Genomic DNA, 144,179 nt, shown 5'->3' with positions numbered 1-144,179 from the left:
GTGCACTTGCACCCAATTGTATCTTGAGAATCCATCCAAAAAATTGTAGGCCTCTTTGCCTGCTATTCTCTCGAGCATGTGTTCAGTGTATGGCAGTGGATAATTGTTCCTCTTGCTAACGGCGTTTACCTTCTTGTAGTTGACGTGCACTTTGATCTTTCCATTCTTCTTCAATACAATCAATATGGGTGAGACCCAATCCATGTTTTCAATCTCATAAATGAATCTTGCCCTTAGTAGCTTGTCAATTTCTTCCTTGACAGTGTGAGCACGCTTGGGATTCATAGGGTATGGTCCTGCTTAACCGGCATTGCGTCAAGGATCATGGGGATATTATAAGTCACGACACTCGGATCTACCCCTTTCAGCTCATCGAGGACCAAGCAAAGACGTCCATGTACTCTCACAAGAGAGCGATGAGAGTTGCTTCCTTTTCCTTGGTCAAGTCATTGGCGATAAAAGACAGGTCAGGGTGTCTCCCCTTCCTTGGCCAGATCAACCTCCTTGGCTAGTCCTTCTATTGGTTTGCTTATTTGTCCTTGTCATTTGGCTCCTTGCAATATCACTACCCTCTCACCTTTCTTAAACTTAGTAAATTTCTTTGGAGGGTCTTGCGGTTTCCTTTGCTCCTCGGCCTAAGTAGCTCTAGGCTACTTGTGTCGCTCTTCCCTTCAACCTTCAATCCCTTAGGTGGACTGGCAAGTTAGTCCAATCAAATGCTTGTAGAGCATATCAACCTTGAGTTAGAAGTGTCTTCAATCCCTTTGAATGCTTACTGAGATAAGAAATTTGAGCTCTATGTGTGAAATTCCTAAAGTGTTGCTTCATAATATTAGCCTTTGAATGCTTGAATCCTCTTCAATGTGTGCAATCTTGAAGATATCCCTCCTCAATGCCTTCTTGAGTAGTGTCCTTTGCCTTTAGACTTCTTGATAAATCTTCAAGCAATTATGAGAAATTCAACAATTTTTTATATCCATGAACATTGGGAGAAGGACAAAGCTTATGGAAGAGGGAAAATGGCTTAATCTTTGCATATATGGAAGCCAATTGCTAGTAGATAGACCTCACGAGCAAGAAGATATGAAATCCCTTTGTAATCTTCAAGATTCTTCACAAGAAGAGCTGCTAAACTATTTGTGCCATACCTAGGGTTTGTGAAGGTGAAGAAGAATGCTCAAAGGAGGATGAAGAAGAGGCCTCAATACCTTCCAAGATTGTTGGCCATTGCTATGGACAAGCATCAAAGCAAGCTAAAGTAAATAAATCAAGCTAGAGTTGGAGTTATTGATTGCATCAATGCAAAATTCATTGAGAGATGTGTTGGTTTACTACTCCAAAAGTCTAGGTCAACACTAGCACAGGTATGCTCTATTGATCAAGCATTTCATAAAGATCATTTGCCCTAGAGTTTGATGAAAGAATGGAGTCACGACTAATCAAGAAGAAGGATTAAATGATGGCCACCATGGAAGCTTGGAAAGGGTCTTGCAAGAAGACCAACGCTTCGATACCATTTGTCAAGAAGAGGACTAGGGAGGAGAGTAAAGAGTGAAAAAGGGAGAGAGAAAAGAGGAGAGAGAAAGATTAGAAAGACAGGAGAGAGGTGATAAAAGCAATGAAAGTTGCGAGAAGAAAGTGACCTTTGGTGCGTCTGGTCTTAGGTGGTTGTGGCACCTCAGGATCACTATCTGAACTTACCTCCGACTCTAAATCAAATTCTCCATCTTTGCTAAAAGAGAAAGTCTCGCCTGGTGGTCATAGTTCAGATAATGACTCTATCCTAAGCATTGGCGAAGCGCTTGGCTGGGCAAAGCGTGCTTGTTTATAGTCGATTGCCTTTACGTGCTCTAGCCAAGCTCAACCTCAAATCCATGGGCATCACTCCTCTCTTAATTCTAAAGGCATTCGTCATCCCACACGGGTTGGAGTTAGCTTGAATTTGCTCTATCACCCTTTCCTCAATGGCATACTCCACCATGTCCTTCTCTCCTTCGCTTCCATTGTTGAAGAAACAACAATCCTCATATTTGTCGCTAGAACCATCCTCCTCTAATAACTACTCATCATTTCCTCAGACTTGAGAGGGCCTTTCCCTCTCTTCAGTGGCTAAGACCCAATTGTACGTTAAGTTTAAGTTGTTCACTTTGCTCCATCACCACTTAGGCTCATCCACGAGATCTTGAAGAGGTTTAAGGTTAACAGCTAGATTGGTCGCTAGATTGCTTGTCAAATATTCTAGGATCTCTAGGAGTTTTTGCTTATTACTTGGGACATGGAGTTCAACGCGGTTGGATCGTCCATTCAATCTTTTGGCCATCATGCAAATTGGCACTGAGGGTGTACTTTTGGCCTTATCAGTTGTCCTAACAGCTTGCCCATACTCCTCACTGTCTAAGAATGGAAGATCTATCGTGGCAAGCACGTGCATCCAATCTCTCTCCTCCTCAAGACAGGGGATATATTTGGTCAGTGGCATGTAAGATTTCCTAGTCTATGTGTCACCCTTCAACATGGTGGAGATGGTATCTAGGTCGACTGGTGTGGTCTTCCATGTATCCATCTCTACTCTTACTTCCTTTGTTTCATTTTCTAAGAAGATCAAACTCTTGCCCCAGTCTTCTATGACCCGTGCATTGCGCATCTAGGGCTGAGGCCTAACAAGATGTCATAGTCCACCCCCTTCATGACTACAAAGTCAACAAAGAATTGGATTCCTGCGATCTTCAATGGCTAGTTCTTTAATACTCCAAATAATTGCACTTTCATTCCATTGGCTAGGGTGACAATGAACCTAACATTCTCAATAGGTGGGTTACTCGAGTCCTGGAGTACTGCATGGCTTAGCACACTAACTCCTGCTCCTGTATCTACAATTCCCTTTCTTGTGGAGTCTCCCAAGGCTAGGACTGATAAGACTGCATGCCTTTTGGTGCCTTCCCAAAAAGAATTGACGTGTAAGGACTTGGGCACTAAGTGCAGCATCAAAGTGGGTATATGAGTTACTATGTCATGATCCTGTAGATCCATTGCCCCTTGTTCCATTGGTCCTTCAACTCACTACTTCAGTTCTTGCCACAGCGTCGGATGCTGCCTAAGCAGATCTCTTAGGCTTAGAGTCACTGGGGTGGTCACTAGCATGGTGAGGAAGTCATGGGAGACTACTTGCATCTCTCCTAACTCTGCATTTCTTGGCCAATGGCCATGACTAGTTTGCTGGTCCGTAGTGTGTAGACTCTGTTTAAGCGGCACTACTTGTGGTACAGCTGCGTCTCTCAACTTTGGTCATGGAGGTGAGATTGGTGTACTTACGCTTGAGAGATCATCGATCTCATCTTCTAATATGGGCTCATCATCCTTTAGGTGCTCCTCAACTTCTTTCACCCACTCTTTGACCTTTTTGATGGCTTCAATTTGGTGCTTCGGGTTGGGATACTCCCCAACCTTTACACTCTCCTTCTCGACTATCTTTGGAGTTGGCGCTTCTGCTTCTACATCCATCACCTTTTCTCTAGTAGGTAGCATCGTGGCACTCTCGATTTTTAGCGTGACCTTAGCATCAGCTTTCTTTCTCCTTCACCTATGTCGGCCTGCTTTGTCGGCACACAGGTCATGACATGCAATGGGTGTGTCCTCTCTGTTAAATATCTCAACTCCAAACAATCCCAATGGTACAAATGACTCATTTGATGCACTAGAGGGTGGTCTTCATCTAGGGCATTTAGCAAACATGTGAGTGATTCCACACTCTGGACATCTAAGATCGGTCTTTTCCCGATTAGCTAGCTCCCGTTTGGGACAACATGAGGAGATATGTCATGGGTGTCTACAAGTCCAACACGAGATTGGTTCTTGGATGGTCTGCCCTCTAAAGCCTTTGCCTCTACTTAATGCCATCACCGATACAGGTTAGTAATCCATAATAATTGTATTGCCCTCTTCATCATATGATATGTAGGGGTGCACATAAGGCTCTTCATCATTCAACTCCTCCACATAATGGACTGGAGCAGCCAGTGGATGGGTTACATAGGGTCTAGGTAGTCTAGGTATGCCTGTGGGTGTTGTCTCCATCCTAGGAATGGTTGATTTGGCGTCATTAGGTGTCACGAGAGCCAATAGGGCTCCCCTCATGAAAAAGTTTTGCGGCATGTTTGCTAGGTAAGGCTATTCACATAGTTGCGAGTACGAAATTCTCCTCCGTAGTCTGTAGTGCATAACATCGTGATTGAACCTACCACAGTTGGCGCAAGGTCGGGACCTCGAGTCTCGACTGGCAGGTGGTTTCCACCACAATATATGCATTGGACGTGAGGGCGTATTGGTCGTCTCATCATTTCCTATAATTTGGCTAGCTCTGTCTTCATCTCCACTAGCTCCTGACTTGCATCCATGCCCTTCCCTTTATCCTGAGTACTTGGGTGTGATCTTTCACTTAACATTGAAACTCTCTCAGAGTTTCTAGCATTTGTCTCCTCTCAGGTTGAGCTCTTTGAGCTTCTCTCTTTGAGTTGGTCTTCTACTCTAATTTCCTCGTCAAAGACCCTAGCTAGCACATCTTGCTACAATCTTGAATTGCCTACCAAGGCCTTGTAGAGTTCCTCACTTCGTATCCCATTGATGAAGACTGTGGAGACTGCTCTTTCGATGGGTCACTCACCAGTTGGGATCCTCTTGAAAAGAGTGCACGTGGGTGACGTAGTCTCTTATGTCCTCCTTGTCTTTTTTCTTGATGTTCATTAGCCTCACTAGAAGGTTATCAGAGTACCCAGGCTCAAATAATCTCTTAATGAAGAGACTCTTGAGGTTGTTGAAGTCAATCCGCTCAGCAACTTCTAAACTCGTGTACCAGGTCCTACCCTTGTCTCCTAGGCATAAACCAAAAGCTTGAGAGTGCAGAGCAAGATCGATGAGACCGTTGGCCTTGTAGACTTGCTCAGTTGCTCTATGAAGCTATATGGATCATCGTTTGGCTAGTAGTAACTGCTTAGCCACTATAGGAATTCTTGATTAGCTCTTAGAGTCCTGGTTGACTCCTAAACCTGCAAGCAACGAGGTTGCCATTGCAGTGGTGCTCTGCTCTGCTAACGAGTTGTCTAGCAATTGCTTCATAAGAAGCTCACTCAATGTGAGATTGCCTTCTAGTGCTCTTTCCCTCTCTACATCATGGCCTCTTCTATTTCTACTTGCTAGGGCTAGCACTCGTCGGCTAATTGCTTCATGCCACCGATTTTAGGCCACATCCACTAGCAACATTCACCAAGATCAAAGGTTAGATGCACAGAAAGGTTTCTACACACCTGATCCAAGCAATAAACTCCTATAGCCTTCAATCGATTCACTGGAAGCACCAAGTCCTGCACAAGCTCTCTCTCTCTCTCTCTCTCTCTCTCTCTCTCTCTCTCTCTCTCTCTCTCTCTCTCTCTCTCTCTCTCTCTCTCTCTCTCTCTCTCTCTCTCTCTCTCTCTCTCTCTCTCTCTCTCTCTCTACTACAAAACTCGAAAATGAGGTCTCTCTTTGCCTCCTAGGGTCTTAAACCATTGTTGGACTCAACCTTAATCTACCCAATCACTCCCCGTGCAATTCCAACACCTCCAAGCACTCCTTTTTCCCATTTTTCTCCATGTTTGGGGCTGTTCGACAGTAGTAACCCTAAAGCTTTTTCCTTCAATTTCTTGGTCCTATCCTACTCTAAATGCAATAAAAATAAAAAACAGAAAACTAAAATGCTTCCTCCTACTTGCCTATTCATCCAAGAACCAAAATACTTACTTGCTGCAAAAATTAAAAACCCAAAAACTGCTACCTATCTCAAGCTCTGGTTTGGGGATAAAACCCTTACTTCATTGCTCGATTTGAGATGCACAAGTGCTCAAGCTTGAATCCGTTGGTCCGGGCACAACGGAAGCAAACTATAGAGGTGAGCTCATGCTCAACCACCAAGACCCACGGACTACTTATTGTTCAAGTGTTTCAAGTGAACACCTATGGCTATCTCTCACCTAGCCGATGCACCTTCGATCCTACTGAGGTGTAGTGAGCTTACCTTGATGCCCAAACGATTTGGCTCCTCCCTCAAGCACACCGATAGCTCCACGATTCGTGATGCGAGCTTAAGCAACCTCAAGCCTCCACCTTCAAGCTCCATCCTCCATAGTCGCGTGTAAGACAAGAGAAGAGAAGAGAAGAGAAGAAGAGAGGAGATTATGGAGAGCTTCTTCTCCTTGATCCCTCACCCTCACACACTCACTCCCTCACACTCTCATACTCCCTCTCTCAAGCACACACAAGTAAGCAATAAGAAGAGAAGAAGAGAAGAAGATGAGTCCACTTTGCCACACACGAAAGAATGAGCTCCTCATTCACTTTTCAGCTTTATATACAAAACCCTAAATCCATTTTGGACGGTCATCCTCTTATCCCCTTTTTTACATGCCCGGCCATGGCCTAGGCCGCCCTCTTTCCCATTGAATGTGCTTTTGCCTTTGACTTAGCTTTTGAGGCCACCCTTGCACTTTCCGTCATTTCTCTTCCTACTTCTTTCATTGTGTCCGATTTCCGTTTGGGCCATCTCTTTTAGCTCCTAACTTGCCCTTTTCAAAAATTTTCACTTTTTCTTGTGTTGAGGTTGAGAGAGAGAGAGAGAGAGAGAGAGAGAGAGAGAGAGAGAGAGAGAGAGAGAGAGAGAGAGAGAGAGAGATTGTGTGTGTGTGTGTGTGTGTGTGTGTGTAATTGAGAGAGATCACAAGAGGGAGAGAGTGTGGGGAGAGAGAGGTTGAGATAGAAGAGAGAGGGAGGGAGGGAGGGAGGGAGGAGAAAGAGAGAGCACGATAAAGAGAAAGAGATAGAGATAGAAAAGAAACATAGTGAGAGGGGAGAGACAAACAGACAAACAGAGATAGAGGAGAGAGAGAGAGAGAGAGGTTACATATTAGGGCTCAGAGACACAAATCACAATGTGGTGTCAGGGGGCGAGGGGGGTTCCTTTCTAGGCAAAGGAGAGAGAAAGGGGGAGAGCAAGAGAGAGGGAGGGAGGAAAGGGGAGAGAGAGAGAGAGAAAGAGATTATATGATTTTTTTGGAATTTTTTTCTGACAAATAAGGAGCTTCCAGTAACCCCTTCTTGGTGAAAAAAATTCAAAGTACGTTCTCTTAGAGAAAAGAGAAAGCAAACTTGTGAAATTTTTCTTTGTCTAACAAGGGGCTACCTGCAACCCCTTCTCAGCCAAAAAAAATTCACAAGTCTTCTTAGAGAGATGAAGGAGACTTGTAAAATTATTCTTCACTAAGAAGAAGTTATCGGCAATCCCCTTCTAGATGAAAAATAATTTCACAAGTCCTCTCTCAGAGAGATGGAGGGGACTTGTGAAAATATTTTTCATTGAACAAGGGACCGTTGTGGCAGTAGCCCCTTGTTGGTGAGAAAAAAAGCATAATGTCATATTCTCTCTCTCTCTCTCTCTCTCTCTCTCTCTCTCTCTCTCTCTCTCTCTCTCTCTCTCTCTCTCTCTCTCTCTCTCTCTCTCTCTCTCTCTCTCTCTCTCTCTCTCTCTCTCAATATTTTTTACTTTTTTTATTTTTTGATCTTTTCTTTTTGCTTTATTAAATAATATTAATATTATTATTGCTAATGAATATTAATTATATTAATATTTACTCATACTAATTATATTAATTATTTACTCATATTAATTATTTACTCATATTAATATTTACTCATACTAATTATATTAATTATTAATACCATTAATGTTATTAATTATAGTATTAATAATTAATATTATATACTTGTTAATTAGTATTTAATTACTTATTAAGTAGTATCAATGTTATTAGTATTAATATTAAATAATAGTATTAATATTGTTAGTAGTAATAGTATTAATATTATTATTTGCTTATTTATTAATATTAATTACTTATTAATTAGTATCGATTTTGTTAGTATTAATTACTTTTTATTAGTATTAATTAATATTGTATTTACTTATTAATTAGTATTAATATTATCATTCTTGACTAATACTAATTATAATAATTACTTATTTATTACCCTTATATAGCTTGGTAATAAATCTTGCTTTTGAGTTGTACACCAAGCTTGATTAATTAAGATATCTATGTGTCTTTCTTCCATCAACTTTTAACAACCCATTATAAAAAGTAAATGGATCAATTTAAATATGGTTTGTTTTTAAGGCTCTTGCTAAGCTTGTGTGGAATTCGAATAACTAATGTTGTCAAATGTATAGGGTCAAATATATCTCATATTCAACATCGAACAATTATCTTTGAGCGTCCAAGACTCTTATAGTTTTGATTTTTTTAATCAACTCTCATTATTTGTCTATCAATATCATAATCAGTGCAACCATATAGATAGATTGAGTGTGAGGGCTAGTACTTCACTTGCTTTGTCAGCCAATCTAGGAGGAAATCCAAATGCTTGATTCAAAACTCCATATATGATAGGTTTTCATGGTGCAAAGTATGCAAATATGGTAGTCTCTAAGCAATATCAATGAAATGAAGAAGCACAATGTTAAAAAGGCTTTGAAGTCGGTAATCTTAGCCAATATCTTTGTGTTTTCAAAAGCTTAGGTTTATCTCTCACATACTTGCTAGATAGGACATGTTTGCTTGTTCTAGTTTGGCTTAAAACTCCATGTAATGCCATTAAATTCCATAGGTTGTTATGGAATACATATGCAACCATGGCATCCTCAAAAGCAATCAACAATTTCAAGAAGTAAAACCCCCAAAAGGCCATGTGGAGTCCATAGATTTTCTCAACCAACATCTTTGTGTCTTCCAAATTAGTCTCTCACATATATTAATAGTTAGATCCCACTTGTTGCTTGTTCCTATGCACTTTAGTTTCAATGGTCATGGCCTAGTGGTTAGAACTTGGGTTCATAATCATGAGGTTGTGGGTTTAATTCCCAAGCCTAAGATATAATGAAGCTTTTTACATTGTGACCCTCCTCCAATCTAAGGGTAGTTCATGTGATGTGATTGACATGAATAAGATGATAATGCACCCTAATGTGCTTGGGGCTAGGGCAACGAAACTTTGCTTCGAATAGATGATAGTGAGCTAGTGAGTGTGTAGTGTATTATGTGATATCAGCAAGCACAATGTCAAGATTGTTCATCCATTAAGACACACATAAACATGAGGTGCAAAGAGACACTTATAGAGGAAATGTAAAAGACGTTCAAAGAACCTTAGAGAAAATGGTAAAAGACTTTAGTGCACTTGGGCCTCAACACTTACAAATGATTGTGGCTAGAAGATTAGAGACAAGTGCCCTAGTTTGAGAGCAAGGTGCTCCCATGTTTGACGCTAAACTCAACAATGCGTGAGAAACTCCAACCACTCATTCAAAGAAATATATACCATATTATTCCAATCAAGAAATGGACCTATACTATAATAAAGCAAAAAAAGCCTAATAAATGATGTTGAGTATTCAATGCATGTAGGTTCAAACATATGGTTTGTGTAGCATATGTAGAGAGCAACGAGGTGATGGAATCTTATATTTTGAAGTTAAAGTAATGTTCTCCATATAGATTTTTCTATGGTAGCCTATTTTTTGGACAAGTGGTTGACAATGGTAGCAAGCGCTTCATATTCAAAATGTTAACAATAAGGCCACTATCAAGGCTTAACTTGGTGGATCATATGTAAAGGAATGGCATTGGGGACCTACCCAATAGTTGGATATGCTTCAACCATGTGTGTCATATTAATGATTGGGCCACCATGGCAACACATGTATGACCCAAGATAACTTTCTCTTATCCTATTTTTCTGTCACAAATGGCACAAGGATACAACAAGTGAGAGGGGGCTAAAAAATGGGGACCCCTCTTGAGGGCCCGAAGTTATATTGCACAAAGGCACAAAGGCATGAAAGCATTTACAAGGGTGCCAAAGGCACGAGGGACAAGGTTTCACAGGTGAGGGTGGCGGTATCAACACATGATGCACTCGCCTCAACACCGTGGGGTGAGGGACTAGCTCAAGAGGCTCATATCTCTCAACAGAAATATAATAAGCATAATGCTCCTCGATCTTCAATTTAGGATTATATTTTTGTAGCCTACAAGAGTTGATGACTATGGCAATATGTTATATAAAGGAAGAAGATACAGATGTATAAGTTTTATTTTGGTCAAAGTTAAATGAAGTGATGGAGAAATGTGGCCACTCAAACACTGCTTTTTGAAGTTCATGGCAAATGAGATAGGTGTCAATTTGAAGGGCAATCTATACAGTGTTCAATGGTGGTCTAGACAACATAATGCAAGGAAGGGAGAGATCTTGCTTATTTCATTGGGAATAGTCTCCAAATATACACATCATAGTATGTGCACAAGAGTTTTCAAGGCAAGCACGAGCATTTGTGCCACATATGGAGGTTTGCATCCATAGAACATGATACACTATGTAGTATTGATTCATTCGAGCTTGGTGGACTTCAGGAAAAGTTGAGGATTGCAATATTCTAGTAATGGATTGCTAGCTCAGTTGGTGGCATATCAAATATCCACGTTGGAGATGACACTTTGCTGGGGTAAGACTAATCTGTAAGGGTGGACAATGTGATATGTAGTGTATTTGTTTTCTCACACTCCATACACTCTCATGCTAGTATTTATTATGTAGGTAGTAGAGGACATTGCTCATATGCCAACTACAAATCTAACAAAGCCAGTTCATGTAAGTTGGTTGACTAGTAAGAGGCTCAAAGGGACTATTAACTTGTATGATACATATGTTAGTGATTTGGCCAGTGCTCTACTACTACAAAGCATAAAACGGCATGCATTCATTGGAGGAAAGTTCCATATGGTGCATGACCCAACGTAGAGAAGCTTTTGAGTTGACTATAATAAGGGATTATCCCTACATCAATAGTAGCAACAAAGATGATAGAAGAGGTGGCAATTGGAACTACAATGCATCAACAACCTAATTTTAGAGGTGACAATGTAATTGTAGAAAGGAAATAAAAGATTGATGAGAAAGTGGGGTTTGAGGAAGTAAATGCCTCTCACATGCCTAACTATATGACTGAAAACCCAACCCAAAAGAAAGGGCATAAGAAAATTAAATTTCAAGGGCCCTTTGCTTTCTAACCAATCAAGGGAAATGTCTTTGAATTCTTCAAAGGAAATGGTAGTGTGGAGACGACTTTCACAACACTGTCTAAGCTATAAGAAGGATTCTAGCTCACATACATGTCCAATGTCAAGGCTAGTTGGAAGCTCGACAAGGAAAATGCAAGAAACCAATGAGAAATATGATGCATTGGGTACCCACGCCTTCATTTTGGCACATCATGGAGTGGTCCAACTCAAGAGGAGAAGCTAGCAATCAACATGGAATGCAGCACGAGTTCATGTGGGTTCTTCAATGATAGTTTAGACCATACATGGAACATTTGTTCTTCCATTCAAGATGCACCACCTAGAGTTGTGCAAGTATGGATGGTAGCACAATGCACAAATTTGATCACAAGAGAATAGCGCACGCTAGAGAGTGATAGGTATTTGTTGCAAAAGGCAACACAAGTGGATGCTAATGAGGGCTCACACAAATATCAAACTAGTGTTTCACAAGCTGCAGGGAAAAGGATAGATTCATCACTAGCTGAAATATGAGGTTTATAAACTAGAGACACCTAACTCATCTTGCAGAAGTGTTACGATGTTCTTTTTGCAAAGAACCCACCATGTACTTGTTGGGATTTCATGGATCATGTTTTTGCATGCAAGGTTCTTGTGCTATGTGCATCTTTGAGTGTTTGAAATGGATGCGAATGTAAACATGTTTATACACCAACCCATGCTTACCGAAGAGAACTTGCACCTCATATTTGGAAGCAAAATAACATTTCTAGTGTCATCCCCATTGTGTGACCAACAAAGTAAAAACTATGCTAGTTTTTAGCACAAATGCATTTTATTTTGTTGAGAAAATATAGTCATAGTTTGCTTAGTTAGTTATGGTCAAAATTTTGACAATCTTTTAGTAACCTTGTTTCTCTCAATTATGGAACAATAGCACACTTGCCAAAATTCAATGCAATACAAATCTAGATCAAGATTGCTTGCATGAATTCTTTTATTTTGAAAATTTTAGGAGAGAGAGAGAGAGAGAGAGAGAGAGAGAGAGAGAGAGATGCTTACAAGTAAAGAGATAAATATTTTTTACAATACATGTCATAATCCAATATAAGACAATTTCTATCAATCCATTGTATTAAAAGTTTTATTAATCAAGAGTGCTTGCATGAATGTTCTCATACTACGAGAGAGAGAGAGAGAGAGAGAGAGAGAGAGAGAGAGAGAGAGAGAGAGAGAGAGAGAGAGAGAGAGAGAGACTTACAAGTAATGAGAGAAGTATTTGTTGCAACATGACATAATCTAATGTAAGATAAGTTCTATAAATCCATTGTAATAACAATTCTATCAATCTAGAGTGCTTGCATGAATGTTCTTGTATTGTAAACGAGATACACACACACACACACACAAAGAGAGAGAGAGAGAGAGAGAGAGAGAGAGAATTACTTAGTAAAGAGAAGTATTTGTTGTTGCAACACATTTCATAATTCAATGTAAGATATGTTCTATCGATCTAGAGTGATTGCACGAATGCTTTCGTATTGCAAACAAGTGACAAAGAGAGAGAGAGAGAGATATATATATATATATATATATATATAACTATTTACAAGTAAAGTATTTGTTGCAACACATCTCATAATCCAATGTGAGACAAGTTCTATCAATCCGGAGAGTGTTTGTCTGAATGTTTCCATATTATACACTAGAGACACTGAGTGAGTGAGTGAGTGAGTGAGTGAGTGAGTGAGAATCATTTACACAACATAGATAACTATTCACATGTACAAAGAGAGAGATAGAGACAAAGACAAAAAAACACACACACACACACACAATATAACTATTTACACAACATAGGGAACTATTCATGTGGAGAGAGAGAGGGGGAGAAATTTTACATAACATAGAGAATTGTTCACGTCTAGAGAGAGAGAGATCCTAAACCAATGGAGTAATTTAAGAGAGAGAGTATTCATAGGTAGAGAGAGAGAGAGAGGACAACAACGAGAGAGGGAGGGAGGGAGGGAGAGAATGAGAACGAGAGAGGGATAAAGAGGGGTATTCATGGATAGAAAGAGAAAGAGCAAGAATGAGAGAGAGAGAGAGAGAGAGAGAGAGAGAGGGGGGGGGGAGAGAGAGGGAGAGAGGAAGAGAGAAGAAGAACAAGAGAGGGAATGGAAAGAGAGTGAGTGAGTGAGATTGAGAATGTGTGTGTGTGCATGAGGGGGGAGATAGAGAGAGAGATGGGGCGGATGGGCTATTTATGGGTACAAAGAGACAGAGAAAAAAATGAGTTGTTTACAGATGGGGTAGAGACAGAGATAGAGAGAGACAAGAACATGTTGTTTATAGACATATATACAGAGAGAGGGGGGACAAATGGAAAGAGAGAGTGTGTAAGCGAGAGAGAGAGAGAGAGAGAGAGAGAGAGAGAGAGAGAGAGAGAGAGGGGGAGGGAGAGAGAGACTAAGAATGTGTGTAAAGAGAGAGAGAGAGAGAGAGAGAGATGGAGAGAATAGATTGTTTACGAGTGTGTGTGTGTGTGTGTGTGTGTGTGTGTGTGTGTGTGTGTGTGTGTGTGTGTGTGTGTGTGTGTGTGTGTGTGTGTGTGTGTGTGTGTGTGTGTGTGTGTGTGTGTGTGTGTGTGTGTGTGTGTGTGTGTGTGTGTGTGTGTAAAGAGAGAGACTAAAAATGTGTGTGTGTAAAGAGAGAGAGAGAGAGAGGGAGAGAGACTAAGAATGAGTGTGTGTAGAGAGAGAGATGGAGAGAATGGATTGTTTACGAGTGTGTGTGTGTGTGTGTGTGTGTAAAGAGAGAGCCTAAGAATGTGTGTGTGTAGAGAGAGAGAGAGAGAGAGAGAGAGATGGAGAGAATGGATTGTTTACGAGTGTGTGTGTGTGTGTGTGTGTGTGTGTGTGTGTGTAGAGAGAGAGAGAGAGATGGGGAGAATGGAATATTTATAGGTAGAGAGAGAGACTTTGTGTGTGTGAGTGAAGGTGGTGGTGGTGGAGCCAACAATGCTACTACCATTAGTGGTGGTAAATGTAAAAGTGAAGGTGGATATATCTAAGGGTGGAATAAATGACCCACATGGAACAAGAATAGAGGGGTTGCCCTTCCCCCCTTGGGTGATATTATAATTTGCATGAGAGTGAGCCCATCTCTCGATTAATTTTTATAAAAGTAAAATCATTTTTTCTTGTAAATAAAAAATGAGAAAATTATAAGTCACCTCATAGATGAGTGCTACATAATTACTACATTGAATCCTAAATTGTACATAGCTTGTAAGAATTAATTCCAACAGTGTTGTTTGGAATTCTTGTTCCTCGTATCCAACTTCTAACTTGCCTTCTACAGCTTACCTTCTCTAAGGGTAACATGATAATGCTAATAGTGCTCCTTGTATATGATAAAGGTCTCTATTCATTAGATATGCATGATTGGCATAGGGATTGGAATAGATAACATTCTAGGTGCTTGACAAATGACTATATTGTGCCTATATTGTCTACAATTGCAACATATTTCCTCCCAGGTTTTAGACATTTTGATGATAGGTGATTGCCACCACAATGGACACATTGAACATTTGGTCTATTTGTCTTCTTAGCTTTAAGAGTTTCTATTATTCTCATAATCTCATGTTTAAGACTAGCCAAATTGTGTGAAAAGATTGATTCTTTTTCTTTTTCATTAGCACTATGAAGACTAATTAACACGAAAGTTTGGGCTTTTCTCTTGCTTCTCCATTTATGCAAATCATCTACTCAAATAGCATCCTCTCAGAATATTGATTTCAAGTTTGAATTAGTCCTAGACCACTTTTAGTAGAATGGTAACTAGTATATGAGCTAGCTTGCATGGTGGTTTAGCTATATGGGCTACAAATCATGTTGTTGTTATGTCTTCCTTTGAGTTTCTAGCAACATAGTGATATGTCTAGAAGTTTCTTTGATAAAAAATCCAAGACTCTTGGTCTCTCTAAGATTCTATGGGTCAATTTAAATAGGTTCTTTTACTACTCTTTATAGTTGGCTACTCTTGGTAATAGGTCTCTTCTTAGTCTTGCTTGGTTCTTCTTAGTCCCTATCCTCCATGCTCACTGGTCAATGTTTGTGCTAAGTTAAGGAAAAATCTCAAGGTATATTGAAGCACACATTAGCACTCTTGCTAGGCCTTAAATATCCTTTGATGGTCAAGTGAGATCCAATCCCTAGCTATGGATGACTTTGATCCTTCTTGTTCATCGAGGCACTTGTTAAACAAGGTGGTTCCATTTGGAAGTCAATGAAGGGCTAGACTTGGTACTGCCTAGTGGACAAGGTAATTCAACTATGTAAGTCCATCAGGGTTGGACTTGGAAATCTCAAGGTTTTCTAATGCACTACATTTAGTATGTATGGATGAGGTTGGATGGTCTCTTTGCCTTTCACTTGAACAAAAAGGTGTCAAGTGAGATGCAGGGGTCTCAAGGTCCTCTTATATAACTTCTAGGGTTCCTTTAGGTTATCTGTATGGACACAAAACTTTGAGAGTTTGAGCTTTTGTAAGTTGACGTGTATTGTTCAAGAGTCAAGGAGGTTCTATATTTAGAATCTAGGGTGTATCAATGAGGTATTCCAAAGTAGAAAGTTCCACTCTCCTTTCACCATTCAAGTCAACATTAAAAGCACTTGAGATTGGGCCAATATGGTTCTTAGAGTTCACAATGTATAAGCTAAACATATTTCCCAATGCCTTGTGGTTTGAAAAGATGGTTTAGGTGGCATTGATTCTAGCCTAGATTGAATTCAAGGTCTTTCTACTTATAGGATATGTGTTTAGGAATGAAGTCCTTTTTATGATAGAGGTGATATCTTGATGCTAACCAATGCTTAGAGCCAGATAGGATAATCAACATCAAAAACATTGCACCATGAGACTTGAATACAAGAGTTATTGTCATTCACTATAAATAGAAGGTATTTAGGGTGAATGCCTCAAGTTTATGGATTTTGGAAGTAACAAGTAATATTCTTGCACAATGAGGGTCCTTATTAGTGTTCTAAGTCACATAAGGTTGCTAGAGAAGTAAGCGCTCAAGTGCTCCAAACTAGGACTTTGTAAGTTGGATTTTGGGACAAGTTGAAGTAGCTTAAGATACTCTATTGGCAATGTCTCAAGCTATTACAAGTTGCAAAAAGAGTACCCTTTTGGGGTCAAGCATGGGATGCCACTATTTAGACAATGAGATTAATAATTGATGCAAGAGAATTGTTCATCATGGCAAAAAGACTAGTAGTGAGGCAAGAATGTATCTCTTCCACGATCTTCTATGTGAAGGGGGAACTATGGAGGGGGATAACAATCTTGCCATGGGACTATATGAGTCCATTCTTGAGCTGATATTGGGAGTTTTCTTCCATCACCCCATGCTATAATTTTCAAAATATGTGGCTAAATTCCTCATTCAACAAGTAGTTCTCATGGAGCTCCTCAATCCAATCACTATGCACCTCTAAAATGGATGACAATTTGCATACCCCTATCCTTGATAGTGAATTAACCACAATATTGTCTTTGCCCCTATTATGAGAGATATCAAAATTATAATTATGCAAAGTTGCCACCCATCCCCTCTGCTTAGGAATCAGAGAAGACTGAGTTAGGAAGTATTGGAGGACTCAATAGTTTTTATTCATGCTAAACTAGTTGCCATAGAGGTAATGGTGTCATGTCTTAACAAGATGAAGGATGGCCAACATCTCCTAGTCATAAACATTCATCAACATCTCCTTTTTATCAAGCTTGTAGCTCTCAAAAGTAATCCCACCATGTTCTTATAGCAAGATACCACCTATACCTCTGCCACTAGCATCACACTAAACTCTTTCAAGAAGTCAAAGTATATAAGGATAGGGGCTAAAGTAAGCATTTCCTTTAGTTGGTAAAGCTACAATCAGCAATAACATCCCTAAAAAATGACTTCTTCTTTAATCGATGTATTAAGGGTGCTTAATGAATCATCTATAAAATGAGGATAGACCAAGAAAACCATGTAAAGAGATGGTATTGAATGATATGGGATAATCCTTTACACATTGCACCTTTTTGGGGGTAAGCATGTATACCATTTTCACTAACAATGTGCCCCAAGTACTCCATTTATGTTTACATGAAGATGCGCTTACTTTCCTTCAAAGATAGCAAACATCAAACACCCTTCTAACATGTGCCAAGTGCTCCTTTCATGATCTACAATAAACAAGAATGGCATCAAAGAAGATGAGCACAAACTTAAAAAGGAAGGGATATAAGATTTTATTCATGAGGCTCTAGGATATGGTGCAGACATTACTCAATCCAAGTACTCCACTAGTGTTTACATGAAGATGCACTTACTTTCCTTCACAGATAGCCTATGCTCTCTCAAGACATTGAATTCCCTTCTAACATGTGCCAAGTTCTCCTCTTGTGATCTAAAGTAAACAAGGATGACATCAAAGAAGACAAGCACAAACTTAAAAAGGAAGGGGTATAAGATTTTATTCATGAGGCTCTAGAATGTGGTACATGCATTACTCAATACAAAAGGCATCACTAGGAAATGGTAGAGCCCACAATCAATTTGAAAAGCCATTTTGATCTCATCACCCTCCTGCATATGTATTTGATGATATCTGCACTCATCCAACACATCATTATTCCTGGGATAAGATACCAATTTTTGGTTGTGATCTTATTCAAGTCCCTATAGCCAATGCACAAGTGGAAAGAGTCATCTCTCTTCTTGACTAGCATGACTAGAGATGCATAAGGTGAGGAACTCAACTCAATAAACCCCATCTCGAGTAACTACTTGACTTACTTTACAACTCTTTCACATTCACACTTGGAGAGTCTCTAAGGTGGCTCATTCATTGGCTTAAAATGGGGCTTTAGATTAATCGAGTGACCCACTTGTCTCTCAGAGAGAAGAGCTATAGACATCTAGAATAAATATTCATACTCTTCTAATAAGGCTTTCAATGCTAAATTCTTAGTCATTTTTGAGGACTCTGATCAATATTCTCCTTATTCAAGTGCAATACAAATATCTATGAGCATTTCTTAAATTCCTATTTCAATTGCTTTGCTGTAATTAGTTGAAAATCAACATTATCATGAATGAATGAGCTACCCATGCATAACAAACTCCATATAGAGCTAAGAGAAGTCCATAGTAGTTTTGCACAAGTGTTTCATCCAATCACAACCCAAGACAATATCAATGGGGCCCATCTCTAATGCAATTAAATCAAGTGATGCCACATAGTTTTCAGCCAAGCATAGGGGAACCTTTAAGCATACACGTTCGTTGATTTCTTCATCATTGTTTGCTACTTGAACTTTTGGGAGGTACTATAATTCTGAAGGAAAATATCTCAACCTATAAATGGTTGATTTATTGACAAAACTGTATGTGCTACCACTATCCACCAAGATAAATGCATTCTTTCCATTGATTTTTAATTGAATGCACAGTGTACTGGGGCTCCTAGAGCCTGTCTATAATCCATAGAGATGGAGCAAAGGGAAGTGGCAACCTCAGGGGGTATAGTAGGATCAATCAAACCAATATCATGAGGTGGGTAGCCTGGGTTAGAGGAAAATCCATCCTCCGAATCATAGAATTGTTATTGGTCCAAGTCCTATGCATAATTCTCATTTTTAGCATGTATGAAGTTATTTGCAACATTTTAAGCATGTGATTCCTCATATTCATCTTGCCAATCCTCCATAACATACATGCTATGGACTTTGACATTTACTATTTTGTAAGGGCATTTTGAGACATGATCCACAATGTACTTAATCTCCATACTTACAACATAAGCTCTTTTCTTTCCTATCCTTTTTTACCACTTTGACCACTGGGGTTGATACATTTCAAGGCCTATTTTTAACATACCTACCATCTCCATTTGTGCTAAGTGCTATCCTAAAAGTGTCCTATTTTCTTTCAACATTAAAGGGGGGGATAAGTGGGGATTTTGGGAGTGCTAATAGTCATGGGATTTCCTCTATAAACACCACCATATTGACCTTGCCTCATTGGAGTTCACAGCTGCCCAAAACCTTACTGAAAACCCTCATTCTTATAGTACTTTCTTGCATATCTTTCAACCAATTCGATTGCATCAAATATGATAGAAGGCTTTTGAGCCATTGCATTAGTAGATAAGCTTGACTCTAACCTGTAGATGTACTTGTGTGATTTTGCATCATCGCTAATGCTCTCAACATACATGGTCAAGCTCATAAACTAATTCGTATACTCCCTTAGTGTGAGATTACATTGGTCAAGTTGGTACTATCATCTTACCAACCCTTCCTTTTTCACTAGGGATACAAATACTTGAACCATATGCATCTTACAATATTTCCAATCAATAAATTGATGATTCTTCCTACTAATATAGTGCCACTATGTGTGGGAAATCCTTCCAAATGGAGAGAAGCAAAGATACTTTTCAGATCATCAGTGCGAGGATAAATGTTGAAACATGACTCTAATTTAGAAGTCCATTCTTCCAAGTCTAATGGGGATTGTGATTGCCCATTGTACTTATGAGAATGATCTTATCATGGAGGTCATTGGAGCCTTACTACTCATGCATACCATGTTGTGCATTTATCCCATGCTACCCATTATAACCATGCTACCCCCATGGATGCCATGGTGCCCATTATTGCCATGTTGGCCATTAATACCATGTTGTCCATGATTGGGCTAAGCCACATAAGTGCCATTGGGACTCTTAGAGAGAGTAGGGGAGCTTCTACCAATGGTGGGTGGGGGTCTCACTGGAGGGTTGGATGTATGGATGATGGGAGAGATCAAGAGAGGCTCGTCACATTAACATGATAGGGCTCACCAACCTCATAAGTGCTAGAGGAGATACCCATAGCTCCAAGGATACCATATAGACCATGTATTGACTCTAATGGTAGAAGCCATCATGATTTGTTTGAGCTTGGACTCATTTGCCTTGTCTTACACCAAAGTGGTAGCTAATTGGGTTACAAGGGTGGTGAGATGCTCCAATGTCTATTGAGTCCTAGAGTTGGAGAGGGCCATTTGCTCAATCTCTAGGTCAATATTAGAGAGAATCTAATGATGATTGGCAACCATGTAATTGTGCCTCTCCACGTGATGATGCTCATGCTGACATAGAGTGTAATTAAGCATGTTGTAAGGGTCCATATCAAGCACCTTCTCTTGCATGTCAACATTATAATCTTTCCCAAATCTGAGCTGATTATTCGTTGATGCCTTGGAGTCTCTAATCACCCTTTGGACCTCATCTTGGGCCTTTCCTTTGCCTTTATACCTTGCCATCTTAGTGCAATCCACAAGAACCATTGTTAGTAAAATGGGTGTAACTTCTGCTACGCAACTTCCATTAGGGATATTTTTTATTCAAATCAAAGGGGAAAATGCCATCTTTGAGATGAGTTATTAAGCTTTGTGACAAAAAATGATTGGAGAGTTCTGTAATTGAATCTTTGTGACTGTCCTAGAGAGATCAACACCTTGTCCACAATGACCTCTATGCACAAAAATGGTAATATCTCCTAGATCACCATAACTATGATCGAGGGAGATTTTTTATATAAATCAAAGAGGATCATACCCCCTTCGAGATGAGCTATAGGATTTCCTATCAGATTCAATAGAGAATTTACTACAGCAAGCTTTCTGTGATGGCTGTCTCAAGAGTCTTGCAACTAGAACATTGCCTGCCTTAGCCCAAATTCTCACTGTTGGAGTAGCTCAAGGGCTAAAAAGCCTAAGCATCATAGTATCCAACATACATAGCATATTGAGAGCATGATCCAAGTACATCCAAGCATCAATTTACCATGTGAACATTGCATATGAAGGTCTCATTTCCATACATCTCACATTGACTCCATACATGTCAAGTGCCATACATAAATGTCTCTATTAATGGATATGCCTCATATTGGGGTATTTATCATCAAGAATGGAGTAATCATGGAGTGTACTTGCACCTTCATACAAATATTAAACTCCAGATCATTAAGAGGTTGGCAAAGTTCCCTTGAGCCGGGTGGTGCACCCCTTCAGGGTCTTAAATGGTAAAGGGAACTTGCACCTTCATACAAATATTAAACTCCAAATCATTAAGAGGTTGGAAAAGTTCCCTTGAGCCAGGTGGTGCACCCCTTCAGGGTCTTAAGTGGTAAAGGAGGCTCACCTCTCTTTTGGCTTACAACCTTGCCTAGCATTGGCCTTTTTCCTCGACTAGAGTATACATGGCAAATATTTTTAATTACTCAACCATCATGAGATGCATGTGGAAAAATAAACATTGGGCCTTTTAATGAAGTGCAAGGAATGGACAATAGTTTGGGTGGAAAAGGGGCTTACCTTCGAAGTCTAATGACACATTGGATGCCAACTTACCCTTTTACAATGACTTAATATTCTCTTTTAGGATCAAATCAGTAAAAGCACACCTCACAAGGGGGGATGTTAGGGTAAGCATAAAAAAAATGAGCAAATTTCATATGACTAATTGTTTTCCTCATTCAATTGGGAAAGGCAATCAAGCAACTAGTTTTAGTTGGGTAGCATGCACTCAATGAAAGACTCTAAGTACAAGGCAACATGTAACCCTTAAATCTCTCCAACAAGAGGATTTAGCTTATCAAATGGATTAAAATGAGCAATTATGATTCCATTAGCACACCTCTTTAGTGCGTGGAGTAGATGAATGAAGCTTAACCGATCAATGAGGCCCACATCCTCCCCATCAATTTAGCATGGGGAAGTAAGACACCTTCAATGAGTTGTAATCTTCAATTAATTGAGGCATGTTGAGACTCCCATGAGCTTGGTTTCGATTTATTTTCAAGAGTTGAAAGCTTTAGGTGAAGCTTGCATAGCTTCCCATGAAAATATTCTTTCCATTCTTGTGCCAATCCTTCCTAATTAGCCTCCAATGCTTCACTAATCAAGGGAGCTTGTAATTTCTTGGCAAATTACCCCTTAAATTTTGATTGTGAATTGAAAATGAGCTGCCATTTTTACCCCTTTGCCTCCAGATTTTTCCAACCCTCCTAGCATAGCTTGTGTGGTCTTCACGAAATTTGCCATCCATACCTATAGTACCCAGTGTACCTAAACTAACTAGGGTATTCACTACTCTAAAAGGGGAAAGTAGATTTGAGAGAGAGAGAGAGAGAGAGAGAGAGAGAGAGAGAGAGAGAGAGAGAGAGAGAGAGAGAGAGAGAGAGAGAGAGAGAGAGAGAGAGAGAGGACCAAAGCACATAGCTTTGATACCAACTATAATGAAGGAGACCTAGGAGAAATAAGGGATAAGAAAGAAGACTACAAAGAGGAGAGAGGGGGAGAAAGAGAGAGAGACTAGCATAACAAAGAGAAAAACAAGAAAAGAGAGAAAGAGAGGGAGAAATCCATGAAAGCTAGAAGGAAGGAGAAGAGTCATTCATTGATAATACTTGGATGCCCTAAACTACATCTTTTACACCTTTTATACCTTGGTCAGTGTGATTGGGTACGTAACCCTTGGTTCCTGTGCATCTCACTCTATATAGATCACTAGTGTGAGTCATGGAGGGTAGGCTCAAGCTCATGGTGGATAGTTAAGATGGAAGGTCTGACCTATATTCACAATGCACAATAATGACATCAGAGAGAGAGAGAGAGAGAGAGAAAGAAAGAGAGCCATTTTTCTATAATATTCTAAATTAAACCCTTCTTTTTCAAAAAGCACACCACTTACTTTTAACTAAAGTTAAGAGTGGGTAATTTTTTTCGGGATGTGTACCAACTTGTCATTGCACCATTTGTATAAGCAATGCTAACAAAGTAAAAGCTTCTTGATTGCTTCAACCCCTAGCCAAGGTAAAGCAATGATAAGTGTAAGTACCGGTCTCATCATCATGTTATTCAAGTAATAAGAAATCAGCTCCCGTAATCTAAACCCCAACTTGCAATACCTTCAAGCAAAGAGTACCTTGACAATCCATCTCCTCCAAAATAGAACTTCTTCAAAATGAATTTCCCAATGCTCCTTCAGTCACCTCAAGGAACTTCACTTTAACTTTCTTAACGAGCTTGGTCCTTCTTTGATGACGATATTATTATCAAGCTTTCCATGTTATTTTAGGGTTGCAAGCATAAGCATCCACAACTTGGAGAAGAAAAGGACTAAGAGAGCACAACATAAGCTGCATTGAGTAGCATTAATAGAGAAGTTTTATAAGACTAAGTATAAACTAAAGTGCGAGGGGAAAAACCTCCTAGAGAAGGAAAAAAAGCTCCCTAAAGGTCCTAACTATGTCCACACACATCATTATCAAAATATGTTAGCAAATTCCCCTAGGAGTGATGTAGTGAACAAGAGCTAGCACTCATGTATAGGGAAGTGCCAAGCTAAATGGACTACAATTAATCAAAGGGGAGAAAGCCCAAAGCTTCAAAATTCTCGCAAGTCAAAGCCTTTGTGAAAATAGTTGCAACCTTTTCCTATGTTGGCACATAGGCCAACCTAATCTCTCCCACTATAGAGAGTCTCTCTTGACATAATGATAATGCACCTCAATGTGCTTAGTACATGCATGGAACACTAGATTCCATGCAACTGCCACTGCACTTTGATTATAAGAATGATGATGGTGGTAGATGACCATCTAATATCCAAATCAATCAAAATACATTTGAGTCGAATACACTCAATTGTAGTTGTGAAAGTTGCCAGGTACTCAACTTCACAACTAGAACTAGCCACAATGGGTTTTTCTTACTCAACCGCAATATGCATGACCTCCCACGCATGAAGCAAATCCCACTTGTGGATATATGAGTGTCATAGTAACTAGCATAGTCAAAGGTGATAATGATCCCCCCTTGGGATAAAACAATCCAAGGTGATGAGTACCACTCAAGTAGAGAAATATACACTTCACTGTATGCTACTGCTTGGTGCATGGGCTATGCATACACATACTGATCTATAAGATTGCAAACTATATGTTAGACCTTGTAATGAATACATAAACCAACTATCCAATCGTCTAGTGATAGAGAAAGATATCAAAGTAGTCTCCAACATCATGAAGGCTCAACTTCAAACTTGTCTCCATAGGAGAAGTAATAGGCTCGCATTCTTCAAGACCAAATCTTTGTAATAATGTCTCGCTTTTGTCTACTATAAAGCACTACCTCCATCACACTACTTAAATTTAATGCCTAAGTAATGATATAATAGGCCCAATGTAACATGTCAAAGACTGAATTCAACTCAACCTCAAATCAACAACAACGACGACGATACGTCTCTCATTAGAACAAGTGAGTAGCATTTCATTGACACAAATCACAATGATCAGAGGCACATCACCCTCGTGTCTAACATATAGTACTTTAAACCATACAATGCCTTTTTCAAATTGCACACTTTCTTTTGTTTTCTTGTCTACACAAAACCACGAGGTAGAAAAACATACACTTTCTCATATAAATCACTATATAAAAATGCAATTTTGATGTCCAACTGATATGCATTCCAATCGTTATGAGCTAATAATGCACAAATGCTACAAATTATTCATGTCCACATTGCAAGCCTTTGGCTTTGGCCCAATCTACCTTGGCATGGTTGGTGCACTATTTAGCAATGCTTTGGCATGCATAACAATAAATGGAAAGCTCTCCTAGCCATTCCCACTATGCAGATCCATCAGGCAAGGGTGCCCAATGGCACCCCTCCTCTTTGCCTTAATTACCGACCCCCTTTTGAGTCATATTGACAAATAGGTGGCGGCAAGCACTATTAAAGGACTTCCCCTTCTTCCTGATGGTTCTCACATGGCAGCCCAATTTTTCACTAACGACAATGCTAGCATAGTCTAGATTGAGATGACATCACTAGATAATCTGATGAAACTTTACCATGAATTTGCTAACCTATCAGATTCCAAGATTAATACTGTAAAACGGAGCTTCCCCCTAACATAAAATGAGCCCCATCCCTAGCTTTTGCAATACGGGTTTAGATTAATCAAATATGGAGAAACTATAAGATATTTAGGGTGCCCTATTGGTGTAGGTCTCTCCACTAAACAACGCTTTCAATGGTTCAAGGGAAATATTCAGGGTAAGTTTGAGAAATGGAAAAAAATTCAACTTTCACTAACTAGGAAGTTAGTGGTGGCCAAGGTGATCTTGACCTCTTTCACGGTCTTTGTGGCTTCTTTGATTCCATTTCATCGATCTTCCTAGGAGCAACTAGACTCGATGATTAGAGACTTCCTATGGAAGAAAGATGGCTCTAAGGGCTATGCTCAAATATCGTGGTCCACTCTTACTACTGACAAATTAGATGGAGGCTATGGTATGGAGTCCTTGTATCCTAAGGCTCAGTGATGCACTCTTGACCCTCAAAAGAATCGACATTGCTCAACCTTGAGTAAGTCTTCTCAAAGAATGGCTTAACACAGCCAAACTTGCTAGTAAAGAATGGCCTAAAGCATCCTGGCATGACATATTAGGTGGGAATCTAAAGATTAAAGTGCCCCAGTCCAAGGTGGCACAAGATTTGGCTCAATTATGGGACTCTCTCTTGAGAGAAATGAAACTCCTCCATGATCCCCAAATGTGAGAGGATGGATCGCTACCTCTCAGCATCTAGCTCTCCCCCTTTTCTTATGATCCACCCTTGGCACCCTATCACGAACAACTGAGACTAGCAAGGAAGATTGCCCTAAAAGGTATGAAGACATGGGCAAATGCATGGGATGTAGGTTCTAATTCCTGGAAGGATATGCCCACTATTAGGGGACCAATTCAAACTTAATGAGTTGGAACTTCCGTGGATCATGAGGCTGATGTCATGCCTCAAACCTGATTTCTCACCACCATGCAAGCCACAACGCACCCTTCTCCTTAAATCTCTGGTCATGATGTAGGCATGAGAGCTTGGACTATCAAGAAGCCTAAATAGATCATCTACTCAAGTAACCATGCAAACTTGGGCTGCATGGAAGAAGTAGTTTCCTCGCTCTCGAATGTCAACCTGGAGAAGATGCTTAAGAAGGACTTGGAAAGCCATTGGATCTAACCACCTGAATACCCTCCCATGGAGGTTGGTACTAAACAGGATCCCTGTCTAGGCAAGACTCAACAAAGTCCTTAAGCTCGCCCCCATTGTATATGGTGTAAAAAGAAAGAAGAGACAATCACTCACCTCTTCTGGGAGTGCCCTGTTGTTAGACCAATTTAGAATACCATTAGAAGGTGACCAAGAGCATCCAATCTAAAGGATTCTGTCACTACTATGAGGATTTCCCTATTTGGTGATTCTGGGCCACTTGACAAAGCCTCACTACTGATGTTGGATACCCTAAGAGCAATTACACTCAAGCATATTTGGTGTCTAAGAAACAACGTTGTCTTCAGATTGGGAAAGAAGATTTCCCTAGTAGAGGACATATGTGCCTCAAAAGATCGGATCTTATTATTTTTGAAAAGAATCAAGAACATCGATTGGGTCTTCCAGCCTTTTTGTAAAAATTAGATGTTGTGGCTTAATTCCCTAATGCATATCCTTTGTATGTTGTAATTACTTTACTATCAATGGAAATTTTCCCATGCATTAGAAGTGGGAGAAAAGATATTATCAATGTCAATGCCCTTTCACAAAGCATAACCCTTTACTATAATTCAAGCCTTGTAATGATTAATACTACCATCTAGATTATACTTCAATTAGCAAATCCACTTGGTACTGATGGGCTTTTCACTAAGAGAAAACTTGCATAAGACCTAAGTATCATTTTTTACTAGTATCATATTCAAATTGCATAGTTTTTGAATTTTGTGCCTTGTCAAAATAAACATATTCATCCTTGTCACACAAACTAGAAACAACCAATGTATAACAATCTAGTTCATAAGAGGTACTATGAGAGCAAAAACAAGTGTGATTAGACAAAGATACATCCGATTTAATGTCACTCGATGTTTTCACCAAGCTTCTAGGAGTGCCCTATTGTTAGACCAGTTTAGAGTACCATTAGAAGGTGGCCAAGAGCATCCAATCTAAAGGATTCAATCATCACTACTATGAAGATTGCCCTATTTAGTGATTTTGGGCCACTTGAAAAAGCCTCACTACTGATGTTGGATACCCTAAGAGCAATTACACTCAAGCATATTTGGTATGTGAGAAACAATGTTGTCTTCAGATTAGGAAAGAAGATTTCCCTAGTAGAGGAAATACGTGCCTCAAAAGGTCGGATCTTAGTCTTTTTGAAAAGAATCAAGAACACCCATTGGGTATTCCAGCTTTTTTGTAAAAAATTAGATGTTGTGGCTTAATGCCCTAATGCATATCCTTTGTATGTTGTAATTACTTTACTATCAATGGAAATTTACCCATGCATTAGAAGCGGGAGAAAATATATTATCAATGTCAATGCCCTTTCACTAAGCATAACCCTTCACTATAATTCAAGCCTTGTAATGATTAATACTACCATCTAGATTATACTTCAATTAGCAAATCCACTTGGTATACTAATGGGCTTTTCACTAAGAGACAACTTGCATAAGACCTAAGTATCATTTTTTACTAGTATCATATTCAAATTGCATAGTTTTTGAATTTTGTGCCTTGTCAAAATAAACATATTCATCCTTGTCACACAAACTAGAAACAACCAATGCATGACAATCTAATGCATAAGAGGTACTATGAGAGCAAAAACAAGTGTGATTAGACAAAGATACATCCAATTTAGTGTCACTCAATGTTTTCACCAAGCATTTTGGCTTAATTCTAGACTACTTGATCTCTACTCTCTCATCCGCAAATGTGCCATTCATATTTTCATCACTTGGCTAATCTATAAGCTCGTGAGAAACCTTCATAGGTTTAAAATTTGTCTTATTTAATGCTGCACATGACTATACACCATGGAAAGGAGGCAACAAACTATCGTAGATATCTTGTGTGCATACATTTATCTCTTTACTACAAGAAAGTAAAGATTGAATACCATCTTCCACAAAAACAACATCATGGCTTGCCACAATATGCCTAGTTTACAAATGCTATAGCTTATAACCTTTTCCACTAGTATTATAATCAACAAAGATGCATTTACAACCTTGTCATCCAACATTTTGTGTTGTTGCATTGTTGCTAATGCACAAGCCAGGTAACCAACAACATGTGAATTAAAAAAAAATGGCTTCTTTCTATGCCAAGCCTCATACAAAGTGATACACTATAGTGCCTTGGTTGGACACTTGTTGTGTACATAAGCTATATACAAAACAAACTTAGGCCATAAACTATGTAGCAAAGCTTGACATTTAATCATGCATCATGCCATCTCCATGAGAGATTTGTTCTTTCTCTCAACTAACTATTTTGTTGTGGTATATACATCACTATACTTTGGTGCTTTACCCCATGTTTAGCTAGATATGCATTGAATTTATTAAATAAATACTCCCCTCCCTAGTTAGAATGGAGAGTGCCACTTTACATCTTAGCAAAATTTCAACCATGCTAACAAACTATTTGAAGCACCAAAAAACTTCTAACGTAGCTTTCAAACCATATACCTATGTATGCTTGGTGTAATCATCAATGAAAGTCACAAAGTATATATAGCTATCAAAAGAGAGTGTTTGCATTGGATCACAAACATCACTATGTAGAAGCTACAATTTTGCAAATAACTCTCATTGAACCATCTTTTGGAAATGAAGCACGCTACCTTTTACCTAATATGCAACCCTCACAAATGTGTTTTGTAGATGCCTCAAGAGGAGGCAATGAAAACACCATATCGTATTTTTTAAGTGCAGCAAATTACTGTGATTTAGATAACCAATATGTGCATTCCAAAGTTTTGCATCTGAAGTACTTGCCACTCTAGAACTGCACATGCCATATCTCCCACATATTTACCATAATCATTGATCTTGTATAACCCATGACATATAGAAGTAGATAAAGTAAATGTATCACCATATGAGAAATAATGAATTGTACATATGCGATCAATGAACTTCACAATCAAGACAATGCTTGTGAGTATTGAATTTGCAAATTCTTGTCGATCTCTAGTATATACAAAGCATTTGTAACTATGAAATCACTACCATTAGTAGCATTCGATACGATTTTGCCAGCTTATTTAACAAGATAAGAGGAGTTATTGGCACATGTCACAATACCACCTTTAGGGATAGACTGAAGAGAAAGTGATCAGACTGCATTGAGAAGTCTATTTCATAACCAATTTAGGATAGTTCCTGATGATACGATCCTTTGCAATACATGCAATAGGTTTTATTCTCATTTTTCTTCTCATCATTGCTAGTATTCTTTGTTTGAATTGCATTTACCAATTTTTGCTTGCTAGGAGAAAAGACAACTTTTCATTTACTTTCCGAACAAGCCACAAAAGCTTGTTTTTGTAAGCCTTTGCATCATTGTGATCCCAAAAAATTAGCTCAAGAGTAGGTGGTAGTGGTACTTTATCATTGATTGGAGTAGAATTGAAACTTGTGACATCCTCAACAACACTTGTTTCTATTGTTTCTACTACACTTGCAGCTTTCAAAACATCACCATGACATTTTTCAATTTTATGCACAATATTCCAATGCCCCTTTGTAACTAGCACATGACACAATATAAAGGCCCATAGTGGACAATTAGTTCCATCCAATTTGTCCTTGACAACAATTAACATATAGAGTACATCATTATTGCTAGCCATGGCTATTAACTATAGTTGATACAAAAGTTGCATGTATACAGGAAAATATGCACAAAACCAACCTACGCTACATACCATAGTACAAAGGAGATTGTAAGGGCTCTTATCTTTAGAATTGGTAGCCATAAAAAATTTTGCACACTTGAATAGATCCAAATAAACAATGATGCCAAGGCCCTAGTAGCTTTCCCACAATATTTGTCAACCTGCAAATGCTTGTTCAATCTTATCCTGATTAAAGAAAATCAAGCAAAGGATATTAACAACTTTGCCTAGGAGGTTGAAGCATGCTTTGATACCAAATATTAGATTTAGGGCTGTAAGGATGAACACACAAAGCTTACAAGAACATAACATAAAGTATATTGAGTCACATAAATATAGAAAATTTACAAGACTAAGTATGCCCTAAAGTGTATAGACATATATAAAAGGCCGAGGGAAAAAAACTCCTGGAGAGGAAAAAAGTTCCCCAATAGTCCTAAGTTTGTTCACATACATCATTACTGAAATATGAGAACATATCAATCTTAATCATTCTCTTCTTGACCTTCACTATGTTCTAGACCCGTCGACATTTATACTTCACATCCCATGTAAACAAGGCTAAAAGCATAATGTAATGGTGCTAGATGATAGTCTTTAAATAAAGATGTAAAAAGAAATGAAAAAAAAGCCCTTGCACTTATTATAGGGCACCTAGGATTCTCAAGTTAGAGATGCCCAATGGTCTTGGTCATGCAATTTTATCACTATAATCCCCTAGCTCCTTCTTCAACCACACAAGGCACATCAAGACTAGGACATACCTAGGAAGCTCTCGCTTGACCTAAGCCCTTTAACTATTTGCACCTTTCTTTCTTTACATCTCTTTCATCCACCTAATGTTGATGCATGAACCTACCAGTAATGTGGTGGAAAATGCACTTTATTATACAAAAATTCCTCATGCACCAATTGCCATCTTGACTAGTAGTTGAGTTATGATGAAGTCATTTGCTTCGACTACAGTTTGGATCAAACTTGCATGTTTGCCTATCCAACATTTCATCTCCTTGTCATTTTCTCCATAGTTCTCTTTTCCTCGATATCAATAATATTTTCTATCCCTTAATGATTAATAGCACCCTTGCTCTAATAACAAACTTCAATAAGAAGCAACTACAAGATCCATATTTTATGACTATGCACTAGCTTATGTAAGCATGTGTATGGCATTTATTTGCACTATATCTATACATGGTTCGGGTCCTTGAGCATGGGGCATACTTAGGGAGTTTTCACTTACCTATTGTTAAACCCATCTCCCAATTTGCCAATGTATGCCTTGTGTACAAGAAGGCTAGCATTCCCCTTAGAAAGTGATTGTATGTGAAGGTTTAATTGAAGACATTGAAGCTCATGGAGAACCATAGTTCTTCATCTCTATTTTTAAATACAAGATCTTCACCCTTATGCAGCTTGCCATTTCTCATTTTCAACACTTTGAGTCGTGTTCATTATAAAAGGACTCACTGATCAAGCATATTGATGTCAATAGCAGTATCACTACTTTAGTAAATTATTGTCATCCACTACTACCTAAGCTTCCATCTAGTAAAAAAGGCCAATTGCATTCCTTACCTTCCACAACATGAGCTACTTGGACTTCAATAACAACCATTGCTCCTCTATTGATCTTTACTATCTAGGAAAAAAGGCCAATTGCATTCCTTGTCTTCCACAACATGAGCTACTTGACCTTCAACAACAACCATTACTCTTCTATCCTCTACCACTTAAGCCTTAGTATTCCATATCTATGACACATTACCTTCAACGATGATGGATGGCTAGTTCTTGTCTAGGAAATAACAAATGCTAACCAAATTCACATACTGCAAAAAAGAATAACTACAAAGATAGTGGCTATTGAAGTCCAAAAGCGTAAAGGAGGCCTTCAAAGGCACTTAAAGTTATTAAGAACACTTTCTAGCAATTGCCAAACCTTATTATAACTAAAAGTAATAATCTCAACTCCACAATTGAAAAGAGCAGGAAGAGACTAGGGCAAGTGCTAAAAAAACACCATGTCAATATTTTTTGATATCCAAGGCCTTTTTAGCTCTTTTAATTGTGTCTCTACTTAATTTTCAGTTATGTGATTGGTCCATTGTACTTTGAGTTAATTCCCTAAATACTCAAGCACATAGAGATTATTTTCAAAATCCAAGCATCAAATCATGCAAATTGTATAAACCCTTGGATAAAGCTAAAATATCTAGTAAGTCTATGTGCCAAAGTATCCTATAGGTTAAGTAAAACAAATTTATGTATGTATTCTAGAACCTCATGGTGGGCAAGCTACAAAGACCTAGTCTAATACTGAGCATTGTAAGTGGATAAGAGGGATGAAAGGGTTGATCGTGCCCACCCAAAAGAAAACTAATATATACAATGTGTAAAATTGTATAGAGAGTCTATTCTCTTGTGTCCAAACTTCACACACACACACACACACACACACACACACACACACACACACACACACACACACACACACACACACACACACACACACACACACACACACACACACACACACACACACACACACACACACACACACACACACACACACACACACACACACACACACACACACACACACACACACACACACACACACACACACACACACACATGCATGCACACACGCACACACACATAGAGAGAGAAGCTTTCTTTCTCTATTGTTGCTTCTACTCTTCTTCTCTTTTCTTCTCAATGTGGTGTACTTAGAGTAGACGAAAGGTGGATTGGATTGAAGAGGTATCTTGAGAAATATCAAGAGAGCATCACTTGAATTGTTAGGCCATTAGAGCTCCTATGAGTTGATTGGACTAAAAAGAGATGGGTAGAATACAATGAGCCTATTACAACCATTCTTTAATTGTTAGGCCATTAGCGTTCCTCTTAATGGATTGGACTACAAAGAGATGAGTAAAATCCAACAAGCCTATTACAATTGTTCTTGAATCTTCCTTTACATTCTTGTATTTATGGGGTTGAGCCAAGAGAGCATGGTCGGTTTGGATCATGAGTATGAGCTACTACGTGAGAGGTTGCTCGAGCCATAGAGAACGGAAGCTCTTGAAGCAATGGAGTTTTGATTAATCCCCACCATTGTGTTGAGCTCCTGTGTGGCACAAGGAAGAGAGAAGTAAAAGAAATCTCTTCGAGGTAAGGGAAGGCTTGTTATGGCTACACACTTCAAGGTGGGTGATAATTGTTAGCAAAACATACAGGGATGCTATGACATAATCAATGGGTTGAAGAATAAAATGCTTAGTGCCATTTTATTAGCAATGTCCTTAAGGGCGTCCTTTTTATTGGCTGATGTTGGACTCTTGTGTAGAGCGTGCATTGGACAAACTAAAGTTTTTATTGCTTATGCATGGCGATCCACTTTTCCTCTCTTTCTCTAACCTTGTTTTGTTTATTTTCTACTTGCAGGTGGTTAAAATTGAATGGACACATCATGCATACTTTTTACTATTCTCTTACAATTAGCCAATTTGCACACCATCTACCCCTTGTTAAGAAAAATGTAAAACTAATGTTCTAGCTTTTGATGGTAGGAGTTTTCAAAGACCAAATAGACACATCATATGCTTTGTTTTTGTTGCTCTAACTTTCGATAGTGATAATTTACTTATAATGTTTAAAAAAATAGTTTGTATGCCTAGTTTTTGTTGTTCACTCGTAAATAGGGTAGAGGAGACAATAGAATGACACTTTGATTGTTGTAGTTTGACATTATAAATATCACATGAAAAAGGAAATTTGAGGTGATCAATTAGTTTCTATTGTTGATGTGAAGCACTAAAAAACGCCATGGGTGCTAGGGATCTAGTTTGATGGTGATTTGAGGGTCAACAAAAAGTCATATGCTACAATTTTGGGCATATATGATAATGCAATCATTTGTGTTGATGAAAAAGTCCATGTTTGCTAGTAGGATGACATATTTGAACCCACATCTCTTCCATTAGCGAGTTGCACATCATTTGGCGTAAACCAATATACCATCTCAAAAGTCATGATATTGATTCTCAAATATAGCAACACAAGGCATTTTGTGCATTGAAAAAGTGTCACCCAACTAGTACATGTCTTTTACTAGTGTCTCTAGTCAATCTTCTCACATTGTGTCATTTTTAAAATACGAAACCAATGTTCCAAATTTGATTATTGTTTAAAAGGGGGAGTAAACCTTGGAGACATGATAAAGCAACATTGGGAATGTAATCAAGGGCGTGGTCTTAATGCCAATTTGAGAAGCTAGAAACGAGAAAGTCTTTAAAGGTGTTGTGTTGGTTCGTACCAACTTGACTACTCATTTTGGTAAAAAGTTGTTACATAGAGTTTTAAGTTATTTGCTTCTTTAGGCAAGGGAGACCATGGTAAAGCCATCAGAATTTGACTTACTAGTGCCACAAAGTTTGGTACTCATGTGACGTAAGTAATATAACTAAGACATCACAAAAAAAGAGGACTTTGCCAATAACCTCTAACTCAAGTGGTAGTGAGGTGATGTGCTAAACCCAAGGCCATAGGTTTCATTCTCATGGGTAGCAGCAAAGGCACCTTGTCTAATATTAAAAGTGATTATGCTCTCAATTGGCTGGCCACCAAGATGGATGTTGTGAGGGGTCCACTTTTTGAGTGGATGATCAAGGGTTTGGGCGTCCCCTTTTGATTACAAGTATACATGTAAGCTCTCATATTCAATCAATACATTACAAGTACAGATGTAAGCCCTGATATTCAATCGATCAATACATTAACCTTTGATTACAAGTAAGCTTTCATATTCAATCAATACATTCGCCTCTGATTACAGGTACAGATGTAAGCCCTGATATTCAATCAATCAATACATTAACCTTTGATTACAAGTAAACATGTAGGCTCTGATGTTCAATCAATACATTCGCCTCTGTGATGTAAGCCCTTCCCCTCTCTCATTACAAGTATACATGTAAGCTGTGATATTCAATCAATACAAAATCGTTAGGTGCCTTTTAAAAGAATGGTGATAGTATTAAATACTGGATGGCCAGGAGAGAAGAGTATAAGAAACGGCCGCTTGATCTCTCGGTGAATGCTGGAGCCAGCTATTCCTATGGACAGCACGCATTTGCGGGCGCGAGCTGGCGCTTCCTTTTCACTTTCGATGCTTTTTCAGAGCGATATGCCCGTGATGCTGCAACCATCGTCATGGCGTCTCGAGACTACGCACGCGACTCGGACATCCGTTCTGCCGTGATCTTCAGAGGCGGCGGAGTACCAGCAGCAGCATCATCATCATCATCAGCAGGAGCAGCAGACGATGCATCATCTTCCCAAGGCATCTTCTCCACTGTCGTGATCCATCGAGGGGACAGTGACGCTTCCTCCGTGGCAGGCCTGCACTCAGATGACGACGACGACACAGGCGCCGGCCCGCGCTCCAACATAGACATCGACGAAGCCAATGACATCTATGCCACCATGCTGCACAAAGAGGAAGAGGACTCACCTCCCCCCCTCCTCCAGAGCCTGGCAAAGCGATTCGCGGGCACTGACGCATTTGATGTCACGGACGACTTGAATGACATCAGCCCCATAGGAGGCACCAGAGATGATGACGACTCCTCTGTGGTGCTTCATAGTGCAGCCACTTCCATGGAGGATGCCGGCGTGCTGCTTCGAGGTGGGGATGACTTTGATGCGGCCATCCGGTACATGCAAAAGGATGTTCACAGAGCCCGTTTGGGAAGGGAGGCCTCCCCAGCTGCAGATGATGATACTTTCTCGACATTTGTTGTGAAGAAATCAGGAGGAAGTTACACCTCGGGGCTAGGATTCTCAGTGAGCACTGAAGGCGCTTCGGATATCTACTCAACCGTGGTACACAAATCCGAAGACCCTTTGGATATCTACTCAACTGTGGTACACAAATCGGATGACAGCTTCTCAACCGTTATAACCAAGAATGGAGGTGGCTATTCTTATAGTGGTATCTCCGGAGCTGTTGAAAGTTTCAAGAGAGACGTGGAAGGATCAGCTGTGAAGAAACGGGGATCAAGCATCCTACAGGATGTTCAAAGAGAAGAAAGCCAGAATGTGAGGAGAAGGGCCAGCAGTCCTGTACATGAAAATGTTATTCGTGAGGATCCATCCTTAAAGTACGAGCTTCTAGATGAACTAGGTAAGCTGGCATCTGATTTCACAAACTAGTGCTTATATCAAGTACAATTTTTTTTAAGATGGAGTTTATGAATTCTTCCGCTAAACACATGGTGATCTCAGAATATTATCATTATGTTTGGAGCTCCAAATATTGCTAGTAGGCGTGTCTTTGTTTACATGCAATCACATTACAACATTTTGTTTTTATCAAGTACATATTTAGTTTTGTAGATTATTATCTACAAACCCTCCCCTTTCCCCTAGGAAAACCTAGCTTACGAAATGAAGTTGACCTTAATACCTACAATCACAGATGCTGATGGTACAAACATGAGATCTGTCCAATTGCTATATCTGACATCTGTCCAATTGCTATATCTTAGGTGCATAAAATTGCTATTTTTAATATGCTATTTAGAGTATTGTTCACATTTTCAATACACTTATCAGATTCTTGTTGTAGACTTAGCTTGACCATTTGCTTACAGGTAGTAGGGAGACAACTTGTGGATGACTAGGAAAGTTGGCAACATATGCTCAATTACTTCATTTAAGTGTTTTCCTTGATTACACACCAATTCTATGGGGCAGTTGACTAGTGAGATCACCTACCCCAAAGGAACTTTGATGTAGTTCGGGCATCATTCTTTCTCATGGCTTGCCTTAGCCCACCATGTTAGATGGTTTGTAGCAACAATAAGATAGGGTGCTTTATTTGGTGAGGCCGACCTACTCTAGATTTTTAGCCATCCTTGGCTGATTGTTCATGATAAATGTTTCATGTAGGAGTTGCCTAGAGGCCAAGCTCTACATTCTCATCCATTTGGAATTCTATTTTGAGACAAATCCGAGAGATTTGGTGTGATTTACTCTAGATTTTTAGCAATCCTTGGCTAATTGTTCATGGCAAAAGCTTCATGTAGAAGCTATCTAGAGGCCAAGCTCTATATTCTCATCTATTTGGTATTCTATTTTGAGATATATCCAAGAGATTTAGGTGCTTTGTTTCTTTATTTGGTTGGCAACTAGGGAGATGGATGTGAATAAGGCTCTAACCTTTTGTTAGGAAGTTGGAACTTTCACTTTGTGGGAGAAAGTACTTTAAGAATTCCATATTGCAAGTAGGCACAATACGAAGTTGGTCACATGTTTTTTCTAAAACAATATCCTTGTAAGGTCTTGAATGTTGGCAATTTGGTCAACCGTCACATCCATGACAGGCATGTGAAGAAATGCCCTAACACATAAACACAAATACAATCTCAGGACAAAGCACAAACCAATAATAGAACACAGTTAGGGTTGGGGAACTCAAAGACAATGAACATGGTGAATAATGAAATGAATCAATTTGAAATTAATACAATGCTCATGTAGCAAACACACTATGTAGTGAATGAATACTAATCCCCGAACTCTGGTGTCTTGAGGACCGGGGCAGAGAGTATGAGTTGGAGAGTGTGTTGTATTCTTGATGGAGCCCGAAACATCTAGGCAGCCTTTGAAGGTGTTCTGCTAGCAACAAACACGACAGTGGATGTTGGATTAGTATTGAGACTTCGACTTGGACAGGCAAAGACGGAGCAGAAAATTGCAAATGCAGCTAGCAATGATGACATGACAGGCAATAGTGAATTTGGAACAACAAGACACAACTAGTTGATGATGTGGCAGATTAGGATGGTAGTAGAATTGTCACCAATGAAAACACAGTCTATTTGATGATGTGGCAGGCTGCTTGACAACTGTAGGCTGCAAACATAGCAGTTCATGCATATGTGGCAATTGGTGACAATAGAAAACAAGCTAGACAATAGTTGCATGATCAGCAACACTCGAATTGGGGCTTGCAATAGAGCATAATAATACATAGAAAGCAGAAGAGTAATAATAAGAAAAAAGAAAAGGCCGTCACAATGAAAAAGAATTCTTAATCCCTTATAGTTAGCATTTCAATTACCTTTACAACTTTCTTGCTTCTTTCAATTCAATTGACATGGTAAGTGTCACGAGGATGTTTTATTACTTTGCTCATTATTTGATTAAAAATTAATCAAATGTGCTTAATGTGACTTGCATATGTGGCATGCAAGTGAATTATTTCATAATGTGGGACCTAATACCTTGAGATATTTGTTGGTGCCAACGGCAAAAGTTGTAACAGGTTATGTTTGACAAGTACTAGGTAGTACCTGATGTTAAATTTTGACCTAAACCAATATATTGGCCACTAATGTCTGTGGTGACAATAGAGACTAGGTATTAATTAATTAATTAGTGCCAATCTAAGGGCTAAAAACTACCTAGGGATACTTAGAAGACAAATTGGCTTAGCCAATTTAATTATTGGTTGGTGAATTAATATTTTGAGCACTAAAATAATTGTTAAATTTATTTTCAGAATTAAGCCAGTGAATTGTAGTCTTTTCCAAAAGATAGTGTACTAGAAAAGGCATTTCAAGTTTGATAGATGTAATGTCCTATCCTTGCAATCTATCAAATCCAATGATTATAAGTGATATTGCTATTCCGTCACAATCCATATTTGCTCAATGGATACAAAACACTCATGCTTGATATTTTGAAAATTAATTTGATAAGCTAGATAATAATGGAAAATGAAAAGAGGGTCATTCTAGCCTTGTACAAGTTGAGAGATAGAGAGAAGGTTGCTAGGTGCTATAACAATTGACAAGTTATTTCTAGTGAGTAAGAGACCCTCTAGGAGCATGTCCCTGAAGAGACTATAGCAGTAGGTGACAACAATTTGAGGGCCGTTTCAGCCAAATAACATCATATTCAATGTGCTCCATTAGTGGAGACAGCTTTCATGGTTGTCTAGACAGTAGCTGATTTCTTCCATTTTCTTGTGATGGAAGTTTGAACTTTCTCTCATTTTAGCATTCTCTCTCATCCTCTAGCCAATCTCCCAAGTTGTCATAGCAAAATTTAGCCATTTGACTCATCAAAGGTGGAGATTTTGGTTAATCTCTGTTGTAAACCCTAATTTACAATAGAAATTAGGGTCTAACAGTTGCCTTAGGATGTGTGGTCAGAATGGAGGGCCTAGGACCTGAATTCCAGTAGTCAAAATTAAGGAATTTCACGAAGCTAGCTAGCCAATATCAGATTTGGGGTTGTTGAATTTGTCTTTTAAGGAGCACGGTGATAATTACCAAGTAAACCAAGGGGCAAAATTGGTTTGAATACTTGTTGGTCAGTTCTGACAGCAAGTAGCACTTGGATTAGCAAAGATCAGAGGATCTTAGTTGTACTGGATCCATTTTGTAATAAAGTTGAAAAAAATATCTCAAGGGGCATTGGTTTTGGTGCCAATAGGCTGTCCGTTGTCCAAGATTTAAGTGGTAAAGTGCGTGTTTCAATTTGTGCGAGTTGCTTACTTGCTGTAATTATTGTTAAATCATAATTATTACCACCCTACTTCAGAAGGAAGGTTGGTTACAAGGTTCCATTGTTGGGATACTATCAAATCCCTTGACTTGGTGGGCATGAGACATGTGATTGGAGGTCAAAAGCTTTGCTCCAGTGCTGAAATTGTATTTAGTTGAGCATTGCAACAAGAATGTTTTTAGATAGTGAGATGGGATCAAGTAGGGATGATGACTCTCAATCTGAAAAATTCAGAGTATTTTGGGAGAAATGCAATGCTTGATCTTGGACAAGGCATGCAACATAGACAACAAGTTGATGATGCTGGTTTAGACCAAAATGTGGGTTCTTCTAGGCCTCTTGAAGCATATGATCAACAAGAGGAAGAGGAATTTGATGCCTAGTGTAAATATCAGTTGAGGACGCCAGTTGAAATGTTTGTGCAGTTGGCAAATGAATCTTAGTTTATGTGCTTTTTGAACCCCTTAAAGGAGTGCAGCCAAGGCAAGAAGACTAAATCGTTTTTGAAGAGCTTTAGGATAGCAAGATGCAGTGAAGGAAGAGCCAATACAGCAGCATGATGTTTCAAATGTGGATAGTTGTTGAGAATAGCAAATGATGTATGCCCATAGAGGCTAAATGTGTGCCCAAAAGAGGCTTGCCCATAAGTGGCTTTGTATGAGAGAGACAATGATGTATGCTCTAGGAAGAGATGTCTGAAATCCCATAAGCATAGAGAGGAAAAGTGGTACTATCCAAAAAGCTATAAAGGCATGTACTTGACACTCATTTAAGAGGAATGGTACTTTCACTTTGAGTCACTCAAGATTGTGTTTATGACTCCAAGTTAATCTATCTTGGAACCTAATTCACTTGAGTTACAATCTCTTCTATCTATCATGTATCGTGTGTTTGATTTGCGTCCACCATAGCTAACTAGCTCTAGATCCGTATTTCTCAACAATAGTGAGCATAAGCAAATGATGCCAATGGGGTAATTGATGCATATGCAAGGTCAACTTGGAAGTGCCAAGCCAATGCTTTTTGGATAGCAGGGCATGCATACAATGATGGGGCAGCAGCCATGATACTTTAGTGGTGGCACTAGTTTCCATGTTATGGTGGGTTAGGGGCCACATACGGGGATGCATGGCATAACTCCTTATAGTATGTGGCAACCAACGCCTTGTGTGCAAGGCCCAATGTATCCGAGTATGGTTAGCAATATGCATAACCCCATGTAAACCAATGTTGGCATGATGCTAGGGCACAAGTGGCAAGTTTGGTAATGCATATATGCAGCCCACTGTGTTTGGGTCTCATGGTATTAATCTTGGTCATGCAAATGGTTTGTATAGTATTGGTCATGAGGGAAATGCAACTATTAATGCATGTGATGTATGGGAAAGTCACGAGGATGTCAAATTTTATTGCTTTGCTTAGCATTTGACTAAAAATTAATTAAGTCTGCTAATGCGACATGCACATGTGAGGTGCAAGTGAATTATTTCATAGCGTGTAACCTAGGACCTTGAGATATTAGTTGATGCCAAAGGCAAAAGTTGTAACAAGTTATGTTTGATAGGTACTAGGTGGTACTTGGTGTGAAGAAATGTCCTAGTGTAGAAACATAAGTGAAAGCGTACAACAAAGCATAAACTTAATAGAACACAGTTAGGGTTAGGGTAACTCGGAGACAATGAACAAAGTGGAAATTTGAATCAATGAATAAATGTTGAATATACAATGTTCATGCAATAAAGAAACAATGTAGGGAATGAAAACTATACCTTGAACTCTCATCTTTGGAGGATTGAGGTAGAGGTGCTGAGTGGGAGGCTGTGTTGTACTCTTGACGGATCCCGAAATGCAACAAGGTAGCCTCCAAGATGGTGGACAACAGCAAATAAAGCAGACAATGGTGTTAGCTCAGTGTTGGACAAGTAGAGGAGAGAGAAAACATCATAAGCAGATTTGTTGATGATGTGGACTATCAAGGCGGTAGCTAGGGAGACCAAATGCAGCCTTTTGATGATGGACAAGTGCAGGGCGATAGTAGCAGAGGTCAAATGCGGCTTGTTAGGGAGTGGAGACAGCAAATGCAGCCAGCCAACAAGCCGCTAGGTTGAATGCAAACTTTTGACAGCTCGCAATAGCAATTTGGGAATAAAGACCTGTGTGGAAGGCTGGAAATAGACGCTTGATGGATGTAGACAGCAATGGGTAGCTTGGTTGAGATGTCCTCTGTGAATGGGGTATGGGCAGCGAAGCTAGAGGGCTTGAAATCTGCAGAAACGAGATTGAGGCTGAATGGAGGGTAACATGTCTATTTATAGAAAGTTTTGGGACCTCATACCATGCACTATTTTCAAACGCTCTTGAATCGGGCACCATTTTAGAGTTTTCATTAATTAAGCATTTTTCGGGTTGTTTAAGTGGTTAATTCAACATGTAATGCTTATTTTAGCACAACATCTCCTCTTAGGCCCAAAAATTGAGCTGGAAAGGAAGGCCAATCCAAAGTTTTGAGTGTTTTTGTCTTTCATGTGTTCTTAATGCAAGGTGTCCCACCCAAAAGTAACTAGGGTATCGGACAAAGGGTGCACAGTGGTTACCTAGTAGCCTACCAAGACTACAGAGGTGATGGTTATCTTACCTAGGGAGTCCAAGTGGTCACCCTAGAGATGCTAGGGTATCGGGACAAAGGGTGCACATTGGTTGCCTAGTGGCCCACCAAGTCTTGCAAAGGTGGATGGAACCAAAGTGAACTTTGTTTCAAAAAGTAGTGGCAAAAAGGATATGCGAAAGCAAGCTATTGGAGCCAAGCAAGCAGGGGAGGCTACCATGTGCAATGCCACAAATATGGGGGGATCTAGAGTTGACCACTCCAAAAGAATGAAAAGGAATAAATGCGCATGGATGCGTGTTTATAGAACATAATGCCAATGCATTGGAAGTATGCAAGAGGCAATGTAGGTGTGATCATGCTTACGCAAAATGCTATGCAATGGTGCTACTTAGATTGTGTCCATGTAGGGGAATTGTTTACTTGCCCAAGTACCCTTTTACAATCATGTCATCTCGATGATGTGGATAAAGATACAAAGTACAATATACATAATGTTTGGAAAAAACTGTAAACAACATTATATAATCACCAATAGAAGAAAGGTATCCCCTCTCAAATAGAAAGGGAAAGCTGGAGGGAATCACCCTCTCCTCGTCAATTTGAAGAAGTGGGGGAGGGTGTAGTCAAGCCGATCCTAGGTAGAATATACATTAACATTGGCTGATTGACCGCCTTGGTCAATATGTGTGCAAAGTTATGTGATGAAGGCACAAACTCTAGGCGAATGGTGTCTAGCTCAACTTGCTCTTTGGTAAAGTGGAATTGGACCCCTGTAAAGGGAGAAGCCCCAGTGATAGCATGAGCAAGCGAAAGCAGTGGAGGGGTGAGCTATGGCGGATGGAGCAAGAGAGCAAGAGAGAGAGAGACTCAAGATGTGGAAACTCAAACAGTCACTGTGTGTGATTGGCCTCCCTTATTCTATCAGTCACTTAAAGAGTAAAGAATGAAGTAACAGTGATGGGTGCCCACCACATGCAGTGTACAGGTGTGTGAGTATTGTTTGTGGAAACTCAAACAGTCACTATGTGTGATTGGCCTCCCTTATTCTATTAGTCACTTAAAGAGTAAAGAATGAATTAATAGTGATGGGCGCCCACCATGTGCAGTGTACAGGTGTGTGAGTATTGTTTGTGTAGTGAATACATGGGCAGTGTAGACACAAGCGCCTTTACCCTTAACAACCTTCCACTTAAAGGTGAATGTGTCTCTAGTGAGGAGAGAACAAGAAAAAAGTGACAAAATACAAATGTACATAAAGTATAACAGGATGAGGAAAGATGCCATCTCATCCAATGTCCATCATTTTTCTAAGAAAGGCAAAACGCTCTATTGAGAGATTTTTAGTGAGTAGATTTGTAGGATTTTGCTCAATTGAGATCTTGACAAATTTGATGGACTTGTCATCAACGATCTCTTTGATTAAGTAGTAACGCATCTCAATGTGCTTTGTCTTTGATGGAAGACTTGATTCTTGCCCAACTGAATATATAGCACTCATAGAATTCGAATGTAGTGTAGGAACCATATTAGTTATACAACGTTTGCGTCCAGACGGCCTAACTAGAGAGCCTTCTTGAAAGGCTTAGTGCTTGCAAGATTCTTTCTCTCTTTATCTTGGAAGTTGGACATCCAAGAAACAACACCTCCAGCAAAGGCGAAGACATAGCTAGAGGTGGATTTCCTATTGTCTGGATGTTCTGGATAATCAAAGCCAGTGTATCCCACGACTCTTGTGTCTTGGCCAATATAACATATGCATATATTTGCAGTGCCCTTAAGCCTTAAGGTACCTCATGATACCCTTTACGGTATTCCAATGTCGCTTGCCAGGTGTAGCCATGTAATGTACAACTCCCACTGTAAATGCTATGTCAGGACGAGTGGCTATCATGGCATACATAAAATTACCCACTATGAATGCATAAGGGATCTTGGCCATCTTGGCTTTTTGCTCATCATACTGCGGATAATTGGCCTTTACATGAGAAGGCAAAGGACAACCGATAGGCTTAACGTCTTGTATATGAAACCGTTTTGAGGACCCTCTAGATTTACTTTTTTTGTGACAGGTGAAGGAGCCCCTTAGAGCGATTGTGTGTGATGTTCTTCCTAAGAATATTTGAGGCTTGTCCTATATTTTTCATCTCAAAGCTCTTCTTGAGGCGACTTTCCAAGGCATCTAACTTATCATGAACACTCCCAGCAATCAACACATCATTCACATAGAGTACCAAAATCATAAGGCCGCCATTACGGGTCTTCTTCATGTATAAACACGAATCTATATCATTGTCGGTATATCCTTGTGAATGCATGAAAGTATTGAACTTGTAGTATCATTTCCTAGGTATTTGCTTAGGGCCATAAAGGCTCTTTCTCAACTTGCACAGTAGGCGCTCATTGTCTTTTTCCTCAAAGCCCTTATGGCGTTACATATAAATCTCATCATGCAAATCCCCATGTAAGAAAGCCGTTTTGACATCCATTTGATAAAGGTCAAGATCTATATGCGCAACCAAGGTCAAATCTAAGCGTAGGGTAGTCATATTGACTATAGAAGAGAAGACTTCATCGAAGTCAATGCCATGCTCTTGCTTAAAAACCTTAGCAACCAACTTGGCCTTATATGTTGGCTTGGAGCGGTGGTGCTAGATCACTATCGGATAGGTAGAGGAGAGAGAAAACAGCAAATATAGATTTGTTGATGAGGTGGATTATGAACGCGACAGTTGAGGAGACCAAACCTAGCTTTCTGATGATGGACAAGTGTAGGGTAGCGGCAATAGAGGTCAGACACAGCTTGTGAAACTAGCCTTTCTTCTTGGAATGGGTGGTGATAACCTGATTTAAGAGTTAATTACAGCAATAAATAAATGCACATAAAATGAAATACACACTTTACCATAACATTCTTGGACAATAGACTTCCTGTTGGCCCCAAAACTGGTGCCCCTTGCTGTATTTCTTTAGCTTCATTCAATTGGAAGGAGTACAACTTGAGATTCTTCAATCTCCTCCTGCTAACCAATTGCTCTTGCTGTCATAAATAACCAGCAAGCCTTTTGGGTCATTTGCCCCTTGATTCACCCAGGACTTCTTCAATTTGACCCTTGCATAGCCAAATGTTGCCCCAAATCAATTTGGGATGGGCTGGCTCCTGAAATCCCTTGATAATCTTCAATTATGAGCTGGTGATTTTGATCCCTTGAGCCTTCAATCTCTGGCACGGATCCCAAGGTGACTGCTAAACCCTAATTTCTGCTGTAAATTAGGGTTTACTGCTGAAATTACAGATCAGCCCACCAAAAATGGCTGAAATCTCCTCCGAATGGCTGAGAATTGTTGAGAATGGCTGAGTATAGGCTGAAGGAGAAGAGAGAATGCTGTAGAGAGAGAAAATTTTGAGATTTGTCGCTAAGAACTGATCAAAATCAGCTGCTGCCCTGCTGTACTAGCCCGAAATTGATGCACCAACAACAATAGGAGCATCAGAGACTATGATCTTCAGGAGAAAGTGCATCAACAGCAATTGCCAGCTTCCCAAAGTCAAGAATATGCAATCTCCATCACCAAAATGGTCTCCAATGGTTGGGAAATGGCCCCAAAAGCTGGCAGCCACAGTCCAACACCTCTTCCCAACAGCTCCAAAATTAAAAAACGAGATTTCCCTCTTCCTTCAGCCCTATTTAGCCTTTCCCCCACTTGCATGGGAAAGTTTTGCCAAGTGGCAGCTTTCTTAATCCATTTTCAGCAATTTCCAGCCATTTAATTAATTTTCAGAATTAATTAAATCTGAAAATTAATTCAACCCTTAATCCATGCCCAAAAAATTAACCTTGCCCATCCAAAAATTGATTGGCTAGGCCATTTGCAATCCAAAGTGGTCCCATGCATTAATTGACCCTTAGATAAGCATTAATCCATTAATTAATGCCTAGTCCCTAGTGTCACCACAGACACTTAATGGCCAATTAATGGTCCTAGGGGCAAACTGATACCAAAATTCACCTAGAAACTAATGAGTGTAACTTGTTACAACTTTTGCCTTTGACACCTATCTTTTTCACAGGGTCCTTCGGTCTTCAACTGTGAGAAAGTAGCTTGCACCTCACATGTGCAACACATGTGCATCTTTTAATTGCACATTTGATTAATCCTTTAATCAAATGTCAATTAAACATAAGCAAAGCATCAAATTTTCACGTCCTCGTGACAACTTGTTAGGGAGTGGAGATAGCAAACCCAGCTAGCCAACAGGCTGAATGCAACCTTCTTGACGGAGAGGTGATAGTTGACAGTAGCAATCTGGAAAGAAAAACTTTCACAAGAGGCTGGAAACAAACGCCTAAGGGATGTGGATAGCAATGGGCAGCTTTAGATGAGATGTCCTCTGCAAATAGAGTGTGGGCGATAAAGCTAGAGGGCTTGAAACTTGTAAAAACGAGATCGAGGCTGATTGGTAGCATGCCTATTTATAGAAAGTTTCAGGACTTTGCCCCGCTCACCGTTTTAAAACTCTCTTGAACCATGCATCATTTTAGAGTTTTCATTAATTAAGCATTTTTGGGGTCGTTTAATAGCTAACTCAGCATGTAATGCTTATTTTAGCTTAACACCCGGAGTCAGATTTTGGCCTAAACCAATTTATTGGCTACTAATATGAGTGGTGACATTAGAGACTAGGTATTAATTAATTAATTAATGCTAGTCTAAGGGCTAATAGTTGCTCAAGGATACTTGGAAAACAAATTGACCTAGCTAATTTAATAATTGGTTGGTGAAGTTAATTTTTTGAGCACCTAAAATAATTCTTAAATTCATTTTCAGAATAAATAATTCGAAAATTAATTAAATAAGCTGGATAATGTTGTAAAATGGAATTAGAAGGCTGCTACTTCGTAAAACTTGCCCATGCAAGTGGAAAAGATGTTTTAGAGGCAGGGGGGAGAGAGAGAGAGAGAGGAGGGGGGGCTCATTCCAGCCTTGTGCAAGCTGAGAGAGATAGTGAGGATGCAGCCATAGTTGCTACAATAGTTGATATACCATTCTAGTTAGCAAGAGATCCTCTAGGAGTTGGTAACATGCCCCTGAAGAGACTACAATAGTAGATGACAATAGTTTGAGGGCTGTTTTAGCCAAACATCATCATATTTGGTGGGCTCCATCAGTGGAGATAGCTTTCACGGTTGTCTAGACAGATTAGTAGCTGATTTCGTCCATTTTCTCACGATAGAAGTTCAAATTTTCTCTCTTTAGCATTCCCTCTTATCCTCTAGCCATCTCTCAAGTTATCTTAGTAAAATCTAGCCATTTGAGTCATTGGAAGTAGAGATTTCAGTGAATCTTTGCTGTAAATCTTAATTTATAGCAAAAATTAGGGTTTAACAGCTGCCTTAGGACGTGTGGTCAGAATTGAGGGCCTAAGACTTAAATTCTAGCAGGTGAAATTAAGGAATTTCAGGGTGATTTAGGAGGCCAACCAGTCAATATCAGATTTGGGGCTGAATTTATCTTTTAAGGAGCAGGGTGAAGGCAAATCCCTAAGCAAACCAAGGGGAAAAATTGATTTGAAGGCTTGTTTTGTTGGTCAATTTTGATAGCAAGTAGCACTTGGATTAGTAGAAGAGATCTAAGGATCTCAGTTGTACTCCATGTGAAGATATGCTAGGGTTTGCACTGAGGAGACATAGCACGTACGACCAAGATTGAAACACAAAGACTCAGATAGGGACAAGCAAAACTCAAACCCTAAATGCAAAACGGAAAATGCAAAAACTCAAAACTCAAACACAGAGACAAATATAGAGAGAAGAAACTTTGAAACGAATGAATGCTATAAATGAATATAAGAGTGTATAGAATGCCCAAGGGTAGATCAATGGAGTATTGGAGAGTGATGTTCACCGGAGAGGGATCCCCAGTGTTATGACCACCAGTCGGAGATGAGAGTGTTGAATAATGAAGAATAGTAGGTTGAGGTGGAGAACTAATAGGCGACAACAAGAGAGGTGCTTGCTGATGTAGATGGCCTGCTAAACAACAAAAACTTGAGTATTGTAGCAGATGCCTAGTGGGAGAGATGGAATCAACCTGTCGCCTAGCACTAGATGCTGAAAACGTAGGCTTATCAAGTGCTATGATAATGGGGCAAATGGAGATCTCCAAACAGTAGGGCAATGGCTGAAAACAGGTTGCCTAGGGTTGGATAGTGATGGGTTGAAGTTGGTGATGGTTGGATAGCAGATGATAGGTGGTTGATGGCTGAAATCTGCACGGTAGAGTGAGAAAATTGCACACAAAAGGATAGGGTTGAATGGTGGGTAGTCTGTCTATTTAGGGTTTTGAGGGACCATTGAAACTCTCTCGAACCGTACACCGAATTTGCATTTTTCATTAATTAAGCATGTTTTGGGGCTGTTTAAAAATGCTAATTAGTTGTAAAGCGTGTTTTAGCTCAACACCCCCTCTCAGGCCCAAAACTGAGTCAAAGGAAATGTTGGCAATGTTTATCCCAGGGTGTCCCATCCCAAAGCAGCTAGGGCATTGTACAAAGGGTGCACGTTGGCTACCCAGTGGCCTACCAAGACCATAGAGGCGATGGTTATCTTACTGAGGGAGCCCAAGTAGTCATCCCAAAGAGGATAGGGCATCGGATAAAGGGTGCTCGTTAGCTACCCAGTGGCCTACCAAGCCCTACGAAGGCAAATGGAACCACATTGAACTTACTTTTTTTTGTTTTGTTTGTTTTTTTTTTTTGGTTGGAAAGTAAATTCTAGGGGTGGGGGTGGCCAATTGAGTAGCAGTGATCCAGAAGACAGGATTAGGGATAGTACACTCAACACATCATAAAATAGTACAAGCTTACCCAAACACTCGAGGATGTTGATGACGAGAGAAAGGTGATAAAGTATCATGGAAAGAGGATGGTGGTATAGTCTGCCAATGGAAACAACATAGGATCCACCAATAGTGCTCTACACAATGGGATGCATAGTATGCTACATGCCAAAGAATGCTCATGTAGCAGGTGTCACTTGGACAATCTCTCTCATAGGAAAATTGTTCACTTGTCTAAGTGTCCTAGTACAAAGATGATGAAGTCATACAGTGAATAGGAAATGGTACAACAACGGGGAAGGTTGATGTCGAAGGCGATTGCCGAAACCTGTAGAATACCAAGAAGGGCAGGAACTCCCTCTCAACTTTGATGGTGATGCCGAAGAAGGAAGAGAAGCTTGAGGATGTTGGTCTTGGTGTGGTGTCGAGAACCATGTGGATGAAGATGATGAAGCATCCCTACAAAAGATCAAGGATAGAAGTTACCGCTATGAGAGCATTAAGAGAGAGGTTGCACGATCTGCCGCGGGAGGGAAAGCCTCCATGTTGATAGAAGAGTAAAACTCCAAGTAGATGAAACGATGAAAGGAAACTTGCAAAAGAGATTAAAATTTGCAAGCATAAAGGTGAATAGTAAGATGCTCCAAAAAACAAAATTGAAAATAAAAGAAAGCAAAGCTAAGTGCAATGCAATACGTAGTGGATGTCTAAAAAAGGGAAAGGCTAAGTGTGCCGCCACCATCGCGTATAGTGAGGTGGGAAAGGGGTCCTAGAAGGTGTAATAGATGCCCTAGGAATAGATGCGTAAAGTGCAATTGGCGAGCCACTAGCAAACCAATCAGCTAATCCTTCAGGAGTAGTGAAGGAGATAGGTTGTTGAGACTGTCCATGTGCCACATATCCAATAGCCTCTAGGGCAGATGGAGTAGATGGTGTAGTAGCGGGAGACATAGCCCCATTGGATTGACCAGTTGGAGTGGAGGCAGTCGCAATAGTCTGCTGTGGTTTTCTAGGAGGAAGACCCTGCGCCTTGGTATAACACTCCTCGTCCATATGGCCCACCCTCTAACAATGTGTGCAAAATCTATTTTTCTTAGGTAGTTGTTGCCAAAGGGGTTATGTTTCTTTGGTTCAGTCGGAGGAAGTGATGTCACCCTTGGTTTGGCTCGTCTTCGCATCTTGCGAGTTCTTACCATTGTTTGTTTTTCCTCCCAAAGAAGAGGCAGCCAACCCTCGTACCTCAAAATGGATGTTTGTGGAGGACTTTTCGTGGACTTGATTATACAGCCTTGTGTAATGCAAGAACGGGCACTTAAACTCTTAGAAGGTCGGCAATCTAGGGAGTGTGATAATGTGCTGAATAAAATGGAAGTATTTGTTTGGCAACTTGTTTAAGAAGAATGTGACGTGATCGTTGTTTGACTTTGGGGAGCTACTAGTGGCAAACTGGGTGAGTAATTGTCGATATTCGGCCAACTTGACTTTCAGATCACCCCTTCCTTAATGAAAAACTCCTGAAACTCAAAATTGAGAGTGATACGTTGAGTGCGATCTCGAGCCGTATAGTGATCAATGAGATGATCCCAATGCTCAGATGTAAGGGAAAAATATTGTAATTGAGAGTGGAACTCAGGAAGCAACCCTTGCATTAACTTAACATTGGTTGTGGCATTGCGGGCTCTCCATTGATGGATGTGATCAGGGTGAGCTAATTGAAGGTCTGTTGGTACCAATGACGAGGTCCCAAAGTGCCCAAGATTCAAGAACTTGTTGCATCAAGTTCGACCAAGTGATAAAATTTGACCCATTAAAACGTGTCTTATCCGTGAAGGCATTTCTTGGCCATTGCAATAGGAGTGGTAGTGCTAGATGGAGGTGTGTAATGGGGGTAGGGTGAATAGGGGGGATAGGGTGGGGGAGTGGACTACACTTAGGAAGGAATCCTAGAGTACTCACTATGCATAAGAGAAGTGTGCATAGTAGATCCAAATGTAGGCAAGGATAGAATGGGTATGGGCATGGTAATAGCGTGTGGAGCCCAAGGTAGAGGGATAGGGACAGGGGGAGTAGAGAGGGATGTGTGACGACAGTCCATAAGTAGATGATCGATATCCTTGCATCTGAAAGATCGTGTGGGGGTTTTGTGAGTGTTCGAGGGTAGCGAGGGGGATACCTATCATAGCTATCCTAGAGTGAAAGGATGTGGTAAAGTGGGGGTAGGTGGAAGGTATAGTATTAAAGGGTGGCATTTTCCTTAAGGATGCACCAAGAGATGTAGTGAATGGAGGGTAGGTAGATTATGGGATGGAGAAAGAGAAATTGTCGGGAGCGGAGATGAAAGATCCAACCCCTTGTGTGCTTTGAGTGGAAGTGGAATGTAATCCTAGGTTTTGGAATGAAGATGTGAGTAGATTAGAAGGTGGAGAAGATAGTGGTGGAATGGGAGGGAGTTGAGATGTGTGGTTTGCTTGCTCAAATAAAACAGATGGTAGAGATATACTTGATGAAGGGAATCTGCTTCGGTAGCCTTCTCTATTAAAGTTAACATATTGAAAATCATGCGGATCTTGCTCAACAAGGGAAGAAACATGAGAGGGTTATGACTCAAAAGGGTTATACAAACCTGACATAAGGCTTGGTTGAGATAAAGGAGAAGGGTCGCTAGATGTGCCGAATCTCTTGGTCCCTCCAAGATTAGAGAGGTGGCTAGTCTCATCAATTGGTCCAGATGGAGTAATAGCACTCGTTGGAGGATTGTAATCCGAACTGTACGTGATGCCCAAGTACTCCTCAAACTCTTCATCTGTAAGGTGACCAAAATGAGAAGAAGAAGAAGATTGTAAAGGTGAAGGTGTGTCTACCTCCTTGTCGAGACCATAATGCCTTCTCAGAGCCTTCGATGAAGGAGAAGCGTCATAGGGTATCATAGGATTCTTAGAAGAAGGCGCCTAAGAAATTATGAGTTAGAATTGAGCCGCGTGTAAGTCTTGCACAAACACTAGGCTCCATAATCATCGCATGGTACTCTTTAGAAGAGCATTGATTCTAATACCATGTGAAGATATGCTAGGGTTTGCACTGAGCGAACATAGCATGTATGACCAATATTAAAATACAAAGACACAGACAGAGACAAGTAAAATTTAAACCCTAAACGTAAAACGTAAAAACTCAAAACTCAAACATAGACAAACACAAAGCGAAGAAATTTTGAAGTGAATGAATGCTATAAGTGAATATAAGAGTGTATAGAATGCCCAAGGGTAGAGCAATGCCTTGTCAGAAAGTAACGTCCATTGGAGACGGATTCCAAGTATTTTGACCACCAATTAGAAATTAGAGAGTGCTGAATAATGAAGGGTAGTAGGTTGAGGCAAAGAACTGACATGCAATAACAAGAGTGGTGTTTGCTGATGTAGATTGCATGTTGGACAGAAAAAATGCAGGTACTTTAGCCGTTGCTTAGTGGGAGAGATGACATTAGCCTGTCATCTAGCACCAGATGTTGAAAACATAGGCTTATCAAGTGCTATGATGATGGAGCAAATGGAGACCTCCAAATAGGAGGGTGATGGTTGAAAACATGCCGCCTAGGGTTGGATAGTAGTGGGCTCATAGTTACACGAGTTTTGGAAACGGTAAAATAGAAACACGTTTTGGAGTCGTGAAATGGAGTTTCAGTCGTGGTCCGGAAACAACGAGATGGGAAAATGGGAATCCAAAAAATATAGGTAAAAAAGTAAAAAAATATATAGCCATAAATATAACTAAAAATATATGGTGGAGTAACATCACTTAACAGTTGAACCTTTATATCAAGACACTGAAATTCCTCATCAATAAAGCATTAGAACTTAAAAGAGAATCAAGATTTGACAAGTTTAAAGTATACACGAATCGTGATTCAATTTAAGGCAATAAATTGTAACTTGTCATAGATAATAAACTTAAGATTGAAGACTCAAAAGTGAATAGTCATAGAGTCATATTATGTCATATAGACTCAAAAAAGAGAGTACTCATGAGTCGTAACTCAGTAGACAGTGCATGAAGAAGAAATACAACTATGATGTATGATGTATAGTGTATCACAGTATCTCATGAGTTGTGAGTCATCCAAATGCCACTGAACCATAAACATGAATCTATATAATCAACTAATAGCAAGTCTACAAATTACAAGTTTGAATCATGTCATTATCTGTCATCTAATGACTCATGAGGGTCACTCAAGACCATCCAAAGCCATCTGTGTTTAAGTCTCCTCAGGGCTACTAGCAGGAGCACTAGTACTACTACTAGAGGAAGAGGAGGCATCATTATCATTTGCCACTGGAGTTATAGAGGTAGAAGCAACTCCACGTCGAAGTCGAGATTCTCTCGATCTAGCTGATGTGCACCTGGATTGTGTTTGATGTGAAGGTGCAGATAACTCCTCATATAGCATATTGTAGATGTCTATCTTTTCCTTTGGAATGGTAGGAATGTCCCTTACCTCCTCTATGTCAATCTTATCTATATTTACTTGCTTTGGCTCAAGTTTATAACTTGAATTCTCAATCAAGTGCAAGTTACAATGGCAAAAAACCAATCTCTCAAGCTGAGCAATCCTAAACTTATTTTTCTTTTTGGTGTGAAACAATGCCCATGCACTCCAATTTCTCTCAACAAGACCACTACCATAATCCTGGGAGAGAATACGGATAGCCATTTTTTTCTGCCAAATTCCAATAAAAGAATAACAAGAAATTCAGCACACTTATTTATGTTACAACTTACAAGTTACATTTTACATGTATCATTGTATGATGTATTATGTCACATATTTACTATTTAAACTTGTTACTTTACTCACTAGTGTTGGAGCACAATTTTCATACTTTTCCCACCAAGACAGAAGAAGCTGTCTCTCACGTAACTCTATTGTGGGGTGTGCAAATGAGAGTTTGATTATGAGACTTGAGGAGATATCTTCAAGTCACGTATTGATGGAAATATCTCCATCAACGTACTCACTAAAATAATCTTGCAGCCCCTCTTCAAGCTCCTCACTTACATCTCAATCCTTGCTGCGCCAAATAGAATGCAAGCAATGTGCAACAACATAGATTGGTTTGTGAAACTAATCCCATCTCTTGTTCCATACTGCACGAATGTCCCGTACTCTATAGTATATATAAAAGTTAACTTGTTACCCACATAGCAATTCAAATTATGAATCATAATAGATTATAGATTCATACATATGATTAGAAAGGTGAAATTAGAATGAATGGTCATTGATTCACTTACTTATCTCAAGAAAAGAGGATGCTTTCGTTAAGCGCCTCTCCAATTTGATCCATGTACTTGTACAAAAGGCCTAGAATACTACTCTCCATATCAGTGATCCTTAAAACTGTGTAAATGGGAGTCAAAGATTTTACCAATGCAGTTGCATCCTCCCAATAGGCCCCATCCATGACATTTTTGATAAATGTCAAAGCAAAAGGTTGCTCCCTCTCATCCCATGTAGCCCACTTTCTAGAGACAACTGTCCTCAAGAGGCCTTGGCGGACTCTAACAAGTCTCTCCACAATAATAAACATGTAAGCGAATTGAGTGGCTGATGGCTTTAAAAGATCCAAATCACTATTTGCTCAAAAAGTGGCACGTACTCTAGGCCTCTTTGTTACAAACTTTGCCATCCTTCTACCTCTCGAAGAGGTCATCTATCCATCCAACCTTTTCCAAATCCTCCATGAGTAGCTCTCAACAATGTGATGCACATGGAGTCCACATGATCTTAGAGAACTCACTCTTTATCGGCTGCCCTTCTTAGCTGCCAAGAGGCATCTCAACTTGGCTAATTGTCTATGCTTCAGCACACCTCATATCCAATATGCACTTTGTATTTGCCTTGTGTCCAGTTGTCACTTGTCTAGGTCTCTCACAAGTGACAACCAAGCGTAAGTCCTTGATCAGTAATTCATAGAGGCTGGATTTGGGACTAAAGTGGTTCTATTTGGGTGTCACAGCCGCTTAGTATTCACTAATGCCATTGGTTTTATCTTTGACAAATCTTGTCATGCAAGTCCTGAAAAATATTTCAAATTATATGGGTAAAATAATCCAATGGAATACAATCCTTTGTAAAGTCATTTGTCATATGGATAGTGAGGTCTGGTCATTAGACCAAGAGTACAAGACATCAAAGGGGTGCTGGGGTACTCAGTGATTGCTTTTATTAATATGGATCCAGATTTCATAGGGTCATTGATCGAAAATTTTCTAATTAAGCTGTACTAGGTTTTTGCTGATGACCAGATGAAAACCATGGTGATGCATGCTGCAGAAACCGGCATTACAGTTACAGAGAATTTACTCATGCAGTTAATTGTTTGATTTTTGACAGGTCATTCCTGCAAATCAAGCTAAAAAGGATTATTATGCATTTTCCTAATATGAAAATCGTATGACAGATATATACGCCTCAATCATATGCCTCATTTGGTATATTGAGTCCTGCTTTTGGTGAAAAGAAGTCAAACATATAAAATGAAAATCAAAGCTGAATTCAGAAAACTGGAACTCAATTCCGAAAGGAAAACTGGGAGCTTTCTGGTTAAAAAAATGTAAAAGAAAAGGTGGAAACTCAATATCCAATGAAATTAGGGCAGGGAAATTTGATACACACACTCATCCCTGGTCTGCCACCACAAATGTTAGGAAAAAGGTTGCCTGGACACACAATTTATGAAGTTCTCCAATGGCTTCATCTTCAGTTTGGTCAGTTGTATAGGGCTTCATTTCTTGTAGGGGAGCTTTTTGAGGTGGCTTGGCTAAGATGCATAGTTTCTTTGGAGCAGCATTAAATCCGTTGAATGAGTGGGCCACCAAGTGGGGAATGAGCTTTGGCTTGTCCAAATGCAATGCCATGGTATTCTTCGGGAACATGCAATCTCTAAGGGATCGGCCATTCTACTTAGGCACCGAACGGATTGAAGTTTGTGAGAAATACACTTATCTTGGCATTGTCTTGGATAGTGAATTCTCAATCGAGACAATAATTTGGGAGAGGATTGAGAAAGGCCATAAGACCCTTCATGCCTATCAAGCCTGCCTCTCTTCCCGTTTGATCCCTATGTGGACTAGACTCTGTCTTCAAGGCGTGTGTGCTTCTTGTACTTACGTATGGAGCTGAGATCATAGGGGGACATTGTCAGACACTCCTCTAACCGTTGGAGACAATGGCTGTCACGGGGATGAAATGGATTCTAGGCAAGGGAGATAAGTCAACTGCGGTAGGGGCAACTACCTTGCATAAGGAATTTAATATCCCCCCCATTCCAATGTTTTGCGGTGGGCAACGTGCGCGTGCTTGTGCGAAGTACTTGGGACTTAAGACGTGGATTCGTGAGCTGGCGAAACCACCGTCATTTACAAAGAGAGTGCATAAATGGACTTGGTCATCCAGGACCAAGCGTTGGCTGGAAAAGTATATCCTTGAAGCACCTCTACTCGCTGTAAGATGTCCTGTCTGGAAGAAATGGGATCGACATGATGAGTGTGTGAGGCTCTCCTCCCATGATGATTACAAGTTCGAATGCTTAAGGAACTACCTCTTTCACACTAATCTATCAAAGAACGTCAAGGCTATAGAGGAGTGGTTTTTGTGCCTAGCACGAGTCGGTGGGGTGAAGATGGTTGACAGCTATCGTCACTCTCGTTGACAAACCTATCCCCTGTGCAGCTTCCATGAAGCAGAAACCTCTTATGCATACATCCTGCTTACTTGTCCCACGTTGACTGATGAATGTAAGAGGCACATTTCGGGTATTATAAGCAAAGCTCGCGACCTTTTGTCCCGGGGGAGTACCTTAGAGGATGAAGCTGCACTACTCTTTGGTGGGGAGGTTGGCGGGCTGTGTTTACCTAATTGGGTGAGCACTCATCCGCACTCCAAGAATCTTGTTCCGGGGCACCGCCTCGTAGTAGCATTCCTCGGCGAGGCAATGCCGAGGTACTTGGGAGCATTATATGCGTGATCCCTATCCTTAAATGGATAGAGAAATGACGATATCCTCCCTTTGCGAACTTGTGCACAAGCTCGTACTCGTACCAATGATGGCACTGCCTCGCCCAAGCAAGCGAATGTTGTCGGGAGGCAGTGTTGGCTTGGGTGCTACGGGACACCACCTTTGAGCCGATGCCCAACCTTGGGGTATGACATCCCTTTAAGGGAATCCACTGGGATTAGCGGTTTTAGTTGGTGAGAGTCTAGCACTACCTGGGCCCTTGAACCAGGGTGCTAGGTGCCTACCCACGTTCCACCCTCTGGGCAGAATCTTCCAAAGACCTCGGTCCTGAAGGAAGTAGCGAAATCATAAGCTAGTGTTACAGGGTTCCACCTTTGAGTTTGATTAGGCACCCGGCTCAAAAAACAAAAACAAAAGGAAAATCTCTTCATTGGATGATTTTTTTTCTTGTTTTTGTTAGTTGAGTATTTTGGCAAGTGATTTGGTATCTCTTGTAGCTAGAGAACCAAGAAACAACCTTGCTGTGACATTAGGTAGGGCTTTCCATTTTAGTGCTATGTCAATTGGTTCTGTTTGTAAAATACTCTCATCATTCTTTCTTAAGGTTCCTATTAATTCACACAAGTTGTAAAGACTGTCAATGTCTGATTGATTATCTTGAATAATCAAGTTTTATTTCCTCTGATTATCAGGCAAAGGATCGTATGGAGCAGTTTACAAAGCTAGAGACTTAAAAACATCAGAATTGGTAGCAATCAAGATTATTTCATTAAGTGAAGGGGTGAGTGGCTGCACTATTATTAACGTAGGGCTCTTCTGGCTTAAGTTTTTTGAAGTTCATGTTTTGAATATGTGAAAGATATTTGGTGTTAGGAAGAAGGTTATGAAGACATCTGTGGAGAGATTGAAATGCTGAAAGAGTGCAATCATCCAAATGTTGTGCGCTACTTGGGCAGCTATCAAGCTGAAGATTATCTTTGGGTATGGTTGTTGTGTTTAAATTCATATTTTATGTTCAGATTGTATGATCTTTTGCTTGCTTATGTGAGTTTTTAAAGAACAGATAGTGATGGAGTATTGTGGAGGAGGAAGCATAGCAGATTTGATGGTCAGAACTGAAGAGACATTGGAAGAACGACAGATTGCATACATTTGTGGGGAAGCACTTAAGGTAAATAGAGGATTGTGCAACTGAGGCAATTTGGTGTATTACAAGAATGGTTGTCAAATGAACACATTAGTCTGCAGTAATTTATACAATAAATTATATGATTTGAATGACCTAAATCTATTGTGTTGGAAGAACAGAAGTATCAGTTAGTGCTCAACTGCTTCAGTCATAGTAGAGATTGCTGAAGCTGATGCATGTTCAAGGAAACTGCTAACTGGGATGCTTATATTCATGTTAGCATATGCCAGAGGGTCCTGCTTTTGTCCCATCAAATATTCAATTCCATAGTTGCAGTTGCTGGCACTGTCCGAAAGGGAGTCAGAACTGCAGTTATTGAGCAGCTTACTTCATGGAGGCAAGGTAGAGGGGTACAAGAGGGATTATACTCTATGCAAATATAGAACTGGAAGCGGTAAAGAAATCATTATAGCTATACATTAGGGGAAATGTGAACACCAAAGGGGCCTCATAAGGAGTGGGTTAAGGGAGAGATTAACTAAATTAAATTGTGAAGAAACCATTATTTTGGTCAAAGGTGGTTTTGATTGCCATGTGTGGAGTGTGGGCCACTTTTCTTGGAAAACTTATGAAACAAATATATTAATATTTACTTTTTTCATTTCAATATCATGATTGGATGCTTGGCTTCATAGGAAGGCAAGTGGCTTCTAATGGGCTTTAGGGCTCACCCTATTGCATGTGATTATCAATTTGGCCCCTTTTTTGAACGTGCATTGGCTCACTTTGTTCAAGAGGGTATGCTGGGCTACTCTAAACAAAATTAAGTTAATGACATATGGTTTTGCTGAGAAAGCCATGCACAATTCATTCTACATCTGTTGCAATTATGTTTTAAAATGGTGACTGGATTATATCTTTAATTGGCTTCTTGAAGTTACATGTATCAGCCATGTCATTCTCCTGTCATCTACAATTGAGCCCATCTGTGATGGCTCCTCTGTCTCAGGGGCATTTCTTTTTGGATAATTGGAGATGCCTCATATTGATGCATTTTGACGCTTTGGAATCAATTTGTTGTTAAGAATGATGAGAAGTTTATGGGTGGCGATGTCTCTCCAAAGTCAGAACTTAAGTAATGTTGAAATGTTTTTGATAGTTGAAGATACCTGACTCAGAACCTGAGTAAGATCACTTGTTTTGCCACCTAGAATGGTAGTACACACATCATGAATTTAGGGGAAGGCTCACAGCCATGATTGGATTGGTTAACCTTCCAAATGGACCATGCTACCATGGTACGCATGCTCTCAAGGTCTATGCTGATGATGGTGGCAAAATAATTGTTAGAATGATAAAACTATTGAGCTAAAAGTGCATTAACTTTACTTAAGCAGCCCCAAAACTTGCTTAATTAATGAAGAAACCTAGTTTATTTAAAAGAAATGCGATCCTAGAGAGTTTCTGTGTCCCATAAGCACAAATCCACTTGGGAGGGCCCAAACTTTCTATAAATAAGTATGTTGCCTTCCATTTAGAAACAATCTCGTTTTTGCAGATTTCAGGTGTTTCAGCTTGCTGCCCAACCCCATTTGTGGAGGACATCTCAGCCGAAGCTGTCCATTGTTGTCTACTTCAGTTGGCACTTGATTTCTAGCCCTCTTCTCGCAGTTGGGAGCTGATCCCAGTTAGGCGACTGCTGTTCCTGCACAGACCTGCCGTATTGCTTGCCACGTCATCTGCAGCCTGCGTTTGGCAGTTTTCTCTCTCCTCCAGCTGTTGCCCAGCTTCTGTAGACTATTGCTAGGCTATCTAGCCTGCGCTTGGCAGTTTTGTCTCTCTTGTCGACTGTCCTGCTTGCGTGTTTAGTATTTCTCTCTCCTCATTACCGTTTGCATCAGATCTAGCTTCTCACTGCTGCGTTTACTGGTGTTCGACATCCGGAGGCAGCGATTCGGGATCCGTTTAGAGTACGACACACTCTCCAGCTCATTACCTCTACCCCGATCCTTGAGATACAGGAGTTCGAGGTTCAATATTCATTCACTGCATAGTGTGTTTGCCGCATGAGCATTGTACATTCAACATTTATATCACTTCAATTATTTTTTGTGTTCATTGTCTCTAAGTTACCCTAACCCTGATTGAGTTCTTCTATCAATCTGTGCTTTGTCATACAATTGTTATTTGTGTTTCTGTGTCAAGGTATTTTTTTGCAAAAACATGGAAGTATAACACAAGATCAAAGAGCATAGAGATGAAACACAAAACATGTGAGAGCATGAAGAACAAATGAGAGTAATAGAACTGAATCCACTAGTGTTCAACCAAAGTAAGTATTGTTGAGCTAAGAAATGCATTACATGCTGATTAGCCTCTTAAACAACCCCAAAACATGCTTATTTGATGGAAAATGCAAAAACAGTACACGCTTCGAGAGAGTTTCAGTGAAACCTTGATTTGGGAGGGTCTATCCACATCTATAGATAGATAGATTGCCCCCATTCAGTGTTCATCCTTTTGTGCAGATTTCTCACTTTACCAAGCAAATTTTAGCCATCAGCTATCTACCATTTGTTGTCCAGCCATCATTGAGTGCAGCCCATCACTATCCAACCCTAAGTGGTCTGTTTCCAACCATTGCCTTACTGTTTGGAGGTCTCCATTTGCTACCTTATCATAGCATTTGATCAGCCTACGTTTTCAGCATCTGGTGCCAGGTGACATGTTGTTGCTATCTCTTCCACTATGCGACTGCTGTAGTACTTGCGTTTTTGTTGTCCAGCAGTCCGCCTACATCTACAAACACCTCTCTTGTTGTCGCGCGATGGTTCTTTGCCTTGGATGATCCGTTTTCAGCCTTCTCTAGTGATACATTGCTGTATTCACCAGATTTTAGCCTCTGATTGCTATGTTTGGGTGATCAATATACGGCTCTTCATACTTTAGCACCCTCTCATTTTTGATTGGTGGTGATAATACTTGGGATTCATCTTTGGTGGATGTCACTCTTCGGTACTATTGCTCTGTCCTTGTGCACTCTATACACTCTTCATTTATTTCCAATCTTCATTCACTTCAGAGTCGTGTTCTTTTTTTCTCTCCTTTTGTTTGTGTTTGAGTTTTGAGTTTTGCTTTTAGGGTTTGGGTTTTGCTTGTCAGTGTCTTCATTGTTGTGGTTGTACATTATGTGTTTTCTCAATGCAAATCCTAGTAGCTATGACAAGATGCTCCAAACACAAAAACACAATACCAATCATATGACAAGGCTCAAACTAATAACATAAAACACAATTAGGGTCAGGGTAGCTCAGAGACATGAACATAGATAATAATGAAATGAATGGCTGCTGAAGATAGAATGCTCATGTAGCAAATACACTATGTAAAGAGTGAATATTGTACCACAAAACTTATGTATCTCGAGGATTAGGGCATGGGTGATGAGCTGGATAGTGTGCCATATTTCGAATGGATCCCGAAACACAGCAAGGCATCCTCTGAATATCGAACACTAGCAAATGTAACTAAGGAAGGCTAGATCTGATGCAAACGGCAGTGTAGGAGAGAGGACTAAAAACGTAGGTGAGGAGAGAGAAAGTAGCAAAATGCAGCCTATTTAGGATGGGTGATCGCCGACAACTGCAGGAGAGAGAGAACTACCAAATGTAGGCAACAAAGGTTGGGTGATAGCCTATAGAAGGCAAAAATTGAGAGGAGAGAAAACTGTGCAGGCGGTAGCTCCAGACAGCAAATGCAGGTTGGTTAACGACATGGTAGGCTGGCGACAGCAGGGAAAACCAGCAGCATAGCAGTCAATAGGCTGAAATCAGCTCTGAAGAGTAGGTGAAGGGCTGGAAACATGTGCTAGACTGTTGTAGACAGCAATGGCCAGCTTGGACCCCGATGTCCTGCGCGTCCAGGGCGTGGGCAGCAAGCTGAAAGACGCGAAATCTACAAAAAGATGATTGAGAGAGAGTTGTGGGCTGCATGCCTATTTATAGAAAGTATGGGACACCCAAATTAGGGTTTTGCATACGAGACATAGTAACTGTCTAGGATCGCGCTTCTTTTTAAAATAAAAGGTTTGCTTCATTAATTAAGCATGTTTTGGGATTGTTTAAGTCAAGCTAATGCATGTTTAGCTCAATATCTCCTCTTAGGCCCCAAACAAAGCCATGAGAAATAAGCCCTTAACATATATAGTCTTTTACTCCAAGGCGTCCCACCCCAAAGAAGCCAGGATATCGGGCAAAGGGTGCATGTCGGTTTCCCAGTGATCTACCAAGACTATAGAGGTGATGATTATCTTACCAAGGGAGCCCAAGTTATCACCCGAGAGAGGCCAAGGCATCGGACCAAGTGTGCATATTGGTTGCCTAGGAGCCTACTAAGTCATGCAAAGGCGGATGGAATCAACCATGGGCTTTTGGATTTTTATTTTTTTTGAGGGCTTTTGGTGTGATTTTTTCAAAAGATTTAGCATTATATGAATGTTTTTAAATCACTTGTCCTAGTGCCATTTTACAATCATATCATCTTGATAGTGCGGATGAAGTTACAAATGTCCTTGAGTACAATACAAAGAATAAATGTTTGAAATGTCTAAAACTAAACTATAAACATTATCACTATCACTGATCAAGGGAAGAAATCACCCCCTCTTAAAGTGAAGGGAGAAACAAGAGAGAAACAACCTCTCCACATCAATCTGAAGAAGTAGAGGAGGTTGGATCCAAGCCAATCTGAGGTAGGATGTATTGAAGGATCGGCCGATTGATTGGTTTGGTCAAAATGTTTGCAAAATTGTTGCTTGAAGGTACAAACTCTAGGCAAATGGTGCCTAGCTCAACTTGCTCTCTGGTGAAGTGGAAATGAAGCCCACATGCCACGTTCGAGGTGTGATGGTGAGGTTGCCCGCACGGGCAATGGCACTCCGATTGTTGCAATAGACAAATGTAAGCGCAACCAGCAAGCTCCTCAGATAGATGCCCTTAGTGGTACCATCAATGAGAGTCGGCAGTAGACCCGACTCAGAAGGCACAATGTCAGATGATGTGGGTTGAGGTAATGACTCAGAGTTTGGAGCATAAGACTGCACTATGTGCCTCTCAATAGATCAACTCAGGGAGCGAGTTTTCCTATCTTGTCATCAAGTGTGTGCGTGCATATATGACTCCTGAAGACTCTGAAGTGGGAAACAATAGGCCTCTCGCCAAAGAATGCCTCGTAGGGAGTCGTTGAGGGATTGCCGCAGTCGGCTATCGGTTAAGGATGTACATTGCAATGCTAACAATCTCAACCCATAGACGATTAGGAAGCTTTGTTGCGAACAATACAGAGCATACCATGTTCAAAACTGTTCGGTTGCTACGCTCTATGGCTCCATTTTGAGAAGAGGGGTTGGTAGAGGTGAGTTAGTGAGAAACGCCATGCTCCTGTAGAAACTTAGAAAACTCGCAGGAGATAAACTTGCCACCGCTATCAGTTCTCATGGTATCTACATGACGTCTAGTTTGGTTATGAACCAACTGCACCCAAGCACTGAAATAGGTGAAAGCATCAAACTTGTGCTCGAGAAGGTACACCCACATGTAGTAAGAGAAATCATCCACTATCAAAAAGAAGAAAAGTATGCCATTTAAGGCGGCTGTGGACATCAGACTACAAAGATCAAGGTGAATCAATCTCAATGGAGCCTCAGCTCTATGAGTGCATTGCGGGGAATGCTATTAACCATTTGGTGATGCGACAACTCATAAAGAGAGTCAGGTCCAAGATGTCCTTAGTGGTAATGCCAAAGACGCTCAGTGCTCGAAGGCTCCCGTGTAGTAGCTAAAGCCTGGATACGATGGAACTTTGAGTTCTCGGTTGTCGCCATGGTAAGGAAGTGCGTCAGGTGATAGAGGCACATTAGGCTGTGCCTTGCCGCAAGCAATGACTAAACCAGTCTTGTCATCAATGATTTCGACTGTGGTCGATATAAAGAAGACTGCTCACTCCAATTGACAAAGTTGCTGAACAGACAATAAGTTCACTCCAAGCTGGGGAACATGATAAATGTCGTCGAGCATAGCGCAATCCTGGCCCTTATCAGTAGCTAAAGCCTGGATACGATGGAACTTCGAGTTCTCGGTTGTCGCCATGGTAAGGAAGTGCGTCAGGTGATAGAGGCACGTTAGGCTGTGCCTTGCCGCAAGCAATGACTAAACCAGTCTTGTCATCAATGATTTCGATTGTGGTCGATATAAAGAAGACTGCTCACTCCAATTGACAAAGTTGCTAAACAGACAATAAGTTCACTCCAAGCTGGAGAACATGATAAATGTCGTCCAGCATAGTGCAATCCTAGCCCTTATCAGTGGCAAAACTGATGCGATCACAAGCTTGGATCTTGACCGAGGAGTTGTTTTCTACTTTGACTCTCCCAGACTGCAAGATGTCTGGTGAGAAAAATGTCATCTATAGGGGTCATGTGATGAGTAGCTTCATTATCCATAGTCCAAGTAGGAGTAGAAGTGCTCGATTGTGACAAGTGGGCCTTTGTGACCGTCTTCTTGGAAAACAACTCATAGATATGGACGAGATTCGCATCTAATGCCTCTAAAGAGATGATGTGGGCCTCGGCAGACCAGCCAGACAAGCCCTCTAGCGTTGAGAACGTTGTTGATTGCGATGGCTGATCGGTGGCAGTGTGAGACTGAGCATTCCATGTCCCTTGAGATTGGTTGCTACCACCCTGCTTCCCTTGTTAGGGGTTACCTTGTTGGGGTGTGGGGGTCTAAATCTTTTATTTTGGTTGTGTGCCTCTTGCCTTGATTTACACTCCTCCTCAAAATGGCCAGTCTTCTGACAATGTTGACAATACTTATTCTTCTTAGGTACATTCTACCACCCTGGTTTAAGAGAGGATTGATTGCTTACTTGGGTCTTGTTAGATGAGGTTTGAGTGGAATTTTGAGGTTTTTTACCCTTCCCTTGTTGTCCCTTTTGAAAAGTGGCAACAAGGGCCGTTGCTATAGGAGAGGTGCAATTGGTCTATGACTCACATAAAGCGGCAGTTCCTTCAATTAACACCTGGACTTTACATACACACACATAAACAGAGACCTCTCTCCCTCGCTCAACACCAGATTGGCCCCGAAGACCAGTGCCCCTCTCGGTATTTCTTTATCAATTAAAAGATAGAATATTACAAAAATGGTAATGTTCCAAAATACATAACCTGTGAACAATTGGTTTTCATCTCTTCTAAGTAAATCCCAGTTGCATGGGAACAGTACAACATGTCCAGATCAACATCCCTTATTGTCCAGCATGTGCAGAATTCACTGTTCTTACTGTCCAGCACACTGTCCTTATTGTTCAGCATGTGCAGAGTTCATTGTTCTTCAGCATGAGCAGAGTTCACTGTTCTTACAATTCCGCATGTGCAGAGTTCAATGTTCTCATTCAGCATGAGCAGAGTTCACTGTTCTTATTCAACATGAGCAGAGTTCACTGTTCTTACGATTCGGCATGTGCAGAGTTCAGTGTTCTTATTCAGCATTGGCATAGCTCACTGTTCTTACGATTCGGCATGTGCAGAGTTCACCGTTCTTATTCAGCATGAGCGGAGTTCATTGTTCTGATTCAGCATGAACAGAGTTCACTGTTCTTATTCTGCATGTGCAGAGTTTATTGTTCAGATTCAGCATGAACAAAGTTCACTGTTCTCCGTGCTTGATTCAGAGACGTAGAAGTACTCTCCATGGCTGGTTTTCTTGCAGCAGTCTGCCCTCAGCTCCTCCAAGCTTCATTCTCCCATCTGCCCCTTATGCGTATTACGTTTTTTTTTTAATGCTCTCTCTCTCTCTCTCTCTCTCTCTCTCTCTCTCTTTCTCTCTCTCTCGGGAATTTGTGTCACATGGCATACATGTAATAATTTTCCCGTTTAAACCTTCCAGTCTTAAATTCTCCATGATCAGTGCAAAATTTGACCTCGGCACAGACCAGAGAATTAATCCTTGTGTAAAAACGAAGACAATGACGCGAATAGATTCTGAGGTTCAAAAATAGTAACTCCCTAAATCTTAAGGATGGTGACCCTTGCATTCCTCGAGTTGTTCTGTGCAACTTTTATCATTATGATCACATCAAAAGTGTAATGTGGCTGAGTTACAATGACTTTTATTCCGTGAGCATTCTCACATGTGTATCTTCTATCTTGGCCAAACTCATTGTCGTGCGCCATCTCTAGTGGTTAAGCACACAGTCCCAAACCACAGGCATTCTATTCTTCAGTGCCCATTCAATATGGAACTGGTCCTAAGGCTCAGACAAACCATTAGTCCAATTTATCCCAATGTTTGCCTCTTCTGGCCATGCAAAGATCCCGCTTATTCCAAGAGAATTCTGGGGGTAAAAAGCAACAACAACAAAAGAAAAGAAAAATAAAATATTTATATAAGTAAATAAGAAAAGCAACTGTAAAAAGTATCACCACCTGGTGACATAACCCCCTCTTGAAAGAAGCAAGCGACCTCGATTGCATGCCACACATGCTATGTATGACACAAGGCGATAACAAGATTCTCTTTTTATAAGTGCCATTGCATGTATCACTTGCTAACAGATGACACGGTGCGATGGTAGGAGTTTTCCCACTACCATTTGTGTCATCGCAAGTTCAAGTCTCACATAGATGGAGGATTATATCCTGTATCCAACTATGATTATTAGGAGCCTTTTTAATATACATGTTTTCGGATGCAACATAGGGCGATAGCATATATGCACGAACTATTAGTGTCACAACATGCATATTCATTCAACTGAAGTGTAACAAATACAACTTCAAAGCACTGAGATTTCATTCGATGATACATATGTTAATGCTAAATGTAAGCTATACATTATGCATTATTCAATGAGATACGATATTCAACTATACAATAGAGAATGTACATTGCTTTAAAAAGCATTCTAAGTCACTGTAGATTCCAGTAATAAAGCTTCTCGGTAAAGTTGCAATAACTGAGGTGCATCTGCCAATTCAGCCTCTTCCATCCATTTGGCATCCATTGGTGAATAGTTCTTGAACTTCACCAAAAATCTTCTTATAACGCTACCTTTTACTTTCCTATCCTTATGTGCCAAGATCTGCTCAGGAACTAGAATCTCATCTAATTCCTCTACTTTAGGCTGTTTCTCTTGAACCAAATCTTCTAGCAGTTCACCAATAAAAGGCCTCAATAGGCTCACACAGAATGCATTATGAATTTTCCAATTCTTTGGCAATTTCAGTCTATATGCTACGTCATTGATCTTCTCCGAGACTTGAAAAGGGCCATAATAACGCATACTCAACTTTGGAAACAAACGTTCCTTGCCCTTCTGTTTTCTCAAACGTGCCTTTTCAAAAAGCAATAAGACCCAATCATCCTTTTTGAACAAGAGCTCCTGACGATGACTATCAGCAGCTCTTTTCTGTTTATCTTGTGACTTTTCTAGGGCATACTTGACCTTTTTATATGCTTCTTCCCAATCTTTTACATAACGATCTGCTTCAAAGATGTTATCTTTTGTCTGCAAAATGGGAGGCAATTTCTTTCCACCTTTCACAATCTCAAAAGTTGCTTTGCCAATAGATGAGTGCACTGTATTATTGTATGCATACTCAACCAATGGCAAGTGGCGTTCCCAAGAAGTCTTATGATCTGAAACATAACATTTCAGTAAATCTAAAACAATCGAATTTGCTTTTTCAGAGTGTCCATCAGTTTGTGGATGGAAAGAAGATGAAAATGTTAGCGTTGTGCCCATGTTTTCAAACAACGCTTTCCAAAATAAGCTAGTCATTCTTGGGTCTCTATCACTGACAATGGATCGTGGCATTCCATGGTACTTGAAGATATTTTGCATATATCTTTACCATGTGTTCTGACTTAATCTTTTTCCTTACAGGAATGAAATGTGCGTGTTTGTTGAATCTGCAAATGATAGTCCAGATTCCATCATTCCCTGAAGAAGTTCTTGGAAGATCAAAAATGAAATCCATGGCAATACTTTCCCATGGCCTTTCTGGAATAGGCAGTGGTTGCAATAACCCTGGTGCCTTTTGTCTATCAAATTTGACCTTTTGTCATACAAGGCAAGATCTGACATATGCATCAATATTAGATCTCAAGGCTGGCCAATAGAAAGAAGGCTCTACCGCTTTGACTGTAGCATCAATACCACGATGTACTGCATACGGTGGAGCATGACTTTCTAATAAAACTTTTGGTCTTAGCTGTTTTGTAACGCATAGTCTTTCATGCATCATGATAAAACTTTCTTTGAACACATAATGATCATGATGTTGGCCATTGATCAACTGTTCATAGATTTCAGAGAAATCTTCATCATCAGCATACTGCTCTTTCATATCATCCAATTCATGGTGATGAGGAATTGAAACAGCTGACACCTGTGGTTTGCGAGATAAAGCATTTGCAACTACATTCTTCTTGCCTTCCACATGCACTATCTGAAAATGAAACATAGATAGGAAATTTGCCTAGCGCATGTGTTTCTCTAACAATTTAGCCTGTGTGAGAAAGTATCTAAGTGTTTGATGATCCGTTTGCACCACAAAATCAGCACCAAGCAAATAGTGCTTCCAACTAGAGAGTGCATGGATCACAACCAATAATTCTTTCTCATAAATTTGGTAAGTCCTTTCAACGACAGAAAGTACTCTACTCTCGTATGCCACAACTTGGCCATTCTGCATTAATACAGCACCAATGCTGTTTCCACATGCATCACACTGCACTACAAATGGCTTAGACAGATCTGGCAAAATAAGTACTGGATCTGTAGTCATTTTTCCCTTCAAACATCTAAATGCTGATTTCTCTTTGTCAGTCCATTGCCATTTGACATCCTTATTTTCAAGCGTATATAAAGGAGAAGCAATCTTTACAAAGTGTCTTACAAATCTTTTGTAGTAAGAGCATAGGCCAAGAAAACTGCGGACATCATGAACAGTTTTCAAGTTTGGCCAAGAGACAATTGCTTCTATCTTTGCAGGATCCATCTTCACACCATCTTTAGAAACTATGTGTTCAAGGAAGTGAAATTCTTCCAAAAAGAATTTACTCTTCTTACCATTAATGAGCAATCTATTACGCTTAAGCTCATTAAAGACTGCAATTAGGTGTTTTCTATGCTCCTCTTCATTCTTTGAAAAGATAATCATATCATCAAAGAATGTGCCAACGAAACTTCGATAAGGGCGGAAAATTCTATCAATCATCCTGTTAAACGTAGTAGGAGCTTTGGTCAATCCAAACGGCATGACTAAAAATTCATAGAGACCAAATGTCGTTCTGAAAGCAGTCTTATGGATATCCTCTGGCCTGATTCTGATATGATGGTATCCACTTTTTAAATCTATCCTGCTAAACATTCATGCTCCTTGTAATCGATCAAGAATGTCATCTATCCTCGGAATCGGAAACCTATTCTTGATCGTGTTCTTATTCAAGGCTCTATAGTCAATACACATTCGCCAAGAGCTGTCTTTTTTCTGAAAAACTAGCAACACAAGTGAACAAAACGGAGAACTATTGGGCTGAATTAGTCCTTTCTCTAAAAGCTCATTAACCTGTGTCATAATCTCTTTCTGTTGTGCTGCACTGACCTTGTACGGTGGCCTATTGGTCGGACTAGTTCTTGGAATAAGATCTATGGTATGATCTTCAGGCCTCTCAGGGGTTAACTCTCTTGGTAATGAATCTGAGGAACAATCATTGAATTTAGCAAAGAAAGCCCTTCTACTTTCATCTAGTACAGACACATTATTGTCAACTTCATTAACTTGCTTTGCAAAAACCAAGTACGGAGAAATGTGATTTTTCATTACAGAAGTAATTGCAGAAGCAGAAACATCTGGGATAGACTCTCCTTTTAAGCTTCACATCTAACACATGAGTCTTGCTTCTATGTACAAGAGTAATCGTTCTATTGTAAGTATCCAAGATAGCATGCTTCCTGTGGCACCATGGGATACCCAACATAACATCACAGCCCTCTAGAGGCATAATATGGAACTCCTTTGTGTCCACATAGCTCTGAATAGCATATGAACTTTGCCAAGAATGGGGGTGACAGGTTCAGTATGTCTCGGGCATGCCAAATCAGCCTGTTCAACTGGTCCCATTTCCTCGGGATGTATACCCAATTTAGTTGCCAATGCTGGTGAGATAAAGTTTGCACGAGCTCCAAGATCAAAGAAAATAAGCACTGTGGAATCTCTGATCTTTTCCCAAGCTCTGCACAATTCTGAAGCATCATCAACTGATTGATCTCCCACCATATCAGGCACTAAGCCAATGCTGGGCTTCTTTCCAGACCCTTTTAGTTTTGTTTTTTTTAAGCAAGCTTTGTATGAAAGAAGCTCAATTGGTTCCTCCGCATCTTTAGAAAATTGCTGTGCGCACTTAGAAGGAATATGGCCTTTCTATTCACAAATAAAGCATTTTCCAGCCATCATTAAAGCCTTTCTTTCTTCAAATGTTTTGCCAAAAAGTGGCATCTTTTGTCCTTTACCCTGTTTAAAAGAAGTTTGAGGTTGCTGCTGAAATCTTTTCTTCCAAAAAGACTTCTTTGTAAAACTGGTCCTTTTTGGAAATTGCTTCTACTTCTTGCCAGGATCCTGCTTAAATTGAGAATCCTTCTTTTCAGTGTCTTTAAAGCTGTCAACTTTTCCTTTCAACAATGCATTTGCCACACCAGCATTTTCAATTAACTGTACCATATTTGTAACCCTAGACTTGGTACAATAATCCCTGATGGCTTCAAGCAAACTGCAGCAGTACTTTTCAATTTGTTCTGATAGGGGCACTGTCCTATAAGAACTCACGGGCAAAAGTGCTTCCCAAAATTTCTTATTGTACTCTTCTAAATCCATACAATTTGCCGCGTCCAATTTATGCCATGCTGTCACGACATCTACTTCAAACGTGTTAGTTAACCATGAGGCTGTAAACAAGTGTTTGAAATGAACCCAAGTGGCAGGTGCATATCCTTGCATCAACAATATGTTCCACCATTGCAAAGCATCCTGCTTAAATTGAGATTCCTTCTTTTCAGTGCCTTTAAAGCTGTCAGCTTTTCCTTTCAACAATGCATTTGCGACACCAGCATTTTCAATTAACTGTACCATATTTGTAACCCTAGTCTTGGTACAATAATCCCTGATGGCTTTGAGCAAACCGCAACAGTACTTTTCAATTTGTTCAGACAGGGGCATTGTCCTGTGAAAACTCACGGGCAAAAGTGCTTCCCAAAATTTCTTATTGTACTCTTCTAAATCCGTACAATTTGCCGCGTCCAATTTATGCCATGCAGTCATGACATCTACTTCAAACGTGTTAGTTAACCATGAGGCTGCAAACAACTGTTTGAAATGAACCCAAGTGGCAGGTGCATATCCTTGCATCAACAATATGTTCCACCACTGCAAAGCATTACCTTTCAAAAAAGTTGCAGCCTTTCGCACCTTAGAAGTTTCAGTAAAATTCCCTCTTGTGTAAGCTGCATCAAACTGCTGTATAAATGTCAAAGCTTTCAGCTTATCTTGCATACTACTTAAGGTTTCAAACTTTATTGCCTGACCACCCTCTTTATAGTCTTTAGGCTTTGCACTTTTTGGTGTCAGGTTGTCATAGACAGGTGGTTGTAAAAAGGGGAGTCCCTTAGGTGCATTATCAGCATTCATTTCACCTGTCTTAGCTGCCATATGTCCACTAGGCTAAGAAAAACGAGCGGCTGCATTTTGTACTCCAGGCATCAAAGAAGGACTTTGCAGAGTCTAATAACTGGGTTGTAGACCAATATTAGCATAAAGTGGGTTCACTGCCTCAATAGGCATTATTCCTGGTGGCCCTCTAGGCAAGTATCCCTGATAACGCGTGGGTAATCCAGCCATTGCTTGAAAAACTGACCCACCACCAAAGTAACTAGGATAAGTAGCAAACTGAGGAGGAATAGTCTGCTGTGCCACTTGTGCATAAACTGCCTTGACCATTCACTCCCTGATCCTGTGGTTGTGCTTCTTGTTGCATTGGTCCTGTCTCCATGTTTGGTGTCTTTTCCACATGCTCATGCACATTAGAGGTTTGTCTTTTTGAGCGCTCCATGGTATGATGTAATGACTCAGCCTGAGAATTCTCATTATGTGACTTCAAAAATTTTTGCATCCGAGGATTCTTTACCACTTGTTGGAAAGAGCCAACCATAATGAGGAGTTGTGCCATAAACAAGTCCTCCTGTTCTTGCTCATCATGTGGTTCAATCTCGGTTCTAGAAGGTGCTGACACCTATGCACCAACACTCTCTCTTTGGTGTCTATGAGCAGAAGAAGAACTCTCTTCTTCATGGGGAAGTTTTCCTTTGCCTTTATCCATGTTTGCAATCTCTCTAGTCCTGTAATCTCTGTAAAACCTGTCTGTATGGCCTTTTTACCCAAAACTGTCCGAGCTTAAATTCTTATAGAAAAGAATTCAAATCCCGGGGATGGAACCATGCAACCGGTCTATGACTCACAAAGCGGTAGTTCCTTCAATTAACACCTGGACCTTACATACACACACATAAACAAAGACCTCTCTCCCTGGCTCAACACCAGATTGGCCCCGAAGACCAACACCCCTCTCGGTATTTCTTTATCAATTAAAAGATATAAAATTACAAAAATGGTAATGTTCCAAAATACATAACCTGTGAATAGTTGGTTTTCATCTCTTCTAAGTAAATCTCAGCTGCATAGGAACAATACAGCATGTCCAGATCAACATCCCTTACTGTCCAGAATGTGCAGAATTCACTGTTCTTACTGTCCAGCACACGATTCTTACTGTTCTGCATGTGCAGAGTTCACTGTTCTTCTTCAGCATGAGCAGAGTTCATTGTTCTTACGATTCAGCATGTGCAGAGTTCACTGTTCTTATTTAGCATGAGTAGAGTTCACTGTTCTAATTCAGCATGAATAGAGTTCACTGTTCTTTTTCAACATGAGCAGAGTTCACTGTTCTTACGATTCAGCATGTGCAGAGTTCATTGTTCTCATTCAGCATGAGCAGAGTTCACTGTTCTTACGATTCAGCATGTACAGAGTTCACTGTTGATATTCAGCATGAGCAGAGTTCACTGTTCTGATTCAGCATGTGCAGAGTTCATTGTTCAGATTCAGCATGTATAGAGTTCATTGTTCTCCATGCTTGAGTCAGAGATGTAGAAGTACTCTCCATGGTTGGTTTTCTTGCAACAATCTGCCCTCAGCTCCTCCAAACTTCATTCTCCCATTTGCCCCTTATGCCTATTACGTTTTTTTTTTAATGCTCTCTCTCTCTCTCTCTCTCTCTTTTGGGAATTTGTGCCACATGGCATACATATAACAATTTTTCCGTTTAAACCTTCCGGTCTGAAATTCTCCATGATCGGTGCAAAATTTGACCTAGGCACAGACCAGAGAATTAATCCTCGTGTAAAAACGAAGACAATGACGTGAACAGATTTTGGGTTCCAAAAATAGTAACTCCCTAAATTTTAGGGATGGTGACCCCTGCATTCCTCGAGTTGTTTTGTGCAACTTTTATCATTGCGACCACATCAAAAGTGTAATTTGGTTTAGTTACAGTGACTTTTATTCCGTGAGCATTCTCACACGTGCATCTTCTATCTTGGCCAGGCTCATTGTCTTGCACCATCTCCAGTGGCTAAGCACAGAGTCCCAAACCACTGGCATTCTATTCTTCATTGCCCATTCAATATGGAACTGGTTCTAAGGCTCAGACAAACCATTAGTCCAATTTGTCCCAATGGTTGCCTCTTCTGGCCATGCAAAGATCCCGCTTATTCCAAGAGAACTCTGGGGGTAAAAAGAAACAACAACAAAAGAAAAAAAAAATATATAAGTAAATAAGAAAGGCAACCGTAAAAAGTATAAGCACCTGGTGACAAGAGACCCTATGAAATTGATTGAATAGCCTAGAATAATGCAAGAGCTGACACTCAAATTCATAGAATGTGGTTACAGTGGCGTGTGAGATAGCCTGTTGCACAAAGTTAAAGTATTTCCTTGGCAGCTTGTTTAGGAACAGTGTGACCTAAACTAATCTAATAGTCTAGCATAATGTAAGAATTGACACTCAAATTCATAGAATGTGGTTATAGTGGCCTGTGAGATGGCTTGTTGCACAAAGTTAAAGTATTTCCTTGGTAGCTTGTTTAAGAATAGTGTGCCCTGGTCATCAAGGAACTTAAGAACCCCCGTTGTAGAAAACTCAGCGAGGAGTTGCCGATACTTATACAACTAGATCTTAAGGTCATCCTTATCATTAATGGTGAAAATTTGAAGCTCATGGTCAAGATTAATACGATGAATCCTATCCTGAGCTGCATAGCAGTCAGTCAAGTGTGCCCAACACTCTGATGCTAAATCAAAATGCTGATGTTGAGAATGAAACTTAGGTAGTAAGCCTTGCATCAACTCAAATATAGTGCATAGTGCATGCATTATAGGCGTTCCATGAGTAGATAACCTCCTATGGAACAAGTGCGGGATCAGGTTGGGGCTCTAACCCTTGCACAAGATCCCATAGGTTTTGGGAGTTTAAGGCATACCTCATCAAATTTGACCAAGTGGTGTAGTTAGACGCGTTGAAATGAGTTTTGTAATTGAATGAGTTCTTGGCAGATGAGGAGCTAGAACATTGAGGTGTCGGTGGAGGTGGATTAGTGTGATGTGGTGGTTGATAAGATGGTGGAGGATAAGGAGGGGGATGAGCAGTAGGGCAGGTAGAAATCTGAAATAGGCTATTGATGTCCAATGAGTGTTGATTATTGCGGAGGGCATTGGAGCAAAAGTGGTTCCATAAGGTGCCGAATGTGGAGGTGGAGGCATTGGGACATGGTAGCCTTGTCGAGTGGTCGGTTGGGGTACTATAGAATGACCAAATGGTCCACTAGGTAGAGCCATAGAGGCAAATTGTGGTACCAAATGATCCACACTTGAAGAGTGCCTTGGAGGGGGAAAACTTGAAAGTGTGTGTGGGAGGATGAGCTCCCATTAACGGATACACCACCCAAATAGGAGAAAATAGGAGTCCTACAGGTTGTGCCTAATGGAGGACCCTTGGTGTGGTGTGTGGTGAATATATAGGTGCACTTAATGTAGGTTGAAAGGAATGTGCAGCGGAAGATGAGGGAGGGATGGGTGGGATTCCAAATGGGTTTGTGATGGATGTAGATGTGGGAAACATCACGGGCTCCTTTTGTCCATCAAATGCAACAAAATGAGATGTACTTACTCTAGTGTAACCATGAGAAACAAAAATATTTGAAGGAAAAAGAAGAGAAGGGATACTTACAAGTTCTTGCTTCTTTTTCTTACCTTGTAGGAGTTTTCAAAGAAATATCTATCTTCCTCGTTACTTTCAAACCAAAAGATGTTTTGTATTGCCCCTTCTTCAAGAGGATCTCCCAAACCATGAGGTATAGAATAATCGGATACCATAGAATCAGAAACAAGATTGTGCATACTTGGCACTGGAGAAAAGAAACAAGATGGAAGCGGTATGTAATCCGTGCCAGTTTCCACTTGAGGATGGGCAGTTCGAAGTCTAGATTTTATCGTACCTGCATGGCCAATAGTTTTGTGCACTGAATCTAAAGGAGGAAACTTAGGCTTACCTTCAATTTGCTGAGCCCTGTGCATAAGGATGAGATTATGCTTAGTGGCTGAAATCTCGTATGGTCGATGGATTGCATGGTAGACCGAAGTTTCTCCATCCATGGCAAATCTAGCAGGGGAAAGTAGAGAGACCCACTCTTGCTTGTTTCTTGACATGCTTGGCTATGGAGTTTGGAGTGGTGTGTTGGTGTTCGAAGTCATTTGAACCTTTCGTTGTTCTTACTTTTGCTCTCCAATCAAGTCGAAGGTTTTTCAAAGAGAACTTGGCTCTAATACCATGTGACAAGATGCTTCAAGCACAAAAACACTATACCAATCGTACAACAAAGCACAAATTGATATCACATAACACCATTACGGTTAGATTAGCTCCAAACAGTGGGGTGGAAGGCTTGAAACAAGCGGTGGATTGTTGTAGATAGCAATGGCCAGCCTGGGTTGTGATGTCCTTCGCGTCCGGGGTGTGGGCAGCAAGCTGAAAAACCTGAAATTTGCAAAGACAGGATTGAGGGAGAGTGGTGAGTTGCATGCCTATTTATAGAAAGTTTGGGGCACCCAAATTAGTGATGATAGCTCTTTGGAGAATATATGACCTTTGATATATGTAGTAGCATGCTAGATACTTGAAGCTATAATGGATTACTAAAAATCATGTAAATCTAATCTTTTGTACATTTTAAGTGATAGGAGCTACTTTTACTCAGTTGTGTTGTATACATTTAATTGTCTCAATCTATATTAATATGTAGTATTTTTTAAATATGTGTATACAATTCATAAAGCTAATGCCAAAGAGAGTACAAAAGAAGGGCATAAAAGAAATCAACTACTGGTTGCAAACCTCTAGCTGCAACCACAATTTTGCAATTAGCAGCTCCTCAATTCTCTTTTACTTGCATAGAGAGCATGTTTAAAGTTGGAAGAGGAAGTGCACCAAAATTGCATAAAAAGAACCATTATTGGACTGCTCTTATGCATGCATGTGGGGCACGATAACTCTCTAGGATCACTTTTCTTTTTAAAATAAAAGGTTTGCTTTATTAATTAAGCATGTTTTGGGGTTGTTTAAGCAAGCTCATACATTTTTAGCTCAATAGTAGCTACTCCATAATTTTCTTCACAAGTATAACCACCCTTGTTGTATGAAGGAGGAAGTAAGAACAAAGCAGTCTCTTTCTATATCCGAGAGCAAGGATCGTAGACCAAAAGATAAACGCAACGAAACGTAAAAGTACAAGTGGTCCCAGAAATGGGGAATGGCATGCGCTTGCACATGCACATGGTGAGAATGCCATGGTCTTCAACATACATAGTTGAAGCATAAAACTTGAAGACACTATTTTCGCCATAGATATTAGCAACATGAATTCTTGAAGAATCCATTTGGAGCTTGGATTAGCCTTGTTGATAAGGTTTTCATGTTTAGACCAGAAGTATAAGTATGCAAAACAAGTATATCACTAAGATAGGGATCTTCTATTGAAATAACATAGTTAGGACTCAATTCAAAGATAATAGGACCATTTGAAAGGGGAGAGACTGTTGCACCTACTATCATATCCATAAGCTCTTTGTGTCTTGTATCTAAAACAACTGCCATATAGGAAGCATTGAGACCTCGACAGAAGAGAGGAATTATGCCTATAGCTATGTAATCTAAATGCAGATAGGGATATTCTTTTGATTTTTGTATTTTATGCACAACTAAAGAGAGAAGATTAAGCTATTGATCCTTTGTAGAAGAATCACCTATGGTGAGAATGGCATGGTCTCCAATACACACCATTGAAGCACAAAACTTGAAGACACTATTTTTGCCATAGATGTTAGCTGCATCAATTCTAGGAAGATCCATTTGGAACTTGGATTAGCCTTGTCCATAACAAAGGATTTGTATCGCTCAACTAAGCCCTTGAAGATTGAAGAGAAAGTGTTCTAATATTTAGAAGCGTCATATGGAGGATTTTTTGAACAAGAGGAATTATGCACTCTTATATGGCCTAAAACCTTGAATGCTCCACACCTTACACTCAAACGGCAACATGGCTAACTGGTTAAGAGTGGCCTCACAAAGTTTAAGCAACCTCACAAGGTTATTGAGAACCTTAAAATATGGCTCAAGAAACCTTAGAACGAACAAGGCATATAGAGGAACCCAAGTATGAATGCCGCATAGGAGGAATGCAAGTGGCCCAAAAGAGTGGGTGCTTGGTCCTCTTAAGATGGATGCACATGAGGTGCAATATGACCTCTAACTCCCTCTTTTAGCTCATAGCTGGAATATTGAAGAGGAACAAAGTGCACCATGGACACTCCGGCATAGGCCTTTGTTGGGTGAAGCACAATGAGTCTAAAGCACTGAAATAGGATGGGAGACAAAATTCCACATCTTGAAGGTGTCGAGAATGAACTTGGCCTCAACCTTCCATAGTGCATAGGTGGTGGTATCCATGGTGCATCCAACTTAAAATCCATTGTGAGAGCTCAATGTCTCCAAGGAAAGTCCACTATAAGATGCAAGATTTCTAGCTGCCTAAGAAGATGTCCACCAAATTGAAAATTGAAAATCCATGCTGAGAACTCAGAGGTACCTTTAGTGTGTGCACAAGAGAGACACCTGGCTGGTGAAAGGAGGCTGTCCACCAAACACAAGTTCAACAGGTGCCAGGATGGCTGTCCACTCGTAAGTCACAAGGTCTCCAACTGCAGGGGACCAGCACCACCGGAAAATGTACCTGTCCAAGCTGCCACCAGAGGGTAAAATGCAGCACCAGCACCACCAGAAAACAGTTAGTGCAAATTCCATGCAGTTGGAGGATGTGCACTGGGCCAAGCCTGCTGGAGCAGGGTTATCAGACCTGAAATGCTTGTGTTGAGCCTGAAAAAGTAAGGGTGTGAGAGCGCACAACAACATTGAAAACTGAACAGTGAAAGCAGAAAATAAAGAACTCAGAACAGCATAAATCATAAACACAACAGCATTGAACTGAACAGCAAAAGCAGAAATAGAGAACTCAGAGAAGATCATGAATGGGCAGCATAATCAATCATATAAAACATGAGAATAGAGTACATTATCAACGGATACATGGCCCTCAATATGACCAGCAGCATTGTTCCCACTATCTCCTGCTGTGTCCACAAACAAGACATTGAAAAGTTGGGGGAGCTCCAGTCAAGGTTACAAATGGCCAATCATAATGCCATGTAATAAAGGCCTTCATTTTTTATAAAAGGCAAGTCTAGACTCTACCAAAGGTCTCACAATTGGGTCTTCAGATGTTTTGGACCAGCTTTACTGCACTATTCTAGCAGAATGGGCAGCCCAATTGCCATTTTGTACAAGTCCATGGTCTGTAGATCTTCTAGTCTCATTGGTTCCGCGGGTTCCTTTAAAGAGAATGAACAGATTTTTGCAAAGTTAGAAGTGTTTTGCATCTGCAAGTCTAGGACAAAGCTGTTTGACTTTATACAGGCTAGATGTGATGAGTAATCCGATTATTTGACTTGTAAAAGTGGAAAAGTTTCTCTGAACTTTACATGTTTTATCACGTGTACAATCCACTTTACATACTTATTTATGCCATAAATCCAGTGTATATACTCATTGATACCATAACTTATCTATTATATCTGGGATGATCTGTATTTTGCAGGGCTTGGCATACCTACATCAAATAAACAAAGTTCACAGAGATATCAAAGGTGGTAATATTCTCCTCACAGAACAAGGGGAAGTGAAGCTTGGTGAGCATCCCTTATTGCTGTTTCTTGAACATGTATGTCTTTGCCTTCTTCAGAATTATATTTGGGTTGTTTATTCTGGTGCTTCTTATCTGCTTGCAGCTGAATTTTGGTTGTTTATCCTGGTGCTTCTTATTTGCTTATGGCTGAATTGTGGTTGTTCGATGTACAATTGTCTCTGTGCAGGTGACTTTGGAGTTGCTGCTCAGTTGACCAGGACCTTATCAAAGAGGAACACTGTAATTCTGAACTTCCTGTCTAACATGTGTATCACTGTACCAGAATAAGTCTTTTTCTCTGAAACAAACTTTGTTTTCCTTGTGTTTATGCCATCAATGCAATTGCCATGGTATGTTTCTGAGAGGTATGTTTCCTTTGTCTTGTGAAACAATTAGAGTGGCATGTTAATTGTCAAAAATTGAAAAGTACATTTTGTATGGAATGCTGTAGTCCCAAGACGAAGATGTTAGCTTGTGACTTGTCTCTTTGAGCTAAGAATGAGGCGCCATTTCAATGGCACTTGCTTCTACAACAATCAAAACATAGTCTGATGCAAACGTTTTTCTGGTTTTTCCTACTATCAGTCCTTTCTTTCCGGCTGCTGTTGCAGCTGAACCTTTGTCAAAAGTTTCTCTCTAAATCTTGGAATTAGGTCCAAGATCTGCTCCAAAGTTAACTATAATGAGGATTTGGCTAATGCCTGAAATAATTCTTGAGATCTGGCTTCTTGCATTTCTGACTGTCTTGTGTCCATCTTTTACTCTCTTGATGTATCATCCTGTACATCTTCATCATGCTGCAATACATTAGACCTCAGTCCTTGGGCTTGCTCCTCCTCTTGCATTTATTGACTAGAGTGTCCTTCTTAGATGTGGTTGTCTCCAATTGCTGTTTTCATTGTAGAATCCATTCCGACCGGTGGCTGCACTTGGCTGGTGGTGGATGCTTCATTTTATCATGGCACAGCTGCTGTGATGTCCATGCTTATTGGAGGTGGCATCTACTGATGGGCTCTCAGCACGGGCAGACAAGTTGACAGCTTGGCAATGCATTGAGCTGCCTTTGGAAGTGTCCCTGCTTTGTGCATGAACCTTTTTTTTTATGGGGGGGGGGGGGGGGGCGCAGGGGCATGAGAAGAAGGGGGAGAGAATGAGCTGTAAAGTTTGTTTGGCCAGTTTGAGTATTGACTTTGTGTATTCCTCTTTACAGTCTATTGGTACCCCACACTGGATGGCACCAGAAGTCATTCAAGGGATTCGATATGATGGAAAAGTAAGACAAAGGAAGTCTTACTTTCATTGTTGGAGGACATATAGTTCTTTATAGCACAAGTCAAAATCTGTCATTATGTTCTTTCTTTCAGGTTGATGTCTGGTCCCTTGGAATATCTGCAATTGAGATGGCTGAGGTAGGTTTCTATATTTTCTAAAGACAAATGTCATTTGAAGCTTGTGTATATGGTCTATTAAAGCATATCTTTTTTTGTAGGGGCTCCCTCCGAGGTCAGCTGTGCATCCAATGCGGGTATGCAACAACACCAATGGTCCCTTAGTAGCTCTTTGTGAAATAGGCGCGTTTCCCTCAGAACAACATAATTAAATCGATTCATGCTTTTGAGTTGTAACAGGGCTTATCTACATACTGACTTGAATCCTACTGAAATAGGTACTGTTCATGATTTTAAAGGACCCTGCACCTATGCTGGACGACAGGGAAAAATGGTATTTGTGGTCTTAACTCTTCAACTCAAAAAGGCCTAATCTTTTTCTTTTCGCATATGAAAGCTGCAGCCTAGAGTATCTTGAATAGAGGTGGTGCTAGTTCTGTATTCTTTCGACAAATGAGTAATTATTCCTGTTTGGAGGACCTATTTCGGCAGTATGTTTATTACATCAACCACCTTTGGCCCAGCAAAATCTGTGATATCAGTTAGAACAGTGCAGCATCAGCCTTCTCTCAGCTATGTCTTTATTAGGGACACCTCCTAGAGCCAGTGCTGAATCAAGTGGTGACTAGTTCCTAAACTTTTCCAAATAATGACATGAAATTTTACCTTTGACCTTGCTTTTATTGTATGCCAATATATCTATCATGGGAATGGGAAATTTTGAGATGCTTTAATCTTACTGATAACATTTGATTAAGTTAGTAATCAAAGTGCAAGGTTGTCTAGCACGTGATGCACATGACAGTCATTTCATTGTAATAGGCCAAGGACTCCAAAGATGCAATGGGTATCAAAAGCAAAAGTTGCGATAAGTTATCCTAGTTGGGCTTTGGTGGTCAGTTGGCGTTAGTTTTGATCTTAGAATAGTGGTTTGGCCAATAAGTGTCAGTGGTGACACTAGGGACTAGCATTATTGAATAATTAATGCCAATCTAAGGGTCAAAGGAGGTTGGGACCACTCCAAGTTGCAAATGGTCTAGCCAATTTAATTATGGATAGGCACATTTAATTTTGGGTAGGGTAAGGACTCAAATTGATTTTTAGAATTATTTCATTCTAAACATTAAATTAATGGTTGATAAATGCCGAAAATTAGTTTAAAATGTTGTCAGTTTGCAAAAATACCCATGCAAATTGAGAAAACGTTTTTTGGGCTTGGTTTCAGCTATTTGGATCGGTTTACAGCTTGGGGAGGAGAGAGAGAGTGAGAGAGAGCTGCTAGTCCATTTTTTGATCAAAGAACAGCAATTTGCTGCAAGAGACAGCCATTGGGGGGTCTCACTAGGCATGCAATAGCAGGACGATCATTATTTGGGGCTAGCGACAACAGTTGTTAGACCTCTGAGTTGTAGCAGAAGCTACAGGGGCAGATTTGACAAGCTCCTGGTAGAATTCAGCCATTTCTTGTGAGGAATCTTTGAACTCTCTCCTCTCTCTCTCTCTCTCTCTCTCTCTCTCTCGCATTTTCTCATGTATTCCAACCCATTCTTAGGAGATGTCAGCTTATCTCAGCAATTTGGAGCAGGTTTGAGCTAGATTTGGTGGATAGCAAGAGGATTTCTGCTGCTGCAAACCCTAGTAATTAGGTTTTAGCAGCCACCTTGGGACCCATACCAATAGTAGAAGGTATCGTACACGGAATTCAACACCTGAAATATGTGGAATTGTTAGGGAAATGCCAACCCATTCATTGTAGATTTGGGGCAGCATTTGGCCAGTTGGGGTCCAACTAGTTGTTAAGTCTTGAGTGAAATTCCAAGGGCAATTGGCCCAATTTGTGTGTTCATTGCAGCTATAGCAAGGAGATTGTGGAATCTCGGCTTGTACCCAATCCATTAGTTAATAAAGTTAAAGAAATATTTAAAGAGGTGCCAATTTTGGGGCCCAATAAGGTGTCTATTGTCCAAGATTATGAAGGTGAAGTGTGCATTTCCGTTTATGTTTATTTACTGATTGCTGTAATTAAGTGTTTGATCGGGGAATTACCACCCTCTCCAAGAAGGAAGACTAGTTTCAATACCTGCTTTGCACAAGAGCTTCATCAAGTTCTTGTGAGAGTGTGCAATGTAAGAGGAACATGGAAAGAAGAGAAAGAACAGAGATGAAACACTAAAGAATGGAAGGAACACCAATCCAAAACTCTGATAGGCTGCACACAATCAGCCCTTGTATGTTGCAGAGGTGCATCAAGGAAGGTGTTGGTCTGTTTAAGGAAATGCTTGCACAGAGATGGAGAACTCAAATTATATGACAAACTAAACATTATAATTCAAGATGAGGAGAACTAAAAGTGATGTATGAATGAGTGTATGAATCAAACTGTACACTGGGGTATGATACAATGGGCCTCAAACCTCTGTGTGTAAGGTGGACTGGGGACGAGGCAAGTTAGAACAAGAGTCTGAGAGTGTGCTATATGCCAAATGGATCCCAAAATGCAGCAGACAGTTTCAGATGATTTCTGAGTGGAGGCAGGAGCTGAGTATCAACCCAGACTGCTGAAAACGCAGGTCTGGCTGATCTGAAGATGATGTTAGCGGATTGGAGCAGCAGAGGATGATAGGGCGGCACCAGGGCAGCCTGCCTGGCTGGAGAATGCAGATAGCAGCAGGGTGCTGGTGACCTCTGGCAGCAAATGCAAGGCTGGTGACAGTAGGTGAGAATTGGAGGAGTCTCGAGGGTGCTGGTGACTTCTGGCAGCAAATGTTCTTTTGTAGAGGATTTGGGGTGCGCTTAACCTACTGCCAATAGTAAGTCATTCAATATTAAGAATTAAGCATTAATGTTCTTTTGTGGCTGGTTTAAAGAGACTTAATAATGGGTTAATGAAAACTCTAAAATTAGTGGCTCAATGCTCCTTAGGCCCAAAAGGAATGTGTGTGGTCGGAATGCAAGTCAATTTCTACCCTTTTCAAATAGTTGCAAGGTCCTACCCTAACGCAACCTATGCATCGGTCTAAGGGGGCTTGTCGACTACCCAAGAACCTACCAAGACTACAGAGGTAATGGATATCTTCTTTTAGATAACCATATCTAAAGGGTCTTAAGATTTGTCTTTTCCTTTTCATTTTTTAAACGACTTGGGAAAAAGTAACCTCCATGAGCAAGAGCCATGCAAAGGTATCAATGATGTAAATGGTGAGGTATGTGCTGCATATTGTCATGATACAATGCCATAATAGATTGCCATGTGAGATTTTGTGAATACGGTGATCCAAAGTCAACCATTCTATGATGAGGTAAAAGGGAATTATGCTTTGCAAATGCAATGAGTTTCATCTTTTGATGGGCCCTTGCACATATATGTTTAACCCCATCCAAAGTGTTCATTTCTATAGAAACACAATGCCATGCTTTATGCAAGGGATATGCTCAAACAAAATGTTATGCACATTGCAATGCTTTCACTTGGATAGTGCCTTTATGGAAGGATTGTTCATTTGCCCAAGCACCCTTTTACAATTATGATCACTAGAGCATATGTGGATAATGTTACGAGTAAATATGGAAACAAAGTAATAACGACCAAAATTTTGTAAGCACCAATAGCAATAGCAGTCCCATGTCACCACCAACCGGTGGAAGAGAAAGCTATGGGGACTTCCTTTTCCCATCATGCTGATGTTGTAGGGGAGGGAGTACCATCACCGATCCAAGAAAGAAGGCACTAGAGGATTGGGCGGTTGATTGGTTGGGTCAAGTTGTCAGTGAAATTGTCAAATGATAGACCTATACTCTAGTAAAATAATAGTGGGCCTTGGCATGCTTCACCTTTGAATTGATGATGGGGTTGCTAGCAAGTGTTGTAGCACTCAGACTATCACAATAAATCACAGCCAAGATTTGATAGAAGGTTGCCTTGTGGCCACTCAGACATAGGGATATCTGTCCCATGCCTCTAGTGTGCCTATTTGCCCTCCTTGGGCTTCTCAATTGGTGACCAAACCTATGCCTCAGCAGCCCAGTTGTATAGTTGGATCCACTGTGCATACCTCTAGGATGCATGGAGAGCACTTTGGGGCCAACCTCCCAACCTCCCTACAGTTCCAACAAGTCAAAACCTAGTATTATGATCATTAGTTAGGTGTATAATAGATATGGAGGTGTTGATTCTTCACACCTTCAGTCCTTCCAATTATGTGGAGGATACAAGTTTGAGATGAGACCAAGAAACTCTTGTATGATGAACTTACACAACAATGCTTTGCAAGACCCTGAGTTTTATTGTGCTGAATGATCGTTGACCGATCTACTTTGGCCCTTCTAGGCCTCTCCATCAAGCCTAGACCCAATGAAATTACTTATAAGATGTCCCATGGGGTTACTGGAAGCTCTTGGTGTAGCATAAGGTCTTAGTATAAGATAGGTGGTTTGTAGCCTTCATTTGGTAAAGGGAAAAAAGTTCCAGCTTTAAGAATATTAGGGATTGTTTCCTTTCTTTTGCCTTGCATAGCTCTAACTCTTGGTGTTGTATTCTCTTACTGTAGTCCATCTCTAAAGGACAAAAAGTGTCCCATGTTTTTTTTTTTCGGGGGGGGGGGGGGGGAAGGGGTAGTGTGGTAATTCTTTACGACTGTTGCAGGTTAATATCTGTACTGTCATCTTACACAATAGTAGCACATTCTCTGAGTTTTTATAACAATCTTTCTTTTGGCAACCACATTTTCATCTTGATGTTTATAATTTTAAATGGTCAGGTCATTGATCTTCCATGCCTTAAATTTATAGGTCATTGATCTTCCATGACTTCGTTGCAAAGTGTCTCACAAAAGAAACAAGACTACGTCCTTCTGCTACAGACATGCTGAAAGTAAGTAACAATTTACCTCAGGTTTCCAGGGCAAGCGAATTTTGTGTAAAGAGTGATCTTGATCTACGTGAATTTGAGAATGTAAGAGGGATTGCACATCACTGTCAGTCGCCACCCAAGTTCTGTCATCCTGAAGAGAAAGGTCAATCCATCATCAATGGTTGTTCTAAGCTCTGTATACTCTTGAAAACTGATGTGAAACTTTGTGGTACCATTACCACTTCTTGTTTTGCCTTGTGGAATAGAGGGACTTAGGTGATATTTTCTCATGTTCTTTTCTTTTTCCTTCAGGAAACACTGCTTGCTCCAAGATCTGCATATATTTGAAATTTGATGTGAAAGTTCAAAGAATGTATTATTTTCTCATTTTTCAATTTGGCTTGTAGAATACAGGGTGTTAGGTATTTTTTGGGTGATTCTGTTAGTTTTTAGAGCAAACAAGTGCTAACACTGATCAATCCTGATGTGAAAATGTAGCACAAGTTCATATTAAAGTGTGATGCTACTGCCAGCTCAATGGTCCCTCGAATTGAGAAGGCCAAGCTAATCAGGCTGGAAACCATACCTGGAGGGCTCACTCAGGAACCAGAAACGAGTGGAGCAGGCAGCAGAGTAACTTCAACACAGGTACTTAGCAAATATATTTGATAAAAAGAGCTTCACTGTGCAAACAAATAATGTGCAAAGCACTGCATGAATAATCTGTATAAGACATGGTGAGTGAAGAAAGGTCCGTTATGATGAATGCATTGTGCCATCAGCTTGTTAAGGCAGTTAAAAGAAATTATACTTACTGGAAATAAAATAAGAAGTTGTTTGTCAAGAATTTTCGCTCGTTTTCAAGATGGTACCTTGCTCTGTGAATGACCAGCAATGGTCCTGGGAAAAAGGAGAGACTGTGAAGATGGGTGAAGCATATGGTGGAACCTTTCTTGTGAAGCCTGATACTTCTGTGCCTCTCCAGTCCTCTGCCAAGGAATCAACTTCTGATAGAACATTGCAAACTTTGAAGGAAGGTAAACATTTTGTATTTTGGTTTTTATTTGCCCCTATCAGTATGACGTTGTATTAGACACTGGTAAAGGCAATTTCTGCTGTATGGAAAGGTTCAGGTGATTTTGGCACTATGGTGGTCCATTCAGATTCTAACCCTGATTCTGAAGAAGTACATTTGTCAAAACTAAATCAAACGGAACAGCCAGTTTCTCTTACTGGCCGAGCACTGGATTTGAGGTGAATTGCAGTTTGTCAGTCTTTATCCTGTGAAGAACACAGTGTATTCTTTCTGTAGTCTTGCTTTTTCGGTAGATTAGACCTCTTTTTGAGGACTCTTGCTGTTTGAAATATCTGCATAATTTGACTGTACAGGTTTGAAAAGAATCTCAATGCAGGACTCTCCAAAGGTGCTTCCTTACCATCAGTAGTAGTGTCAAATGCGGTCCATGCAGAACCAAAGTCTCCAGTACTGTCTCCAGCACAAAACAATCTCTCTGATGAGAGGCAGGGGCATGGGCTGCCTTCTCAAAAGAGAGCACATAAGGTTGGAGAAACAATTACCCCAAGAGGCATCTCTACTGGTGGTCGTCAGGTCTTTTCACTGCAAGACAAGGTAGCATCTACTTGCTATTCTGCAGTAATTTAGAGATGTGGAGTGAAATTTTGTCCTGGTGACTGGGCCCTGAATATTGTGATTTGTGGGGATGTAGTTACTATCTATATATGCAGCTGGAAATACAGTGCCAATCCCTTTTCTACGAGCGACAGATATATCTCCACTTGCGCTGATTTCGAATGATATTCTAGGTGGGGAGCAAGCTGATCATGAAAATGCTGTAGCTCTTGATGCCATACAGGAGCTGTACAATGGTGGAAGCTTGGGAGATACTCATCTGAAACGAGGAAGACGGCAAGCAAACAACGAGGTGAGTTCTATAAAATGTAGAAAGATTTGGTCTGGTTGGTGGTACAAGGTACTGTCACAGTTATAATGCTGTCACTCTGTGCAAAGGTGACTTACACATATGAGGTGCAAGTTAATCATTTCATCATGTGGGACCTAGGACCTCAAGATATCAATTGGCCAAAGGCAAAAGTTATAATAAGTTATGCTTGACAAGTGCTAGGTGATACTTGATGTCACATTTGTGTCTAGACCAATTTATTGGCCACTAATATTAGTGGTGAGATTAGAGACCAGGCTTTAATTAATAAATTAATGTCAGCCTAAGGGTCAATAATTGCTCACTGATACTTGGGAAACAAATTGACTTAGCCAATTTAGTTAGTGGTCGGTAAAAGTATGTTTATGGATGCTAAAATAATTATTACATTAATTTTTAGAATTAACATTTTGAAAATTAATTTAATAAGTTGAATAATGATAGAAAAATGGGATTAGAAGGTTGCCGCTTGGCAAAACTTATCCATGCAAGTGGAAAAAGAAATTTGAGGTTGAGAGAGAGAGAGAGAGAGAGAGAGAGAGAGAGAGAGAGAGAGAGAGGCGAGCGTGCTGGTGGGGATGTGACGGGACCCCATCTAGGGTTTCTGTTAGTCGCCCTTGCGGATTCCGTCTGTGGTTGTGCAGGTCGCCGCCTTGGGGCTCCACGTTAAAGCCCAGCGACGTTTGTGACTGCCTTCCTTCGTGCGCCTGCCTTCCTTCGTCTGCGACTGCTTTCCCTCGTTGCCCTGCACGTCGCCTTGCCCTGTGCCTCCTTGCCCTACGCGTCGCCTGATTCCTTTCCCCAGGGCTGCGCAGGATCGACCGGACCTTGCATGCTGTTGGATCCTACGACCTAACCCTGCGACCTGACCCTGCGCAAGATCGATTTGGCCCTGCGAATCTGCTCCATTTTCTTGCCCGACGACCCTGACCGTTTGTATAGTAGGCGGCTGCACTACAGACTTCACCGTCAGTCCCCCGTCTCTTCTAGCCTTTGAAGCCCCTGTACTAAGAGCGACCGGCACGCAGTCTTCTAGGTTTCTGGCACAACAGAAAGAATTCTGTGATACATCAAAGGGTCGGCCTCCGCCGTGTGAGATTCCAACTCAACAGACAGACCTGTGTTGCAGCAAGACACACACACAACAGAAAGAATTCTGTGATACATCAAAGGGTCGGCCTCCGCCGTGTGAGATTCCAACTCAACAGACAGACCTGTGTTGCAGCAAGACACACACACACACACACACACACACACACACAGAGAGAGAGAGAGAGAGAGAGAGAGAGAGAGAGAGAGAGAGAGAGAGAGAGAGAGAGAGAGCCCTGTGCTATCTCGGTCTTCCGCGAGATCCTGGTGTGACATCTGATCTGCACACGTATTGAAACACCATGGCTGGACTGGATCTGGCTTTTATCGACCAAACGGTGGCAGCCCTTGGTCCGGAGTCTGATACAGAGGAACCAGAGGACATGGTTCCATGTACGGAGGAGATGCCCCCTGGTCCAGACTTCCAGCTTGCGGGCAAACGCTCCAAGCATACGCCAGAAGAGATAATGGATCATCAGGAACGTTTGTATGCTCAGGTTGCCTCTGACTCTGTGGATTCACAGGATATTAATTGGGAGCATTTACTGGAGTTTGCCAACATGCTGCTTGGCGAGTATGTCCAACACAATCATGTAGCGTTTTTTGACTCTGGAACTGATGATGTTCTGGAAGCCACGGTGGACTCGAAAAGTGGCTTGCGCTCTTTTTCGGTGTTTAACGACCGTACTGTTATACTCTTCTTCACTGGCAGGATTCCAATGCTTTCCCACATTCGCCAGTGGCTGCATCATTTACTACAGGGGGAGTGTGTTGAGGAGATTTTTGTTGGGCCCCGAGGCTTCTATGAGGTATTGTTGAAATCTGAGGCGTATCGGGTTGAGCTTTTGTCTAAACTGCCATTGTTCTTTGATCGCCGTTTGGTCCATGTTGTGCCATGGCACCCTATGGTGGACTTTGAATGCCTCCTTCAACGTGAATGCCCAGTGTGGGTTGAAGTGGAAAATTGCCCGGCTGTCTATCGGCCGTTGTTAAAGGATGCCATGGCTGCTGTGGGAACTGTTCTGGTTCCCCCGAGCCTAAGGGCCATGAATCGCAACCATTTGTGTATGCTATGGGATATTGCTAGGAAAAGGCCTGCATGGCTTTGTATTAATTGCTCTAGCATGCATTCTTTGCACTTTCGTTTGAAATGTGGCAACTTTGCAGGACACTGCTTTTCGTGTGGAAAATTAGGGCATTTTATGGCCGAATGCCCAGAGAAGAAAACATATTCAGATGATGAGCATGTTGCGCTACCAATGGAAGACATGGTGCTTGATGCTCCGTCCCAGGATACACCCCAACCACAAAAAGTTCTGGATAAAGGTAAGCAACTTGCTTCGGGTTTGGATTCCCGTGGCAATGACTGGGTAGAGGCACGTCCCAAAAAAGGTAAAAAGGTTGATGCTGGCCTGGCAGCTACTGGGCCTAATGTTTCACAAGATTCCATGCGCACGTATATGCGCAGGAAAGAAATGCTGTCTTCAGAGCACGTTGCGCGTACTATGGTTCCTTCTGCTCCCAGTAATCAGTCTGCTAGGAAATTTTGTACCGATAGTCCAAAGGGCCCACCTGTTAAGTTGGCTTTTGATACTCGAGGGAATATGATTACGCCATGGGATCGTCGTTATCCCCGTTCCATCCCCAAGACAGTGGATATTCCATCTACCTCTAAAGCTGGCCGTTAGAATTCTTTTGCCGTGTTAGCTGATTTTTTGGATGACGGTGTCCTTGATATTCTAGTAGAAAAGGTTAAATCGAGGCAAGTGGTGCCTCGTTCCTGATTTTCTTTTTGGATACACATGAAGATAGCCACGTGGAATGTGCGACGCATTTGTTCTCGCCATAAGCAACATGCCATGTGGACTGTATTGCATGAGAATCAGTGGGATGTCTTATGTGCGGTAGAGCACAAGAGTCACGATGAAGCAGGAAAAGTTGTGGATTGCCATGGGTTTCGCTTATTTTATATAGGGACACCCGTTGGCCATTATTCTGGTGTGCTTATAATTGTACATGAGAAATATCAGCCGGTTCTTATTAAAAATGATGTACATGGCCGCTTTGTGGTGCTTGAAGTTTTATTTGAAGGAGAAATCTTATGGTTGCTTCTTCTACAGGGTTTACTTTCCATTCGGCGCAGTATGCCACTACATGGTCGAGGTTGGACCGAATGTATATTATGCAGGATGATGATTTTCTTCCTGAGATGCTGGAAATGACAGTCTTGCGGCAATATGCCTTGTTGGGGACCATTTCCCTCTCCAGCTTGAGATACTTGCACAGCCCATTGCACCTTTTATGCAAATGTTGGATAGACTCCCTTTACGTTTCAACTCCTCTTATTTGAAGCATTCGCTCTTTCGGGGCTATATGCAGCAATTGATTGATAGATTTTTATTGAACTTCGCCTCTGAGGGCACTACTTCCTTTGAACGATTGCTCTCTAATGTGCAGCGGATAGCTCGGCAGTATGGGATCCACCATGCCTTTCTTTGTTGGCAGCGTCGACAGGCAGCGGAGGACTTACTGGCTTTGGTTCGTTCTTTGCTGGTAGACACTCCAAATGATGAATTTCTGTTGTCATTGGCAATGCGTTTGGCTGATCTTATTAAAGAGTTTCAGCTGAAATCTTATCGGCAGGCCAAATTACAAAATTTGACTAAGAATTTGCAAGATAGTGCTTGTCAAACTCATAAGTTCTTTCGCGCGTTGCATGCCTCTTGCTCGAGAAAATATGACTAGACTTCAGAATTTAGAGGATCAAATGGTCATTGACCCTCAGACTATTGTTAATATGTGCAGGAATTATTTTATGGAGCTTCTTGGTTCTTCTCAGTCAACTTCTGACCAGGTTACGCATGCACGTTTAGTCTTCTATGATCTGGTCCGACATCAGGTTCCACTTGACATGCAAACTACTTTGGAGTCTGATATTTGTGAGGAGGAGGTTATGGATGTTCTATTGCACCTGCCTAAGGATAAAAGTCCCGGTTGGGATGGTCTCACCAATGAATTCTTTGAGAGCTCTGCTACCCAACTGGTGAAGCCATTGACGGCTATGTTTTAGCATTTTTGGGAAACAGGGTTCATGCCTTTCTCATGGAAAGAAGGGGTTATCAAATTGCTTCCAAAGGTTCCTTTTCCCCGTCAATGTTGCAACATTGGAGACCAATTTGATGGGTTCGATGTATAAAATCTTCTCCAAAGTGTTGGCGAATCGGCTCCGCAAACATCTTCCGACCATTGTGCATTCTCTTCAATATGGTTTCATTAAGGGCCACAACATTCTGCATAATATCTTAAATGTGCAAATGGCTATTGACTATGCAAGGCACTCTAGTCAGGAAGTGGTATTGATCCAATTGGATCTGGAAAAGGCATTGCAGAACTTATGTCGACGATGGGCTTTGGCACTCGTATGTCCCGCTTGATCTACACCATTAGTGCGGCGGCCTCTTCGCGAGTTATGCTAAATGGTGGTGTTACAAAGCCCTTTGTCTTGGCATGTTTTGTGAGACAGGGTTGTTCTTTGAGTCCTCTCTTCTTTGCCTTGGCAACTCATCCGGTTCTGTCGATGTTATCCTCCATGGCAGCTAATGCTCAGTTGGCCAGATTGTCTCTTCCTTTTGGTCAGCACTTCGCTAGTCAATCTTTGGTAGATGATAGTTTTATGATTTTACGTGCGGACAAGGACAATATTCGCAAGGCATTAGATGTTTGGACGCTCTTTGGTCAAGCTTCTGGTCTTCGTATCAATACTCTCAAATCGGCCCTTCTCAGTTGTACGGAGTCCGATTTACAGTCATTGGGCTGGCAGGGACAGGTTGTGCCCCGTGTTTCCATTGTCAGGCATCTTGGGTACCCTTTGGGTGTTGATGTTCAGTCAAAACAACTACTACAGTGGATTTCACAGAAACTGGTAGCGAAGTTTCTCTATCGGAAGTCGCAAGCGTGGCCCTTCCATGTTCGCCTCAAGTGGCTCAAACAATTATGCTGCCAATGCTCACATATTTCTTACCATTGCTGCCTTGGACTCCTACTACTTTGAATGCTCTCACCCGGCCCATTCGTTTCATGTTATGGAAGAAGGATTCATTGCATGCCGGTATTTCGTGGATTTTGTGGTCGCATATATGTACCCCCAAACGCCTGGGTGGTGGGGCTATTTTGGATGCCGAAACTCATATGCTGGCACTTCGTTGGTCTCTTTTTCGTGGCATGTGTGTGGAGCCTCACCCGTGGGCCGCTATAGCCCGTTATTTTCTTGAGGACCGCGGACTTCTGCATGGGAATACACAAATTCGAGGCTCTTGGTGGCATGTGCTTAATACAGGCTCTCGGTTTTCGAGTCCTTCCTCACCTGTGCTCGTTTATTTGGTCGGCTCCTGGCAATTGGTTCTACAGAAGGCACGTTGGTTTCCAGTGGAAGACCGCGTAAATATTAACTCTTTTCAACTGGAATTATTGGCAGCCTCGAGATTACGTTCATGGAAAGGCAAACAGGAGCTTAGACCAAAATTTAACCGCATGGCTCGTTTGGGCTTGACCTCAGTTGCAGATGCCACCCACCCTTGCCAGTCGTAATGCCTTCATTTCATTTCGTACGGCCAGGAGGCTTTTCCGAATCCCTCGTGGATACCATGATTTATGGGAACAGCTTTTGTCAATGCTCTAGAACAGACAACCCTTTCCTGCCCTTGCTGTGGATCACCCTTGGCAGGACTGGGACCTTGCAGGTCGGTTAAATTTGGAAAAGGCCTCGGCGAGAGAGAAAGAGACAGAGAGAGAGAGGGAGAGAGGGAGGAGAATTGGTTGTGGTTCTAATGAGGAGGGGGAGAGTAAGATGTGGTGCTAGTGGTATTAGTGGTGGTGATAACAGGGGTGGTGGTGGAGGTGATGGTGGCAATGGAGGAGTAGTAATGATGCTCGATAAATGCCTAATAGAAAAAGAGGACCAAGTGGAATATGCGGAATAAAACTAGAGGTTTCCAAAAAAAGCTCACTCAAAAAGCACGCTTCTCACACACACTGTCCAATGTCTAGGCAACACTAGAAACAACAATGACTTATTCTCTCTCCAAGTTGTGTTTCTAGGAGTTTATACCTCTTTTCAAGAAAAGATGGATTCCTTGACTAGTAAGTTGAGTAAAGCTTTGGAGGATCTAGCATTAGAAAGACATTCTTTAAGTGATATGGCTAGGTGAACAAGACACCTTTCAAATGCAAGGTCTTTCTTTGGAGGGTAATGATTGGTGGTCTCTCTTGCCTCGGCTTCCAAGCGTCGCATCTCTAACGGCAACTGTTTCTTCTGCACCACTACTCTGGAATCGGCCCGTCACCGATGTATCTCTTGCCCTCTTGCTAAGAAAATTTGGTTGCTATTGTCTGCGGTTTAGCGAGCTGTGGTTGGTTTCTCAATGAGTCCTTTCGATTGGGTTTTTGCACGCCCAAAATACCCCGCACCGGCACAGTTGCATATGAAGACCATGTTCCATTTTCTCAGATACTGGGGATGTTGGCATAATTGGACTACTCGGAATGCCTTTCTTTTTGAGTCAGCCTCTAATGTTCCGGGACACATTGCCAGGCTTAAAGGCCTCTTGCTTTGGCAGATAGATCTCATTCGGCACTCTAACTTGCTCCCTCGGGAAGACTTGCTTTCTTGGCATAGGGCAATTTCCTCTGTGTCTTTGCCGTGACTTGTGTATCTCAGTCCGTGTTTTGTACTGACAAGTTCACACACGGTGGCTTAGAGCCATCGTGTATCTTGTAATCATGTAACCTTGTACCTTTTTTTCGTAATTAATACAATTACCTTTTACGAAAAAAGAGAGAGAGAGAGAGAGGGGGGGGGGAGGGGGAACTTGCCATTGCTATTGCAACAATTAACAAGCCATTTCCAGCTAGCAAAAGATCCTATAGGAGTTGGTAACATGTCTAAAAGAAAATACGTATAGAGATGACAAAGGTTTGAGGGTTTTTCAACTAGGCAACATCATAGTCGAGGTATTCCATCAGTGGAGATAACTCTCATGGCTGTCTAGATAGGCAACATCTAATTTCTTCCGTTTTCTCGTGATGGAAGTCTAAATTTTCTCTCTTCAGCATTCTTTCTTATCCTCCAACCATCTCTCAGGCTATCTCAACAAAATCTAGCCACCTCAATCATCAAAGGTGGAGATTTTGATTAATCTTTGTTGTAAATTTAATAGTTGCCTTCTTGGGATGCATATTCAAAATTAAGGGCTTAGGACTTGAATTCCAACACAGCTGAAATTGAAGAATTTTGGCAAGATTCAAGAGGTCAGCCAGCCAATCTTAAGTTTGGGGCTTAATTTGTATTGCAAGGAGAAGTGTGAAGGCCAATCCCGGAGTAAACCATGGGCATTTTGATTTGAAGGTTTGCTAGTTATCTATGATAGCAAGAGGCACTTGGATTAGTGGAGGAGATTAGTGAATCTCGATTGTACTCCATCCATTTGCAATTGAAGATAAAGAAATAGTACAAGGGGCGCCAAGTTCAGGGCCAACATGCCACCCATTGTCCAAGATTAAAGTGGTTAAGTGTGCATTAAGGTTATGTAATTTATTTACTTGCTGTTATTATTGTCAAATCAGGTTATTACAAACCTCTCCAAGGGGAAAGGTTGGACTGAGCATTTATAGCAAGTATGTTCTCTTACAATATGAGATTGGATCAAGAAGTGACGATGCATTTCATTCTGAAAATGTACATAATGAAGGGAACAATGCAATCCCTAATCTTGGAATAGACTTATAGCATGGACAGCAAGGTGAAAATGTGGTTGTTGACCAAAAAGTGAGTCCTTCAAGGCCACAAGATGCTAATGACCAACAAGGAGGTAAAGAATATGATGACCAATTCAAGGCTCTGTTAAAGGCAACAACTGACATCTTTGTTCAATTGGCCAAAGATCCACAGTTTTGCGAATTTTTGAATTCTTCCAAAAAGGACAAGTGCAAGAGGAAGATGTCATCTTCAATGGCCTTTGAGCAGCAAGAAGCACCCAAAGGATAGCCACCACAACCTAAAGATGTATCAAAGGTTGGGGATGAACAAAAGCAAATGGTACTAGTGGGATTGGATACCCAAATGTAAGGCCATCTTTGTAGTGTCAATCCAATGGTTTTTGGACAGCCAAGCATGCATGCAATGATAGGGAAGCTAGGATACTTTCCGGTGGCACTATTTTTCATGCTATGGTGGGTCAAGGACTGTATATGGCAGAACTTCTTGTGGTATGGAGCAACTAACGCATGCTGTGCAAGACCCAATGTATCTAGGTATGATTGATAATCTACGTAACCCCATGTATGGCAACACTGGCATGATGCCTCAAGGACAAAGTTGCATTTATCATTATGTATGCTTTTGGGGCTTAAGGAATGAGTGCTAGTCATACAAACGCTTCATATAGTACTAACCATAGGGCATGTTTATTTTTGCAACATGTGTTTTAAGTATCATGGTATACTAGAGTCAATCATTAGAGATCGAGATCCTTGAATGACCGGTTTGTTTTGAAAGAGGTTGTTTGAAAATATGGATATGACATTGAGATTCTCTTTATCCTTCATCCATAAATAGATAATTAGTCCGAAGAGACAAATTCTATAATGCTTGATTTCTTGATATGCTATATCCAAGCGTAAGTAATAGTTGGAGTAGTATTTGCCTTTGGTAGAGTTTGTGTATAATAATACAATGCATAGTTTCATTGGCAAAGCTCCATTTAAGGTTGTGGAAGGTGGTAAGAGAGTACTCCTTATTTTGCACACAAAGGACAAGATCTTTGATGCAGATTAGTCTGTAGAAAACATGGATGTAGCCTACGCAAATGTTGAGTATGCTCTTCAAACATCCCAAGAGAAGCAAAAGAAGGTAGTTGATTACCTTAGATGTGCTTTACAGTTTGCAAAGGGTAATTATGTATTGTTGTGTTTTGAAAAGGAAAGGGTGAAAAAGATAAAAGGTAGAGAGAGATTGTATCCAAAACTAAGTATGAGATACTTTTAGACCCTTTCAAGTATTTGAGAGAATCAACGATGTTGCTTATAGGCTGAAATTGCCTCCACACTAGCGGATACACAATGCCTTTCATGCATGATAACTGTGAAACACGTTTCCTTGGCACTAAAATGCTTGAAACGTTTCACTGAAACACGAAACGCCCAGAGTGGAATGGCTAACTGAAATAAGATCTTTTAAATGAAAAACAATTGTTTTTTTGTGCTTTTTTGAGAGCCTTTAAACACTCTGTATGTATGATAGATATAATTTATTGACATGAAAGGTTTGCATGGTATAAATATGTAAGTTGCAACTCTTTATTTATAAAGAAAATTGTATCAAATATATTGTTCAATCGTTTCACTTGGGACTTGCCCAAAGGTAAAACGTTTCAAGGTGAAATGCAACATTTCAAGGGTGAAACGTTTCGCGGTTACCTTGCTTTCATGTGAGCTTATTGAGACATTTTCATGGTGATGTGCATTAGGATATATCTGCTAAAATTCTGCAAAAGGTTGAGGAGCTAGATGAGTTTTTGGTACCCAAGTAAATTTTGGGTACGTAAAGAGAGAAAGAATAGAGGTAAAGTTTCTAGAAGGTATTTGGTGAAGTTTTAGAATTATTCACCAATGGCTGCTAAGTGGATGGAAGAGAATGACTTGGCAAACCATTCTCAATTGTTGCAACTTTATCTCGAGACTTTTCAACTGGAGCCGGCTTTGGATGGCAGGTCCAATAGAGCAAGGGTCTAGGGCATTGCTTGATGTTGAAGGGGGAGGTAGCACTTTCACTTCTCTAGTGATAGACACCAAATTGTTGTAAATTGCAGATTGGGTGTTGTTTTGTGTAGTCTGGGCATGTTTTCTGAGGAGATTGATAGTTTTGTACTTGCTTTAGTATTCCGTGTTGGGATTTTGATACTCATAAGAGTACATTTCACATATTTTAGACTCCAAAGTGTTTGATTGCTGAATTTCTGCATTGATTTGCAGCAATGTCAAATCATGACACCAAGGATTACAACAACATATTGGGAGTTCTCGCTTAGGAGGATAAGCTAGATGGCACGAACTATTCCCTATAGAGTTTTATGGTGCACAATCTACTCGTAGTGCTATAGGACAACTAGTTGCTCATGTTGCTGTTGCCTCTACTCCTACAACAACAGATTAGAGAAGATGGGATTCAATGAATGCTCAGGATTTGTCATTGATTGCCTTATCAGTTAAGAGAGCTATTATAACTCACATTCGTCATGTAGGACCTCTAAAGCAGCTTGGGATGTCTTGAAAAGCATGTTTGCGCTTGTAATGAAGCCTAAATCTCTTACTTGCAAAGAGAACTAGCTAATGCGCATATGGATAAGGGTGACAACATGACTGATCCACCTTACACACTTGCAGGACTTATGTGAGTAAATATTGATGAGGTTATTTTGGATACAGAAATGGTAAATGTTACTTTGAATTCACTTTCAAAGTCTTATCTTGGCTTCCACACCTCGCTGAATTTGTCTTTGAGGAGGAGTAGAATCCTACTTTTGTGAAATTGGAAGGCTTCTCATTACAAGATGAACAAACTCAGAAAAATATTGCTATGCGTTTAGGTGATGTAGCCATGCTCTCTAAATATAAAGGCAAAGGTAAAGCGAAGCAATATGTAGAAAACGAGCCCTCGGCTGATATGAGACTCTGACTTGGCCATTACATAGAGAAATGCCACAAGAGGTTAGCAAAGGAAAAGGACTCTGACTTGACTGTCTAGGAAACATCAGCCACTTGGTCGTTGAATGGTGATGTTACAGCCAATCTGGTTGAGGATGACTATTTTTTACTTACAACTATGACATATCTATGGCGGATTTAGCATTTAATGCTTTTGAAACGCAGCATACATAGTATTTTGATATTGGGACATCTAGGCGCATCACTTCATAGAAGTGTTTGTTTGCCTCCATGCAACCCTACAGGAAAGAGTTTCTCGTGCAAGCAGCTCTAGCTATGATGTATGTGGCATTGGTACAGTTGTAATCACTACTATAGATGGGTGAGTTTTTTAGCTTATGGATGTTTGTTTGTGCTTGGGATCACTCAAAACCTTCTTTCAATTGTAACCTTCAATAAACGAGGTTTTCAGATCATCGTTCAAGAGGACAAATGCATTGTCGGAGATAGAGAATTTGATTGTGCTCTTTCCTTATTAGGGCCCTTGTACAATTTGCTTGATACTTTTGAGAAGAAATTTCTTCATGCTCTTATAGCTAGCACACTCCCACTATGTAAAATGCAAAGCTTTGGCATGCTCACTATGGTCACGTGAGTTTTGGCAATCTCATGATGTTAGAGGTGTCAAACAATTGATTCTTTGCCTACTTTGGATACTCCAATTGCCCTTGCTTGTGAGGGTTGCATTCTTGGCAAAATGCACATGTTTGCTTTTAACAAGGATGGTGTAGTATGTGCTGTTTGGAAAATGCAACTCATACACTCTAATATGTGTGGCCCTATGTGGACAAAAGCACTTGTCATTTGTATCTTATTATATTTATCAATGACTACTCTAGGTACACTTGGGTGTATGGTTTGAAGGCCAAAGCAAATGTATTTATGCAAGTCAAACACTTGGGTGCAAAATTAGAGACACAAACAGGTTTGAAGGATACAAACCCTATGCACAGATCAGGAGGGTGTGGATATATGTCTCCTGCATTTGAGACATTCTTGCTTGAGCATGGCATTACACATCAGGCCACTATGAGGATGTCACCTCAACAAAATGGAGTGGCTAAAAAAAAGAATGGTATACTCATGGAGATGATTAGATATATGCTAAAAGTAAAGGGTTGCCATATAAGTTTTGGCTTGAGGACCTAAATATGTCAATCGTGTACTTAATAGAGCTCCAATAAATACACTTAAGATGATCACTCCTTTTGAGGAATGGTATCATTGGAAACCAAAGCTTGATTACTTTCGGGTGTTTGAATGCATAGTATATGCTCATATGCCTAAAGAACTTCATGGAAATCTAGATGGTAAAGCACTTAAATGTATTTTTGTTGGATATAGGACAAAGAGCAAAGGTTATTGTTTGTATGGTCCTTGCACTCAAAAGGTTTTTGTCACCAAAGATTATTTTTGTATGGAGCTCATAGAGATAGGCCAGCAAGTTGAGGGTGAAGCTCCACGTGTGTGTGTGTGTGTGTGTGTGTGTGATAGTTACCAGGAACGGGGAACAGCACACACACACACACACACACACACACACAAAGAGAGAGAGTCAACACTTAAGTCTTAGAATCTAGAGAGAGAGATCATATTAACCATAATTCGTGAAATTAGAGACATAATAATCAAGTTTCAACAATAACAAAGATTCAAAACATTGTAATCAGCAATGGATTGTCACATTCATGATTCAACATCGTAATCAACAATGTTGCATACGTCCAGCAAGTGTGTATTGCAAAGACACAAAATATACACTAAACTTTAAAATCTAAAGATCCAAGTTACAAGAGCTCCAATTTCCAAGTCAATACTCTAAAGTTCCAAACGGCTAGTCGCTAAGTGCTCTGATTCATGGAAGATGGCTCCACTGTGCTTGAATGCTCGTTCTATTGAATAACATCCTTTCCATCACCATCACCATCACCATCACCATCACCATCACCATCACCATCATCATCGTTATCTTTTTTTCAACGTATAAAGAATTGGCCTTTGCAATTGATGTACGAGCTAGCAAGCAAAGATTGGAGCTAACATAAACTAGATCATTCGTCTTCATTGTACCGAGACGATTTCTGTTCTTTCAGTGAATGTGATTGAATGAGCTTCATAGTTGCTCTAAACAAGAAGAGCTAATTGTTTGGCTAAGAATACGAATAGCCAAACTGTGCAACGTTGGATCTTCTACCCCATAGTCCTCCCACCATAAAGCAGCCCCAATATTTGTCGTGTCCTCTAGTGCATCCTCTATACCAAATATCCCTAATGTTTGTTGATACACAAAGAGCTGATTTTTAATTTTGCGTTGCATTTCACGGCTAGGATAAAGCCTTGCAAGCAATGTGTTCCAAGCCTTGACAACCTCAAGGTCTCTTTCTTGCATCTTTCCTTGAAACTGAAGATCAAGCACATATGCTGCAGCATGCATAGGAGAGTCATACTAATTCCATCTATTGATGCATAACTCCTTGATCTGCTCATACTACCTATTTGCATTTGATTCTAAACTCTCCAACTTCTCAATCATGCGATCTATACCTTCATAGATCTTCCCAATGCATGGATCCATGCCATCTGCAAGCCTCAACATGTGCATAATACGATTAACCATATGTTTCGTGCGATTCATCTCATTCCAAAAATCTCTATTAGAGACATGTATTACATAACACAACACTAGCAGTGGGAGCCCCAATCCAATTTTCATACTCATCACTAGCAAATAGCTCCCTAATTGTGCCTTTGCAATAGTGCAATCGACCAAGCATAAAAAAGTTATATACAAATCGTGTATCAAAGTATTTGAGAAGTTCTTTGTTACTTCTCTTGCGAAACTCAACGTGCAAGTACTGATGATTACATATAAATGTGATAATCTTGTTGCCTTTCGCAACAAGAGATGCAATCCATGGTAAGTCCCCAATATCCTTCAACAAGTTATTCAAGCAATGGGCCATGCATAGACTAAAGGTGATATGTGGATACATTGCCATTAAAATGTTTCCTGCTGCCGTGTTTGTAAGTTCACTATCTGCCTCAAACTGCACTACATTTTCTGCTCCAATAGCCTGCATTACCTCTCATCACTCGGATGCTAATACATCTGCACTCTTTCCAATCTTTGAAGCATCATGACTACCAATGAAGTATACATCCCCACGAGAATATGCGACAACACCATGTATGGATCTATGGCGTGTGTCACTCCATCCATCTACTATCAATGTCACTCCATTTCTTGCCCATTGATTGTGAATATTTGTTGTTGCAATCTCTATGGATGCTTTCTCCTTTTGAAGCAATGTAGTCCTGATAGTTTCTAATGAAGGGAGCTTATATGTGGGTCCATAGTACATACTCTGTAATCTTTATCACCATATTTAAAAAATAAGGTGACTTGGTTGATTTGAATGCAATATGGTCATGGTAAAAAAAGCGTGTCACTATTGCATATATTTTCTCTTTTTTCTTTGGTTCCCATGAAGTACGTAATGAACTCTGTCTAACACCACGACTTGCTGCTATTGATGGCCCACGAGAAGGCTGCGTAGCCACTAATCCTGGTGGTCTTCTATATGAAGCACCATACCTTGCTAGCCTTGGAGTCCATATTGTTGGATCCACTACTATATTTGGCGTCCATAGTTGTCAAGTACGGAAGGTACGGTACGGTACGGTACGATAAAATACAATACTAATTGGTACCTTATGATTTTATAAGGTACGGTACGATATTAGTACGAAAAAAATTAAGATTTTTTTTTAAATAACAAAAATCATAAAACATTAAATGATAGATCATAGAATACATGTTTAAAGTGAAACTAGCCATTTCATTACAAAATAAGATGAATACATGAGGGTGACTATCGCGGCCGTATGGGCTACGCAAAACATGCGATACAACTACAATCTACAGTCTAGTAAATCTGATACAAAAAAAAAGAGACCTATGTCATATGAATCTATGATGAGGCATCACTATCATCATCATCATCATCAGAACTATCTGAGTGCTCATCAAGAGAGTCTGAAGATGACTCCTTGGCATCCGATGATGAGACACACTCATACTCATCCTCACTGATGAGGTTACTATTATCATCAAATGATGGCTCCCTAGTAGGTGGCGGCTGTGTAGGCAAGGGGGGGATGCATCATGAGGCACAGGATGTGAGCTACTAGAGCCCCGCCTTACATATGTCTGCAAGCCACTCGAATCACCCCTCCTCGATGATGGAGGGCGTGGAATGACCATGCCCTTGCTACCACCTACTCGAACTCCTTGCCCACGAGCACGCTGACTGTGAGTGTCATGAGTATCTACTGTTATAAGCTCTCTATAGAGCTCTGCGAAAATCATCTCCTCCTCCTTGTCCACCTCCTTATGTATACTTGGAAGAGTGTCGCCCGTCAACTTAAATGTATTAACATTCACCTACACAATGCAGTGATGCATGTAAGATTGATCATTGATCATTGTAAATGCTAAAGTCTAAATTGTAAAGAATAAAGTTTAGACTTCAAAGTTCAAAGTTTAAAAGTTAAAACAACAAATTTTAAATGTTATGGTTAAGTGTTTAAACTTTACTTGCTTTGGACTACCCGTGCTCATCATAGTTCTCATCATGCGTTAGTGCGGCAATAGACTAGCCGCTCTAACTGTTCTGTGCTAAGCCAATTACGAATCTTTGTGTGAATGAGAGAATAGGCACTTCAGTTTCTCTCACATGCACCCGAAGAGCAATCCTAGGCAAGGACCCTCATGGCTAAGGGTTAAAGGGTCTCTAGTGCGTATCCAAAGTTTTGCCATGGCTTCACAAGTGACTCTCTCCTCCAACAAGTGGGAGAAGCAAAAGCCACATGTCTTCTCTGATTTGCATAGCATCCTAGCTCCTCTAGCACTGCATTGTGGTCATCCACAGGAACCACACGAGTTAAATAAGCTAGTCTGAACGCAACTCTCTATTATCCATGACTGCCAGTGACTTGTAGGCCGGATGTACCAATGCGGCAAAACCATGGATGGGCTTATGCATCCACGCCCATCTCCTCTTTGCTATCTCTAAAACATGTGCACGTTGTGTCTCTGTGATCACTGTACAAGCACGTATCTCCACCAATGCGGCTCTAAAGAAGTGAACGAGAAGGCCCATGGTGGACCCCTCGCAATCACTCATACGTAGCACCCTATAAAAGGGAGTCATGACAATGACAACGGCACGGACTTTTTGCCAAAACTGCTCATTAAGGCATAAGCGTTGCATGGCTTTGGCCTCCTCTGTCTCATTGCTCATCCCACTCATTCCATAGAGTGGACACCACTGTCTGGCACAAGGCAGACCGCACCTCATAAAGACGCTCCAGCAACAACCACATGTAAGCAAACCGAGTTGAAGAAGGCTTCTGCAACTCTAGTATGCTATGCTCACAATACATCGCAAGCACCTTTATCTTTATTGTGAAGAATGTGACAATTGATGTAGCTTTGTGGACCACCCTCTCCACCCACTTGAGCTTTCCAATGTCCTCCATGAGCAAGTTCAAACAATGACTTGCACATGGAGTCCACAAAATCGTAGGGAACTCGGTCTCAAGCAAATGGCCCATGCGCCGACAATCTGATGCATTATCGGTAACAACTTGCACCACATTTGAGAGGCCCACCTACAACCACGGTTCACAATTTACAAATTACAAGTTATGTATAAATCAAATTTCAATCATGAATCATGATATTGTCATAATAAAAGAAAGTGAAACAAATTTAAAACACAAATCGCAATGTATACCTCAATGATAGCTTGTCGAATGTGGTGGTAGATGAATGCACCCGTCGTTTTTCTCCCCCTCTTGCCAGTATCTACGGCCCGCAAAAAGTAAGTGCCAAGTGGACATGAGACGAGTATGTTGATGATGCCCTGTTTCTTACAATCACTCCATTCATCAGTGAGAATGGAGCAACCATATTTTATCTATGCGGTCCGAATAGGATCAAGAGCTCTATCAATCCTCTCCTTCTCTTCATGAATCTTTCTCGTCCTCATGTCATTGTATGTAACACCGATCCATCCTTCACATGGACCCACATTGGCAATGGCTTTTACCATCTTCTTCCATTGCTCTTACTTTAGGACATTGAATGCAAGATTGCACTCAATCACCGTGTGTGCAATTTCAATGTCCGCAAGTTGTTGCCTTTCTCTAAGAAAGGCAACTGATCCACGCACACGACCGGGAGCTTGAGAGAGAGACGATTGTCTCTCCGGCATCGCATGGGCCTCCACTCTTTGTCTTTTACCGGAGCCGGATGCAGATGTGGAGTCCCCCACCACCAATGGTAGAGACCTCTCCCGCATTGGTTGAAGATATGCCCACATTGGATGCTTCCTCATTAGTAGGTATAGGAGTTGGTGCCGATAAGCCACTTCCTCCTCCTCTTGTGGATCCCCCTCTCATCTTAGCGAGAATCTCCTCCGCAATGTTTTGAGGGATCTCCTTGCATGGAGCAACTTGCCCTCCCATCTTGGAAAGATGTTGGAGAAGCCGAGTTGCACCACTTGTATAGCGCTTCCCACAATATTTGCAGGAGTTGGACTTCTTTGTGTCCCTCTCCACATGGATCACATGCAAATTGAAGGCCTCGTGCTTCTCACGAGTCATGGTGCCGATAACGAATAAAGAAGCCCGAGAGAGAGAGAGAGATGCTTGAGTCTCCACTCTTGAAAGTTGGGAGGGAGACTTGAGAGGCCCGAGGGTTCGGGTAAAGTTGAAAGAGTAAGAGTGAGAGAGAGGGGATGGGAGATGAGAATGACAAATGCTTTGATAGGGTGCACCATGCGGGATAGAGGGGATGGGAGATGAGATTTGAGAATGGCAAATGCTTTGATAGGGTGCGGAAAAGAGGAGATGGAAGGTGACTCGTGAGATTCAAGAATGACAAATCAGACATCCATTCAAGAATCGAGCGACGAGATCCAAGAGAGGAAGATGAGAATGGTAAGTCACAAGTGCTTGCTGAATTGGTGTGGAAGCATGGAGGAGAGAAGCACCTTTTGTAGATGAGAGAAGGGTCAAAGTTCAAACAGTCAAAGAGGGTCAATGGTCAAAGAGAGGGCTGCCAGCTAGAAGGAATCCAAAGAGGGCTGGGGAGGGGAGTGCATAGCTGGAAAAGGGGGTGGGGTGAGGTAAGGTATCCAAGGCTTCCCACCCCCAAAAAGCACCACGCAGGCACGCATAGAAAAAGCAGATCCAAGAGGCACAGAAAATGTGGGATTAGGCGGCACAGGCGACGTGGCCAAAACAAGTGGAAAACACGTATGAATTCATACGGTACGGTACGAACCAATCCGTACCACGTACGAAGGCAACTACGTTGGCGTTCTCCTGGCATGTGAATTTCCCATAGAAGTGGCTACGTGGTCAAGTAACTCCTACCTTTTCTCAATTGATACATTGGTGCAAAAACGCACCACTTTCCCCTCCTCATGTAGAAGATGGGCTCTCACTCTATCAGCCCCACTAGTGTGAGCATAAGAGCAAAGTTTGCATTTCCAAGGGCGAGCCCCTCCACCTCTCAATGGCACCCCTGCATCTACGTCATCATGGCATCCCACCATGACCAAGTAGTGCTTCGACTTCGTCCTCCCTTGACAAAGTATCTGCTGAGAATGATGAAGATCCCATAGATGTCAATACTGCCATCTATATAAAAGTGACAAATAATCAGTAAACTTCAATGAAATTGCAAAATTTTGCAGCCAAATTTTCAACATCCATGTGTCAAAGTTCAATGAAATTGCAAAAATTTTAGCTAAAATTTCAACACCTAATTGCAAGCCGGAGTCAAGCTAGGCAGGCAAGAGAGGCGGGTTGTACGCTAGGTAGGTGGGAGAGGCAGGCGGGGAAGGCGGAAGAGGCAGGCGGAAGCAAGCAGGGCCCAGGTGTGGTAGCCGGGGCAAGTGGGAGAAACAGGAGCAAGCGGGCGACACCAGCAAAACAAGCGGGAGTAGCAGGAGCAGACGGCGATATAGGCGAGGCAGTCACGTAATGCAGGTGACAGAGGCGAGAGGCGCAAGAGAGGCAGGAGAGTCACGGGCTAGTGACAAGGGATGTCGGGCCAGCGAATCGCAACATCAATTGACCCTTTTTTTTAAAAAAAGTCAACTGTTGGAATGGCCGTTCTAAATAGGGAATGGCCTTGGAATGAGAGGGAATGGTCTGGAATGTTCCACTTGCGTTTCGTGGGCTTGGACCTCCCAGAACTCATTAATCCGTTTCTATGTGCCAGAACGAGCGTTCCCTATCTCGGGGGGGGGGGGGGGTGTGAATGAGAGAGAGAGAGAGAGAGAGAGAGAGAACTCTTGCAAGTACACAACAAGCTGAATAGATCGATGTGATAGTTTGTGATAAAAGTACAAGTGATAAGGCTTGAATATATAGGCTGAGGTATCCACCTATACCTTTGACCCTTATTAAATGCTAAGTGGTGTAAAAAGTGTGAACACCTAATCACACGCTTTTACACATGATAATGTGTGTTCACACAAAGATAAATTAATCTACCAAATCCCCCCTTCTTTGGGTCATGGGTGGCTAAACCTGTGATACGAAACATACAATAAAGGAAAGAAAAGAGAAAAGGTTTGACCTTAAAGAGGTAGTATCTATCCGATACAATGATTTTGGATAGAATATATACGAGTAAGAGAGGTGTATGTGAAAAAGATTATGACATGGTCTACCAAAAAGCTCAAGGATTCAAAGTAAAACATGGTTCAAAGATGCATGTGCATGGCTTAAAGGTTAATCAAAAGCCAGCCTGACTCAGAGGCACTAAGCAAGAATCATAAAAATAAAGTACAAATCGTTTTGGATAAAAATCTGGGCAAAGTATCTCACACTATAAGTGTTTGGAAAGGTCTTAACACATGCATGGGCATGGTCAGTGTCTAATTCCAAGACATATTATTTATTTATTTAGGATTTGATTAAAAAAGCATACTGATAGGGTTCAATATTGTCAAGAGACAATGATTGAACAAATATCTAAGGGCCTTATCAAAGGTGGTAGGTGGCTTGTCAAAGTCACTATTAGATAGGATATTATTAGCGGCATATTGGGTGTGTTGCCTGCCTTGCTACTTATCACTCTTCTTGTAGCATTGATAAACAGTGTAACCAACACATTTGCAATATCGATACTTGGGTGGTTGTTTCTTGTTTTAGAAGGCTACCAATGCGATGTAAGCATCTTTGTTGTGCCTTTCGTCATCCAAAAGGATAGTGATCATTTCTTCATATTTCATCTCTCGAGCCACCTTGAGAGTTGTTACGGTTTCATGGAACTGTACTTCTTTCATCGGGCTATTAAGAAGTATGGCCTTTTTATCATCATCATCCAAACGGCTTTTGAGAGTGGTCAATTGTTGGTAAAGACAGCTTAAATGATCAAGATGGTATTTAAGAGTCTTCGAAGGATTGTAGGAGATACTAACCAATTGCATCTTTACAAATAATTTGGAATTAGTAATATCTCCCCTAATTGTGGTTTGAAGGCCATCCTATACCTCTTTTGCCGTTTTTGTAAGATCAAGGTGATGAAGAAGGTTGTCAAAAAGGCCAAGCCCGATGATGGCAGATGCGCTTTCATTCTTCTCGAGCCATTCTTGATGAAGTTGTGTGTTGCCCTGAACATGCTTTGGTTCATCAATCGATACGATTTTTCCAACGCCTTCTTGCATGAGTATGAGCTGGATCTTTGTCTTCTAGATGGAAAAGCCAATATTCAAGATTTTTTCGATCGTGATGTCATATCTTGACATCCTGATGGTAGATGGCATGGGGAGAGCTCAAATTGGAAAATGATGAAATTTTGGTGAAGAAATTTGAAGAAAGAAGGCTCAAATTAAAAAACCCCCAATTTTGTGTGAACTGCCCCGAACAAATGTTTAAAATTTTGATTAAGGTTTAATGTGATAAACCTTATCATGATTTTGATGTTAACAAGAACGTGTCGGGCAGGCTTGATGATGACGTGTGTCTGTGACAAGTCGATGACGTGACACACGTGAGAGCAACGAGCAGGTGGAGGTGCAATCTATGTGCGGGCAGGGCAGGTAGCGTGTTGATGTGGCATGAGCAGTTGGGACGGGTTGCTGGTCAGCGATGGTGATTCTTCAGACGTGACGCGGCCCGCAGAGCAAGAAGGTGCATCGACAAGTGCCGGCAGGTTTGTCAAGTCTTTGACAAGATGATAGCGCAGGTCAGCTAAGCGCTGCAAGGACTTGGTACAATTGGACAGGGCAGCTCGCTGTTTTTCTTCTTCTTCTGTTGTTGCTGCTGCTGTATTATGAACAGCAGGTCATGGAGTGTGCACACAGGCTGCTGCTCCACCAAGATGGATCAGATGGACTGCTTTGATACCATCGTTGGGTATGGAGCTCATAGAGATAGACCAGTAGGCTATGGAGGGTGAAGCTCCATGTTAGAGAGAGAGAGAGAGAGAGAGAGATTGACTGGAAGCATTTGCTGGAGTTTGCCAATACTCTGCTTGGCGATTATGTCCAGCATAATCATGAAGCTTTTTTTTACTCGGGAACTGAAGAAGTTCTGGAAGCCACGGTGGACCTGAAAACTGTCTTACGCTCTTTTTCGGTGTTTTATGACCATGCGGTTATACTCTTCTTCACTGACAGGATTCCAATGCTTTCTCATATTCGCCAGTGGTTGCACCATTTACTACAAGGGGAGTGTGTTGAGGAGATCTTTGTTGGGCCCCGAGGCTTCTATGAGGTGCTGCTGAAATCGGAGAAGCATCGGGCTAATCTCCTGTCCAAACTGCCATTGTTCTTTGATCGCCATTTAGTCCATGTTGTGCCATGGCGCCCTATGGCAGACTTTCAGCGCCTGCTTCAACGTGAATGCCCGGTGTGGATTGAAGTGGAAAATTGTCCGGCTGTCTATTGGCCATTGTTAAAGGATGCCATGGCCGTTGTGGAAACGGTGCTGGTCCCCCCAAGCCTACGGGCAATGAATCGAAACCGTTTGTGTATGTTATGGGACACTGCCAAGAAAAGGCCTACGTGGCTTCGCCTTAATTGCTCTGGCATGCATCCTTTGCACTTTGCTTGAAATGGGGCAACTTTGCAGGACATTGCTTTTCGTGTGGGAAATTGGGGCATTTTATGGCCGAATGCCCAGAGCGGCAACCGTCTTCAGATGATGCGCATGTTGTGCTACCTATGGATGACATGGTGCTTGATGCTCCGTTACAAGAGACCACCCAGTCACCTAATGTTTTGGAGAAAGGTAAACAACAAGTCTTGGGTTTGGATTCCCGTAGCAATGATTGGCTAGAGGCACGTCCCAAAAAAGATAAAAAGTTGGATGCTGGCCTGGCGGACTCTGGGCCTAATGTTTCACAAGATTCCGTGCGCACGTACATACGCAGGAAAGAAATGTTCTCTTCACAGCATGCTGCACGTACTATGGTTCCTTCTGTCCCCCGTAATCAATCTACGAGGAAAGCATATACCGACGGTCCAAAGGGCCCACCTGCTAAGTTGGCGTTTGATACTAGAGATAATGTGATTACACCCTGGGATTGTCGTTACCCCGTTTCACCCCCAAGGCAGTGGATATTCCATCTACCTCTAAAGCTGGCCATCAGAATTCCTTTGCAGTGTTAGCTGATTTTCTAGATGAAGGTGTCCTTGACATTCTAGCAGAAAAGGTTAAATCGAGGAAAAGCGGTGCTTCATTCCTGATTTTCTTTTTGCAGATATATGAAGATAGCCACGTGGAATGTGCAAGGCATTTGTTCTCGCCATAAGTAACATGCCATGTGGACTATCTTGCATGAGAATCAGTGAGATATCTTGTGTGCGGTTGAGCACAAGAGTCATGGTGAAGCAGGAAAAGTTGTGGATTGCCATGGGTTTCGCTTGTTTTATGCAGGGATACATGCTATGCATTATTCTGGTGTGCTTATGATTGTCCATGAGAAATATCAGCCTGTTCTTATTAAAAATGATATACAGGGCCTCTTTGTGGTAATTGAAGTTTTATTTGAAGAAGAGATCTTATGGTTGTTGGGCCTCTATGCTCCGAATGACCCTCTATCCCGACGGGTACTTTGGAAGACTTTGCAGAGCTCCATGTCACTTGGTAGAATGGGTTTCTTGATGGGGGATTTCAATATGTGTGTTGACTCTTCACAGTCCACTTCAGGGCATTCGGTGATGGATGCTCCGGAAAGTCGGGTATGGAATGCCTTCGCTCTAGCGGTACTTAAGCAAGATCTATGGTCTTGGCTTCACCCTTCTTCTACAGGGTTTACATTTCATTCCGCACAGTATGCAACTACATGGTCATGGTTGGACCGAATGTACATCGTACAGGAGGATGATTTTTTTCTTGAGATGCTGGAAATTCAAGTCTTGCAGCAATATACCTTATTGGACCATTTCCCTCTCCAGCTTGAGATACTTGCACAACCCATTGCACCTTTTATGCAGTTGCTGGATAGACTCCCTTTACGTTTCAACTCGTCTTATTTGAAGCATCCAATCTTTTAGGGCTATATGCAGCAGTTGATTAAGCGATTTTTATTGGACTTCGTCTTTGAGGGCACGGCTTCCTTTGAATGTCTGCTCTCTAATGTGCAGCGGGTTGCTCGGCAATATGGGATTCATCATGCCTCTCTTTGTTGGCGGCGTCGACACGCAGTAGAGGACTTACTGACTTTGGTTCGTTTGCTGCTGGTGGACACCCTAGATTATGAATTTCTGTTGTCACTGGTGATGCGTTTGGCTGATCTTATTCAAGAATCTCAATTGAATTCTTATCAGCAAGCCAAAGTGCACAATTTGACTAACAATTTGCAAGATAGTGCTTGTTAGACTCTTCAATTCTTTTGCGCGCTGCATGTTTCTCCTGCTCAAGAAAATATGACTAGACTCCAGGATTCAGAAGGTCGAATGGTCACTGACCCACAGACCATTGTCAATATGTGCAGAAATTATTTTCTAGATCTTCTTGGTTCTTCCCTGTCGCCTTCTGACCAGGTTACGTATGCACGCTTAGTCTTCTATGATCTGGTCTACCATCAGGTTCCACTTCATATGCAAACTACTTTGGAGGCAGATATTTGTGAGGAGGATGTTATGGATGTTTTGTTACACTTGCCTAAGGATAAAAGTCCTGGTTGGAATGGTCTCACCAATGAATTCTTTGAGAGCTCGGCTACCCAACTGGTGAAACCATTGGTGGCTATGTTTCAGCAGGTTTGGGAAACAAAGGTCATGCCTTCATCATGGAAAGAAGGCCTTATCAAACTACTTCCAAAGGTTTCTTCGCCGTCAATGTTGCAACATTGGAGACCAATTTCTTTGATGGTTTCGATGTATAAAATTTTTTCCAAAGTGCTGGTGAATCGGCTCCACAAGCACCTTCTAGCTATTGTGCATCCTCTTCAATATGGTTTCATTAATGGCCGCAACATTCTGCATAATATCTTAAATGTGCAAATGGCTATTGACTATGCAAGGCACTCTAGTCAGGAAGTGGTATTGATTCAATTGGATCTGGAAAAGGCTTTTGACTATTTAGACTGGGCTTTCATTGAAGAACTTATGTCTGCTATGGGTTTTGGTACTCGGATGTCCCGATTGATCTACATCATTAGTGCTGCGGCAGAATGTTGCAACATTGGAGACCAATTTCTTTGATGGATTCGATGTATAAAATCTTTTCCAAAGTGCTGGCGAATCAGCTCCACAAGCACCTTCCAGCTATTGTGCATCCTCTTCTATATGGTTTCATTAAAGGCCGCAACATTCTGCATAATATCTTAAATGTGCAAATGACTATTGACTATACAAGGCACTCTAGTCAGGAAGTGGTATTGATTCAATTGGATCTGGAAAAGGCTTTTGACTATTTAGACTGGTCTTTCATTGCAGAACTTATGTCTGCTATGGGTTTTGGTACTTGGATGTCCTGATTGATCTACACCATTAGTGTTGCGGCTTCTTCGCGAGTTATGCTCAATGGTGGTGTTACCGAGCCATTTTTCCTTACACGCTCGGTGTGATAGGGTTGCCCTTTGAGCCCTCTCTTCTTTGCCCTGGCGACTCATCCGGTTCTTTCAATGTGATCTTCAATGGCAGCTTCTACTCAGCGAGCCGGATTGTCTCTTCCTTTGGGACAGCACTTCATTAGCCAATCTTTGGCTGATGATAACTTTATGATTTTGCGTGCGGACAAGGACAACATTCGCAAGACATTAGATGTTTTGACACTCTTTGGTCATGCTTCTGGTCTTCATATCAATGCCTTCAAATCAGTCATTCTCAGTTGCACGGAGTCTGATTTACAGTCATTGGGCTGGCAGGGTCAGGTTGTTCCCCGTGGTTCCATTGTCAGGCATCTCGGGTACCCTTTGGGTGTTGACGTTCGGCCAAAGCAACTACCAGAGTGGATTTCACATAAACTGGCAACTAAGTTTATGTATTGGAGGTCGTAAGCGTGGCCCTTCCATGTTTGCCTCAAAGTGGCTCAGACAATTGTGCTGCCAGTGTTCATATATTTCTTGCCATTGTTGCCATGGACTCCTACTACTTTGAAGGCTCTCACTCGCCCCGTTCGTTTCATGTTATGGAAGAAGGATTCATTGCATGCAGGTATTTCGTGGATTTCGTGGTCACATACATGTACCCCTAAACGCGTGGGTGGTGGAGCTATTTTGGATGCAGAAACTCATATACACGCACTTTGCTGGTCTCTTTTTCGCGCCATGTGTGTGGATCATCACCTGTGGGCCATTATAGCCCGTTATTTTCTTGAGGATAGCGGGCTTGAGCATGGTAATACACAACTTCAAAGCTCCTGGTGGCATGTCTTTAATGCAGACGCTCGGTTTTCTAGTCCGTCCTCCTCTCTGTTACTTCATTTGGTCGGCTCCTAGAAAGTGGTGCTCCAAAAGGCGCGTTGGCATCCAGCGGGGGACCGCTTGCATACTAACTCTTTTCAACTGGAATTGTTGGCAGTCTCGAGATTACTTTCATGGGAAGACAAACATGAGCTCAAACCAAAATTTAACCTCATGGCCCGTTTGGGTGTGACTTCAGTTTGCAGATGCCACCCTTGCCAGTCGCAATGTCTTCGCATCGTTTCGTACTGCCAAGTGACTTTTCAGAATCCCGCGTGGATACCGTGATTTATGGAAACAACTTTTGTTAGTGCTTCAGAGCAAGCAACCCTTTCCTGCCATTGCTGTGGATCATCCTTGGCAGAACTGGGACCTTGCAAGTCGGTTGAGTTTGGAAAAGGTATCTACTAATCAGGTGTACCACCTTTTGATTAAAGATCATCAATGGCTGGTTGTTAAAGCTAATACGGTATGGGGATTACGGAAATCTCAGTCATGGTGGAAGGCAACTGTAATGGAGGGCTGATTGAATAAGACACCTTTCAAATGCAAGGTCTTTCTTTGGCAGGTAATGATTGGTGGCCTTCCTCTTGCCTCGGCCCTTTCCAAGCGTCGAATTTCGAATGGCAATTGTTTCTTCTGCACCACTACTGTGGAATTGGCCCGACATCATTTTATTTCTTGCCCGCTCGCTAAGAATATCTGGTCGCTCTTGTCACAGGTTTGGCGCGCTGTGGTGGGGTTCTCACTAACCCCTTTCGATTGGATTTTTGTGCGCCCAAAATATCCCACACCGCCACAGTTGCATATGAAGATCTTATTCCACTTTTTTAGATACTAGCGATGCTGGCACAATTGGACCATTCGAAATGCCTTTCTTTTTTATTCGGCCTCTAATGTACCAGGACACATTGCTAGGCTTAAAGGTCTCTTACATTGGCAAATAGATCTCATTCGGCACTCGGACTTGCTCCCTCGAGAGGACTTACTTCCCTGGCATATGGCAATCTCCTCTACGTCTTCGCCATGACTTGTGTAACTCTTTCCTGGCTTTGTACTGGGATTTTATACACATTGGCCTAGAGCCCTCGTGTATCTTGTAATCATGTAAACTTGGTACCTTTTTTCGTAATTAATACAATTACCTTTTACGGAAAAAAAGAGAGAGAGAGAGAGAGAGAAAGAGAGAAAACGAACTCTTGCAAATACACAACAAGCTGAATAGATTGATGTGATAGTTTCTGATGAAAGTACAAGTGATAGGGTTTGAACATATTAGCTACGGTATCCACCTACGCCTTTGACCCTTATTAAATGCCAAGTAGTATAAAAGGTATTCACACCTAATCACGCACTTTTACACACAATAATCTGTGTTCACACACAAGGATAAATTAATCTAATAGAGATGTCATTTTTGTTGAAAATGCAGTCTATTCACATGATTAGTTTGAAATGCCAGCCACCTATGAGAATAGTGATGTCTTTGAGGGTCTTTTCGCAACTTATATTGGGATCTATGCCTATTGTAAATACAAAAATAGATGCATTACAGCTTGCTGAATCCGCTCCACCTGCACAAAATCAGTCTCCAATTTACCCAATTTCTCCTAGGGCAGTGGATGACAAAGTTGTGCAAGAAAGGGCTGCTATACATATAGACAAAACAGTCCCTAGATGGCTATTACAAACTCTTAAAGAGTCATATGGATGCTCCTTTGCCTCAATGTATACATTTCAGTGCTAGAAATGGAAGAGGGGCAGATTTTGTTGATATAGGCCATTATATTGATGATGAGGAAGCATATGCTTTTGCTAGTGATATTTTTGGATGAAGATGAGCTTGCATGTTTTGAGGATGCATTTGGTGCAAGCCATGAGTGATGAGATGCACTCTATTGAGCAAAATAACACCGAAGTCTTGTTGACTTGCCTTCTAGTAAAAAGGCCATTGAACCATGTTGGGTTTACAAGCTGAAAAAGAAATATGATGGGACTATTGATAGATACAAGGCAAGGCTGATTGCAAAAGGATATGCTTAGAAAAAGGGCATTGACTATGAGGAGACATTTTCTCCTTCATCGAGGATGACAACCATTAGATGTGTAATTGCTATGGCTGCACATTTCAGTTCAAATATATATCAATTGGATAGAAAGATAGCATTTTTGAAAGGAGATTTGGAAGAGGATGTATATGTTACACAACCTCTAGGCTTTACTTTGCAAGACCAAGAGCACAAGGTTTGCAAGCTAAATAAAGCCTTGTATGGCTTAAAACAAGCTCCACATACTTGGTACTCCAAGATAGATGCATTTTTTACTACACAAGGGTTCCAAAACAATGCAATTGAATCCACCCTCTACATCAAGGAGAAAGGGGGGGACTTGATCATCATCATTCTTTACGTAGATGATATACTAACGGATGCTCAACCCTTGGTTATATGCAAGTTGGAATAGGCCCTAGTTCCATGAAGTTTCTAGAAGATTGTAGAACATTCTAGAATAAATTTTCATCATCGCTTATGTCATCACTAACGCGTTGACATCCATGTCATGCCATGTGGCATCCTCTTGTAACGACATGTGTTCCCCTTAGCCTCCCTAGGTTGTAGTACAAATAGGGATCATGGGCTACAATCCCTTCAATCTTGCCAACACCAGTTGTAAGGCTCTTATAAGGTAAATCCTCTTCCAGTTCTTGTCTTGTTCTAGTCTTTGTCTTGTAATAAAGCCACTCTCTTGCAAGCATTCTCTTGTAATCGAATTATCCCGTAAATAAGTTCTAGTTCATTTTCTCTTTCAAGTTCTTGTTTTGTAAGTTGTGAGAGTAAGCTTCTCGCTCTCAAAGAGCACGTACGGTACCCATAATAGTTTGACAAGACTCTTACCGCAATCTTGCCTAATCGTGAAGGAGTCCGCGATGTAAGGTATTGTTGCTTCTTTACGAAGCATCCAACAGCAAATCCGTGAGCTTCAAGAAAGTAATGCAAGGCTACAAGCAAAGCAACCACAAGCTTTGGGGTTAGGTGTGCAAGACCTACAATTACAACTTCAAGAAATTCAAGAGACAAGCCTACATCAAGCCAAAGGTCCATCAGCTACTAGCAACCTTCATTATCAACATAAGAAAGAACCAAAGATTAGTCTTCCAAAGAAATTTGATGGCACAAGGTCAAAATTTAGAGGTTTCCTCTAGCGAGTATGCTTGTTTATATGTATGCAACCAAATCATTATCAAAATGATGCGTCTCAGGTCGATGGCCTTGTAGGAACTCTTTTCTCAAGTACAACTCTCTCTTGGTTTGCCTCCTTGCTTGAGCATCCATTACTCTACTCATTGGACCAAATGAGAGAATTTCAAGGGTGAATTGCAGTCTACTTTTGATATGTCAAATATGGGGCTGATTCACTATTTTGGGGGATTCAATTCATCCGAATCAGCATGGTATTGTTATGTCTTAATCACAGTATATTCAAAAGTTGCTTGTAAGGTCTAACATGCAAGATTGTAAATGTATGAGCACGCCTATTGAAATAGGACTGAAGCTTTCAATGCATGATGCTAGTGATCTATCAGATATTGCTATTTAAAGCTAGGCTGTCACTTGTCTTATCTATTTCTGCAACACTCGTCTTGACATATGGTATATAGTATTATAGATGAGTAGACACATGCACAATCCAAGGACACTACATTGGCATGTTGTTAAGCGCCTTTTTTCGCTATTTGCAAGGAACACAGCCATATGGTTTACTATTTTCTAGGGGAGGGAGACTTACAAATGGATGGTTACAGTGATTCAAATTGGGTTAGTGATCACGATACAAGGCAGTCTACTAGTGGACATTGTTTCTTTCTAGACCACTTGTGCATTTCTTAGCTAAGCAAGAAGCAACCTATTGTGGCTACCTCATCTTGTGAAGCTAAGTATAGGACAACTATCACAATGATGATCGAATGTGTTTGGTTGCGTCGTATATGGATTGATCTTATGTTCATTTGGAGAGACCCATTCCTATTCATTTTTCTAGTCAAAGTGCTATTGTAGTAGCGTGGAACCTAGTGTTCCATACTAGTACGAAACACATTGAAATACATTATCACTATGTCAAAGAGAGATCACATGTAGGGGAGATTAATATGATCTACACTTGTCATCCTCACATAAAAGAATGTTGCAGATATTTTCACCAAGGTGCTATGTCGTAAAACGTTTTAGGAATTTCAAAAATCCTTTAACTCACTACATTTTGATGATTGATTGACTCCTTGTATATCCTTAGCTTGACATTGCAAGGGAGTGTTAGAATTGGTCAATTATGGGCAATGCCCAATGTAATTTGTGCCATGTGGACTTATTAAAGTGTCATAGTGTGTCTAGGACTACTAGTGACACTAAGCTCTAGAGTTAAATTAACTCTCGTTGACTTAGATATAGGTCTAACTTAAGTCCCATTGTACTTTTATTGTATCATTCTAGCACTTGTATCTTTTGAGGGTGGAATTGTTATCCACTCTAGTTCATTGTCTTGTGTTCACACACATACACACACACTCTCTCTCTCTCTCTCTCTTACATGATTTATATGGATATTTTAGCATGATTTATGGAGTTTCGCATGTTTTATGAATGCCATTGATAGTCCAGTCATGGTTTATACTCAATTTATGCTTTGCCATAATTATTTGGCCAAAATAGTTGAGATATACTAATAGGAATTACATTCTATGAATTTGGATTCTTCATGAGTCTTATGTTTTATTTATAATGGCTGGAAATTTTCAGCAAGTGTTTGGCATTAGCACGGCTAAGTAGCAAATGACCAATGTTGTTTACAGTATGATGCCTTTTGGAAAATTCTAATGCAATATGTTTTGCTTTGGCACACTGCACTACAATCGAGTATGATTGCAAGGATTTGAAGGGAAAGGTTCGTCAGGATGACGTAAAATTTTAATGATTTGTTGAGCATTTGATTAAAAGTTAATAAAATGGACAAAGGTGACCTGCAGATATGAGGTGCAAATTAATTATTTCATCATGTGGAACCTAGAATCCCATGGTATGAGTCATCGGTACCAAAGGAAAAAGTTGTACTAAGTTATGCTTGATAGCTACTAAGTGATAGTGGGTGTTAGATTTGGGCCAAGACCAATTTATTAGTTTCTAATATCAATGGTGACATTAGAGACTAGGCACTAATTAATTAAGTAATACCTCTCTAAGGGTAGCTACTCAAGGATTCTTGGGAGACAAATTGGCTCATCTAAATTAATTGTTGGTTGGTGAAATTATTTTTATGGATACTAAAATAGTTATTAAATCGATTATTAAAATAATTATTTAATTGATTTTTAATTAATATTTTAAAAATAAATTTAATAAGTTAGATAATGCTGAAAAATGGAATTAGAAGGCTACCACTTGGCAAAACTTGCCCATGCAAGTGAAAAAAACGTTTCTTGAGACTAGGAGAGAGAGTCCTTTTAGGCTTATGCAAGCTCTGTATGTGTGTGTGTGTGTGTGAGCTACAACAGTTAACAAGCCATTTCCAGCGAACAAGAGTTGATAACGTGACTAGAAGAGAATACAATTGTAGGTGGCAGTGGTTTGAGGGCTGTTTTGGCTTAGCAATATCAATGATATTCAAGGTGTTTCATTAGTTCTCTCTCATCCTCCAGCTATCTCATAAGTTATTTTAGCAAAATCCAGCCATCCGAGTCATTCGAGGTGGAGATTTTGGTTAATCTTTGCTATGAACCTTAACTTTTGGCAAAAATTAGAGTTTGACAATTGCATCAGGATGCATGCTTACAATTGAGAATCTAGGACTTAAATTCCAATAGCTAAAATTGAAAACTTTCAAGAAATTCAAGAGGTCAACCAGCCAATCTCAAGCTTGGGGCTTAATTTGTCTCACAAGGAAGGTGAAGGCCAATCCCCAAGCAAACCAAGGGGCAAAATGGTTTAAAGGCTTGCTTGTCATTTATGATGGTAAGAGGCATATGGATTAGTGGAGGAGATTAGTGAAACTGTGTTGTACCCTATCCATTTGAAATTGAAGATAAAGAAATATTGCAAGGTGTGCCAATTTTGGGGCCAATGGGCTGTCCATTGTCCAAGCTCAAAGTGGTAAGGTGTGCATTTCAATTTATGTGATTTGTTTACTTGTTGTAATTATTGTTAAATCCGATTATTACCACCCTTTTTTAGAAGAAAAGCTGATTTCAAAGGAAATTATAGAGAGAAATTCTAGAGTTTCATCGCCAAAATTGGCTGAAATTTAATGCTGCCCTGCTATGGATGGCTGATTTATTACATCCCACTATCAAGAAGAGACCCATATGCAGTCACCTGCCCTTGTGGGCCCCAAACTTCTGTGTAGACAGCCTACAAGGGCTGTCACCTCCCTCCAATGGCCTCATGATGAGCTGGAGGCAGCTTTTTGACATCTACCTGAAATTGGTAGTCTACTCTGATGCAAGATGATGCTGACAGGTTCCTACCCAGAGTCAACATTGAGTAGATCAGACTAGAGAGCATCACAAAGCCTTTCAGATATTGTGGAGGGTCTCCTTGTGGTTGGTTGCTTGTGAGGGTCTCGTAAGTGCTAACTGGCTAGCACACATGTTGTGAATGGTGTCTACCACAGCAATGCAAGGAGACTTAAATGCACTAGCTAGGGTCCTGTGAGGCAGCCCGGTCGATGTTGAGATTGGACTTACAAGATTCTCTAGTGTAGAGCCCAGTCGGTGCATAACCTGGGGGACCTTTTGTTGGCAATTAGTTAGCCAGGTTATGTATTTTCTCTACGAGGCTGAGATGCAGGTCACAATCTTGACCATTGAGGCCAGATCCTGTGCAGTGGTAGACTTGGAGTTGGAGGCCTTACTGAAATGCTAGGTGCTTCAGCCCTTTGCTGTCGCAAGTGGAGATTTGGGTGGGAGCTCATAAGGAGCAGCTTCATAGGATTGCACGTTTGGAAGGAATATCAGCTGATCTTCAGCTAGTGCTGTGGTAGGCTTGGAGGCCTTTCCCAAAAGATAGATGCTAGAGCCCTTTGCCATCAAACTTGGAGGTTTTGGAGCTCGTAAGGAGCTTCACAGGGTGCCACATGTGGAAGTCTTGCTAGCAGCTGATCTTCAGCAGGGACTCCCCTTTAGTGTACACTTGGTCCTCCTGGCCTATAGGACAATGCAAATGATCGTGATAAAGAGTACCTGTGAGTGCAATAATCGAGTTTGCAATAGCACTGTGTCAAGATTTGAGGAATGGATGGGGAAATGATAGAATGTGTGGAACCGCATGGGAGGTTTAGTTGTGCAATTAGATAGTGTTCACAATCATCATACTTTCCCTTCATGGGCACTGGGAGCAACTTTAGGGAAACTCTTGGCATCAGCAAGAGCTTCAGCAGTTTTCTTCACACTAGGGACCACCATAGTCTCCCCTTCACTTAACAGGATGTCAGCTGCTGTACACTTCCCTGCGTTGGCTTCTTTGCCTATTCCTCTCAGACTGCTCAGAGAGACCTTGTATTCGTTTGATGTAGATTTTGTAGCTCCACCCATGTTCTTGAGCCTATGTACTACTAATATTTCTTAGTAATATATGTAGCCTCACTTTATAACAAAAGTATTCTTGTGATTGTTACCACTTTGAAGATATGGAGTAAATGAGCCTAAATGTGTTTTCCAACTGTTTCCAATACAACGTTTGCAGTTGTCCTCATCTTATGTCCCCCTTGAACATGAATTTAGTCAAGAACAGTGGTTTAATAAAGGGCCATTCATGCAATATGCAAGCCTACATCAATGTGCATGTATGCAGGCATGCATCCATACATTTATCTCAACTGTATGGGCATCCAACTATGCATGTATTCATAAATAAAGCCCCAACCATAGTATGCTTATTGAAACATGTTATGCATTCAACTACGGAACTGGTATGTTGTCTGTACACAACGGCTGATTTGTTTTTTGTTTTCCTAATTAGATGCCTCTTCCATCTAGTGTCTATAAACGGCTTTCAACAAGCACAACATTACCAAATTTAGCACGAGCTTTGGCATACCATAAAGTGTAAGTTTTGTTTTACACTGAGCGTCAATTTTCTATCTCCATTATGATACTGCATGTGGATTCCAAAGTTTTCTCATCTTTGACATGTTTTCCAGATGTTATGAAGAAATGCCTTTACAAGGATGGCAAGCAGGGCAGGAAGCTCTCAAAATTCAGAACCTATCAGACACCCTCAGAACAATTCTTCGACTGTAAAGGTACAATAATAGGTTCCAGACTTCTCCTGATCTCGTATATGTTTTCCAGCTGTCATCAAGAAATGGCTTTACAAGGATGGCAAGCAGGATAGGAGACAGGAGACTCTCAAGATTCAGGACCTATCAGACAACCTCTTTACAAATTCTTGGCCTGTAAATATACAACACTGGATGCCAGCATTATAGCTTTTTGTACACGGATAAGTGAAGTGTGAATGGAAGCTTCTCCTAGCAATGGTATCTAGCTGTGCTGTGATTTCTGGTGTTCTTCATACATGCACATCAGTTGCAATACTTATGAGAAGTTGAATCATCAGCAACTCATCTGGTTTAGGTGCCGTCCTCCATGACACAGACTATCAATGGTCATTTCAACAACAGAAGGTTGCTATGAGTCGGCACGTCCTTATACCCTTCTATGTCCTTTGGTCTTTGCAGGTCCTCTTGAAACTACAGGTCTCTCATTCCCAGGAAACGTTAAAGATGCCTCAGCAATAATCATCTTGAAGTTATAGGTGGGCAACTTGAAACTGCAGGTCTCTGTACATATGAACATTCTTTAAAGGATGCCACCTCTGATGCTGCAATCTTTGAGATGCGCACAAACAAATAACACACATAGTGGTATAAGCTATGCGCTTATGGTGTGTTTGGTATCCAAAGGCAACAGCGGTGTGTTTGCTGGTTGTTTTGCCTGTCCGTATGAATGGATCAGTATCTCCAGCAGCATTCCTTGTATATTGAATATTTCCTGTCTGAATCACAAAGCTTACTGAAGATACTCGGTAACCTTTAGCATTTGCTAGCAAATTGATCTCTGACTTAGTGTGGCTTTAGTGTTGTATCCAGAGACAAGAGCTAGCGTTTGTTGGATGTTTTAGCATAGGGACCAGTATCTCTTGCAGCACTCCCATGTATTTTCCTATCCGAATCAGAAGCTACTTGTGTGATCTTTCACTTGAATGGATGTGGAGCAAGGGAGGAACTTAAAAAGGTTCTGCGCTCCCCCTCTCTCTGTCTCTCTCTCTCCCCTCTGAAGAAGTTACGAAGACAATATCGCAAACACACGCCGTAAAACTAAGTAACGAAGACAATATCCGTGAGATTTCTAGGATAAACTAATTGGAGGCAATTCCTCATCCATTAGAACCAAAGAAATTGAAGTTGATTACACAAAGGGTGAAGGCTTGATTACGTTGTGACTCCAAGCAAGTACCATTCTCAATTGACCATTGGTTTCTCATTACTTGATATATTTTCTTTGGATTGAATAAATGTTCCACTATTATGTTGAATACACAGTCTCATTTTTCCTAGTTCACTTCTTGTTCAATTACAAACCATGTATTATTTGGTCTTTCTAAAATGAAAATAATATCACAATCATTGGTGCTCATGCACGTATAAAACTATGTAGTACTAAAATTGTTAATTCTATACATTAGATTTCCATGATAAACTTGTTGGAGCAAATTCCTCATCCATAATAACCAAAGAAATTCAAGTTGATCACATGCTGAATCAGGTAGGTACATTAAAGTGTTTAAATCTCCCATTGCTTCGCCTCAAGCACAATTGAAGTGCCAATAATGCCTTGTTAATAGTGCTTTTGAGAACCATATATTTTGCTTTCCACTCATTTACTTGCCATGCATCGCTATGGTATTATTTTGTACAATGCTTAGAAGTTTTCAACCATGTATGAAGATTGTTGTTGTACCATAGTTATGATGGGATTTACCATTCTAAGTTGACCATTGGTTTCTCATATACTATTTTTAGAACAGGAGTGGTGGTAGAGATACAAATTCAAAGCACCCATAAGCTCTCGCTCTTCATGTTCCTCCCTCTTCAAAACAAAAATAAACAAATGATTTTAAGATCAAAGCACACTACAAAATAGGTATATTTCCTTATGCATAGTGTACATCCCTCATACTTGGACCCTTGTATAATTGTTCTCAAAATAGATTAATGAAGTGTAGAGCTCACTTTTCCTTGTTTGTGTCATCACCTCATATGTAAGAAATAATTTAGTTTAATTTAGGAGTAATACATAGTTTCAAGAAAATACCAGCTTTGTTGGAATCTTGTGAATTACCTTAATTACATCAATCTTGATGCTTGAGTTTCCTCTCTTTTGTTTGAAGCTAAATATAATGTCCTTATAAAAATTTGAGCAGATCTGTGTTTATATCTTCAAGTGTCTTGTTCTTTAGGCTAGTCCAAAGCAAAAACAGAAATGGACAAGGATGCCCTGGGTGCAACTTGGCAATTGGTGTTGTAGCACATCACCTGTTGAGAGACCACATATCAAAACCCCCAAAAAAATACTTTCCCCTACTAGTGTATCTTTGGTTTCTGCATTCAACATTATGGTATTTTAATATGCTATCGGTACATACTATAATCAAGGTGATTAACATTAAGTTTAGTTTGAAGCTACATTTTCCTTAGAAAGAAAATTAGGGTCTATGGAAATTTGTCTATTTATCCATTTCATAAGTTTCCAAAGCCTACTTTTGATGTAACATCTTATATACTTTGAATTAGGTATTGTTATGAATTGTATTAACCCCTAGCAATATAATAACAAAACTAAAGAAAAGCATAAGAAGAAGAAGCATAATGGAAGAGGAAGGATAAGGAGAAGTCCAATGTCTAAGAAGTAAGAAATGAAATTTTTGGAAACATTGTTAAATGATTAATCAATCATGATGTAATCCATTGTAGAAATCATCACAAGCATGTACTCGTGTAGAGTGTAAAAGGGCTCCATGAAATTCTAGATGAGACAAATGTGGTTCCCAAAGGTGAGGGCCTTAAGGCAAAAGGCCACTCTAAGGACCAACTAAAAAATGGGGTGGGCAACATAAGTGGATACCCAAAAAGTATTTATGTATATAAGTTGAAAAAAGTAATGGAATTGTCATTCTTTTTGTGTTTGCCAAAGCCTCTTACACTCTTGCTCATGTTTGCTTCTTACTTGCCTTCATTGTGTGTGTGTGTGTGTGTGTGAGAGAGAGAGTGTGTGTGTGTGTATGTAATGTAATTCTTCATCTCCTTTGTAACGTACCTTTCTTTATTACGTAATGAGTAGCATTTTAGTAGTCGCCCAAAGTTTACCTTCCAGCTATCACCATCCGTAATCTAACTAGAATGATCGGCTCTATAACCCTAGGTCTATGTTGAACGGAAAGCATCTTACCGTTACCCACCAAGGACCTGACCTGAAGGTTTCTAACTAACCTAACAGTCACCTATCAACAACTAGATCACATTCGGAGGTGTCCTTCGAGAGGTTTCTTGTCCAAGAGCGACTGCCATTACCCTTGGTTCATGGAGTATAAACACTTTTTTTCTAGTAGCAGACTAAGAATTTATGAAATCCCTCGTAGTGCTCTGGCACAGCCGTCGTACCTTTCCCCGAAGATAATTTATAGTTTGGGTTCTGAGACCAAACCCTAGGTAAGTCAATGAATCGACCCTTTCTAAAGTTTCTTCCTAGCGTTTGTTTTTTGGGAAAATCTAATTACCTACCACATTATGTGAAACATCTAAAAATAGCTTTGTTAATTAAAAAGAATCCTTTTATGCACAGTTGTTTGCGTAATTTACTCACTAATATATCATCAGAATAAAATAAATTCATTGATTATGTTCCATAATGTGTGTTCTCCCACCCATAAAGAAGAAAAATTACAATTTCACGTGTTGCCTCATCTGGCACATTTGCACGTCACCAAGATCAAATCCACCTATAGCTAGCGTTTTTAGGTGTCCTAAGTAGAACTTGGGCCATACAGGGGACCAAGTAGTTCCTACGTACGTAAAGGATTTACTAGCTAGAGCCCCCCTGGCACCTTAACCACCTCCTACTTAATACGTCTCCCAGGGGCTCTAGCACCATAACCACCTCCTACTTAATACGATCCCTACTGGGAGACCTCTTACCATCAGAGTCGGTCCATGCTTTCGCAATGGTAAAAACATCTCCTCTTGGTATGGGGATTCAACACCTATCCTTAGGGGAGGTATAGGGCTCCTCAATTTATATCTATTCCAATGCTTAATTCAATCAGATCTAATCTAGAAAATCACAAACAAGATTTATGTCTTCAAGCAGTTATGACTTCAATTAATCATACAACTTTTAAGTGATGATTAATCTAATAGCAATCAATACTTGACTTTCACATAATGAACTCTTCCCTTTGGAATTTAACTGAGTTAGTTTCTTTAATTTAGAGATATTTCTGGTCTTAAAATCTTCTCTCAAAGCTTCTAGATTAAACTATATCCTTGACTAATTTCTTCGGGGTTTATTCATAATAAATCTGCCTTGAAAAATTCCTCGTGATTTCTCTTAAGTTCTAGAATTTCGTAGTTTTCTTAACAGTTTCTAACCTATAAGATGTTCTAATAATTTGCTAAGTGAATACTCTAAGATCGCAGTATTTCTTAAGAGACTTATCTTATTTCTATTGAATTCGGATAGAAATTTTTAGAAAAACATGTGGTATCGCGATCGGTAAAGGGTTGTTATCCACGCCCATAACTCTGTTAGTGACTCCCGTCTCGCAACTCCAACTGTTGCTTCCACATTAGTAGGTTCATTCACAATTTTCGCTTTCGAATTCTTTTTCTTCGGGGCCATGATGGAAATATGATTCGTAGAAGAAGAAGAACACGGCACTAATACTAGTTGGCAAGGGTATAAGACTCTCGATGATGATGATAGTTATTGTGGGATTCAATGATGTAGGCCTCGCATATGGTTCTTCTTGCCTCATGGAGAGCAATACTTGTCTCTCTCTAGTAGACGGAATAGAGACGAGAGTAGAGGTATGACTTCTAACTGGATTAATAGAATAGGATAAAGTTCTTCAATGTCTTCTCTTCTCGGATTAGAGTAGAAGAGGATGAGAGACCTTCAGCATATCCCCTTCCTTGGGTTGAATGGAATGATGTCTCTTCGTCTCGGGGAATAGAGTCTCCTCCTTCTCGATCAGCATCTTGTCCTCGTCGAGATTGCTCTTGTCTCCCTTCCTAGTCATCCCCAAGCCCTCAATTTATAGTTTTGCAAAGGGCGGATAGGAGGGGAGGGGAGGGGGGAAGAGAGGACACTTGTTTTTTAGCATTTTTTGATGCATTATCGATGACAAAGAGAGATCCCTTTCTTTTAGCACTTCTAATGATATCACTGATGATGTTAGAGAGGGAGCTCCACTTTTGTAGCGCGAAGATAAAAATTTACAAATCTATGGGCGAGCATTGCATGGCTCATCGTTGGTGATCGTCACTCTAAGGCTTATGACCAAGGCGGTGACCAAGGCATAGACCTTGGCATCTTGGCCTTTGCATACTTAGCAACGGGCTATAAAGGCTTCATTGGCGCCGTTGGCTAAGTGCAAGAAGCTCCCACTAACTTGTAGGAAAATCTTCCCGAGAGGTCACCCATCTCGACAATGTTGTCACCCAAGTGCACTTAACTAACAAGTGACTATCCACTAGGCTAGTTCTTTTTGTTGTTCTATACTACAAACATAGTTTTCTTCCATGAACTGGCATATAATACCTCATTAATAATAATAATTATCTTCATAATGAGAGTCAGTTTCATAAATCAATTTTCTTTGGAATGTATATGCACATTAAATTAAACTAAGTTATGGGGAGATTACATCCTTCTTCTTGCCACACCTGTTGGAGCTTGAGCTAGCTTAAGCTTTTGGAGCAACTAGGGCTGCACAAGGATCATGAGACCATCTCTATCTCCAATAGATTCAACTACAAATAAGATTGAGCTCAAGATTATCTATATTAAAATCTTAAAATCATCTATTTTGCTAGCTTGCTTATGAGCTTAATGGTTGGAGAGGTGAAGAGAGTGACTACATGAGAGATAGTTCACCAAAGTAGGTTGAACTTCTAAAAGAATAAAAGCTCCACTCATATCCCCTTGTTGAGTAAGCTAATAACTCAACAATTTTGGTTTTGTTGCCAAGACACATGTAGAATCAACAAACCACGGTGCTTGATTTTCCATTGTGCTTAGGAATAGGAGCTTGCAAGGCAGGCCTATGACACAAGCACGGTTAGGTTAGGAAGAGATAGGATAACAGTAGCTTGAAGAATGAAAAATTGAGTATTATATTGTTTTTGTTTCCATTTCATTGAAAAAATAAGTGAGGAAAGGTTTGGTGACATCTTGACCATAGAGATATTGCATGAGGCTAAGGCATTTAGCTTGGGATACAATAAATAAATAGGACAAAAAAAGGGGATGGAAACATTGCATACATAGTAGAAATCTACATTTTGTCAAAATTTCCATGAGGTTGCACTCTAATTGAGCGCTCAAGTGCACTTGAGTCAAGGGCTAGAGGCTCAAGGGTTAAGGCTTGAAATTGAGCACAAGAAGAGAAAGGGAGAAAAAACAAAATACAAAATATAATCACTTGAGGTGAGTAAAAGAAGGAAGGAGACTACATTAAAATATCAATTTAATACCAATGAGTACATTGAAGTGACTAGGAATTATTTTGTCACAAAGGACAGGGGAATGATCACAAAAAGAATAAGCGTGATCGCTTGACAGCCTATGTGACTACCGCCACATGCTCTGCTCAAGGCATTAATTATATGGGACCTTACCTATGTGTGACTCTAAGGACAAAGCTCACAATCACTTGAGCCAAGATTGATCTAAAAAATATCATTTGTTTCCAATAGTCAATCCCAACTCTCCCCCCTCTTAATGCCTGTGTGAGATAGTATTGAGGCTTGAGCACCTAAGCATAAGATATCAATCACATTGACTTAATTCAAGAACCCCTTGAGATATGTACATAGAAGGAATGGGGACTCGAGTCTGCTACTTGAACATGAATCGAGTATGAAGGTCAAAAGTCAAAGGTAGTAATCAAGGCTATAATAAGGTATAGATGTGCCACTATTAAAGGAGTTAAACACTAATTACACATCAATGAGTAATCACTAAAGGTCTATGCCTCTCAAGGTCATTTAATTTGCATTAAGATAGTACGATCACACAACTCAATTGAGTGAACCCATGCTTGACTGATCAAGTGCTTGAGTGATTTAACCTATCACTTGACTACATGTGCTCAAGATGTGCTAATATAAAGGCCAAAACAAAAATAGCATTGCCACTCTTAATAGAGTTATGAGAAATCATGAGGGAGTGTGAGTGAGGTTCTTTGCAAGTGCCATGGCCATAGTCTTGCATGGGAGGACTGAATCAATTGAGGAGTGTGATGCCTTCACCCCACTATTGTCCCCACAACCACCATCGCCACAGTTCCAACCATCTTCAATGCTATGAGCACCACGTGTACTCCATGCTTTCATCTTGTTGAGTTTGCTCCTACCATAGCCGTTGAGCCTGCCTCATTTAGCTCCTTTGTTGGGTTGTGTGTTGCATGCTCCTTCCTTGAGTTGTGCTGCATGCTATGTAGAATCTTTTGCTTGTGTATAGCAAGAAGGTTCTTTCTCAAGAATCAACAAGGACTCTATTCCACTAGGACTCTTTATACTAGACATATGAGAGGAGACTCTTAAGCCCTAGTCACTCAAAGACTTTGAGCTTGACCAAGCAACTTAAGACCTTGCCACATTGATTTAAACTCACTGATCAAAATCAAACTCTAGAAAGTGAGAGTTATACATTTAGCCATCCTTTAGCATGCCCTCCAAGCCCAACTTGTAAGCCAATGACTAACCCAATCAACTAAGCCCTTGAGCATCCTTGGACCTTATGACTAGATACTTCTTGACCTCAATGTAAAACCCTCAAGTTAACTCCACTTGTACTTGCTTGACCCAAAAGGTCTCAAGCATTCAAGCAAGAGACACTCGAGTACACTCAAAGTGACTTGAGCAAGAGACTAAGTACTCAAGCGAGCATCTAAAAGGTTGGAAAAGGGTAGAATTATTGCTAATTTGGTTTGTGTACACTTGCACCAGATTTCATAAAGAGATGAGCCTATTTGAGCATAGTAGATAAGATCTTGAAATTGAGTCATTGATTACATTGGGACTGTAAGGGAAACTAGTATCTATAAGAGAAATCCACCATGCAAACAACCAAGAAACCCAAATGAGTACGGATCAACCCCATAAACTTAAAAGAAACCTCATAGTTAATCACTAACAAAAAATCAACAATGATCAATCATGCCATTATGGGCCAACTTGCACAACCAAATCTACAAAGCCATAGCCAATAACTCTATCTTAGATAGAAACAACCTTATTGAAATCCTAGATGAGACCATGTGCATTGATGACTTACATTGAGAGAGGAACCGTAAACAAGAGGCAAGGCAAGGAGCAACATGGTATCTACTAGATATGGGATAAAGGACAATGGCCAATTGTTGTGGGCCAAAAGTCACATGCAAGCACTCCTCCTCTCTCTCAACCCTCTTGTACTCCCTAGCTTTGACATCACATCCCACCATTGCTTCCCCCTCAAGTGGCCTTCATGGAAGCTCGTGCTTGGAGAGAGGAGCACGAGGATTCAAGCTTCTCTTAGAACATTCATGCTTACCATCCAAATCTTGAAGGAGGTACTATTCTCATTACTAAGCTATACATCTAATTCAAATAGGTGTTTCAACTAAGGAGCCGTTGAGGCTTGATTTATAGGCTACCATAGCCCAATTTAGTTGCATTTGGTTAGCCATTAGTGGCTATAATTAAAGCAAAATAGCTTGGTTTTGAATTTTCTAAAAGAGGGCTTGATACATACTTTTGACATATATAAGCACATGGCATGCTTAAGCGGGGGAACAACTTGTCGTGGTCTACGTGTACTTAAGCTAGGGTGTTTAAGTAGGGGGTCAAAATAGGCCCCTATATAGGGTGTTTTCTGTGTCTTTAACAAAGAAGAGAGAGAGACTTGAAGATTTGCTTTTCATGCTTTGGCTATGATCAACTTAGATATTGAAAATTTTAAAATGCATTATTTAATATTGAAAATCTGGATGTCCTAAATCTTTCTTACTAGAAAGAGAAGATTTATAATATATTGGTTTAGAAAAAGTAACTAAATTCAATAAAACGTTATTATGTGAAGCTTGAGGGCATGTATGTAAATGTATAGGAAGAAATAAATGAGTTGGTACATTCCACTATCATGTTGACACTCTTAAAGGTTTTTTTTTAAATGTAAAAGACAAAAAAAGTGATGTTATGGAAGAAGATATGTGTGTTGAGAAAGAAAGTGCCTCTTCACAAAAATGCTAGTTGAAGAAACTCACTGACCTTTGCATAGAGGAGGGGACTCCTATGTCCAACCATCTCAATGAGTTTAGTACTATTTTGAGTTAGTTGACATTATAGAAAATCACTTTTCATGACTTTGTTAAGGCTATATTCTTGTTGGTCACCTTGCTTGAGAGTTGGGACACTTTTTAAGAATGCCCGTTAGCAACTCTACACTTGTAGGTGGTCTTACAAGTACTAATGTTGAGAGCAACTTGCTCACTGAGGTGAATATAACAAACAATGCATGGGTCAAAGAACTCTAGTGCACTCACTGTAAAAGGAAAACCAAATGCCAAGGGAGCATGAGAAAGGTAAGTCAAGGAGTAAGTCTCATAGGAAGAAAGATGTGGAATGCTTCATTATGATAAGAAGGGACATATAAAGGAAGATTGCTACAAGTGAAAGAATAAGCAAAAGGAAAAAGGTATAATGAGGATGATGGCAAAAAGGAAGAGAAGTCTAAGGGAAAGATGGAAGAGGTTAATGCATATAATTGGGATGATAGAGATGCCTTGTATGTTTCCTCTTTTGGTGATGTACTCTTGGTTGCCATCGATAATGGCATATTACATAATTGGATTTTTGAATCTGAAAGATGAGAAGGATCGAAGCTTGCTTGGAAGTGAGCTATGGCGAAGAGCAAGAGCAAGAAGAGAGAGAGACACAAATGGGAACTCCAATAACCACAATGTGTGGCCGAGCCTTCCTTTATTCAAACTATCACTAAAAGAATAAAGAATAAGTGACTGTGACCGATGCCTACCACCTGCAGTGTGCAGTGGCGGGTACTGTCAGAATAGTAATACACAGGCGGCTAGGCGGAGGCTCCTTTACCCCCAAAAACCTCCCACTTAAAGGCGAATCTGCCCCAGTGAGAGAGAAAAAGAAAAGGCAGTACAACATGTACACATGTACAACAGGATGAGGAAAATGACATCATCTCATCCAATGCCCATCAATCTCCTAAGGAAGGCAAAGCACTCTGTAGTGAGGCTTTTCGAGAGCAAGTCTATAGGATTCTGCTTAGTTGGAATCTTGACAAGGTCAACAGACCTGTCCTCAGTGACCTCACGAATGAAGTGATACCTCACCTCAATATGTTTCGTCTTCGCATGGAAGACCAACTAAATGGCACTCATAGAATCTGAATGCAGTGTAGGTATAGCATCTGTCATACCAAGGCCTGCAATCAAATGGCCTAACCAGATAGCCTTCTTGCAAGCCTCTATGGCTGCAATATACTCGACCTCTGTAGTGGAAAGAGCCGTATACTTCTGCGCCCTGGACATCCAAGAGATAGCCCCTCCAGCATAAGTGAAGACATAGTCAGAAGTGGACTTCCTACTATCTGTGTGTCTTGCATAATTAGAGTCAGTGTACCCCACGACTCCTGTATCCTGGCTGCCATATCAAAGACACATATCTGATGTGCCCTTCAGAAACCTCATGATACCCTTCACAGCATCCCAATGTTTCTTGCTAGGTGTAGCCATATAATGTGCCACAACCCCAACTGCAAAAGCAATATCTGGATGGGTGGCTATCATGGGATACATAAGACTGCCCATGGCTAATGCATAGGGAATCTTGGCCGTCTCGGCTCTCTACTCATCTGTTTGTGGACAATCGGCCTGTGAAACCTTCACATGAGAAGGTAATGGACAGTCTCAATAGGCTTAACATCCTGCATGCGGAAGCACTCAAGGACTTTATGAATTTACTCCCTCTGATAGATAGAGTAGTAAAGCATGTCATCCACATAGAATACCAAAATCAGTAAAGAACCGTCACTGGCTTTCTTCGTGTACAAGCACAGATCCATAGCACTGCGGTTGTAGCCCTGTGATTGCATGAATGCATCAAACTTATGGTACCATTTCCTAGGTGCTTGCTTCAAGCCATATAGACTCTTCTTTAGTTTGCACACTAGGTGTTCCTTGCCAGGGTCTGCAAAGCCCTTAGGCTGCTCCATGTAAATCTCATCATGCAAGTCCTCATGTAAAAAAGCTATCTTGGCATCCATCTGGTACAAGTCCAGGTCAAGCTGTGCAACCATGGCCAAGACTAAGCGTAGGGTGGTCATCTTAACCACAGGATAAAAGACTTCATCAAAGTCAACACCATGCTCTTGCTTAAAACCCTTAGCAACCAATTGAGCCTTGTATGCTGGCTTGGGGTGTCCAGGGGTACTTTTCAGCTTATACACCCACTTGCATGGCAAAGCCTTCTTACTCTAAAGTAAGGAAACCAAGTCCCAAGTCTAATTTTTATGCAATGAGTCAAGCTCAGACTGCGTAGCCCTCTCCCAAGAGTGACAATCACCCCTACACATAGCCTCATCATAAGTGAGAGGCTCTCCTACATTTGTAACTAGTACATAATCCATAGAGGGTGCAAAATGGTCAGGAAGTCGTCTATCCCTAGTAGAACACCTCAATCCAGGCTCTGCTGCCTGACCAACATCATGTCTAACATCAACATGTCTAACATCTAGGCCATGAGCATCAAGTGATGTTGCACGCTGTCTAGCTAGCCGTGGAGCAGGCTGAATGGGAGCAGGTGGCTCCTCCTGAAAGGTAACTCTGCATACCTCAACCACTTTCTTAGGCTGCATATGCATTCTGTCCTCATGAAAGATAACATCATGACTACGGATCACTTTCCGCACCTGCAGATCCCATAGATGGTAACCCATCTCTCCTGCATCTCCATAGCCAATGAAAATATATTTGACACTTTTAGGATCCAGCTTATTGCGTTTGTCCTTGGGCACATGGCAGAATGGCTCACATCCAAAGACACACAAATGATCATAAGAGGGGGGCTTGCCTGCCCATACCTCCTTTGCAACCTGAAAGGCTATGCCACTACTAGGCGACCTATTAATGAGATGCACTACAATAGTAACTGCCTCAGCCCAAAAGTGCTGCGATAAGCCAGCCTAGCTAAGCATGCTACAGACCCTTTCCTGAATGGTCCTGTTCATGCATTCAGCCATGCCATTCTGGGGTGGGTTGTAAGGGGTGGTCAACTGACGCTTAATAGCCCGCTCATCACAAAACTGCTCAAAAGCACATGATACATACTCACCCCCATTATCTGACCTTAGGCATTTGAGCCTTTTCCCAGATTGGTCCCTTGCCAATGCAAGCTAACATTGAAATGTGTCTAAGACATCGGATTTTCTTTTTATGGGATAAGCTCAAACCTTACGTGAGTAATCATCTATGAAAGTAACAAAGTACTTTGCCCCACCAAGTGACTGACAAGGCATGGGCCCACATACATCTGAGTGCACAAGAGCACGTACATGGCATACATCATGCAAAACAAAAGAACTACTAGAAGGAAATTGCAGCCTAACATCTCCAATGCCCACAATGTCAAGAGACTTGTCATCACCAAGACGCACAGAACCAAACATGGTACGATAGGTATGAAACCAATATGGACAGGGTGTCACATGAAAGAACGCACCCAAATCCAAGAGCCAGCACTTCGCATATATAGAACGTATCTCAGAAGCCTGTAAGGCATCGCATGAAGAAGCTACAAGTATGTAATCATCATCTGAATCAGTGGCTTGCATGACATTAACCTCTTCTATCTTCACACTAGACTTTACAAGTACAATACTGCGATCATGAGACTTTTCCTGCACTTTTTCTTTTCCCTTTTTCTTGCAATTATCATTGCGCATTTTACAGCACTGCAGCCTAATATGTCTTAGTTTCCCACAATAATGACAGGTAAGATCAGACTTCCGTCCACGGGACTTACTGCGACCATGTGACTTGGACCTAGACTTCTGAGAGTCCCTACCCTTATGATCATTATCATGCCTGCCATTTCTGCCACCTCTAATGGTCAATGCATGTGAAGAGCAAGAAGCATCATTGTTTCTCCTGTTGATTTCCTTAGTCAATAAAGCACTCTCAACATCTTTGATTTTCAACCCATCAAGCTTGTTCGTGCATATGGCAGTACGGAATACATCCCATGATTCAGGCAAGGTGCCAAGCAGAAACAACGGGTGTAAGTTGTCTTTGAACTCAATACCATGTGACAACATACTCTTCATGATAGCATGAAACTGACTAAAATGAGATGAAAGGGAGGTCTTCTCCTTCATGCAAAGGTCCATTAACTGCTTCAGCCAATACATCTGTGACACAGAGCTCTGTTTTGCATAAAGCTCCTGAATCTTCTCCCATAAATCCCATACACTCTAATTCTTGTCTTCAACAACATTATGATGGACCTCTTTTGAGAGTGACAAAATAATGGTAGACTTGCATAGCTCATCAACTTCCATCCAAACATCATCATCCATATCCTCAGGTTTGACATCTTTGAAACGCAAGGGTTTAATCTGTAACTTCTGCACCAAAACCTGCCATATTTGGGACTTCCAATACTTGTAGTTGGTACCATCCAACTTGGCAATGTTAAAGAGAGCCGTGTCTTTCAAATGACCAACCATACTGTCCCAAATCAAAGCAAAAAGGTAAAATTGCAAGTTGTTGTAATTAGCAAAAAATGCACGAAAACCACTGTTAAAACTGGTTGAAAGGGTGGATTTCACCAAGAGAAGCACTTGTCCACCAAATATGACCAAGATAACATCAAATATTAAGCATTATCCTCATAGAAGTGCTCGAAATCTACAGATTTTATCTTGATGTAATAAATGACAACAGTATGTAAACTATCCCAAAATGAAGCAATCACCGATTCATATGTCACTGCAGCTGCCACGTAACAAGATACATCCAATAGTGAGTTTCCAAGGGCAAGAAGGTACCAAGACCTGTCAAACCAATAACCTGTCAGGCAAGAGACATCTCATAGGTCCAAAAGTCATGCATGTAATGGGTCTCGAGGTAAGAGAAGAGACTAAGCACAAGCATAACTGATAGAGCAAGAAGCTCGATACATAACCATCCAAGATGCATACAAAACTGGCAAACTTGTGACAGAGATAGGTGCCTACCCCAATAGGTGTCTCAAATCAGCCCACTATGGACAAACTGCAAACATAAAGCTCTCAAGAGAGCAAATGTATGTAACTGTCCCACAAGCTCAAGCTCATTTGTAAATAAGACTCTATGTACATCTGAATATACCAAGGGCCTCCCACTGGAAGTGAAGTCTGATGCAAAGAGAGTAAGCAATGCTCTAATACATCAAATAAATAGCATCAGACATGCCAAATCCCAATAGGGTACATTCAAAGCATAAATCCTAAGCTATCTCAGACCCGTAAAGCATAAGCCTAAAAGCATTCAAAGAGTATGTAACTGACAACCAAATGTAATGCCCAGTAGATCCAAAATGCTCAAATACATCTGAAGATGAAGCTCTAAATAATTGTCAAGCATGGGCAAACCAAGTGGCATCCATATCTGACCAAAGCATAAATGCAAGAGGCCTAAATGTAAAGCAATGACAATAGGCATAGACCGGTCCAAAGCATGCCAACTGAAGCCAAATGCCAGTGAAGAACGACCAAGTTGGAGCTTAATACAAGCTCAAAAGCATTCCAGAACCAAAGACAAGCTCAATGTCGTACCCTAAGGGTAAATACTTCATTGCATATCCCAAAGACATAGCCCGAAACCAATAGGCATACCCAAACATGCGATAATAGGCTTCAGCCGACTATGGTACAGCAGTGATTTACAGTTCAAAACTGAGTATTTTCAACAAGAAAATCAGTCCAAAATGATGGCATAACATGTGCCTCTTGCATCCCCCAAACAATCGGGCATCAATAAGTACCAAACCAATTAAGTAGAAGTGCCCAAACAAGCATAGCATTAGATGCCAATGTTACTTCTGCATAACATGATTGTGGGACTGTTGTAAATAGCCCTAGAAATGTACAAATCAGACCCAAAACTAATCCCAATGATCAAGGAGGCTTCAATCGAAGTTAGAGACCATTGCCAAGTGCATTGCCAAGCCTGAAGAAGCATGACATAGCCATCAATGAGGAGTAGGTGAGCTGTTGTAGTGTGCTGTCTAGAACAGCCAAAAAAAATAGCGCAAATTTGATGATCCCTTCTTCTGCTCCTGTGCATCCATGTGACCTCAATGGTAGTGGTTGAAGGCTCCAGGGGGTGCCCAGGGAGACCCACAACAAGCCTCAAGTGCCCAAATGCAAGAGGGAGCAAGATCCAAGCTCCAAGGGTTTGAGCTATGGCTGCCTTGTTTGACTGCAACCTGAGAAGTGAAGAAAAACACTAAAAGAACACTTCAATACCTCTGTAGCAATGCCTTGAGGGTGCCTCAATAGGTCGGGAAGGTGCTCGGGAAGCCGAGGAGTGACGGGAACTCGGGAAGGTCGGCTATGGTTGCCAGGAAGGAGACCCAATGCTGTAGGTATTTGAATGGAAGCTCAGAATGCCATGAACCAAGCTCGAGAAGTTGGAAAGCCTAGCTCTGATACCAGTTGAAAGGTGAGAAGGATCAAAACTTGCTTGGAAGTGAGCTATGGCGAAGAGCAAGAGCAAGAAGAGAGAGAGAGACACAAATGGGAACTCCAACAACCACAGTGTGTGACCGAGCCTTCCTTTATTCAAATTGTCACTAAAAGAATAAAGAATAAGTGACTGTGACGGGCACCCTCCACCTGCAGTGTGCAATGGCGGGTACTGTCAATGTAGTAATACACGGGTGGCTAGGTGGAGGCACCTTTGCCCCCAACAAAATCAAGAGCATCATTCTATGTACCTACATAGAGAGTGATTCACTAATTATGATATTGGGAGATGAGGAAATGTCCATTTTGGTAACAACTATGCATGTGGCATTATTAGTATAGAAAATGTATATTTGATACTACCTAATGGAACTTCTTTTATTTTGTGGTATGTGTAGCATGTTCTAGACTTTGATTAAGAGTCTTATTAGTATTGGAAAACTTGATGATTATATAATCTTTGGAGATCATGTATAAAAAATTTGCAAAGGGTAATTTCTTATTACCAAAGGGCATAAATCTAGTACTTTGTATCCCTTGCATATTTCTCGGATAAAAGACCATGTTGTACCTATCACTAATCCACTATCAATTTCTCCATGGCATCACTGTTTGGGACACGTATTAGTTACTAAAATGAGATATTTATGTCATTTTAATTATCTTTCATGTTTGAACTATTTTTATCTTGGTTTTTGTGATTATTGTCTTTTTTATAAACACACTAAATTGTCTCATGAGAGAGGTGATGGTATAGAATATCAGAGTGTTTGGATTTGATTCATAGTGATTTATGTGGACCTATGTTTACGATCTGATTGGGTAAAGCTTCATATTTTTTCACTTTCATAGATGATGCCATTAGGAAGTTTTGGTCTTCCCTCTTCATAAGAAGAGTGATGTACTAGATGCATTCCAAAAGTTCTTGGCATGTCAGGCAAAAAGCTCAAGTGTTTAAGAACTAACAATGCAATTCTCATGCCTTTACAAGTTTTCATGCAAGCCATGGTATCAAACAAGAGTTGATCAGTCTTAAAAGTCTTGCTCAAAATGGTGTGGCTAAAAGGATCAACAAGACCATTTAGGAAAGGATCCATAGAATGCTTTCTATTGCTAGTCTCACTAATACGTTTTGGACTAATGTTGTAAATATAGTAGTGTACATGATAAATAGGTCTCCTAGTAAGCCATTAGATGGTAGAATTTTAGAGGAGTTATGGTTTAAAAAGAGACCTAGTTATGATCACTTGTGTATCTTTGGTCGTGAAGCATTTATTTATGTCCCTAAGAACAAGCAGTGTAAGCTTGATCCTTTAGTCCAAGAAGTGTATCTTTCTTGGATTTGGAGTGTAAGGAGAAATGTGCTATTTGCTTATGGGATCCTGAATCTAAGAAGATAGTATGTAGCCATGATGACATTTTTAATGAGGATAAGATGCATAGATAGCCCATTCAAACACTTGAGATATGTAGGGTAGTGTTTAAAGGGGATGGACAGATCTTAAGTCCAAGAAGTGTATCTTTCTTAGATATGGAGCATAAAGAGCCCATTTAAACACTTGAGATCTGTAGGGTAGTGTTTGAAGGGGATGGACATTGAGTAGTATGAGGCAGTATGTCTCTAGACATATCATTGTTATGGATTGCAAACCAACCTTCTTGTTATGTTGATGTTATGACCAATGATCATAATCATAAGTGGAAGAAGGATATATAGATTGATTATTTGGTAAAAATTTCTACTTAGAAGTTAGTTTCTTTGCTTAAAAGGCAAATATACACTACCATGCAAGTGGATCTACAAGTTGAAAGTATCTCTATTAGATGCATCTCCTAAGTACAAGGCAAGATTGGTGGCCAAGGGATTTGGGAAAGAGAAGGGGATTAACTTTGATGAGATTTTCTTGCCAATTATCAAGATGACCACCCTTTGTGTGGGAGCTTTTGCTCAACCGCCAAGACCCATGGACCGCTTATTGTTCAAGCGTTCCAAGCCAAGCACTAATGGCTACCTCTCACATAGCCAACGCGACATCCATATCTACAGGTGTAGTGAGCGTACCTCCATGCCAATCGAGTTACCTTCTCTCCCACGCACTTCGGCAGCTCCACGATCCAAGCGCAAGCTTCAAGCACGCTCTATCCTCAAGCTCCACACTCTAAGCTCCATTGCCACGAGCAAGAGAAGAGAAGAGAAGAGAAGAAGAGAGGAGAATATGGAGAGCTTCTCCTCCCCAGTCCCTCACCCTCACACACTCACTCCCTCACACTCTCACACTCCCTCTCTCAAGCACAAGCTCAAGCAAGCAAGAAGAAGAAGAAGAAGAGAGCCACTTTTGGCCACACACAAGAATGAGCTTCTCATTCACTTTTCAACTTTATATACAAAACCCTAAATCCCTTTTTCGGCGATCATCCCCTTATCCCCTTTTTTACATGGTTGGTCGTGGCTTAGGTCCTTTTTCCCATTGTCCTTCTATCTTCCTAGCTTCCTTCCTACCGCCCATCTACCTTTACAAATTGCACAGGTGAGAGCCCGACGCTCTTTAAATTAAACCATGATGCACTTGCGCTCTTTTACAAAAGTATTGACTTGCACTTTTTCTTGTGCGCCTTTTTCCTTTATTTAGGACTTTTTTGCAATTCTTATGCTTCCGTATTTTTCTTGGCGCGCCTTCGTCTTCCGTTCCACTTTTGCCTTGGCCTTTATCTTTTGCTTTAGATTTTCGAGATTTTCCACCTTGTTCGTCAAATGATTAACACTTTGTATGGTACTTGAATTGGTTGCCAAGGAAGACATGGAGCTCATTCAGATAAATATAAAGAACCTTTCTTGCATTAAAATTTACATGAGAACATTTATATATAGCCTAAAGGGTTTGTTGTGGAAGGCAAGAAATTGTTTGTATGTTAACTACATAAGAGCTTAAATGGTTTGAAATAGGCTCCGAGGGAATGGTATCATAAGTTCAATGCCTTTATACAATCTCAGGGGTATACTAGAAGTGAGACTAATTACTATGTATACACTAGGAAGGCTATGGATGGAAGCCTTATGATCTTGATTCTCTATGTGGATGAGCTGTTGATTCCTAGGAAATCAGTCGTGGATGTGGATATACTAAAGAAAAGGTTGCATGAAACCTTTTACATAAAGGATTTGGAGAATGCAAGTCACATTCTAGCATGCACATTATGCAAGAGAGACATAAAAGACACTCTATTTATCTCAAAAGGAATGCATTGGGAAGGTATTGAAGCGTTTCAATATAGAGAGGGGGGAAGCAAACAATGTTCCATTGCGTCCATATTTGAAATTTAGCCGAGAGGATAGTGCAAAAGGTTGAAATGGACAAGGTTCCTTATAAATCCATAATTGGTAGCTTGATGTATACCAGGGTGCCACTACATATCCAGATATCAGCTATGACATGGGAGTGGTTAGTAGGTATTTATCAAATCCTAACAAGAAGCATTGGGAGGTAATGAAGAGTATCATGATATACTTGAATGGTACTAAAGCTATGTGCATATGCTTTGGAAGGAAGGATGAATTTATTCTTAGATATGTAGATGTTGATTTTGCAAGTATAGACTCTACGAGGTGTACCACAAATTTTATTTTTCCTTTCATAAGTGGGGTAGTCGCTTGGGTCTCTCAATTGCAGCTATATATGGCATTATCTACCATAAGATTGTTAATGAAAACATAGCAAAAAGAAACATGAGGATTGGGCAAGACAAAGGCAAAGAACAATAAGCCATATAAATTTCCATGCAATTGTTGAAAGACGTTAGTTATTTTTCTACAAATTTTAGAAGGAATCAATTAATTTTTGTAATACTTGGTGCTATCATTTTATGAGAGCCAGCCTCCCTCTTTTGCGAATTATACTTAGCAACTACCAATCCTTGTCAAGTTTATTCTTTTGACAATATTAAAATCTACTTGTGTATTTAGACAAGGCCATGAGTGGTTGGAAAAGGCCACAAAAGGGGTAGGATGCCCAAAGGGCATGGGAAAACCCTAACCCTAATCTTTTTGTATTAAGAGGATGAAAAAGAATAGAAGAGACTATTCATATGTGTGCCAACTTGGTGTCCATGCTTTCTTGTTCCATTGTGAAAGAGTGTGTGTGAGGAAGAGAGCGAGACATTGAGATTGAGAGATTGAGAATGAGAGTGAGGGACTAGGTGGGGTGAAGCTCTTCATCTCCTCTCCACACTCTCTTGCTAGATCCATGTGAATCAAGCCGCTTGAACAAATAAAAGGGTGTCCAATATCCCATCATTGAGCTTGTGAAGAACAACAATTTCGTCCCATTGCGTGACCTAAGACACAACGACCACATAATCGCTCACATGCTTTGAATAACATAATAGGAGGGGTACATACATACCAACTCCAAAATGCTCACAAAATTGTTGGCTTTGCTTTTTGTTAAATGGAAAAAAACATTTTGATCTTGCATGGAATAAGTGTCATTATGATTTATCTTGCTTGAATATTCTATACTAAAGTGCAATGTTATCGAATCGTGAATTACAAGTGAAAAAGGAATAATAATGTAGGCTTTGATAAATTCAATCTCCTAAAGTAAAACATCCATAAGGTCATCAAGGAAGAGATTGGAGGGAATGTATGTGTAATATGCTTGGAAAGAAAAAAAAAAGAAATGAACATATTGGATAAATCAATAGTATATACACACACTTGTGTGAGCTATAATGATCTCCTTACACACTCTTGTATGCGAGTGACCACTGAAGGAAAATGGAAGAGAGGGAAATATTCTTTTATACAAACTGTAGACACTAGTCTTATGATTCACTCACCTCATGCAACCCTTGCAGAGGCACACTAGTTCACTATGAACAGTTGCCCTAGCACAACCCTTGCACGCTATTGCAACCTAAGTGCATCTTGTGCATACTTGCACTAGGACTAAACCTACTTCTTGCATATTGGATAGTGTAATTCCTTAGGGCTATCATGTTATTGAGTACACTTGCATCCATCCCTAGCACATCACTTCACCTTAGTGCACTACCATAGTGTACTAGAGCACCCATTCTCACGCTTCAGCTCCAAAAACCACTTGCTTTGTACCACTTTACACAAGTATCTTAGTGTACAATGTCCTACATAACCTACCTAGCATCCTAGGTTTGTTACCTAACCACACTTTTAGTTCCCACCCTTTGTACCTTAGTGCACTACAACATTTCATGCATTCATGTACTTTGTGCACAAGTACACCATCTCTGCTCTTTTGCTTACATCGACAAGCGCACACTGAAGTGCATTAGTGCATTGCATATGTGCATGTATCTTGCACACTAGTATACCATCTCTGCTCTTTTGCTTACATTGACTAGTGCACACCTAGAGTACGCTCATCCACCATAACTCACTCATATAGGCACATACTCATGCACATATAGTCCAACCCATTGTGCACTCCACCTCACATACTTATTAGTGCACATAGGCATAATATGACAATTGCAAGGAGCCTCCTTCTTTTAAACCCTAGATTCTTGCCCTAACAAAGAAAGGAGCTCATAAGGGTATCAAGGGCAAACAAGGTATCTTCTCTAGACACTAAATGACCATAGTAACACACATATAAGCCCCATCACCTTTGCACGACATCCTTGGAAACATGGTAAATACTTTCACTAATGTACTACGCGTACCTCTCCTTGCATCCATAATAGCTAGACCCAAGTCCTACAACAAATATGTAGACTTTTTTAAAAACACCTATTTGCAACCTAATCGATCAAGTCATCCATTTAGTCCACCTAGAAGAAAGAGAAACCACATGGACAACACCAAGCATAATGGAGAGAGTTGAGGACTCAAGGGATGCCTTGGATAATTTCCATGCTTTAATCAATAGCTACCAACAAGATGCAAATTTCTATGTCTCCATTATGACTCATGAGGCTATGGAGAGGAAACTTCAACAAGTGCATGGCCAAGAAGCAACCACTCTCAACAGTCTATTAGACCTTAACAATGACACTAGGCACCAGCTTGCGACCATACAAGCTGAGATGGAAACCATCAAAAGAATGATTATTAAATGTAGAAGCAACAAGCTCAACATAGGATTCTCTCTTGGATCTCATGCAACAATGCCTATTTGATCACTCAAACATGATGCAACTAGGGATCCACTTGCATAAACCATCCAAAATAGAATGGAAAACACTTCAGGCACTATAGATAAGGCAAAAATCCCCTTGGTGGTGAAACAACTAGATAAATAGTGCACCAAGGATGACCCTTGCAACTTGGTCGAGCAATCCAAGAGTCTATGCGGCCAATACTCTTTTTGGTGATGCCAAGCAAGCATAAGCCTTTGGACTTTACTTAGGAGAGAAAGGACAAACCTGGTTCACCAATCTTTATGTTGTTGAGAAGGCCTTCTTTGTATTGCTTAAGGACATGCTCATTAAATGCCTCGTTAAAGTTGGC

General features: G+C 40.7%; 2 protein-coding genes and 2 pseudogenes across 5 annotated transcripts; 1 reads left to right on the top strand and 3 right to left on the bottom strand.

Annotated features, from left to right (window-relative positions):
* Positions 1-35,078: 35,078 nt before the first annotated feature.
* On the top strand, positions 35,079-123,220 carry SIK1 (Protein kinase superfamily protein). Of its 4 annotated transcripts, none has more exons than XR_015688971.1 (19): positions 35,079-36,192; positions 57,740-57,828; positions 57,921-58,028; positions 58,111-58,218; positions 79,555-79,645; positions 79,829-79,881; positions 80,852-80,914; positions 81,006-81,050; positions 81,131-81,166; positions 81,308-81,363; positions 85,818-85,899; positions 86,377-86,526; positions 86,771-86,915; positions 87,006-87,132; positions 87,268-87,508; positions 87,606-87,821; positions 121,632-121,717; positions 121,813-122,248; positions 122,353-123,220. XR_015688971.1 is itself a non-coding variant. In XM_087668659.1 (19 exons), the coding sequence occupies exons 1-18, from the start codon at positions 35,220-35,222 to the stop codon at positions 121,910-121,912; spliced, it is 2,769 nt and encodes a 922-aa protein (XP_087524785.1). In that variant the 5' UTR covers positions 35,079-35,219; the 3' UTR covers positions 121,913-121,914; positions 122,353-123,220. The 4 variants fall into 4 exon arrangements, 3 of the variants coding, with proteins under 3 accessions (XP_087524785.1, XP_087524786.1, XP_087524784.1); XM_087668659.1 differs by having other exon boundaries at positions 121,813-121,914; XM_087668660.1 differs by having other exon boundaries at positions 87,012-87,132; positions 121,813-123,220.
* LOC148013433 (uncharacterized) lies at positions 70,841-71,944 on the bottom strand. The gene has a single exon (XM_087668666.1). It carries the CDS (start codon positions 71,942-71,944, stop codon positions 70,841-70,843), a length of 1,104 nt encoding a protein of 367 aa, XP_087524792.1.
* LOC148013432 (uncharacterized) lies at positions 72,017-78,926 on the bottom strand (annotated as a pseudogene).
* On the bottom strand, positions 102,614-104,803 carry LOC148013431 (uncharacterized; annotated as a pseudogene).
* Positions 123,221-144,179: the final 20,959 nt, after the last annotated feature.

Source organism: Lygodium microphyllum, chromosome 26, assembly GCF_053477565.2.
Source record: "Lygodium microphyllum isolate KBCC chromosome 26, Lygodium_microphyllum_v1.1.10, whole genome shotgun sequence".
Lineage (NCBI taxonomy): Eukaryota > Viridiplantae > Streptophyta > Polypodiopsida > Schizaeales > Lygodiaceae > Lygodium > Lygodium microphyllum.
This window is presented reverse-complemented; position numbering and strand designations above follow the sequence as displayed.

Bases quoted from the DNA above. Each gene is read 5' to 3' on its own strand.
- LOC148013433 (XM_087668666.1), bottom strand. From the start codon at position 71,944: ATGGCAGCTAAGACAGGTGAAATGAATGCTGATAATGCACCTAAGGGA.
- SIK1 (XM_087668659.1), top strand. From the start codon at position 35,220: ATGGCGTCTCGAGACTACGCACGCGACTCGGACATCCGTTCTGCCGTG. The intron at 58,029-58,110 runs GTATGGTTGTTG...TTTAAAGAACAG, and splicing joins AAGCTGAAGATTATCTTTGG to ATAGTGATGGAGTATTGTGG. The intron at 81,167-81,307 runs GTATGCAACAAC...CTACTGAAATAG, and splicing joins CAGCTGTGCATCCAATGCGG to GTACTGTTCATGATTTTAAA.